Raw genomic sequence first — 144179 nt, forward strand, 5'->3', positions numbered from 1 at the left:
AATGATTTCCCCTGTCTTAGCTCTCTTTTCCTGCACATACACAGACAAACAATTATTCTTACCTCTCCCCACTACCACAATGTGCTGTGTCCTCTCCTAAATAGCCGGCGTAGGAGGCCGGGTGGAGCATGGTAGTGATGTCATGTGCCGCCCACAATGGGCATGTTACCATCAACTGCCATGTCTGATTTGCCAGCGGCATGTACAGCGATTGTGGTGCAGGGAGGCGGTGGCTATCTGCACCGCTATACATTTCAGCTGAATGTGTGTGCGAAGATACTCATTCATCTGAAAGCTGTGCCGGAGTCGGAGGGCCCCATGAATCCGCAGGCCAAGTCGCAGACTTTGCAACCATGATCGATACATCCCCGCTTGGAAGACATTTGCTATCATGATTGTTCGCTTGTTGCCTAATACAGTATATCCCACTCCTTGATAGGTACCATTGTCACAAGATAATCAATGTTATTCACTTCACCTTTCATTGGTTTAATATTATGGCTTACCAGTGTATATATAGTATGTTAATTGTAAAGCATATGATTAGGTATGCTTTATGAGCTTTAGCTTTTTCGCCTATCTATGCTGTTGTATTTAATAAGTGTTTTATGCATTTTCTAGCGTCAGCACATAGAAGTCAGTTTTACCATTAATATTTTACTTCATATCAGCCATCAATGGCCTATAACTGTAATTATGTTCATATTTCAGTGTAAGCATCTGTTAGCTTCACATTGGAACCCAGGCAGAAAAATAACCTGCTTTCATGCATCTAGTACATTTCTTTAGGGTATAAAATCCATGCAATTTATCCAGTGATGTCCACTACATGCTGTGAACTGGGAAACTCCTCTATGAATGGCGCAGTTCACATAAACTGTAGAGAACTACAAAGTCAGGCACCCTGCTCTCTGCCCAGAAACACTTCGCTGACGGCTTTTTGATAACTGTATCTCTGTGGGTTTCCATGACCTTTATTTCTTACATACTGTAAGAAACGGCAGTAGTTGCCATAATGTCTTTCTTAATTAACTTTGCCCATGAGAAAGACTTGATTAAATGATCAAACACAAACTAGACACTAAAACCAGCAGTATAAGACTGGAGTTACTGCTCATCTTATTTAAATGCTCAGTAAAAAAATCTGTTATATATAATGGTATATTTGGGGTATGAGACAAAATTGTATTAGAGACATGGAAAGATAAATTAGATTTTATGCATTGGCACAACTATACCGAAGACGCTGGTCTGTCTGCATAACTATAGGTATTTGAACAGAATACATGCTATATCTAAATGGTAACTAATATAACTCAAAAAGGTCAAAATCATCACTCCCAAATAAATTGTATCAGAAAACAAAACTCAGGCTGCATAGGCCCAGTTCAATGGAAGATTAAATAGACTCATATAAAATCAATTCAGTTTATTTCAATAGTTTAAAATATTTTCTCAAAAATAAAAAACAAAAAAACAGGTGCCTTCAAATGATACGACAACCAAACCTCCATCATGGCTATATTGGTACATGGGAGTTGGCCCATATACGGCAAATATGAAATCATAAACTTTGTATTGCACTAACCCTACTGTAAAGTGCTATAACCAGTTAATAAGTAAATAAATAAATAAACACAAAAAAAACTAAAAATAAGTAAAGTGCAAGTGCATAAAGTTTTTTTTTAAGTTGGAATATATAGAGAAGTAGCATAAAAAAAAGCATAAAAAAATATGCATATATAAATTCTTATAAGAATAAAAGTGCAAGTGTTGAGGCATATGGCCTCTACATATTACAAGTATGCCAGTTAGTAAGTAGGGGACGTGAAAGTACCAAAACTAATGCATATTGATATCCTAAATAATGAGACTGTGCATGTAGAATAGCTGCATTAGAGTGTGCTGTAAACGAGCATGGATGCCAAAGGGGGTACTCACATGTGATAATCCAAAGAACAGTAAGCTAGCCAGAGGAGGGATGGTGAAGTCAACCCCGACGACGCCGTTTCGCCTTGAGCTTCTTCAATGGGGGCGCTAATGTGTATACACAGGGTACCATTTTTATATTCATTCTAACCAGCTTTTATACCATGAAAAGAGAACATCTGTTGCACAGATATATCACTATTGTATCCAATACTGTATGTTCTGATGAAGGTCTGAAAAAGACCAAAACGTTATACTGTATGGATTGCCAATAAATCTATATCACTTATATTCAAATTTGAGTGCCAAGTTATTTTGCTACTATTGACTTATCGGTTGGAACCCTAGTTGGGCACCTTACACTATCATCAGGAGTGCTGTATAGTTCCTCTTTAATATTTCTGGAGGTTTAGTCATAGTCCACTAAGCCGTAAATACATATATACTATATGTATATATAAATATATATATATATATATATATGTATGTACAGTGAGGTCCATAAATATTTGGACAGAGGCAACATTTTTCTAATTTTGGTTCTAGACATTACCACAATGAATTTTAAACAAAACCATTCAGATGCAGTTGAAGTTCAGACTTTCAGCTTTCATTTGAGGGTATCTACATTAAAATTGGATGAAGGGTTTAGGAGTTTCAGCTCCTTAACATGTGCCACCCTGTTTTTAAAGGGACCAAAAGTAATTGGACAGATTAAATAATTGTAAATAAAATGTTCATTTCTAGTACTTGGTTGAAAACCCTTTGTTGGCAATGACTGCCTGAAGTCTTGAACTCATGGACATCACCAGACGCTGTGTTTCCTCCTTTTTGATGCTCTGCCAAGCCTTCACTGCGGTGGTTTTCTGATGCTGTTTGTTTGTGGGCCTTTCTGTCTGAAGTTTAGTCTTTAACAAGTGAAATGCATGCTCAATTGGGTTGAGATCAGGTGACTGACTTGGCCATTCAAGAATATTCCACTTCTTTGCTTTAAATAAACTCCTGGGTTGCTTTGGCTTTATGTTTTGGGTCATTGTCCATCTGTAGTATGAAACGACGACCAATCAGTTTGGCAGCATTTGGCTGGATCTGAGCACACAGTATGGCTCTGAAGACATCAGAATTCATTTGGCTGCTTCTGTCCTGTGTCACATCATCAATAAATACTAGTGACCCAGTGCCACTGGCAGCCATGCATGCCCAAGCCATCTCACTGCCTCCGCCGTGTTTTACAGATGATGTGGTATGCTTTGGATCATGAGCTGTACTACGCCTTCGCCATACTTTTCTCTTTCCATCATTCTGGTAGAGGTTGATCTTGGTTTCATCTGTCCAAAGAATGTTCTTCCAGAACTGTGCTGGCTTTTTAAGATGTTTTATAGCAAAGTCCAGTCTAGCCTTTTTATTCTTGATGCTTATGAGTGGCTAGCACCGTGCAGTGAACCCTCTGTATTTACTTTCATGCAGTCTTCTCTTTATGGTAGATTTGGATATTGATACGCCTACCTCCTGGAGAGTGTTGTTCACTTGGTTGGCTGTTGTGAAGCGGTTTCTCTTCACCATGGAGATTATTCTGCGATCATAGAATCATAGAATGGTAGAGTTGGAAGGGGCCTCCTGGGTCATCTGATCCAACCCCCTGCTCAAAGCAGGATTCACTAAATCATCGCAGACAGATGTCTGTCCAGCCTCTGTTTGAAGAATTCCATTGAAGGGGAACTCACCACCTCTCGTGGCAGCCTGTTCCACTCATTGATCACCCTGTCAAAAAGTTTTTTCTAATATCTAATCTGTGTCTCCTCCCATTTAGTTTCATCTCATTGCTTCTAGTCTTTCCTTGTGCATATGAAAATAAAGATGATCCTTCTACAATGTGACAGCCCTTGAGATATTTGTAGACAGCTATTAAGTCTCCTCTCAGTCTTCTTTTTTGCAAGCTAAACATTCCCAAATACTTTAACCGTTCCTCATAGGACATGGTTTGCAGACCGGTCACCATTCTGGTCGCTCTTCTCTGAACTTGCTCTAGTTTGTCGATGTCTTTTTTAAAATGTGGTGCCCAAAACTGGACGCAGTATTCCAGATGATGTCTGACCAAAGAGGAGTAAAGTCTGATAATGACTTCACGTGATCTAGACTGTATGCTTCTGTTAATACATCCCAGAATTGTATTTGCCTTTTTTGCTGCTGCATCACACTGTTGACTCATGTTCAGTCTATGATCTATTAATATACCTAAGTCATTTTCACATGTACTGTTGCTTAGCTGTATTCCTCCCATTTTGTATATGCTTTTTTCATTTTTATTGCCCAGATGTAGTAATCTGCATTTTTCCCTGTTAAAAACCATTCTGTTAGTTACTGCCCACTGCTCCAGTTTATTTAGGTCTTTTTGAATCCTCTCTCTCTCTTCTCTAGTATTAGCTATCCCTCCTAGCTTTGTGTCATCAGCAAATTTAATAAGTTTACCCTCAATTCCTTCATCTAAATCATTGATAAAGATGTTGAACAATACAGGTCCCAGGACAGAGCCCTGTGGTACCTCACTTGAGACATTCATCCAACTGGATGTGAAGCCATTTATGACCACTCTTTGAGTCCGATCACTAAGACAGTTATGAATCCACCTAACAGTTGACTTGTCCATTCCATACTTGGTAATTTTTTCAATAAGGATGGTGTGAGATACTTTGTCAAATGCTTTGCTGAAGTCAAGATATACTATATCTACAGCATTTCCCTGATCCACCCAGTCAGTGATTCTGTCATAGAAGGAAATTAAGTTAGTCTGACATGACTTGTTAGTTACAAACCCATGCTGACTCTGGTTAATCACTTCAATCTTATCCAGGTACTTACATACATGTTGTTTAATAATTTGTTCAAAGATCTTTCCTGTTATTGAAGTCAGACTCACCGGCCTATAGTTCCCTGGGTCCACCTTCTTCCCCTTTTTGAAGATAGGAACAACATTTGCTCTTCTCCAGTAGAGATGAGCGGTGTTCGACTAGAACTGTTCGCCAATCTCAAATTCGAGCTGTTTTGGGCGGTGTTCGAGTTGTTCGACGAACCCGAACGATTTGCAAAAAATTCGGCTGTTCGAGGTTATGTTCGATAACTGTTCGTGCACCAAAAGCGTGTCCTGCATGTCTGGCGCTATTTAGAGCACCAATCATGCAGGGATTGTCTGCCACTCACTGTAATGCCACAGCCATGGTGGTTGTGGCATTACAGTGATTGCCCAAATCGATGGGAACAGTGCCAACAGTGAAACATGAAAAGCCGGCAATTCAGCAGCGGCATACACCGGTACCCGACAATTTAGAACCGAAAGAATATAGCTTCACACATAGATTAGATAGATATAAACATGTCAGCCACATATATACGAAGTACAGTGAAAGTGCTGCTTACTGTACTTGTCATTTAGTGTAAAGGATTTATCAAAAAAAATAATAGTGTTTTCATGCACCGTCTCTTTAAAAAAGCCGGCCGGCAATTCAGCAGCGGTACCCGACAATTTATAACAGACAGAATAGAGCTTCACACATAGATTAGATAGATAGAAACATGTCAGCCACATATCTATGAAGTACAGTGACAGTGTTGCTTACTGTACTTGTCATTTAGCGTAAAGGATTTATCAAAAAAAATAATAGTGTTTTCATGCACCGTCTCTTTAAAAAAGCCGGCCGGCAATTCAGCAGCGGTACCCGACAATTTATAACAGACAGAATAGAGCTTCACACATAGATTAGATAGATAGAAACATGTCAGCCACATATATACGAAGTACAGTGACAGTGTTGCTTACTGTACTTGTCATTTAGCGTAAAGGATTTATCAAAAAAAATAATAGTGTTTTCATGCACCGTCTCTTTAAAAAAGCCGGCCGGCAATTCAGCAGCGGTACTCGACAATTTATAACAGACAGAATAGAGCTTCACACATAGATTAGATAGATAGAAACATGTCAGTCACATATATATGAAGTACAGTGATAGTGTTGGTTACTGTACTTGTCATTTAGTATTAAAATAAAGGATTTATTATTAAAAAAATTGGCGTGGGGTTCCCCTTAATTTTAGGCTCTAGCGGAGGTTAAGCAGACGGCTGGGGCAGATGTTTGAAGCCTGGGAAGGGGGTAATACCCACGGAGCTTCCCAGGCTACTAATATCAGCCCCCAGCTGAATACATAGCCTTTACTAGCTATTAAAATGGGGGACCCCCCCAAAAAAATGACATGGGGTCCCCCCTAATTTAATAGCTAGCAAAGGCTAGGCAGACAGCTGGGGGCTGATATTAATAGCCCAGGAAGGGAGCCATGAATATTGGCCCCCTCCCAGGCTAGAAACACCAGCCGTCAGCCGCCCCAGAAATGGCGCATTCATAGGATGCGCCAATTCTGGCACTTAGCCTCGCTCTTCCACGCTGCCCTGGTGCGGTGGCAGGGGGTAATAGGGTTGGGGTTGATGTCAGCTTATAATGCCAGCTGACATCAAGCCCAGGTTAGTAATGGAGAGGCGTCTATAAGACACCCCCATTACTAACCCCATAGTCAAAGTTAAAAAAAACACAAACACCCAGAATAAAGTCCTTTAATTGAAATAAAGACACAATCCTTTATTGTTCTAAATTAAACCATACTTACCGTCACGCCCATTCCAGCTGAAGCCAACGATCTCCTGCAATAAAAGAAAAATAATAAAGCAACCTCATCCTTACCTTTCCATGGTTCCCACGACAGCTTCAGCTCTGCTACATCGAGATGACAGGCTGGACCGCAGCAGAACGCTGCCATCCAGCCTCTCATCCCGCAGACACTGAGAAGCGCAGGCTTGCTTGCGCTGCTCAGCGTCTCTCTGTGACGACATCCAGATGAGCCGAGTTCATGTCCAATGAACTCGGCTCACCTCATGCACGTCACTGACAGCGTGGGAAAATTCTCACGCTGAAGCGGTGAGTGCAGGAGAATTCTCCCACGCTGTCAGTGACGTGCATAAGGTGAGCTCATGTCCAATGAACTCAGCTCACCTCCTGCACGTCACTGACAGCGTGGGAGAATTCTCCTGCACTCAGCGCTTCAGCGTGAGAATTCTCCCACGCTGAAGCGCTGAGTGCAGGAGAATTTTCCCACGCTGTCAGTGACGTGCATAAGGTGAGCTCATGTCCAATGAACTCAGCTCACCTCCTGCACGTCACTGAGAGAGTGGGAGAATTCTCCTGCACTCAGCGCTTCAGTGTGAGAATTCTCCCACGCTGAAGCGCTGAGTGCAGGAGAATTTTCCCACGCTGTCAGTGACGTGCATGAGGTGAGCCGAGTTCATTGGACACTAACTCGGCTCATCTGGATGCCCTCACAGAGAGACACTGTGGAGCGCAAGCAAGCCTGCGCTTCTCAGTGTCTGCGGGATGACAGGCTGGATGGCAGCGTTCTGCTGCGGTCCAGCCTGTCATCTCGATGTAGCAGAGCTGAAGCTGTCATGGGAACCATGGAAAGGTAAGGATGATGTTGCTTTATTATTTTTCTTTTATTTCAGGAGATCGTTGGCTTCAGCTGGAATGGGCGTGATGGTAAGTATGGTTTAATTTAGAACAATAAAGAATTGTGTGTTTATTTCAATTAAAGGACTTTTTTCTGGGTGTTGTGTTTTTTTTAAATACTTTAATAGAAATTCATGGTGGTCATGTCTAATATTGGCGTGACCCCATGAATTTCGGGCTTAGGGCCAGCTGATAATGCCAAGCTGGCCCTAACCCCTTTATTACCCAGTGAGCCACCGCATCAGGGCCCTGGATGAGTTGGGTACAGCGCCAGAAGATGGCGCTTCTATGAACGCGCCATTTTCCTGGGTGGCTGCGGACTGCAATTTGCAGCGGGGGTGGCCCAGAAAGCTTGGGCCTCCCTGCGCTGCGGATTCCAGCCCCCAGCTGCCTAGTTGTACCTGGCTGGACACAAAAACAGGGCGAAGCCCCACGTCAATTTTCTTTAAATTATTTCATGAAATAATTAAGAAAAAAAGGGCTTCCCTATATTGTTGTGTCCGGCCAGGTACAAATAGGCAGCTGGTGGTTGGGGGCAGCCCGTTCCTGCCTGCTGTACCTGGCTGGACACAAATATAGTGCGAAGCCCCACGTCAATTTTTTTTTAATTATTTCATGAATTTCCTGAAATAATTTAAAAAAATTGAAGTGGGGCTTCGCACTATATTTGTGTCCAGCCAGGTACAGCAGGCAGGAACGGGCTGCCCCATCCACCAGCTGCCTATTTGTACCTGGCCGGACACAACAATATAGGGAAGCCCTTTTTTTCTTAATTATTTCATGAATTTCATGAAATAATTAAAAAAAATTGAAGTGGGGCTTCGCACTATATTTGTGTCCAGCCAGGTACAGCAGGCAGGAACGGGCTGCCCCCAACCACCAGCTGCCTATTTGTACCTGGCCGGACACAACAATATAGGGAAGCCCTTTTTTTCTTAATTATTTCATGAATTTCATGAAATAATTAAAAAAAAAGTACGTGGGGCTTCGCCCTATTTTTGTGTCCAGCCAGGTACAACTAGGCAGCTGGGGGCTGGAATCTGCAGCGCAGGGAGGCCCAAGCTTTCTGGGCCCCCCCCCGCTACAAATTGCAGTCCGCAGCCACCCCGGAAAATGGCGCGTTCATAGAAGCGCCATCTTCTGGCGCTGTACCCAACTCATCCAGGGCCCTGGTGCGGTGGCTCACTGGGTAATAAAGGGGTTAGGGCCAGCTTGGTATTATCAGCTGGCCCCAAGCCCAAAATTCATGGGGTCACGCCAGTATTAGACATGACCGCCATGAATTTCTAGTAAAGTATTTAAAAAAAACACAACACCCAGAATAAAGTCCTTTAATTGAAATAAAGACAAATTCTTTATTGTTCTAAATTAAACCATACTTACCATCACACCCATTCCAGCTGAAGCCAACGATCTCCTGCAATAAAAGAAAAATAATAAACCAACCTCATCCTTACCTTTCCATGGTTCCCACGACAGCTTCAGCTCTGCTACATCGAGATGACTGGCTGGACCGCAGCAGAACGCTGCCATCCAGTCTGTCATCCCGCAGACACTGAGAAGCGCAGGCATGCTTGCGCTCCTCACTGTCTCGCTGTGACGGCATCCAGATGAGCCGAGGTCATGTCCAATGAACTCGGCTCACCTCATGCACGTCACTGACAGCGTGGGAAAATTCTCACGCTGAAGTGCTGAGTGCAGGAGAATTCTCCCACGCTGTCAGTGATGTGCATGAGGTGAGCTCATGTCCAATGAACTCAGCTCACCTCCTGCACGTCACTGACAGCGTGGGAAAATTCTCCTGCAATCAGCGCTTCAGCGTGAGAATTTTCCCACGCTGTCAGTGACGTGCATGAGGTGAGCCGAGTTCATCGGACATGAACTCGGCTCATCTGGATGTCGTCACAGAGAGACGCTGAGCAGCGCAAGCAAGCCTGCGCTTCTCAGTGTCTGCGGGATGACAGGCTGGATGGCAGCGTTCTGCTGCGGTCCAGCCTGTCATCTCGATGTAGCAGAGCTGAAGCTGTCGTGGGAACCATGGAAAGGTAAGGATGAGGTTGCTTTATTATTTTTCTTTTATTGCAGGAGATCGTTGGCTTCAGCTGGAATGGGCGTGATGGTAAGTATGGTTTAATTTAGAACAATAAAGGATTGTGTCTTTATTTCAATTAAAGGACTTTATTCTGGGTGTTTGTGTTTTTTTTAACTTTGACTATGGGGTTAGTAATGGGGGTGTCTTATAGACGCCTCTCCATTACTAACCTGGGCTTGATGTCAGCTGGCATTATAAGCTGACATCAACCCCAACCCTATTACCCCCTGCCACCGCACCAGGGCAGCGTGGAAGAGCGAGGCTAAGTGCCAGAATTGGCGCATCCTATGAATGCGCCATTTCTGGGGCGGCTGACGGCTGGTGTTTCTAGCCTGGGAGGGGGCCAATATTCATGGCTCCCTTCCTGGGCTATTAATATCAGCCCCCAGCTGTCTGCCTAGCCTTTGCTAGCTATTAAATTAGGGGGGACCCCACGTCATTTTTTTTGGGGGGTCCCCCATTTTAATAGCTAGTAAAGGCTATGTATTCAGCTGGGGGCTGATATTAGTAGCCTGGGAAGCTCCGTGGGTATTACCCCCTTCCCAGGCTTCAAACATCTGCCCCAGCCGTCTGCTTAACCTCCGCTAGAGCCTAAAATTAAGGGGAACCCTACGCCAATTTTTTTAATAATAAATCCTTTATTTTAATACTAAATGACAAGTACAGTAACCAACACTATCACTGTACTTCATATATATGTGACTGACATGTTTCTATCTATCTAATCTATGTGTGATGCTCTATCTTTCTGTTCTAAATTGTCGGGTACCGCTGCTGAATTGCCGGCCGGCTTTTTTAAAGAGACAGTGCATGAAAACACTAATATTTTTTTTAATAAATCCTTTACACTAAATGACAAGTGCAGTAACCAACACTGTCACTGTGCTTCTTATATGTGTGACTGACATGTTTCTATCTATCTAATCTATGTGTGATGCTCTATTCCTTCTTGTCTAAATTGTCGGGTACCGGTGTATGCCGCTGCTGAATTTGCCGGCCGGCTTTTTTAAAGAGAGTGTCTTCTGAGCAGTTTGTCAGCTTTTGGACACCTTTGCAGGTGTTTTCTATGTGTTTCTATGTGTCTTTGTTTGCCTGCCATTGGTTTTAACGGTGTTCGACGGTGTTCTAAGGTGTTCGACGAACAGTTCGACGAACAGTTCCTCGAACATCCCGGTGTTCGACGAACCGAACCGAACCCGAACACTACGGGGGTGGCTCAACACTATTCTCCAGTCTTCTGGGACTTCTCCTTTTCTCCAAGAATTTTCAAAGATTATGGAGAGTGGTTCTAAAATTTCTTCTATGATCTCCTTCAGTACTCTGGGGTGTAATTCATCTGGACCTGGAGACTTGAACTCATTTACGTTAGCTAAATATTCCCTCACAATCTCTCTGTTTACAGATAACTTGGATTCTTCTATTCCTTTAATAGGACAGTGAAGATCAGTTGATGTTACATTTTCTTTCTGAGAGAAAACTGATGCAAAATAGGAATTAAAAAGTTCGCCCTTCTCAACATCCTTTCTTACCATTTCACCATTTTCATCCTGTAAAAATCCTATAGCATCTTTGACTTTTCTTTTACTTTTGACATACCCCCAAAATCCTTTTTTATTGCTTTTGACATCTCTTTCAAGCCTTAATTCATTGTCAGCTTTAGCTAACCTGATACGTGCCCTGCAGGATCGGCAGACTGCATTATAATCTTCTTTAGATATGCCTCCCTCTTTCCATTTGATAAACATTTCTTTCTTTTTTTTTAGCATGTGTTTAAGTTCTGTGTTCATCCATCCTGGTTTCCTTAAATGCTTCCCGTTCTTCCTACTTTTCGGGATTGTTAACGATTGTGCTTTGAGAATCTCATTTTTAAAAATTTCCCATCCTTCCTGGACATTTTTGTCATTAAGGACATCCAGCCATTGGATCCCTCCTATTCTCTTTGAGTCGCTTAAAATTTGCCTTTCTGAAATCTAACCTTGAAGTTTGAGTCTTCACATGTCTTCCTCCTCTAGTTATCCAAAATTCTATAATAGCATGATCGCTGTCTCCTAGGGTTCCAGCCACTTTTACCTCCTCAACCATTTTCTCCCTGTTTATCAGGATTAGATCCAAAAGTAGCAGATCCCCTTGTTTTCTCCCCTACCTTTTGGAAGATAAAGTTGTCAGCAAGAGAGGATAAGAATTTGCTTGACCTGTTAGCTTTACTTGAGAGAGATTCCCAACAAATGTCTGGATAGTTGAAATCTCCCATGACCACTGCGTCATATTTTTTGGAGAACTTGGTCATTTGATACAAAAAGAGTTCATCCATATCTTCAGCTTGCCCAGGTGGCCTGTAGTAAATGCCTACAATGGTGTCCTTTCCATTGTTCTCTCCTTGTATTCTTACCCAAACAGTTTCCACAGGACTCCCAGTCTCTGAAGCTTCAATCTCTGTGCAGACACCTCCTCGTTTATCAAGTCTGTTTCTTGCAAATAAGTTGTATCCTTTTAGCCTTGTAGTCCAATCATGTGTATCGTCCCACCAAGTTTCAGTGATTCCGATGACATCATATTCCTTTTCCTGCGTTAGTAGTTCCAATTCTCCTTGTTTGTTGCCCATGCTTTGTGCATTTGTATAAAAACATTTTAGTTTGTGATTGGTTTCTCTTCCTCCCATATTTTTATTACTTAATTTTTTTTGTCTTGTCTTTCCACTTCCAGTAGCAGAGATCTCAATAGTATTTGTCATCCACCACTGTTGTCTTCCGTGGGCGCCCAGGTCTTTTTGCATTGATGAGTTCACCAGTGCTTTCTTTCTTTCTCAGGATGTACCAAACTGTAGATTTTGCCACTCCTAATATTGCAGCAATTTCTCGGATGGGTTTTTTCTGTTTTTGCAGCTTAAGGATGGCTTGTTTCACCAGCATGGAGAGCTCCTTTGACCGCATGTTTACCTCACAGCAAAACCTTCCAAATGCAAGCACCACACCTCAAATCAACTCCAGGCCTTTTATCTGCTTAATTGAGAATGACATAACGAAGAAATTGCCCACACCTGTCCATGAAATAGCCTTGGAGTTAATTGTCCAATTACTTTTGGTCCCTTTAAAAACAGGGTGGCACATGTTAAGGAGCTTAAACTCCTAAACACTTCATCCAGTTTTAATGTGGATACCCTCAAATGAAAGCTGAAAGTCTGAACTTCAACTGCACCTGAATTGTTTTGTTTAAAATTCATTGTGGTAATGTCTAGAACCAAAATTAGAAAAATAGAAAAATGTTGTCTCTGTCCAAATATATATGGACCTAACTGTATGTATATATATATATATATATATACATATATATATATATATATATATATACACATACATATATACATATATATATATATATATATATATATATATATATATATATATATATATATATATATACACACACACACACATATACAGTACAGACCAAAAGTTTGGATACACCTTCTCATTTAAAGATTTTTATGTATTTTCATTACTATGAAAATTGTACATTCACATTGAAGGCATTAAAACTATGAGTTAACACAAGTGGAATTATATACTTAACAAAAAAGTGTGAAACAACTGAAAATATGTCTTATATTCTAGGTTCTTCAAAGTAGCCACCTTTTGCTTTGATGACTGCTTTGCACACTCTTTGCATTCTCTTGATGAGCTTCAAGAGGTAGTCACCGGAAAGGGTTTTCACTTCACAGGTGTGGGATTTCTTGCCTTATAAATGGGGTTGGGACCATCAGTTGTGTGGTTCAGAAGTCTGGTTGATACACAGCAGATAGTCCTACTAAATAGACTGTTAGAATTTGTATTATGGCAAGAAAAAAGCAGCTAAGTAAAGAAAAATGAGTGGCCATCATTACTTTAAGAAATGAAGGTCAGTCAGAGCGAAAAATTGGGAAAACTTTGAAAGTGTCCCTAAATGCTGTTGCAAAAACCATCAAGCGCTACAAAGAAACTGGCTCACATGAGGACCGCCCCAGGAAAGGAAGACCAAGAGTCACCTCTGCTTCTAAGGATACGTTTATCCAGTCACAAGCCTCAGAAATCGCAGGTTAACAGCAGCTCTGATTAGAGACCAGGTCAATGCCACACAGAGTTCTAGCAGCAGACACATCTCTACAACAACTGTTAAGAGGAGACTTTGTGCAGCAGGCCTTCATGGTAAAATAGCTGCTAGGAAACCACTGCTAAGGACAGGCAACAAGCAGAAGAGACTTGTTTGGGCTAAAGAACACAAGGAATGGACATTAGACCAATGGAAATCTGTGCTTTGGTCTGATGAGTCCAAATTTGAGATCTTTGGTTCCAACCACCGTGTCTTTGTGCGACGCAGAAAAGGTGAACGGATGGACTCTACATGCCTGGTTCCCACCGTGAAACATGGAAGAGGAGGTGTGATGGTGTGGGGGTGCTTTGCTGGTGACACTGTTGGGGATTTATTCAAAATTGAAGGCATTCTGAACCAGCATGGCTACCACAGCATCTTGCAGCGGCATGCTATTCCATCTGGTTTGCATTTAGTTGGACCATCATTTATTTTTCAACAGGACAATGACCCCAAGCACACATCTAGGCTGTGTAAGGGCTATTTGACCAAGAAGAGTGGTGGGGTGCTACGCCAGATGACCTGGCCTCCACAGTCACCAGACCCGAACCCAATCGACATGGTTTGGGGTGAGCTGGACCGCTGACTGAAGGCAAAGGGCCAACAAGTGCTAAGTATCTCTGGGAACTCCTTCAAGATTGTTGGAAGACCATTTCCGGTGACTACCTCTTAAAGCTCATCAAGAGAATGCCAAGAGTGTGCAAAGCAGTCATCAAAGCAAAAAGTGGCTACTTTGAAGAACTTAGAATATAAGACATATTATCAGTTGTTTCACACTTTTTTGTTAAGTATATAATTCCCCATGTGTTAATTCATAGTTTTGATACCTTCAGTGTGAATGTACAATTTTCATAGTCATGAAAATACAGAAAAATCTTTAAATGAGAAGGTGTGTCCAAACTTTTGGTCTGTACTGTATATACATATATACACTACCGTTCAAAAGTTTGGGATCACCCAGACAATTTTGTGTTTTCAATGAAAACTCATACTTTTATCTATCAAATGAGTTGCAAAATGAATAGAAATATAGTCCAGACATTGACAAGGTTAGAAATAATGATTTTTATTTGAAAGAATAATTTTCTCCTTCAAACTTTGCTTTCGTCAAAGAATGCTCCCTTTGCAGGAATTACAGCATTGCAGACCTTTGGCATTCTAGCTGTTAATTTGCTGAGGTAATCTTGAGAAATTTCACCCCATGCTTCATGAAGACCCTCCTGCAAGTTGGATTGGCTTGATGGGCACTTTTCACATACCATACGGTCAAGCTGCTCCCACAACAGCGCAATGGGGTTGAGATCTGGTGACTGCGCTGGCCACTCCATTACAGATAGAATATCAGCTGCCTGCTTCTTCCCTAAATAGTTCATGCATAATTTGGAGGTGTGCTTTGGGTCATTGTCCTGTTGTAGGATTAAACTGGCTCCAATTAAGCGCTGTCCACAGAGTTATGACATGGAGTTGCAAAGTGCAGTGATATCTTTCCTTATTCAAAATCCCATTTACCTTGTACAAATCTCCAATTTTACCAGCACCAAAGCAACCCCAGACCATCACGTTACTTCCACCATGCTTGACAGATGGCGTCAGGCACTCTTCCAGCATCTTTTCAGTTGTTCTGTGTCTCACAAATGTTCTTCTGTGTGATCCAAACACCTCAAACTTTGATTAATCTGTCCATAAAACTTTTTTCCAATCTTCCTCTGTCCATTGTCTGTGTTCTTTTGCCCATATTAATCTTTTCCTTTTATTAGCCAGTGTCAGATATGGCTTTTCCTTTGCCACTTTGCCCTGAAGGCCAGCATCCCGGAGTTGCCTCTTTACTGTAGACGTTGACACTGGCGTTTTGCGTGTACTATTTAATAAAGCTGCCAGTTGGGGAGCTGTGAGGCGTCGATTTCTCAAACTAAAGACTCTAATGTACTTGTCTTGTTGCTCAGTTGTGCAGCGGGGCCTCACACTTCTCTTTCTACTCTGGTTAGTGCATGTTTGTGCTCTCCTCTGAAGGGAGTAGAAAACACCGTTGTAGGAAATCATCAGTTTCTTGGCAATTTCTCGAATAGAATAGCCTTAATTTCTAAGAACAAGAATAGACTGTCAAGTTTCACATGAAAGTTCTTTTTTTCTGGCCATTTTGAGAGTTTCATAGAACAAACAAATATAATACTCCAGATTCTCAACTAGCTCAAAGGAAGGTCAATTTTATAGCTTCTCAAATCAGCCAAACCGTTTTCAGGTGGGCTAACATACTTGTGCAAGGGTTTTCTAGGGTTTTCTAAACATCCATTAGCCTTCTTACACAGTTAGCAAACACAATGTACCATTAAAACACTGGAGTGGTGGTTGTTGGAAATGGGCCTTTATACATGTATGTAGTTATTGCAATAAAAACAAGAGATTTGCAGATAGAATAGTCATTTACCACATTAACAATGTATAGAGTGTATTTCTGATTCATTTAATGTTAGCTTCATTGAAAAAAAAGTGCTTTTTTTTAAAAAATAATGAAATTTCTAAATGACCCCAAACTTTTGAACGGTAGTATACATATATATTTATATATATATATATATATAATATATACATATATATATATACATATATATATATATATATATATATATATATATATATATATATATATATACATACATACACAGTACAGACCAAAAGTTTGGACACACCTTCTCATTTAAAGATTTTTCTGTATTGTACATTCACACTGAAGGCATCAAAACTATGAATTAACACATGTGGAATTATATACTTAACAAAAAAGTGTGAAACAACTGAAAATATGTCTTATATTCTAGGTTCTTCAAAGTAGCCACCTTTTGCTTTGATGACTGCTTTGCACACTCTTGGCATTCTCTTGATGAGCTTCAAGAAGTAGTCACCAGAAATGGTCTTCCAACAATCTTGAAGGAGATCCCAGAGATGCTTAGCACTTGTTGGCCCTTTTGTCTTCACTCTGCGGTCCAGCTCACCCCAAACCATCTCGATTGGGTTCAGGTCTTGTGACTGTGGAGGCCAGGTCATCAGACGTAGCACCCCATCACTCTCCCTCTTGGTCAAATAGCCCTTACACAGCCTGGAGGTGTGTTTGGCATCATTGTTCTGTTGAAAAATAAATGATGGTCTAACTAAACGCAAACCGGATGGGATAGCGTGCCGCTGCAAGATGCTGTGGTAGCCATGCTGGTTCAGTATGCCTTCAATTTTGAATAAATCCCCAACAGTGTCACCAGAAAAGCACCCCCACACCATCACACCTCCTCCTCCATGCTTCACGGTGGGAGCCAGGCATGTAGAGTCCATCCGTTCACCTTTTCTGTGTCGCACAAAGACACGGTGGTTGGAACCAAAGATCTCAAATTTCGACTCATCAGACCAAAGCACAGATTTCCACTGGTCTAATGTCCATTCCTTGTGTTCTTTAGCCCAAACAAGTCTCTCCTGCTTGTTGCCTGTCCTTAGCAGTGGTTTCCTAGCAGCTGTTTTTACCATGAAGGCCTGCTGCACAAAGTCTCCTCTTAACAGTTGTTGTAGAGATGTGTCTGCTGCTAGAACTCTGTGTGGCATTGACCTGGTCTCTAATCTGAGCGGCTGTTAACCTGCGATTTCTGAGGCTGGTGACTCGGATAAACTTATCCTCAGAAGCAGAGGTGACTCTTGGTCTTCCTTTCCTGGGGCGGTCCTCATGTGAGCCTGTTTCTTTGTAGCGCTTGATGGTTTTTGCAACTGCACTTGGGGACACTTTCAAAGTTTGCCCAATTTTTCGGACTGATTGACCTTAATTTCTTAAAGTAATGATGGCCACTCATTTTTCTTTACTTAGCTGCTTTTTTCTTGCCATAATACAAATTCTAAAGTCTATTCAGTAGGACTATCAGCTGTGTATCCACCTTTCTTCTGCACAACACAACTGATGGTCCCAACCCCATTTATAAGGCAAGAAATCCCACTTATTAAACCTGACTGGGCACACCTGTGAAGTGAAAACCATTTCCGGTGACTATCTCTTGAAGCTCATCAAGAGAATGCCAAGAGTGTGCAAAGCAGTCATCAATGCAAAAGGTGGCTACATTGAAGAATCTAGACTATAAGACATATTTTCAGTTGTTTCACACTTTTTTGTTAAGTATATGATTCCACATGTGTTAATTCATAGTTTTGATGCCTTCAGTGTGAGTGTACAATTTTCATAGTGATGAAAATACAGAAAAATCTTTAAATGAGAAGGTGAGTCCAAACTTTTGGTCTGCACTGTATATATATATATATATATATATATATATATATATATATATATACATATACATATACACACACACATTATATATATATATATATATATATATATGCAAATAAAGGCAGGCAGCACTCCTAAAAAGCTTTAGTGAGAAAAATGTGGACTTTATTCGCCCATATGGTGTGGCAACATTTCGGTTGTGACCAACCTTTGTCAAGCAATGCATAGGTACAAGTATGTGATATATACAGTATAGGTGAATTACATAATTAAAGATTAAATTCTCATTAGTGCCTTTTTGAACCAGTATATTTAATTTATAATAGGTGGTATAATTGGGGCATTTTTAACATATTTGGATATGTACCCTTATATTCTATGAGGATTTTAATTTATTTATTTATTTTTTTATTATTATTTAAAGTATATTTTATTATTTTACATTTTTCTTTAAGACTGCGTGCCCACTATGCATTTTTCAAGCGTTTTTGTTGCGGAATTTCCGCAGCGAAAACGCTTAAAAAACGCTTGGTAATATGTGCCCCATGGTTCACAATGATAATCCGTATGTGCTGTGTACATGCTGCGAAAATTTCCGCTGCGGATCATCATTGCGGAAAAATCCGCAGCATGTCCATTATTTTTGCGGACATGCGGTGTAATTGCCGACATTGACTTGCATTGAATCGCTTAATATCTGCATGACTACATGTGCACATGCGGATATTAAGCGATTTAATGTGCGGATGGTACCCGGGTCTGGAGAAGAGGAGACTCTCCTCCAGACCCGGGTACCATGGTACCTGTTAAAAAAAAAGAATTTAAAATAAAAAATATACATTATACTTACCTTCTGATGGGCCCCGGTCTCCTGTACGGTGCATCCTGGCTCCCCGATGGCTCGCGATGGTGTAAAAGGACCTTCCATGATGGTGACGTCGGCGGCCGTGTGACCCGTCACATGACTAAATGTCATCATGGAAGGTCCTTTTACACCACCGCGAGCCGTACAAGAGACTGGACGCACCGGAGAGAAGACCGCGGGCCATGAGAAGGTGAGTATAATGTTTTTTTTGTTTTTTTTTTACCATTTTTATTCTTTTTTTAACTATTAACTTGGTCATACTATATAAATCCATACTGATTGCATGGATTTATATAGTGTGACCAACTTGTTAAGCCCTTTTCCAAGTGATGCTAAAATCGCTTGGAAAAATGCTTGATATCCCGCATGCAGAAATGCATGCAAAAATGCTTGACAAATGCCTCTACCTGGCGGGAAAAGCGCATGTAAAATCCGCATGCGTTTTTCCTGCCAGGGAGATGCAGAAAAAATCAGCAGCATTTCTGCATCGTGCGCACTTATCCTAAATTCAAATATATTAAAATCCAACATGGTTGCAAGTCTTTGAGCCCCAATTGTGTGCTTTTTATAAAGATCCCAACAGAATAGGCAGCAGTCCAAAAATCATAATGAAGAATTTGAAGGAGTCTTTATGTACCCATATAAAATTAGCAGCATTTCGGAGTACTATTGACCCATTTCACATGAGCAACTTTTCGGCTCCAATAAAAGACTGTGAGAAAGTCTTAATACTAAAATCAAAACGTTGCTAATATGTTTTGGGTGAATAAAGACACCTTAAAAGTTATCATCATTTTGGAGAGCTGCCGCTTCAATTAGAATAGTCAAATATATTAGTTATATATAAAAAGTCCATTAGCATATTTAGCAGAAATTCTGGATTCATATTCTTTGCCAACCTGTTTGGAAATAATTCCTGGGCAGCCTGTCTGATGTCAAATCTTATCTCCGGTGCCAGATTTATACACTGTTCTGTAATTAATAAAGCTTTGATACCTGATGGATCTTAATAGGTTTGCTGGATAGCTGTTCAGCTAGATCTCACTTTGAAGTACAATAACTGAATCATATGGGACCTATGAAACACAACAAATAGATCTCCGGTTTATAACAATCTCTCAAGTACGTGAATCTATTACAGGGTTTCTCTTCTTTTACTGATTAAAGATGAATGCTAAGCTGTCAATGTACCAGAGAAATCTCTGAAATTCTCTGAACGCCACCAGTCTTGCAATCCTACTTTGTTGCTTACACTATTGTGCTGTATGGCAATAAACCATTAGGTCTAGTATTAGTAAATCAGTTACTTTTATTGGAGCACCTTAATTGGTGGTAGCATTTAATGGTCACTAAAACAGCAGGTACTATTTTATGGGCTCAAGATCAGCAACATTATAAGGGTAAGACAGTAACCTCTCATAATGAACATATGTATTGGCAATACTTGCTGATAGGGTACTACCCATTACCCGCTTGTGTCGGTGTGGCGCCAGACAGTGACGTCATCATTCTGCATCTTAATCACTGCACTGATTAATATGATACCTGAGGTGAAGAAATCAGTCTTGTGGTTCTTGAGCAATCAGTCTTTGCAGTTTTGAGTTAATGATATACCCATGCTCTGGGGTGGGCCTGTAGGCAGAAACTTTCCTTGGTGCTCTAGGCCAGATCAGCAGAAAAAGACCTGCCCAATGTCCCATCCCAAAGCACAAGTATGCTCCTCATTATAGAGACAGCCAGACAGAGAGACAGATAGGGGCGGGCCTGTTTGCAGGTTTTATCTTGCTGATCTGGCCTAGAGCACTAAGGAAAGACCCTGCCTACAGTCCCGCCCCGGAGCACGAGCATCTCATTAAAAACTGCAAAGAAAGACTACACAAGAACCACAGATTTCTTCACCTCAGGTATCATTTTAATCAGAGTAACGGCACCAACATTACAATGCCTGTAGTTTACTTAGCAAACTCCTGCTGACAGGTTTGCTTTAATTGTTCTATCTAATAGGATGGCAGTGCCTCATTTTCTCATTTTTTGATATCATCTTTTAAAAATTGTCTGTTTGTGCAATCTTTGTTAACGTAGAGATCTGAACACATATTAGGTTACTTTATGTAATAACTAAATGTTTCAGATTTTGAGCACAATTGTACACATTTGAACAAGTTAGCATGAGCTTAAAGAGGTTCCTTATAGTGATGGGTGAACTCTTAACAGTAAAGTTTGGGGTAAGTACTGAACACCTAGTGTCTGTGCTCCAACCCCGAACACAGTCTTCTCCAGGAAGGCCATGTTAATGTTCGGGTTCGGCCTCCCGAACATCGGGTGTTTCCTACGCTGTTATAAATGATCTCCAAATCATTTGGATCATTGTGGGACATGGTCATTAATGGATTATCATCGGACTGGTGAGGAATATGGTGTTTTATTATTTTTTGGCTTTTACAGTGGGACATGGGCATCATTGGATTATTGGTGGAAAGGTGAGTATATCTTTGCTTTTTTATTTTTGTGACTAAATGGGTAAAAGAGGATGGGGAGTTTTTATTTCAAATAAAGGACTTTACTTATAGATGCCTCTCCATTAGTTACCTATGGGCTTGGTGTCAGCTGACATTACAAAGCTGACATCAACCCCACAACTATTACCCCACTTGCCACAACACCAGGACAAGTGGGAAGAGCCAGGCAATGCTCCAGAATTGGCCATCTAATAGATGCGCCTTTTCTTGAGCGGCTGCAGACTGCTATTTTTAGGCTGGGGAGGTCCAATATCCATGGCCCCTTTCCAGTCTGAGAATACTAGCCCCCAACTGTCTGCTTGGCTGGTTGTCAAAAATGAGGGGGACCCCATGCCATTTTTTAAAATTAATTATTTAAATTATTAAAAAATACAGCATGGGGACCCCTCTATTTTTGATAACCAGCCAATATAAAGCTGACAGCTGGGGGCTGCAATAGTGTAACGAATGTGATCACAGAGGGTTTTAGTGCAACCGGGACCATGAGGGAAGGCGCCTGACTACCCCAGTGATTTCTACCCCAGTGATTTTCTCTGCTTGACGTACGGGCATCGGCGAGCCCCCTTCCTCCATGGGTCACACTAAGGCGACGAGAACCATTCTTTCCCCGCATCTGGCTATATCAGAGATCGTAAGCTGATGTTGGCATGCCCGTCGCAGTAGACACATGACTTCACTTCTATGTGCAACCCCACAGCCCTGTTACAGCCACCGCTCTGTATTCTCATAGTGCTGATGGAACCAGCGCCAGGGTCGCCCCCGTGACTGAAACCAAATGCTACTGAGAGAATAAAGTTAATTTGCTCCCTGTGGGGGTAGAGCTACGTGCAGACGCCAGGCAGGTTTGTAACGCTATTAACCTGTAGATTAACCCCACATATGCAGGTTAATAGTGTTTTTTTTCTGGTGACTTTAAATAAAGGGGTCTGGACTGGGGAGATTATTACAGAATGGGGACTAGAACTGAGGACATTTTTGCAGAATGGGGTGACATCATACAAGGTACATTATAACAGGATGTGGGACGGAACAGAGGATAATTACTGAATGGGGGTCAAGATGTGGACAATATTACAGAATAGGGGTCATGATGGGGGAAGTTTTTACAGGATAGGGTACATGATGAAGGACATTATTAAAGGATGGGGGACATTACTACAGGATGGGGATAATGACAGAGGACATTATTACAAGATGAGGGCCAAGATGGGAGACTTTATTACAGGATGGTTGACATTATTACAGGATGGGGGGTATTATTGCACTTTATTCTTCATCTGGCGCAGTGTAGAAATGGGAGAAAAATGTGTGGGGTGCTGTAGAAGTGATTAGTCATAGATGTATAGATGTATGTGTGTTACTTTCTATACAGACACTACCTTGCTAGAAAAAAATCATAGCTATCTGTGCAAGAGGAAGAAGAAAAATGAAATTGAATGACTTCAATTTGAGTCGTCACTGGTAAGTAGAGATGAGCGTTGTTCTACTCGAACTGTTCGCCAATCTCAAATTCGAGCTGTTTTGGGCGGTGTTCGAGCCGGTCGGCGAACACGAACAATTTGAGAAAAATTCGGCTGTTCGAGGTTATGTTCGATAACTGTTCGTGCACCAAAATCATAACTGGATTTTTTCTCAGTAATGATGAAAATTAATGTTAATACGCAGTTTGAGTGTACAGCGGGGCGGGGGGAGGGGCAGGGGATGGATCTCTGCAGGAACAATGAAGATCTCCATTTTTTTTTCTCTTTCCCGCATTTGCAGTGGGGAGGTGCAATCTGTCAGCCTATCAGCAGCGCACACACGGAGCGAAGTGCTTTTTTTCACACAAGCAAGGGCATGTGTGATTGGCAGTGTATGTCACATGTCCTTGCCCTATAAGACCAAGCCATTTTCCCCGTCGCCACCATTTTCTCACTGCTGCAGCTGCGTGTTAGACGGCACCGCTGTTGCTGTGTGCGCTATACCTTGTTAATTTCAAGCCAATTTTCGCACAAATATACAGATAGCTTGGGAGTAGGGAATAGTTGTGATTGCAGTCCTTTTAAGGACTAGGTTACAGCATTTCCTACGACTTTTATCAGGCAGGTCTGTGCTCTTAAATAGATAGATTGTGGGAGTAAAGACTAATTGTAATTGGAGTCCTTTTCAGGACTAGGTTACATCAGTTCCTATCAGTTTTTGCCAGGCAGCTCTGTGCCAGTGCTGTGCAAGTTTTTTTCACAGCATTTGGCTGAATCTAGCAAAGCTAATCCTTTTTGGCCTATTGCAGAGTGTGTTAGTCAGTGGAGTAGCCTATCTGTGTTGCAAGATATACCACCTGTGTATAGAATACCAATTTTTTTACTGCACCTAGTGAAGTAAAATCTTTTGGGCATAGCATCATTCTATTAGTCCATCTATACTGACCTCCATCAGGTTGCAAACTGAATATAATTTTTTTCTGCATCTAGCTCTGAAAAAATATTTGGGCTTCTAGCAGTGTGTGGGACTTGGTCTATTAGTCCATCTATACTGACCTCCATCAGGTTGCAAATTAAAAATAATTTTTTTCTTCATTTAGCTCTGAAAAAATATTTGGGCTTCTAGCAGTGTGTGGGACTTGTTCTATTAGTCCTTCTATACTGACCTCCAGCAGGTTGCAAATTGAATATAATTTTTTTCTGCATCTAGCTCTGAAAAAATATTTGGGCTTCTAGCGGTGTGTGGGACTTGGTCTATTAGTCCATCTATACTGACCTCCATCAGGTTGCAAATTAAAAATAATTTTTTTCTGCATCTAGCTCTGAAAAAATATTTGGGCTTCTAGCAGTGTGTGGGACTTGGTCTATTAGTCCATCTATACTGACCTCCATCAGGTTGCAAATTAAAAATAATTTTTTTCTTCATTTATCTCTGAAAAAATATTTGGGCTTCTAGCAGCGTGTGGGACTTGTTCTATTAGTCCATCTATACTGACCTCCATCAGGTTGCAAATTAAAAATAATTTTTTTCTGCATCTAGCTCTGAAAAAATATTTGGGCTTCTAGCAGTGTGTGGGACTTGGTCTATTAGTCCATCTATACTGACCTCCATCAGGTTGCAAATTAAAAATAATTTTTTTCTGCATCTAGCTCTGAAAAAATATTTGGGCTTCTAGCAGTGTGTGGGACTTGGTCTATTAGTCCATCTATACTGACCTCCATCAGGTTGCAAATTGAATAAAAAAATTTTCTGCATCTAGCTCTGAAAAAATATTTGGGCTTCTAGCGGTGTGTGGGACTTGGTCTATTAGTCCATCTATACTGACCTCCATCAGGTTGCAAATTAAAAATAATTTTTTTCTTCATTTAGCTCTGAAAAAATATTTGGGCTTCTAGCAGTGTGTGGGACTTGTTCTATTAGTCCTTCTATACTGACCTCCAGCAGGTTGCAAATTGAATATAATTTTTTTCTGCATCTAGCTCTGAAAAAATATTTGGGCTTCTAGCGGTGTGTGGGACTTGGTCTATTAGTCCATCTATACTGACCTCCATCAGGTTGCAAATTAAAAATATTTTTTTTCTGCATCTAGCTCTGAAAAAATATTTGGGCTTCTAGCAGTGTGTGGGACTTGGTCTATTAGTCCATCTATACTGACCTCCATCAGGTTGCAAATTAAAAATAATTTTTTTCTTCATTTATCTCTGAAAAAATATTTGGGCTTCTAGCAGCGTGTGGGACTTGTTCTATTAGTCCATCTATACTGACCTCCATCAGGTTGCAAATTAAAAATAATTTTTTTCTGCATCTAGCTCTGAAAAAATATTTGGGCTTCTAGCAGTGTGTGGGACTTGGTCTATTAGTCCATCTATACTGACCTCCATCAGGTTGCAAATTAAAAATAATTTTTTTCTGCATCTAGCTCTGAAAAAATATTTGGGCTTCTAGCAGTGTGTGGGACTTGGTCTATTAGTCCATCTATACTGACCTCCATCAGGTTGCAAATTGAATAAAAAAAATTTCTGCATCTAGCTCTGAAAAAATATTTGGGCTTCTAGCGGTGTGTGGGACTTGGTCTATTAGTCCATCTATACTGACCTCCATCAGGTTGCAAATTAAAAATAATTTTTTTCTGCATCTAGCTCTGAAAAAATATTTGGGCTTCTAGCGGTGTGTGGGACTTGGTCTATTAGTCCATCTATACTGACCTCCATCAGGTTGCAAATTAAAAATAATTTTTTTCTGCATCTAACCCAGCCAATAGTTTTGGCCTAATACCACACTTTGGCCACTCAGCTCTGCTCGGTTACCATCCATTGTTTTTTTGTGCAAACAACTCCAGAGTTGTGAATTAGTTAACCACCAAAATGAGTGGAAAAAGGCCTGCTGCTGGTGGAAAGGGGAATAGGCGTGTTGGGAAGGGGAAAAAAGGTTGTGTCCGTGGGGTAGGTGCAGAAGAAAGACCATCTTCCAGCCAAACTAAAATGTCTACTTCTTTTAGCGGACAATGTGATAAGATCCCTTTCTTACGGCCACGCCAATCGCTACAAATTCCAGATGAGGCACAAAAACAGCAGGTGCTTCAACGGATATCAAGTGCTCCTTTAAGTGGGCTCTCCTCCACATCAACTTCAACATCACAAATACTCCAGTCCTCAAAGGTGTCACCCAAATCGCACTTGCTTCCTCACAGCTCCCAAATCTCCAGCTGCCCGTCTGAGTATGAGGTAGAACAGATGGTTGAGTCTGCAGAGCTGTTTACTCATACTATAGCCTGGGAATCAGAGGTCGACTCCAGCGCTTCTGTGAATCCAGACGAGGAAATGATCTGCACTGATGCCCAGAATCTTTATGAGTCGGATCCAGGACCAGACGCAGAAGGTTCTGACCATAATGTAGACCCTCATTCCCAAACTGTAACTCCTGTTGGTGGAGACAATGAGGAAGACGATGATAAGACTCAAATACCTGATTGGAGCGACAACTTTAGTTTTTTGTCAGGGCAGGAACAGGTTGGCTCTGAGGACGACGGGTGTGATAACGCACAGGGTGATGATGATGAGGTCGGAGATCCCACTTACTGTCAACCCACAGTCAGCCAAGAGATGAGGTCAGCAGAGGAGGTGGAGGAAGATGCTAGTGACGACGAGGTCAGGTTGCGCCTTCCTGGACAGAGACGTAGTACTGGAAGCACGTCAACAACTGCATCCTCAAACACAACTCTGCCTCTCACCACAAGTCGTGGTGGCTCTTCAGGTCGCATGGGTGCTAAGCCTTGCATAGCCTGGGCATTTTTTCAGATCGATAAAGATGACCCAACTCGTGTTATCTGTAACATTTGTCAGCAAAAGTTAAGTAGAGGCCAAAAAATACATAGTTTGAGTACTTCATGCATGAACCGGCACATGGACATGAAGCATAAGTTGCAGTGGGAAGCTCAGTGTGCTACAATGCGGTCTAGCCGGCCGGGCCAACCACCGTCTGCCATATCTTGTGCATCCGCGGCCTCTTCATCCTCTGTGACTGGGGGGACAGCAGTCACACCTGTTTTGGGGCGCAGACCTGCCACCTCTTTACCCGCAACAGCCAGCGTGATTGGCAGGTCATCATTTTCTTTGGAGGTGGTAACACCAGCTGGTCTTGAGCGCTGTCCGACATCGATAGCACCACCTTTGGATCAAGGCAACCTAACATGTCCGCCTGCATCTTCCTCACAGACCGGCAGTTTGCCGGGGACACCCTTATCAACCCCGTCTAAGCACAATAGCCAGCCCTCGGTCCCTCAGATGTGGACAAGTAAAAGACCATTTCCTCCTAGCCATGAGAAAGCTAAGAGGTTGAATTTCACCATCTGCAAGCTCTTGGCTACAGAAATGCTGCCTTTCCGCCTGGTGGACACAGAGGATTTTCGAGACCTTATGTCCGTCGCAGTGCCCCAGTACCAGATGCCCAGTCGGCACTACTTCTCAAAGAAAGGTGTGCCTGCGCTCCACCAGCATGTCGCACACAACATCACCGCTTCTTTGAGAAACTCTGTGTGTGACAGGGTGCATTTCACCACAGACACTTGGACGAGTAGGCATGGACAGGGGCGTTACATGTCGCTGACTGGGCACTGGGTAACTATGGTGACAGCAGGACAAGGGGCTGCTGTCCAAGTCTTGCCGTCCCCACGAGTTGTGCGTCAATCCTCTTTATGTCATTTTTCCTCCACTGCTTCTGCCTCCTCAACCTCCTCTCGGTCTTCCACCTGCACCCAAAGCCTGTCTGGTCATGCCACAAGCTTTCTAACTGCGCAGAAGGGATCCTGCACACCTCCTTACTATGCTGGCAGTAGGGCTCAACGTCATCAGGCGGTTTTTACTTTGAAATGTCTGGGAAATGTGAGTCACACAGCTGAGGAGTTGTGGTCAGCTCTGGAGAACCAATTTCATGAATGGTTGTCTACACTGGACCTGAAACCAGGGAAGGCCGTGTGCGACAATGCTGCAAACCTGGGTGCGGCCCTTCGCCGGGGCAATGTCACACACGTGCCTTGTATGGCTCACGTGTTGAACCTGGTTGTCCAGCAATTTTTAGCCCACTATCCCAGACTAGATAGCCTTCTGCAGAGGGCACGGTCGCTGTGTGCTCACTTCCGCCGTTCGCATCCCGCAGCTCAGCGACTTACATCTCTACAGAAGTCGTTGGGCCTGCCACTTCACCGGCTAAAATGCGATGTGCCTACCCGGTGGAATTCAACTCTGCACATGTTGCAGCGACTGTGGCAGCACCGACAAGCCCTGGTGCAATACGTTCTGACGTATAGCCTGGGCCAACGAGATTCAGAGGTGGGGCAAATCACGCTGGAGGAGTGGTCTCAGATCAGGGACCTATGCACCCTTCTGCACAGTTTTGAAATGGCGACGAAGATGTTTAGTGCTGACGATGCCATTATCAGCATGACTATTCCGGTGATTTACATGCTGGAGCACATGTTAAACAGAATTCGGAGTCAGGTGGTGGCACAAGAGGAGGTGGAGGAAGTAGAGGAGGAGGAGTTGTATGCGGAAGGGCTAACATCTGCAAGGTCCAGACGGTCGGCAGCACCAAGGCGGCAGGCATGTGAGGGTGGGGGAGATGGTTTTACCAGGGCGCATGGTAGCAGCCAAACTAGTGAGGAAGGTGCAGGAGCCCAGGAAGAAGTGGAGGACGAACTGATGGAAGACTCATCAGATGAGGGAGACCTTGATCACATTTCTGTTGTGCGAGGTTGGGGGGAGAGGACAGAGGAAGGAAGCATGATTGCTACCTCGCCACCAACACAACAGGGACTTGGTGCTCCTGGATGCGCAACACACATGAGTGCCTTCTTGCTGCACTACCTGCAACATGACCCTCGAATTGTGAGAATTAGAAATAATCCTGACTACTGGGTTGCCACACTGTTAGATCCCCGGTACAAAAGTAAATTTGCAGAAATTATTCCTGCCATAGAAAGGGATGCACGCATGCAGGAGTATCAGCAGAGACTGTTGCAGAATCTTACATGTGCTTTTCCACAAAATACCAGTGGTGCACGTAGTGAATCTCACAGTTCCAACTTGCCAAACGTGGGACCGTCAAGTGTTCAGCACTCAAACCGTAACAGAACCACAGTATCTGCTGGTAACATCAATTTTGCGGAATCATTTCACCACTTTTTTAGCCCATCCTTTGCAAGGCCACAGGAGACAAGAAGTCTGACACATAGTCAACGCCTAGAGACGATGGTACAGGAGTATCTCCAAGTAAACACTGAAGCCACGACTGTGTCACTGGACCCTTGCTCTTTTTGGGCTTCCAATCTGGATAAATGGCCGGAGCTAGCCACTTACGCCTTGGAGATCTTGTCATGCCCCGCAGCCAGCGTTCTGTCTGAACGTGTGTTCAGCGCTGCTGTTGGTGTGCTGACAGATAAGCGCACGCGGCTCTCCACTGATAATGTAGACAGACTCACGTTCATAAAGATGAACAAATCATGGATCCGAAACGACTTTTCTACCCCTGTGTCATCCTGGGGAGAGTAAAAGCTTGATGATTGGTTAAAATCACCCTACCAACCGTTTTAAGCTTTCAAATTACTAATCATGTTTATCTGTATCTTGACTGGAAAATAATTTGGGCTTTGTAGCAGTGTGCAGCACTGATCCTATTAGGCCATCTATAATAAGCTTCACCAGATTTAAAATTAAAAATAATTTTTAGCTGCATCTAGCCCGGAAAATAATTTTGGGGCTCCGAGATGCGCAAGACACATAAGTGCCTTCTTGCTGCACTACCTGCAGCATGACCCTCATATTGTCAGAATTCGAAGTAATCATGACTACTGGGTTGCCACACTCTTAGATCCCCCAAACTTTTCGATCAACCTTTTCATTTTAATAAAGACCAAAAAAATGGTCATTTTTGAAATTATAAGCATTAGCAGGTTGTTAGAAACTGAAATCAAACAGTTTTCAACTCAAAACTTTATTCTAGGTGATGTTACATTTTCACATAGGACCCCTTGTTCGAAAGGAGCTTCTGAACTCTCTCGTCCATTGAATTTGTCAGGTTTTGGATGGTTTCTGCTTCAATTGTTTTGCATGAGGACAGAATACCCTCCCAGAGCTGTTGCTTAGATGTGAACTGCCTCCCGCCATCATAGACACTCCTTTTAATGATGCTCCAAAGGTTCTGAATGGGGTAGAGGTCAGGGGAGCATGGGGGTCACACCATAAGTTTGTCCCCTTTTATGCCCATATCAACCAGAGATGCAGATGTTTTATGTGCAGCATGAGATGGTGCATTATCATGCAGAAAAATGATCTTGCTGTGAAATACACGGTTCTTCTTCTTGAACCATGGCAGGAAGTGCTGTTTGAGAAAATCCACATACATTATGGAGTTCATCTTTAGCGCCTTCAGGGATCCTAAAGGGGCCGACAATCTCTCTCCCCATGATTCCAGCCCAAAACATTACTCCACCTCCTCCTTGTTGGCGCTGTAGCCGTGTTTGCGTGGGGTGTCCATCAACCAGCCATCCTCCACTCCATTCATCTGGACCATCGAGCGCTGCACGGCACTCATCCGTGAACAAAACAGTTTTGAAATCAGTCTTCATGTAATGTTTGGCCCACTGGAGCCGTTTCTGCTTGTGTGAAGTGGATAGAGGAGGTCGACAGGATGGCATATGCACAGCTGCAAACCTCTGAAGGACCCTGCATCTTGTTGTTCGGGGGACGTTGGAGGCACAAGCAGCTTCAAAAACTTGTCTGCTGCTATGACAAGGCTTTTTTGCCGCTGCTGTTTCAACCTGACGTAATTGCCTGTAGGAAAGAGTCCTCAATTTGCCCTTATCAGCACGCACACGTGTGTACTGTGAATCAGCTACATACTTCTTGATTGCCAAGATACTTCATCCTGATCATCGCACAATGTTGATTGTAGTCATGCCTTGACCTAAACACTCCACAATTTGTTGCTTCTCAGCAGCCGACACATCCTTTTTCTTTCCCATTTTGGCAGAAAATGTAGGCTGCTTAATATTGTGAGAGAGCCTTCTTAAGTAGTCTTGCCTTTCATTGGACACACCTGCCAAACTAATTAGCACAGGTGTCTGCAATTGCTTACAGTGATATAAAGAGCCCTGACACACATCACCATCAATGAGTTTAACTGACAAACAAACAAATTCTTCCCTTATCACTCCTAAACACTTTTTGCATAATAATTTGGAACGCGGTGTACATGTGCTTTTCCACAAAACACCAGTGGTTCACGTAGTGAATCTTACAGTTCTAACTTGCCAACCGTGGTCTGTATGGAATTGTTCAATAAAGGGCCCAAAATTAAGATAACATAGATGGGAGAGGTCTCTATGAATAGGAATTCCTAAGTATTTGATACCCTGTGAGGGCCAGGCAAAGGGAAAGTTGGACTGGATGGAATCCTATATGGATTTAGGGAGGGAGACATCGAGGGCCTCAGACTTCGCTGCATTGATTTTAAAATTTTACCATGTAACAAAGTGATCTATTTCAGCCATAACAGCAGGGATGGATATATGTGATTGAGTGATATATACTAGGACATCATCAGCAAATAGAGAGCACTTGTACTCGGTGCCTCCCACCTCAATCCACCTAATATTGGGGTTATGGCGAATTGATGAGAGCAGGTGCTCCGTCACTAGGATGTATAAGAGAGGGGACAGAGGACATCCCTGCCTTGTCCCATTGGTGATTGTGAAAGGTGATGAAAATGTTCTGACGCACCCCCTGGGCCTTGGGACACCCGGAGCCGGACCCTTTTTGGTGGATGCTGGTGGTTGTAGTCTTCGTGGCGGCGATCCGGTTCCGTGGCTCAGGGCGGTCAAACCAGTGGCGGAACTATTTATGTGGTTTTGATGTTTAAATGTCCGACTACGCCACCCGTGGATTGTGGTCAGAGTGAACCGCCGCTACAGGGCAGACCGCTAAGGCTGGTGTTGTGGGTGCAGCAGAGCGTAGCATAACTCCCCACGGGAGGAGTATAGCCTCAGGGCAGTGTATGCGGAGGATGGGGGTGATGGTGCAGGGCAGCAGCAGTAACGACACGGAGTCAGTGATGCAGTTCAGGGCCTTTACTCACAGTTCTTATTATCCAGACCACGTCTGCAGGTAACGGCTGCCCACGTCGTACTGTGCTCACCAGGTGAGGGGCTCAGACAACTCCCAGATAACTTTGGAGCGCTTCACAGGACCCCCTTTGTGTGTCCTTTGTCTGGCCTTTCTTACCAACACTTCTGTCCGGCTGCCTCGGGCCTCCTCTTGGTAAACTTGGCGCCAGTTTCCCTGACCCTATGTGGTGCCTTCCTAGCGGGTGGAGCAAGGGGCTGCGCCACATAAAATGTCAGAGCCTCCGGTTTCTAGCTGAGGGTCGTTTCCTGCCTCCACTAGTTCGGGGACCGGTCTCCCCCTTTGGCCTGACCCCTCCACGCAGGTGGATTCGGGCGTGCGGTGGCGACTCGCCCGTCCGCACCCCTGGGATCCCTTCATTCCTCGTTCCTGGAGCCTTCTCCGCTCCTCTTCCTTCCTTCTCCCTCTTGCAGGCCTGGGCCTCTGTTACTAGGCCCGCCTCCGGAGCAGAGCTCATGCAGAGCCCCTGCTCCCTGCCACTTCTGCTCAGACTTCTCTGCACTGAACTAAGATGGTGCCCACCTTTTATACTCCCTTCTCAATGCACCCAGGAACTGCTTCCTCCCTGCTCCTGCACTGCAGGGTTCCCCTTCCTCAGTGTTCCCTCCCCCCACTCCAGCCAGGGACAGGGACTGTCGTGCCCATCTCAGGGGCATATTGGTCGCCCTGCCCCACGGCAATGTGGTGTAATGCATGCAGGTGTCGGGTCCTGATCCACACTCCATCCTTATCTGAGAGTGAGATATCACACCTCTGGGTGAGGTGCAATACGTCTGTAGCAACCGAGCCCTCGGTGCTACAGTTCCATTTATCTTCAGCCTAGGTGACGTATTGTGATACAGGGCCGTGATTTTGGCTATAAAAGGGTCCCCTAGACCCCCACCCCAAGCTTTTTAAGAGAATCATATATGGCGTGCCAGGAGACTCTATGGAATGCTTTCTCAGCATCCAACGAGAGTATCTACTTACAAATTTTTAACTGCATCTAGCCCAGGAAATACTTTGTGCCTAGTAGCAGTGTCTGCTAGTCAGCGGATTATCCCGGCTGTTAAGCAAGCTACACCACCTGTAGTTTGGACACTTAATTTTTTCAAAGGAAATGCTTCGGGACCACGGGATACTTAGTGAAGAGCATCAGGAGGCACCCCAAGGCATAGGGGCTGGGACTGGCACTAGGATGCCTTGCGGTGGACAGCCGAGCTCGATCCTTATAAAAGCTTTTTAACTGCAGCAGCTTTAGTGGACGCTACTGGAGCTGGAATTACGCGGCTGCTGGCATGAAACTTGCCCTCCAATAGATCCTTGTAAATGGATTTAAAGTGTATTCATTCAAATTAGAGGGACAATTTAAATTAAAAAGCTTAGAGCTGCCTCCACCACAGGGGGGCTCTCTCGACCCACCAGCGGACAGGCACCAGTATTGGGAGAGGGGGGCTGGCCGTCAGGGTTCACCGCGGCTCTGGCACAAACCCGGCGACACGGAGGTGGCACGGGCAGGAGCGGACTGGCCGTCTCGGCTTCTCACTTTTTGGATTTTAGAAGGGCATGACATGGCTATATCTGTGTCTCCCCCTCCTTTTACTCCTCCACCTCTTTTCTTTTCGCATGACTATATGTACTTGTCACTTTTCCATGTGTTAGTTGTGTCTTCTGAGCAGTTTGTCAGCTTTTGGACACCTTTGAAGGTGTTTTCTATGTGTTTCTATGTGTTTTTGTTTGCCTGCCATTGGTTTTAACGGTGTTCGAAGGTGTTCGACGAACAGTTCGACGAACAGTTCGGCGAACACACGGGTGTTCGACGAACCGAACCGAACTCGAACACTACGGGGGTGGCTCAACACTACTGGTAAGACATGGAATTTACACTATATACTGTATACAGAGCTCCTGTTACCAGTGATCACTGTATTATCTGTACAATTACACTATACATTATTTACAGAGCTCATGTGTATAGTGTCACTGGAGATCACTGTATTATCTGTATACTTTCACAGTATACAGAGCTCATGTTTATAATGTCACTGGTGGTAATGTTATAAATGTCATATAAATATCAATATGATATCAAATATCATATTTGTAGTACGTGCCCTCTGACTGAGCACTTCTTCCATCAGCCTAAGACATTTTTAAATTAATGCAGTTCCAATTTCATATACAGTATTCAATGTTTACATAGTGTAGCGTTTCAGAGTGCTGCTCTAATTTGTTAGCTAGATAGAGTGGCTCTCTAAGCTAGCACCTGTTCACGCTTTTCTATTTTTCTGACAATCAGTTTTGTTATATTTGTAGTACACGACCTCTGACTGAGCGCTCCATGAGCTTAAGTGTTTCAGAGTGCAGCTTTAATGTGTTGGGGGTAATATTAGTGTTAGTATTGTGGTTTTTGATAATGATCAGTAGGCAGTGGCGTACCGATAATAGTCGCAGACCACAGGGCAGCTAACTGGTCTAAGAGTCTAGGCCGGCATTAGCCCCCCTGCTAGCATTACACTTTCAACTGTATCTGCATACTGGATGCAGACACAGTTCAAAGCAAAGATGAAGCAGGGAGCTGTCAGCTCCCTCGTCCATCAGTCTTCCCATGTGTCTGATGTCTCATTGCAACAAGCACAATGACGTCATTACATCAGACCACACTCACTCTGAAAAGACCAGAGCAGTGAGGGAACGGGGAGGGGTGAGTATATATAGAATTTTTTTTTACTATAAATCAATGAGAACATTGTGGGTGCCATTATAAATTTTGGATGGCTATGTCAGGGACCATTTTACTGTTTGAATGGCTATGTAGGGGCCATTAACTGTTTGAAGGGCTATGTGGGGGAAATTATACTGTTAGGATGGCTGTTCAGGGCTATTCTACACTGTGGAAGGATGTGTGGGGTCCATCATACTGTGTGGAGGGATGTGGGGCTATTATAGGGTATGTAGAGCCATCATACTGTATGGAACTTTGAGTGGAGCCATCCTATTGTTTTAAGTGCTGTGGAGGGCCTCATATTGTGTGTGGGGAACTGTGGGGGCCATCGTACTGTCTTGGGATGACTGTGGGGGAATCATACTTTGCAAGGGTGGGAAGGTACTGTAGGGTCATCATGCTGTGCGTGTGGAGGGTACTATGGAGAAATTCACTCTGGGGGTATCATACTGTGCTTGGGGGGCAATTTTGCTAGCATCATACTTTATGGGGACATAAAATGGGTATCTATGTACATGAGAGCACTAAGTAGCTTTGATAGGCGCAAAATTACTTTGTAAAGGCTGCAAAAGTTGTGAGATATGATCTGTGATTACACAGAATATTAACTTTATTTTTATTTGTTTCTTTTTGGTGTGTGTGGGGGGTCATTTAGGACATTTGCTATGAGGCCACATGATTTCTATGTATGCACTTGTCAGTATGGTAGTATTAATTGGTCAGCATGTGGTGGTAATATGTCATCTGGTGTGGCAGTATTTGTTCCTTGTATTTGATATTATTCAGTCACTAAGGGGTGGTAATATGCAGTTTGGATACATAAGTGTGGTATTTATCTCTTGTATATGATATTATTGGAATATTGGTCTTGGAATAATGGATTTTGTTCAAAAACAGGATGGTGGTGGTTATACTCAGACACTATGTGGTGATATATGGTCATTGTGTGGCAGTACTTTTTAGTGGTTTAATATTGGTATATTACTTTAGGTCTAGCGTACTTTTTCAGTAATAATAAAGTGATATTTGTTATTTGGTAACTTCTATTTATTGCTATTATATGAGATTTACCTATTTTATTAGTAGTCTTTTTTTTTTAATTGGGTGAAGAGCGAACAGATGTCTTTATAGGATCTAGAAAACATCAGGGCCCCATACACCTGACCAAGAGGCTGGAGTAGGTCCAGCTGCAGAGTTTGCACCAGGGCCCATAGGACTCTATTTACGCCACTGGACAGACACACTGATGTGTAGTAAATACAAGATGAGAACTCGGCTTTGAAACAAAGATCAAAAGCAAATCGCTGAAAGTAGGATCATAATAATAACATATTAATAAAAAAGGCAATATATACAATTATGTAAGAATGGCTAAAACAAACAAAAAACAGTTTTCAGAAGGATTTCACTTGCAGATTTTGGTGAAATTTACTATTAGCTCATGTATGGGATTTTCATTCTTTAAGCAAATAGAGTATCAGTACTTGATGGTGGAGAGCAGCCTGATCTAATACTATGTGTGTTACAAGTACCTGTGTTACATACCTTTGTGACTGGCACCTTATAGAGGTTTTATTTGTTTTATAATACTAAGAAGCAACTCACTCCTCAGTAATTTGCAACAAAGTGATCTCCTTACATGCCAATGTGCCTGGTATCCTAATGGATGCATTTTAACCTAGCCTTCTTTATATCAGTAAGCATGACCATGTTCACTGATCTGTTAGACTTACAATTAGAAAAGCTTAAAGAGCTTTATTTTATTGTATTTGGTTCTAGTTATAGTTGGGAGAATTTATTTTAGTGGAACTGAATTTTACAAAATTCCATATTCTCCAGAATGCAAATTTTTTGCAAACTATTCTGCACAAATTCTGCAAGCTTCTGACCTCCTGGCTGCCATTTTTCTTTTTGTTAAAAAACAACTGTAAAACTAATACTCCCCTCACCACTCACCTCTTGGCTTCTTTCCCTGCATTCTCTCTTGCCCCATACTGTCCTCGCTGACTATCCTTACCGCCACTGAAACCCAGCGACTCCTTAAGCTAGACTGAAACCTCCGGGCATCGTAAAGTGTGGCACAACCTTAGGACGGACACTCTAGCCTGGGACTTCTGCTGCGACTAGTCGGACATCCCCGTGCATGCGCAGAAACATCCTGATACTAGTCCAAGGCTAGTGTAAAGATGCTAAATGTTTCAGCGCACAGTGGCTGTAAGAAGAGGCACTGAGGACCATATGGGAGACAGTGAGCAGCGTAGGTGAGCCGTGACGTGAGTATTGTTTTTTTTTTCTAAATCTTGCGTTTGTTAAGCTCTGGGGTCTCTCCAGACCCCAGAGAATAATGTGGGCCATTCAATTTGCTGAGAATAAATTCACTATGAATAGAATTTCCCGGTAAAATTCAGTGAATTTGGTGAATTCGAATCTCGTCAGAGCCTCTCACCTCTAGTTCTGGAACATAATACGCCACTTTCTTTTCATAATCCTAAAACAGTCTAATGTTATATCTTTATTCATTCATTCACCTCATAATGCAGACCAAAGTCAGATCTCACTGGAGAAACATTGTATAAATATTTAATACGACTCTATTCCTTGGATATAATAATATCATTGCATGGTTATTAAATATATTAGCACACAGCACTCAAAGTTATAGGCCATAAATACAGTAGAGAAAAAGAATTAAGAAACCTTGTACAGAGAATAAAGTGCGAGTAGGTTAACATGAATAAGAAAGTACAAAATGAGAAATAGAATAAAAGCTGCAAAGGTCAGCCAAAATGAATGTTAATTAATAACATTTCACTTAACAGAGGCTCAATATGTGAACGACAAATATGAAAGGAAATGATAGGTCTGTTAATTGTTAGATTGCGGCGGGTATATGTAGGGCGAGGGAAAGGTGATCATACACATCAAAGCAGCCTTGGATTTTTGTTTTGGAAGGCAGGCATTTGGTAATGACAGCAGGGATTGGATATGAGCTGCCGGTATTGTTTTTATATCACACAGAAGGAAAAGTTCACTCTTTCATATATTATACAGTTACATGCTTATTAAGCAGATATCTTGTGAGCCATAGCAATTGATTGATTGGTCTAGAAAAGAACTGTAATTAGCTAGTGAGATATTGCCTGTGGTTTTGATAGGAAAAGAAGGGAAATGGGTAATTTCCACACTGCAGAAAAATGTGTTCACGTCTGATTCATGGCTAAGCCCAGGATTTCGATAATGTTATTCACATATTAATTCAATATTTTAATTTACTTCCAGCACTTTAGCTGAAGTCTGCACATTGGAAAACATAAAAAAAATAATCATAGTTTTACTATCTGTGTCGCATTTGAAGCTCCCATGGGAACAAGCCGAAATGTGTGTATTACACATAACAGCATATTCTCAGTCTAAAGACAGAAGAAGGGTGAAAGATTAGAAAGGTCAGACTTTCCTTACATATACTGTTTGTCATGGCGGTCTAAGAAAGGTCTCAAACATTCGTAAGTCTTTCTGATGTAGCTAAATACCTGTCAGAAAATAACAGGGTTATTTATGAAAATCAGTGTTTTTTTAAGTAGATTAATTAAAATGATGGCAATTAGAAGATGCCTATGATTTACATGATGTTTCTGTCCATCTCCAGAGCTTTGCTTGGTCACTTTAGATTTGCATTTTCTGCCGGTTTCAGTTATGACTGTAAGGCCACGGCCCCACTATCAGTATTTGGTCAGTAATTTGTCAGTATTTTTTCTCCAGAGTGGGAGCCAAAACCAGTTGTAGGTGATAAATACAGAATTGGTGACTTATTTTTATTATACCTTTTCTCTGATTGTTCCTCATCTGCTTTTGGCTCCCACTGCAGAGAAAAAAATACTGACCAAATACTGATAGTGAGGCCATGGCCTAAATTGTGAAGACTGGACTGAAAATATATTTCTTCATAAAATGGATTTCTACAATTAACATGTCTGTTGACTTAAAAGAAACAGTGTCACATCTCACCATGTCTTGTAAGACGTTGACTGAACTATAATATCACACACAACCTGTGCACAGGTGCTGTGAGGTTTTAGGAAGACAGTAGCCGTGTGTTCTTATAATAGACCACTTTTATTAAATGTCCTGTTACTTAAAATAACACAAAAATGCACAGGAATATAATTGGACGAATTATCAGATATGATTGATGACATTTTGTTAGGATAAATTAATTCAGCTTAAAAAAAATCAGATTATTAATGATGGTTGAGATACATTTTCCCATTTTTGCTATTGCGATTTTGCATATAGCAATAACTCCATAGATACAAAAAGAACAAGTAATATGATACTCTATAGTAAAGATAAGCTCAGTAAAAAATTTACATCAGACATGTGCCTGCATTGGATAACTGAACCTTTCAGAATTCTGATCAGAGCGTACTGCTTCTGATTTCAGCCCTTGCTACATTCAGGGTTGCAAACTGACCAGAAATTCCAGGACACTCCATAAAAATGTACTTTTTTGCTCTGTCTGTAAAAAAAACTTAAGGCGTCTATTATTTTTGGAAGCTGAAGAAACTTATAAAAATAATTTTGACTGTATGTACCATCATTTTACAGTTTACAGTAAACTTTGTCACACAAAGCCATCCACAACCTGTCTCCTCCATACATCTGTGACCTAGTCTCCCGGTACTTACCTACACGCAACCTCCGATCCTCACAAGATCTCCTGCTCTACTCCCCTTATATCTCCTCTTCCCATAATCGCATACAAGATTTCTCCCGTGCATCCCCCCTACTCTGGAACTCTCTACCCCAACATATCATACTCTCTCCTACCGTGGAAACCTTCAAAAGGAACCTGAAGACCCACCTCTTCGACAAGCCTACAACCTGCAGTAACCACCGCTCCACCATACCGCTGCATGACCAGCTCTACCCTCACCTACTGTATCCTCACCCATCCCTTGTAGACTGTGAGCCCTCGCGGGCAGGGTCCTCGCTCCTCCTGTACCAGTCACTGATTCGTTTTGTTCAAGATTATTGTAAGTGTTTTTGCTATGTATACCCCTTTTTCACATGTAAAGCACAATGTAATAAATGGCGCTACAATATTGAATAATAATAAATACAGATAATCTTCATATTATATTAAACTTATGGGCTGTATACATGGATCATTCATAATGATTAATTATGGTTTTCCAATGTGTCCGTTAAAAAAAATTGTTTGTCTGTAATTTTTTCATAAGATGACTAGTAAAGAAAGTCAAGTTGGCAACCCTGGCTACTTTCCCAAGATGAGGATTTGGTGAGTTTTTGATGTTGCCGATTTTCTGCAGCATGCCTACACCTGTTAGGTAAATGAGGTTACTCGTGCTTTTAAATATAATGTTTTAATTGTTTTTATTGCGTTTTTGATGCTGTGTTTTGGTCTCTTTTTGGTTTGTCATGTTTGAAATAAAACTGCTATGTTTTTGATACTGGATTATATGTGATTTTAGTGTGTTTCCGCAGCAGAACTGCACTAAAAACGAATGTGTTTTTTTTACTTGGGGATAGTGATGGGCGAACCCGTGACTGTTTGGGTTCAGCTAATTGAGCTGAACACCGAACAGTTTTTTAAAAGTTTGGGTTCGGGTACCAGAACAGTACCCGAACCCTGAACCCAAACCCCATTCATGTGAATGGGGGACTCAAATTTACCTGGTTTCCCACATTGTCATTTGCGTGACAGCGCAGGAAACACAGGCTCTGATCGGCGGTAATAGTGCTGTGGCATCATGCTGACAGGGTGTCAGCATGATCCCACAACAGTGACAGTGATCCGCAATAAAAAGCTTACTGCGGGTCATAGGCGCCGGCTGATGGTACTACTACCACCATCAGCCGGCGCCTCCTGCCATAGGAAACAGCGAGCGCAGGCACTGCTGGATGGGAGCAGTAGTCTCCCATCCGTCGGCGCCTGTGCTCTGCTGAAAGTTAAAAAAAATGTTAAAATTAATAAAAAAAAATCTTAAAATAAAAATAAAACACATTATACTCACCTTCAACTTGTCCCCGATGTTTGCCGAACCTGCAAAAAATTAAAAAACACCATATAGTCACCTTACAGCTAATCCCGAAGCCCATGATCACCTATAATGAAAGTAAAATAAAATGTGACCGCTCTGTTCAGCAGCCACGATACACTGACGCTCAGTGTTTTGCCAGTAAATTAGGTCAAGAATATTATAATGACACTGTAATTTTTAAGGGCAACGTGTTGTGATGTGCTGTAGAAGACTGGAGAAGATAGAAGTCTGCAGAATTGATTTATGAATGTAAAAAGTCATCATGGCATCTGAAAAAGACAGAGAAGAGGAAAAAAACACCAATCAAGGAAGATATCACCTATAAGGTATCTGGATGTAAATGTTTATTTGTGATACTGACTGTGTCTTATTAGTACTGTAATTCCTGTATGTTCCACAGTCTGATGATGACTGGTAACAATAACTACCAGTATCTCCTTACCATAGTTAAGGACATACTGGGAGTTGTAGGATCAGGGAATACAATTGTATATATGGCTGACTTATTATTATAATTGATCGCTGTACTGAGCTTGGTGCAGCATTCGTGACACCGATGGTGGTTCTGGTGATGTACTCATGTACTGATGGTGCTTTTTAAATAAGAGCACCAAGATCTGATCTGATTTTTAGCCTAACAGCGGTCTCATACATGCTATTCACTAAATACAGGAAAAACTGCATTTTTATGGTGACAAATAGGATTCCTTGACTTTGGAGAACCTTTGAAGATCCATGCCATTTCTTGATACGGTAGATAGTTCTTAGCTCGGTGGTACTGGGTAGAAATAATTTCTTTTAATTCTGCAAGAACAATGGCCTGCTACATCCATCTGATAAAAAAGGTCCGATTATGTTAATCAGACTCTGATCAGAGTCTGTCCGTGAAAAAATTGGACTGCACTCGGACATAACCCATAGACACGAATGGGCGAGTGCCATACAATTATCAGAGGCAAATCATACATGCTGTGATTTTTTTTTTTCCTCGGACATGTGCACTGTCTCATTGAATAACATTGATCCGAGTGCGACCCGTTGTTTTGATGGATCGCACTCAGACAGAAACTACGGTCATCTATACGAACCCTCAGGTGTCCATACAACATCGTAATGCTATCAATCTGCAGATGAATCTTATATCTGCAAGTTGATAGTGTTTGGGGACATGACAGGTTCTTTTTAATATAATCCTTGTTAGAAGTCTTTGGAATAAGACTTTTGGCAGCAGACATGAGTAATGATTTATTCTCCCTCTTCACTGCAATCAATACCCAAAATATAAATATGCAATTGTGAGTAGTAGTATCACTGGATATTTTCAGCTTCTTCTGACTTTATATTCAGTTACCATACATAAACTATACTAATATATATATATATATATATATATATATATATATATATATATATATACATATAAACTTATGCTGCCCTTCCAGCAGTTTTTTACATACTGTATATTGTAGGCTTTGACATGAGCAAGAGACTTGTTGAGGCACATTATTTTCATTAAAAAAGTGAAATCACTGGTAATCTAACAGAAAAGAGTCTTAAGTGTTTTAATTCTCTGATAAGAGGTCTTTCTCAGGCTTAGCAACTCTCTTTAATGCATATTTTGCAGGGAAATCTGCTGAGGTTTTGAAGGGGCGAGGGATTTTGCTATTTAATAACAAGAATGATCTGGTGCAGATTTCATGTTCTTGTGTGATGCTCTGATAAATCTCAATAGAAAATCACATAAGTTCCTTACTATGTGAAAGCCCAGTCAGCTGTCAGGGGTAAAAGCCGTATGATCATTTTACGGGCGATAAAAAAAATGTGATGGTTCCTTGCTGACCTGTGCATGATTTTACATCAGCTGTAACAAAACATCCTTAATACAATAAACCTGCAAAACACCAATAAAATAACACTGCAACCTCCCATGGCCCATAAAGCCTGTCCTGCCCGTAATGAAACACTGATGGACTAGCAGATCTTACCATTAGCCCTTTAAATATATGATTAATTCGGGTGGGACACTCACAGTCTTTCTTGCTTTCTTCCATAAATATTGAAAACACACAAAAGCAGAACTTATTCACATGTAGCCACAGGAAGCATTTTTGTTGCGTTTGATATGTGCATTCTTTGTCTGAGGAAAAAAATGGATGGTTTTAGGGCTTGTTCACATGTAGAAATTTTGTTGTGCTTCTTTTTTTGTGCCAAAAAAACCAAAGTGTTTCACAGAAGCATCACAATAAATGAGCTTTCTAAAATATTATTCACAAAATGAGTTTTTTTAAATCTACGGTGCATTTTTCTTTCAGTGTTTTTGCTGCATTGTTCTCCATTCAATTAAATGTTCACATATAGTGTTTTTGCTGCGCTTTTTGCATTGCTTTCAATGGTATGTGTGCCTGCCTTTCATAACTGTATTTATCTGTCCCCCGGTACTTTTCCTGTTTCCGTTATCTGCTGTGTATTCACTGATCCCTGCTAATTTCATTCTATCTGTCCTTGGTCTGTTTGTCCCAATCTGCATGATCATCACCTCAAACCTTTGATCCCAATACACACTGGTCCCTAGCTGTCTGTTTCCTGCCTTCATTTAGCCTATGTGTCCTAATTAGTCCCCACCCACCCATGCTTCTGTGAGCAGTGTCCGTGCGGCTCCTCCCCTCCTGCACACACCTTACCCTCCTAATGTGCTGGTCAGAGCTCCATAAATCAAGGGAGCCACGTCTGGCATAGACAGATGGGTCTGGCTTTCAAGGGTCGCTTTTTAAGGGGCTAGGAAAGAAATATGCCAGAAAAGGGCCAGAAGTGACCAGAAGGTACAAAGAACTATTTACTACTTGTACTTAGATTCTCTTTCTCATTCTCCCTTACACTTTCAACATGCTTACATATGCTTTTCCAGTTTTGGCCCCTCTAATCCTCACTCTCTTTCGCTATCCCCACACCCCAGCACCCTCTAACCAAATCATCATCTCTCCTTCCCTCCTTCCTCCCCACCTATCCTCATCCACAGACCTGCGCCTCAACCTCAGATTAATCCTCCCAAAACATAAAACAAGCCGGACACTCTCTTTCTCCCACCTGCTGTCCCTCTCTCTGCTTCTCCTTACTGCTGGCGACATATCCCCCAATCCTGGACCCCCACAGCTTGCACCTTCCACCAAATCTCCCACCTGTCGCATCCAACCAACTGCAAACTACCACAACCCCTCTTACGCAAAACCTGTCCCCCTGACGCCCACCCCACTGCTCCCTCTCTCTGGAGCACTGTGGAATGCATGCTCTGTCTGCAACAAGCTCCACTTTGTCCACGACCTCTTTACCTCTCGCCATCTCTCCTTCCTGGGCATCACAGAGACATGGCTGACACCCTCTGACACTGCCTCCCCTGCTGCGCTGTGTTATGGCGGCCTCCACTTCACCCACACTCCTCGCCCTGGAAACAGACATGGTGGAGGAGTGGGTCTTCTCCTCTCTAACAATTGCACCTTTAGCCCTACTCCTCCTCTTCCCTCCCTTATTCTCCCTTCTTTTGAAGTCCACTCTGTCCGCATTTACTCTCCCTCCAACCTCCAATTGGCTGTCATATACCAACCCCCGGGCCCGATCACTGCCTTTATCAACCAATTCTCCACCTGGCTTCTTCACTTTCTCTCGGCTGACATTCCCACAATCATCATTGGTGATTTCAACATCCCCACTGACATTCGCCAGTCAACAGCATCCAAACTCCTATCGCTTACTTCATCCTTTGGACTTACTCAGTGGTCCTCCTCAGCCACCCACACAGACGGACACACACTAGACCTCATCTTCACCCGACTCTGCTCCCTATCTAACCTCACAACCTCCCCCCTACCCCTATCTGACGACCACCTACTCACATTCTCATCCCTGTCCTCCTCACCTGTCACCCATGTCCAGCAACTAGCACACCCCCGCAGAAACCTTGCCCATCTAGACACTGACACACTCTCTGACTCTGTTCTACCACTGACATCCATATCCTCACTCCATGACACAGACAGCGCCACTGCTTTCTACAATGCCACTCTCGCATCAGCTATTGACTTGGTCGCCCCTCTTATGCATGGCAGAGCGCGACGAGTCAACAGGCAACCCTGGCACAACAACCTCACTAAACAGCTTCGACAAGCGTCCAGGGTTGCGGAGCGGTGTTGGTTGAAAACACATACTCAAGATGACTTCACTGCATTCAAACAAGCAACGCTCGCATTAAAATCAGCACTCACCTCTGCTAAACTGGCCTACTTCACAACCCTCATATCTTCCCTATACTACAACCCCAAACAACTATTCAACACTTTCAACTCTCTCCTCCGCCCTCCACTGCCCCCTCCGACCTCCATCATCTCTGCTGAGGAGTTTGCCACACACTTCAAAAACAAGATTGACCAAACACGGCAAGTCTTTACTGTCCGACCACTACAACCCCTCTGTCTTCCACACCACTTCCCTACCCCTATAACCTCCCTTCCCAACATCACGGAAAGAGACCTTACTCATCTCCTCTCCAAATCGCACCTCACCACATGTGAACTCAACCCCATCCCATCCCACCTCCTCCCCAACCTCACCCCCACACTCGTTCCATCCCTAATCCACCTCTTCAACCTATCACTATCCTCTGGTACTTTCCCTGCTGCCTTCAAACATGCCACAATCACGCCCATCCTCAAAAAGCCATCCTTCGACCCATCCGCCCTGTCCAGCTATCACCCCATATCGCTGCTCCCATTTGTCTCCAAACTCCTTGAGCAACACGTTCACGCTGAATTTTCCTCCCACTTTTCATCTAACTCTCTCTTCGACAACCGACAATCCGGCTTCCGCCCCCACCATTCCACCGAAACTGCCCTTACCAAAATCACCAATGACCTACTTACAGCCAAAGCTAGCAGACAATTCTCTGTACTCCTTCTACTTGACCTGTCTTCTGCTTTCGATACAGTTGACCACTGCCTCCTACTGCAGATCCTCTCTTCCTTTGCGTCAAAGACCTTGCCCTATCCTGGATCTCCTCATACCTTTCTAACCGCACATTTAGCGTCTCCCACTCCCACGCTTCCTCCTCACCCTGCCCCCTCTCTGTTGGAGTCCCTCAAGGCTCTGTCCTAGGACCCCTACTCTTCTCAATCTATACCCTTGGCCTGGGACAGCTCATAAAATCATATGGCTTCCAGTACCATCTGTACGCTGATGACACCCAGATCTACCTCTCTGGCCCAGACGTCACCTCTCTGCTGTCCAGAACCCCAGCATGTCTAGCAGCCATATCCTCCTTCTTCTCCTCCCGCTACCTCAAGCTCAATGTGGACAAAACTGAACTCATTATCTTTCCCCCATCTCGCATATCTTCCCCACCTGATCTATCTATCACAATAAACGACATCACTATTTCCGCTGTACCGACAATCCGCTGCCTCGGAGTGACCCTTGACTCTGTCCTGTCCTTCAAACCCCACATCCAAGCTCTCGCCACCTCCTGTCGCCTCCAGCTCAAAAATATTTCCAGAATCCGTCCTTTCCTCAACCCTAACTCTACTAAACTGCTTGTGCATGCCCTCATCATCTCTCGCCTCGACTATTGCAACATCCTCCTCTGTGGCCTCCCTGCTAACACTCGCACCCCTTCAGTCCATCCTCAACTCTGTGGTACGACTCATTCACCTCTCGCCTCGCTACTCCTCTGCTAAGGCCCTTTGCAAATCGCTTCACTGGCTCCCAATTGCCCAGAGCATCCAGTTCAAACTACTAACACTGACCTACAAAGCCATCCATAACCTCTCTCCTCTGTACATCTCTGAACTAATCTCCCGATATATTCCCTCACGTAACCTCCGGTCCTCCCACGACCTCCTTCTCTCCTCCACACTTATCCGTTCCTCACGCAATCGCCTCCAAGATTTCTCCCGAATATCCCCCATCTTCTGGAATTCTGTGCCTCAACACGTCCGATTATCCACCACATCCGGATCCTTCAGACGGAACCTGAAAACCCATCTCTTCAAACAAGCTTACAGCCTGCCATGACCCCGCTGCCTCCTCAACAACGCCGAAGCTACTACTACTGCAACCCCCCCAACCTACAGTCTCCTCCCCATTCCCGTAGAATGTAAGCCCCCAAGGGCAGGGTCCTCTTCCCTCCGTACCAGTCTATCTTTGTTAGTCTGTTTACTGTAGTGATATTCTTATTTTGTATGTAACCCCTTATGTACAGCGCCATGGAATCACTGACACTTTATAAATTAATACTAATACGAATAATAATAATAATAATAATAATAATAAAATGGTGAAAAACATTCACCAGTAAATGGAATTTTAATGACCGGAGCAGTTTCCGTTTTTTTGCGTTTTCATTTTTTGCTCCTCTTCTTTCCAGAGGCAGAACTTTTTTATTTTTTGTTCAATATGGCCATGTGAGGGCTTATTTTTTGTGGGATGAGTTGTATTTTTAAATGCCATCACTGGTTTTACCATATTGTGCTCTGGAAAACGGGAAAAAAATTCCAAGTGTGGTGAAATTGCAAAAAAAATGCAATTCCAGAGTTGTTTTATTTATTTTTTTTTATTTATTTTTTTTTACTACGTTCACTGAATGCTGCAACTGACCTTCCATTATTATTCTCCAGGTCATTACGAGTTTGTAGAAACCAAAGATGTATAGGTTCTTTTTTATTTAAGTGGTGAAAAAAAATTCCAAAGTTTGCTTAAAAAAAAAAAAATGGGGCCATTTTCCGAGACCCGTAGCGTCTCCATTTTTGGGGATCTGGGGCCGGATGAGGGCTTATTTTTTGCGCGCTGGGCTGATGTTTTTATTGATACCATTTTGGGGTAGATCCAATGTTTTAATCGCCCGTTATTGCATTTTATTGCAATGTTGCGGCGACCAAAAAAATGTAATTCTGGCATTTCAAATTTTTTTTTTCGTTACGGCTTTTACTGATTGGATTAATTATTTTTTTATATTGATAGATCAGGCGATTCTGAACACGGTGATACCAAATATGTGTATGTGGGGTTAATTTTTTATTATTTCCTCTTGAATGGGGCAAAAGGGGTGTGATTTCAACTTTAACATTTTTTTAAATATTTTTAAAAACATTTTTTTTACACTTTTTGATTGCTTCAATCGTCTCCATAGGAGTCTAGAAGCAGCAATTACCTGATCGCCTCTGCTACATAGAGGCGATGAGCAGATCGCCTCTATGTAGTAGAAATGCTCATGTGCTATGAGCGCCGACCACTGGGTGGCGCTCATAGAAATATTTACATGACAACCACAGGGGTCTCCTACAGATCACTGGTTGTCATGCCCATTCATCGGTGACCTGCGATCAGAAGACGGGGTCACCGATGGGCGGGGTAAGTGACGCGCTTCCGGTGCGGCGCTGTTAAATACCTCTGTCAGAGATTGACAGCAGCATTTAACTGGTTAACAACCGCGGGTGGATCGCGATTCCACCCGCAGCTGTTGCAGGCAGATGTCAGCTGTATAAATTAGCTGACGTGTGCCTGGTTCAGTGTGGGCTCAGCGCTGGAGCCCACGCTGAACAGGGGGTGCCAACGTGGTGCATACTATTACATACCATGTCGGAAAGGGGTTAACAGTTTACTACCTTATCTGGCCATGTGGTGTGTTAGACATGATCAGACACATCCTGTTTAATTTATGAAGGAGGGACTCTAAAAGTCACATTTTTTTCATGGCCATTAGGCGGCCCTCACTATTTGTAGAGGGCCATCGGGTGGCCCTTACTACTGTTAGAGGGCCAGCAGGCGGCCCTCACTCTAATATTAGAGGGCCAGCAGTCGGCTATTCTTTATATAGCCAAATACTGCTACTGCAATATAATGCATCCATCTGAGGTGGGAAATTTTTCTTTTTCATATTAATAGTATTAATACTGTAAAGTTTGACACTTGGAACTTGGAGGGCCAACAAGTGGCCCTCACAATTTATAGCGTACCAGCAGGCGGCCCTCACAATTTATGGTGTGTTAACTAGCGGCCCCAACTAGTTTTAAAGGGCCAGCAGGCATCTTGTGGACAGATGAGACCAAGATAGCGCTTTTTGTTAAAGCACATCATTAAACTGTTTACTGTAAATGGAATGAAGCCCACAAATAAAAGAACACAGTACTTACAGTTAAATATGGTGGAGGTTCAAAGATATTTAGGGGTTGTTTTGCTGTCTCTGGCACTGGGTGCCTTGACTGTGTCCAAGGCATCATGAAATGTTAAGATTCCTAAAGGATTTTAGGTCGCAATGTAGTGGCCAGTGTCAGAAAGCTGGGTTTGCATCCTAAGTCATGGGTCTTCCAGCAGGACAATGACCCCAAAGTAACATTCAAGAAGCACCCAGAAATGGATGGAAGCAAAGCACTGGAGAGTTCTGAAGTGGTATTACCAGCTCCAGTAGCGTAAAGTCTCCCACCACTACCTCTTAGATATAGATGCTACAGGGAAACTGCAAATGGACACATTAAATCAGTTAATTTTGCCTGCTTTGATAAATTTCTGAGTACATTTCACCGTAAAAAGACAAATCTGTCAATGAGTGTATGGAAAAAAGCAACCAAGTTATGGACAGTGGAAGAGATGTATGTGACCAGAATGAACACTCATTTCCAGCAGATGATACCTAGAAACTCTCTCCATACTAAATGCAGCTAACAGCAGTATTAATAGGGAAAATAATAGCGTTTTTTTCTTTTTTTGGTTGCAGCATCAAGGACTGTAAGGCAATAATCCCTGAATAGATGCCTGTAATACACTATCCCCAGTGCAACTGCTCACCATACATGAATTGCAGATAAGAGCGGTAATATTGTAGAATATAGAATGGATTTGAATCGGCCCTGAAAAGAGGGTTTTTTTTGTACGTGGCAGCACCAAACTGTGGAGGAGAGCAAGCAATCCTGACTGCTTTGATGAATTTCTAAGTACAGATCAAGTAAAAGACATGAATCTGTCAATGAGTGTATGGAAAAAAGCAATAAAGTTATAGACAGTGTTAGAGATGTATGTGACCAGAATGAGCACTCATTCACTCACTCAGCAGATGATAGCTAGAACCCATCCCTATATTAAATGCACCTAACAGCGGTATTAATACAGTCCTGCACATTATTATTGGCACCCATGAATTTTAAATACATAATGTGGAATATCTGCTGAAAAAAATGAATCAAGTGAAACTGTTTTTTTGTATAGAGCACTAGTGTAAAATACAAAAGAGCAAATGATAAACAATAATTTAAAACATGGGAGGGAAAAATAGAAAAACGTAAAGCTTGCGGTATCACTGGTATTAGCACCTTTTACAATAATTTAGTATGGAAACACATTTTGACTCACCTATGGTTAATCACAAAAGAGATTCACCTGTGATTGTCGATGCCCATGTGACATGAATTAGCCAATGAATGATGACTTCAGTGTTTTAAAAAGCCACATGGTAGGCCCTGTTTCTTTGTCACAATGGTGAAGACAAAGGAGCTGTCTGAGGACATCAGAACTGTTATTATTAGCAAACACAAGACTTTCAAAGGGTATAAGGCCATCTCTGACTTTGGTATCCAGTTTCAACAGTATGTAGTGTTATTAAGATGTTTGCCAATCATGGAACCATAAAGAATGTCCCTGGACGTGGGGAAAAGAGGAAAATTGACAAGAGATGTCTTTAAAGGTTAGTGCAAATGGTGGAAAAACACCATGTCAAACATTCAAAGACCTGCCTACCTGGAACAATCTGGGGTCATGGTTTCAACAAGTACCATACGCTGCACACTAAACCAAGCAGAGCTTTATGGGTGAAGGCTAAGAAAGAAACCATTGCTGAAGAAAAAACATAAAAAGGAACGACTGATCTTTTCCAAAGAGTACCTTGACAAACCACAATCCTTCTGGTAAAATGTTTTGTGGACAAATGAAACAAAAATAGAGCTTTTTGGCAATGCAAAGCAACAGTTTGTTTACAGACGACGTAATGAAGCTTATAAGGTAAAGAACACCTTACCAACGGATAACCATGACAGAGGATCCATAATGCTGTGGGCTTGCTTTGCTGTATCTGGTACTGGAAGCCTTGATCATATCACAAGAATCATGAAATCAGAGAATTATCAAGTAATTTTAGAGCGAAATGTTCTACCCAGTGTAAGAAACTTTGGTTTGAGTCGAAGATCATGAGTCCTCCAGCAAGATAATGACCCAAAGCACACATCCAAAAGTACACAGGAATGGTTGAAAAAGAAAAAATGGACTATTTTAAAATGGCCAGCAATGAGTCCTGACTAGAGATGAGCGTTGTTCTACTCGAACTGTTCGCCAATCTCAAATTCGAGCTGTTTTGGGCGGTGTTCGAGCCGGTCGGCGAACACGAACAATTTGAGAAAAATTCGGCTGTTCGAGGTAATGTTCGATAACTGTTCGTGCACCAAAATCATAACTGGATTTTTTCTCAGTAATGATGAAAATTAATGTTAATACGCAGTTTGAGTGTACAGCGGGGCGGGGGGAGGGGCAGGGGATGGATCTCTGCAGGAACAATGAAGATCTCCATTTTTTTTTCTCTTTCCCGCATTTGCAGTGGGGAGGTGCAATCTGTCAGCCTATCAGCAGCGCACACACGGAGCGAAGTGCTTTTTTTCACACAAGCAAGGGCATGTGTGATTGGCAGTGTATGTCACATGTCCTTGCCCTATAAGACCAAGCCATTTTCCCCGTCGCCACCATTTTCTCACTGCTGCAGCTGCGTGTTAGACGGCACCGCTGTTGCTGTGTGCGCTATACCTTGTTAATTTCAAGCCAATTTTCGCACAAATATACAGATAGCTTGGGAGTAGGGAATAGTTGTGATTGCAGTCCTTTTAAGGACTAGGTTACAGCATTTCCTACGACTTTTATCAGGCAGGTCTGTGCTCTTAAATAGATAGATTGTGGGAGTAAAGACTAATTGTAATTGGAGTCCTTTTCAGGACTAGGTTACATCAGTTCCTATCAGTTTTTGCCAGGCAGGTCTGTGCCAGTGCTGTGCAAGTTTTTTTCACAGCATTTGGCTGAATCTAGCAAAGCTAATCCTTTTTGGCCTATTGCAGAGTGTGTTAGTCAGTGGAGTAGCCTATCTGTGTTGCAAGATATACCACCTGTGTATAGAATACCAATTTTTTTACTGCACCTAGTGAAGTAAAATCTTTTGGGCATAGCATCATTCTATTAGTCCATCTATACTGACCTCCATCAGGTTGCAAACTGAATATAATTTTTTTCTGCATCTAGCTCTGAAAAAATATTTGGGCTTCTAGCAGTGTGTGGGACTTGGTCTATTAGTCCATCTATACTGACCTCCATCAGGTTGCAAATTAAAAATATTTTTTTTCTTCATTTAGCTCTGAAAAAATATTTGGGCTTCTAGCAGTGTGTGGGACTTGTTCTATTAGTCCTTCTATACTGACCTCCAGCAGGTTGCAAATTGAATATAATTTTTTTCTGCATCTAGCTCTGAAAAAATATTTGGGCTTCTAGCGATGTGTGGGACTTGGTCTATTAGTCCATCTATACTGACCTCCATCAGGTTGCAAATTAAAAATAATTTTTTTCTGCATCTAGCTCTGAAAAAATATTTGGGCTTCTAGCAGTGTGTGGGACTTGGTCTATTAGTCCATCTATACTGACCTCCATCAGGTTGCAAATTAAAAATAATTTTTTTCTGCATCTAACCCAGCCAATATTTTTGGCCTAATACCACAGTTTGGCCACTCAGCTCTGCTTGGTTACCATCCATTGTTTTTTTGTGCAAACAACTCCAGAGTTGTGAATTAGTTAACCACCAAAATGAGTGGAAAAAGGCCTGCTGCTGGTGGAAAGGGGAATAGGCGTGTTGGGAAGGGGAAAAAAGGTTGTGTCCGTGGGGTAGGTGCAGAAGAAAGACCATCTTCCAGCCAAACTAAAATGTCTACTTCTTTTAGCGGACAATGTGATAAGATCCCTTTCTTACGGCCACGCCAATCGCTACAAATTCCAGATGAGGCACAAAAACAGCAGGTGCTTCAACGGATATCAAGTGCTCCTTTAAGTGGGCTCTCCTCCACATCAACTTCAACATCACAAATACTCCAGTCCTCAAAGGTGTCACCCAAATCGCACTTGCTTCCTCACAGCTCCCAAATCTCCAGCTGCCCGTCTGAGTATGAGGTAGAACAGATGGTTGAGTCTGCAGAGCTGTTTACTCATACTATAGCCTGGGAATCAGAGGTCGACTCCAGCGCTTCTGTGAATCCAGACGAGGAAATGATCTGCACTGATGCCCAGAATCTTTATGAGTCGGATCCAGGACCAGACGCAGAAGGTTCTGACCATAATGTAGACCCTCATTCCCAAACTGTAACTCCTGTTGGTGGAGACAATGAGGAAGACGATGATAAGACTCAAATACCTGATTGGAGCGACAACTTTAGTTTTTTGTCAGGGCAGGAACAGGTTGGCTCTGAGGACGACGGGTGTGATAACGCACAGGGTGATGATGATGAGGTCGGAGATCCCACTTACTGTCAACCCACGGTCAGCCAAGAGATGAGGTCAGCAGAGGAGGTGGAGGAAGATGCTAGTGACGACGAGGTCAGGTTGCGCCTTCCTGGACAGAGACGTAGTACTGGAAGCACGTCAACAACTGCATCCTCAAACACAACTCTGCCTCTCACCACAAGTCGTGGTGGCTCTTCAGGTCGCATGGGTGCTAAGCCTTGCATAGCCTGGGCATTTTTTCAGATCGATAAAGATGACCCAACTCGTGTTATCTGTAACATTTGTCAGCAAAAGCTAAGTAGAGGCCAAAAAATACATAGTTTGAGTACTTCATGCATGAACCGGCACATGGACATGAAGCATAAGTTGCAGTGGGAAGCTCAGTGTGCTACAATGCGGTCTAGCCGGCCGGGCCAACCACCGTCTGCCATATCTTGTGCATCCGCGGCCTCTTCATCCTCTGTGACTGGGCGGACAGCAGTCACACCTGTTTTGGGGCGCAGACCTGCCACCTCTTTACCCGCAACAGCCAGCGTGATTGGCAGGTCATCATTTTCTTTGGAGGTGGTAACACCAGCTGGTCTTGAGCGCTGTCCGACATCGATAGCACCACCTTTGGATCAAGGCAACCTAACATGTCCGCCTGCATCTTCCTCACAGACCGGCAGTTTGCCGGGGACACCCTTATCAACCCCGTCTAAGCACAATAGCCAGCCCTCGGTCCCTCAGATGTGGACAAGTAAAAGACCATTTCCTCCTAGCCATGAGAAAGCTAAGAGGTTGAATTTCACCATCTGCAAGCTCTTGGCTACAGAAATGCTGCCTTTCCGCCTGGTGGACACAGAGGATTTTCGAGACCTTATGTCCGTCGCAGTGCCCCAGTACCAGATGCCCAGTCGGCACTACTTCTCAAAGAAAGGTGTGCCTGCGCTCCACCAGCATGTCGCACACAACATCACCGCTTCTTTGAGAAACTCTGTGTGTGACAGGGTGCATTTCACCACAGACACTTGGACGAGTAGGCATGGACAGGGGCGTTACATGTCGCTGACTGGGCACTGGGTAACTATGGTGACAGCAGGACAAGGGGCTGCTGTCCAAGTCTTGCCGTCCCCACGAGTTGTGCGTCAATCCTCTTTATGTCATTTTTCCTCCACTGCTTCTGCCTCCTCAACCTCCTCTCGGTCTTCCACCTGCACCCAAAGCCTGTCTGGTCATGCCACAAGCTTTCTAACTGCGCAGAAGGGATCCTGCACACCTCCTTACTATGCTGGCAGTAGGGCTCAACGTCATCAGGCGGTTTTTACATTGAAATGTCTGGGAAATGTGAGTCACACAGCTGAGGAGTTGTGGTCAGCTCTGGAGAACCAATTTCATGAATGGTTGTCTCCACTGGACCTGAAACCAGGGAAGGCCGTGTGCGACAATGCTGCAAACCTGGGTGCGGCCCTTCGCCGGGGCAATGTCACACACGTGCCTTGTATGGCTCACGTGTTGAACCTGGTTGTCCAGCAATTTTTAGCCCACTATCCCAGACTAGATGGCCTTCTGCAGAGGGCACGGTCGCTGTGTGCTCACTTCCGCCGTTCGCATCCCGCAGCTCAGCGACTTACATCTCTACAGAAGTCGTTGGGCCTGCCACTTCACCGGCTAAAATGCGATGTGCCTACCCGGTGGAATTCAACTCTGCACATGTTGCAGCGACTGTGGCAGCACCGACAAGCCCTGGTGCAATACGTTCTGACGTATAGCCTGGGCCAACGAGATTCAGAGGTGGGGCAAATCACGCTGGAGGAGTGGTCTCAGATCAGGGACCTATGCACCCTTCTGCACAGTTTTGAAATGGCGACGAAGATGTTTAGTGCTGACGATGCCATTATCAGCATGACTATTCCGGTGATTTACATGCTGGAGCACATGTTAAACAGAATTCGGAGTCAGGTGGTGGCACAAGAGGAGGTGGAGGAAGTAGAGGAGGAGGAGTTGTATGCGGAAGGGCTAACATCTGCAAGGTCCAGACGGTCGGCAGCACCAGGGCGGCAGGCATGTGAGGGTGGGGGAGATGATTTTACCAGGGCGCATGGTAGCAGCCAAACTAGTGAGGAAGGTGCAGGAGCCCAGGAAGAAGTGGAGGACGAACTGATGGAAGACTCATCAGATGAGGGAGACCTTGATCACATTTCTGTTGTGCGAGGTTGGGGGGAGAGGACAGAGGAAGGAAGCATGATTGTTACCTCGCCACCAACACAACAGGGACTTGGTGCTCCTGGATGCGCAACACACATGAGTGCCTTCTTGCTGTACTACCTGCAACATGACCCTCGAATTGTGAGAATTAGAAATAATCCTGACTACTGGGTTGCCACACTGTTAGATCCCCGGTACAAAAGTAAATTTGCAGAAATTATTCCTGCCATAGAAAGGGATGCACGCATGCAGGAGTATCAGCAGAGTCTGTTGCAGAATCTTACATGTGCTTTTCCACAAAATACCAGTGGTGCACATAGTGAATCTCACAGTTCCAACTTGCCAACCGTGGTCTGTATGGAATTGTTCAATAAAGGGCCCAAAATTAAGATAACATAGATGGGAGAGGTCTCTATGAATAGGAATTCCTAAGTATTTGATACCCTGTGAGGGCCAGGCAAAGGGAAAGTTGGACTGGATGGAATCCTATATGGATTTAGGGAGGGAGACATCGAGGGCCTCAGACTTCGCTGCATTGATTTTAAAATTTTACCATGTAACAAAGTGATCTATTTCAGCCATAACAGCAGGGATGGATATATGTGATTGAGTGATATATACTAGGACATCAGCAAATAGAGAGCACTTGTACTCGGTGCCTCCCACCTCAATCCACCTAATATTGGGGTTATGGCGAATTGATGAGAGCAGGTGCTCCGTCACTAGGATGTATAAGAGAGGGGACAGAGGACATCCCTGCCTTGTCCCATTGGTGATTGTGAAAGGTGATGAAAATGTTCTGACGCACCCCCTGGGCCTTGGGACACCCGGAGCCGGACCCTTTTTGGTGGATGCTGGTGGTTGTAGTCTTCGTGGCGGCGATCCGGTTCCGTGGCTCAGGGCGGTCAAACCAGTGGCGGAACTATTTATGTGGTTTTGATGTTTAAATGTCCGACTACGCCACCCGTGGATTGCGGTCAGAGTGAACCGCCGCTACAGGGCAGACCGCTAAGGCTGGTGTTGTGGGTGCAGCAGAGCGTAGCATAACTCCCCACGGGAGGAGTATAGCCTCAGGGCAGTGTATGCGGAGGATGGGGGTGATGGTGCAGGGCAGCAGCAGTAACGACACTGAGTCAGTGATGCAGTTCAGGGCCTTTACTCACAGTTCTTATTATCCAGACCACGTCTGCAGGTAACGGCTGCCCACGTCGTACTGTGCTCACCAGGTGAGGGGCTCAGACAACTCCCAGATAACTTTGGAGCGCTTCACAGGACCCCCTTTGTGTGTCCTTTGTCTGGCCTTTCTTACCAGCACTTCTGTCCGGCTGCCTCGGGCCTCCTCTTGGTAAACTTGGCGCCAGTTTCCCTGACCCTATGTGGTGCCTTCCTAGCGGGTGGAGCAAGGGGCTGCGCCACATAAAATGTCAGAGCCTCCGGTTTCTAGCTGAGGGTCGTTTCCTGCCTCCACTAGTTCGGGGACCGGTCTCCCCCTTTGGCCTGACCCCTCCACGCAGGTGGATTCGGGCGTGCGGTGGCGACTCGCCCGTCCGCACCCCTGGGATCCCTTCATTCCTCGTTCCTGGAGCCTTCTCCGCTCCTCTTCCTTCCTTCTCCCTCTTGCAGGCCTGGGCCTCTGTTACTAGGCCCGCCTCCGGAGCAGAGCTCATGCAGAGCCCCTGCTCCCTGCCACTTCTGCTCAGACTTCTCTGCACTGAACTAAGATGGTGCCCACCTTTTATACTCCCTTCTCAATGCACCCAGGAACTGCTTCCTCCCTGCTCCTGCACTGCAGGGTTCCCCTTCCTCAGTGTTCCCTCCCCCCACTCCAGACAGGGACTGTCGTGCCCATCTCAGGGGCATATTGGTCGCCCTGCCCCACGGCAATGTGGTGTAATGCATGCAGGTGTCGGGTCCTGATCCACACTCCATCCTTATCTGAGAGTGAGATATCACACCTCTGGGTGAGGTGCAATACGTCTGTAGCAACCGAGCCCTCGGTGCTACAGTTCCATTTATCTTCAGCCTAGGTGACGTATTGTGATACAGGGCCGTGATTTTGGCTATAAAAGGGTCTCCTAGACCCCTACCCCAAGCTTTTTAAGAGAATCATATATGGCGTGCCAGGAGACTCTATGGAATGCTTTCTCAGCATCCAACGAGAGTATCTACTTACAAATTTTTAACTGCATCTAGCCCAGGAAATACTTTGTGCCTAGTAGCAGTGTCTGCTAGTCAGCGGATTATCCCGGCTGTTAAGCAAGCTACACCACCTGTAGTTTGGACACTTAATTTTTTCAAAGGAAATGCTTCGGGACCACGGGATACTTAGTGAAGAGCATCAGGAGGCACCCCAAGGCATAGGGGCTGGGACTGGCACTAGGATGCCTTGCGGTGGACAGCCGAGCTCGATCCTTATAAAAGCTTTTTAACTGCAGCAGCTTTAGTGGACGCTACTGGAGCTGGAATTACGTGGCTGCTGGCATGAGACTTGCCCTCCAATAGATCCTTGTAAATGGATTTAAAGTGTATTCATTCAAATTAGAGGGACAATTTAAATTAAAAAGCTTAGAGCTGCCTCCACCACAGGGGGGCTCTCTCGACCCACCAGCGGACAGGCACCAGTATTGGGAGAGGGGGGCTGGCCGTCAGGGTTCACCGCGGCTCTGGCACAAACCCGGCGACACGGAGGTGGCACGGGCAGGAGCGAACTGGCCGTCTCGGCTTCTCACTTTTTGGATTTTAGAAGGGCATGACATGCTTATATCTGTGTCTCCCCCTCCTTTTACTCCTCCACCTCTTTTCTTTTCGCATGACTATATGTACTTGTCACTTTTCCATGTGTTAGTTGTGTCTTCTGAGCAGTTTGTCAGCTTTTGGACACCTTTGAAGGTGTTTTCTATGTGTTTCTATGTGTTTTTGTTTGCCTGCCATTGGTTTTAACGGTGTTCGAAGGTGTTCGACGAACAGTTCGACGAACAGTTCGGCGAACACACGGGTGTTCGACGAACCGAACCGAACTCGAACACTACGGGGGTGGCTCAACACTAGTCCTGACCTCAATCCCATTGAATATCTTTGGGGTGATCTGAAATCTGCCATTGGGAAAAAGAACCATGCAAACATTCAAGACCTTGAACAAACTGCAAAGGAAAAGTGGGAGAAAATTCCCTGCAAGAAGCTTAAAGCTGGCTACAAGAAATGTTTGGAAGCAATGCCAACGGTTGTGCAGCCAAGTATTTTTTAGGGGTGCCTTTATTGCTGCACATGCTTTTTATTCAGTTTTTTCTTTGAAATTGGAACATGTAAGTTAAAAAACAATGTTTTATTGTTGTACTACTTTGTACCACTAATTAAAAAATCCTGAGGACATAACTTTGGTACATTTCCATTTATTTCTGAAGATATTGTACAGTCTATGAAAAAATTAAGGGTTACCAATAATGGTAAGCAGCACTGTAGGGAATAGATTAGATATTACCTTGATATATTTTTTAGGTTGCAGCAGCAAGGATTATAATTTATAAGGCAGTAATATCTGACTAGATGCCTAGAATATGCTATCCCTACTGCGACAGCTCACCCTACACGAATTGCAGATTAGAGCGGTATTGTTAAAGAATAGAGTCTATTTGAATTAGCAATGAAAAAGCTATTAGTTTAACGTAGCAGCATCAAGGACTGTTATTTCATCAACCCTGCTGGGGAATATAGTGGAGTGTTTCACATCTACTCAGCCTGATATAGAAGCCAGGATTTTCTCTACTTACTGTACAAAGTCTCCTGTCATGGCTGTGAAATCCTGTCTGCAGTGTGAGAATTCATTATGTGATGACCACCTGACAGCCCACAACAAGGCACTGGATCATATACTAATAGAAACCACTGGCTCTTTTTATTTACAAAAATGTCCCCTCAACTAGAAGGTGGAGCCTAGGAAAAGCATTTTTTCCCATTGCTAAAGAGTGGTCTCCTAGACTGGTAAAGCGTATGCACTAAGTGCAAGGGATGACAAAAATTAGAAGGAGGCACTCTATTATTCCTTTGAAGAGACGTAGTGGAGGGCCTCAGAAAATTTTTTTTGCCAATATTATGGAGTGGGTATCCTAGACTGGTAATGTGCATTCACTATGTGCATGGGCTGAAAAACATTTACCCTTGGGGGGTATACATATATATTAAATAATGTTAGAGGTAGGCCTCTAAAAATTAATAATGCAGGCGTCATAAATACCCTTAAAAAATGAATGGGAGGTTGCATGATGATCACCCTGCTGATTTGGTGCTGGAGGAGGAGGAGAAGGCGGAGCATGACATAAAAAAGATGAAATCCTGAAGCGTAAACCCATGTTTGGGTGAGAATGGGTGCATGGGTTTAGACCAGGAAAAAAAAATGGATTTGAGTTTATGTTCCACAGCTGTCATCCTTTGGTACTGAGAAGTCAGGGCCAATCCAGACCTTGTTAATTTTGATAATAGTCAGCCTGTCAGGCGCATTCCGCCTATCAATTGAAAATGCTATTAGTTATAATACCCAGCACTAAAAACCTGCTCTGACAAAACGCTAATGGCAGGGCAGGTCAAGACCTCCAAGGCACAGAGAGACAGTTTATGCCACGTGTCCAGCTTGGATACCCAATAGTTGTAAGGCACAGAGGAATCATGGAGCATGCTGTTACAGGTAGCAAGATACTAATTCAGCATCTTCCAAAACATTTCCCTCTTGTCAGAGTACCCCACACATCAGTGCCTGGGCACTGGGAGGGTCTGAGAAAACTGTCACAGACCATTGAAAGTGTTCGCCTGCCTCTGCTGCATCTGGTGTGTGTCTCCCTTGTCTCTACTCCTTGATTGTCCAAGGAACTGTGACCTCTGCCGCCAGCTTTGTCAGATGAGAATTGTTTTAATAAATCTTCAACAAGGGCCTTCTAGTACTGAAACATGTTAGTAGACCTATCTACCACAGGAAGAAGAGATGGAAAGTTCTCCTTGTATCATGGGTCTAAAAGGGTGACTGATCAGTAATTAGTGTTGGCCAAAATGTGTAGAACGCAAGGGTCACGGGAAAGGCAGCAAAATATAAACACAGCCATGTGTATCAGACTGCCAACAGCCAAGACTTCCCCACCAAGTGAACAACTTCTCATCCTCGTTCTCCTCCTCATCCTCCTCCTCTTTGTCCTTCTCCTTGTCCTCCCTCTCGTCCTTGTCTTCCGGCGAATGACGCTGAACAGACGGGATGAAGGTGGTGTGGGTAGTGCCGTCTGTAGCACAGGCAACCAGTTCCTGTTCCTCCTCCTCCTCATTAAGGAGCATTTCAAATTGAGAAGATGAGATGATGGTGGGCTGTGTAGCATCACCCTGTATAGGTTCTTGCTCCTTCTTAACTTGCTCCACCAGCAAAGCCTCCTCTTTAATTGTGAGCAGTGAGCATTTCAGTAGACAGAGAAGCAGGATGGTGATGCTGATTATGGTGTCATCGCCGCTCACCATCTTGGTCGAGTCCTCAAAGTTTTGGAGAACTGCACAGATGTTAGACCTCCATACCCCCTCATCAGCTCTTATGTGCGGAGGCTGTTGGGATACCGATGGGCATGTTGTAGCTGGTATTCAGCTACGGCCCTCTGCTGCTCACAAAGCCTTGCCAACATATGTAACATTAAGTTCCAATGCGTGGTGACGTCGCACACCAGTCGGTGAGCTGGAAGTTGCAAACAGTGCTGCAGCACTGCCAGGGCGGCGGAAGCTGTAGCTGACTTGTGGAAATGGGCACACACACAGCGTACCTTCACAAGTAGCTCATGCAGAACAGGGTAGGTTTTGAGAAACCGCTGAACCACTAAGTTGAGCACTTGGGCCAGGCATGGTACGTGTGCAATGTTGCCAAGCTTAAGAGCCGCCACCAGGTTATGGCCATTGTCACAAACAATCAAGCCTGGCTGTAGGTTCAGGGGCGAGAGCCACAGATCAGTCTGGTTTGTTAGACCTTTCAACAACTCTGCGGCGTTGTGTGGTTTGTTACCTAAGCAGATTAGATTCAGCAGAGCCTGTTGACACTTGGCCAAGGCAGTGCTGCAGTGCTTCCAGCTTGTGAGTGATGTTGACATTTTGGAGATGGAGGGTGAGGAGGAGGAGGAGCTGCAGGAACTAGTGTAGAAGGTGGGAGAAACCCTGATTGAACCAGGGCCTGCAATCCTCAGCGTCAGTAGCACATGTTCTGTCCCAGGGTCTGACTGGGTCCCGGCTTCCACAATGTTCACCCAATTTGCCATCATGGAAATGTAGTGTCCCTACCACAAGCTTGTGTCCACGTGTCCGTGGTTAAGTGAACCTTCCCAGTAACAGTGTTGGTCAGGGCACGGCTGATGTTAGGTGACAAGTGCTTGTGTGAGGTGCAGATGGCACACCAGGAGAAATAGAGGTAGCTGGGGACCAAGTACCAAGGGATGGCCACAGTCATGAGATTGCAGAAATCTTCTGTCTTTACAATCCTATAAGGCAACATTACCAGTGCAAGCAGTCTGTTTAGTATTGTGGCTTGTGGGTAGGTGGCTGCGTATCTATGCTTGCGTTCCAAGAACTGGGGTAGAGACAATTAAATGCTGTGCTGGGACAAGGACATGGTTGCTGATAGTGGTTGCAAATGTGCAATGACAGGTGCAGGGTGAGAGGCATCTTCACCTGCATCATGGAAAGGGGATTGGCATGCACGTAGAACAGGGGAAGAGACAGTTGTGTAACCTAAAGACACTGTTTCTGGACCCTGGTGCTACTAGTCGGGTGCTTTGCGGTCTTGTGCTTACACATGCTGGTGGTGGTCAGGCTCGTAGTTGTGCTGACCCTGCTGATCCTGGCATGGTAGATGGCCTTTTTTGAGTTAACTGGACAGTCTTTAGAAAAGCGCCAGAGTCGGGAACACCTAACCCTTGGCCTGGCAACTTACACCGTCTTGAAACAGGCAGTACGAGAGGCCAGAATCTATAAATTAAATTGTGAAAAGCTCTTTGGAGTGTTCAATTATGCAAAAACTTGTCTCTGGGCACTTGGCATGGTCAGAGGAAGAACCTGAAGGTGTGAACTGGAACATAAATTGATGTGCATGCAAAATGTAAATGCATGTTCACACAAGGCCATTAAACAGAGAGAAACCAAAGACAAGAAAAATACCCAAATAATTAAAAGTAAATATATAAATCGCACAGTGCAAAAATAATAATAAATAATAAAGGGTATTTAGTTAACATAATTTTGATCAAAATAATGTAAAAGCTGTCCCGCCACTTCACGGCATCCCTTGTGGGACAGTCCTAACTCTAATATTGAAAACCTTACCATTTGTCAAGTGACATACATATGGACAAGGGCAGAGAGACTGGATCCCTGGTGCAAGCATAAAACCGAGGCAGGATCAGCGTCCCAGCCCAGACAAAGGACGGCCACACCCTTTTATATGCACTAAAGCATACTAACTGCAAAGAAAAAACCTGAAGGTGTGAACTGGAACATAAATTGATGTGCATGCAAAATGTAAATGCATGTTCACACAAGGCCATTAAACAGAGAGAAACCAAAGACAAGAAAAATACCCAAATAATTAAAAGTAAATATATAAATCGCACAGTGCAAAAATAATAATAAATAATAAAGGGTATTTAGTTAACATAATTTTGATCAAAATAATGTAAAAGCTGTCCCGCCACTTCACGGCATCCCTTGTGGGACAGTCCTAACTCTAATATTAAAAACCTTACCATTTGTCAAGTGACATACATATGGACAAGGGCAGAGAGACTGGATCCCTGGTGCAAGCATAAAACCGAGGCAGGATCAGCGTCCCAGCCCAGACAAAGGGCAGCCACACCCTTTTATATGCACTAAAGCATACTAACTGCAAAGAAAAAACCTGAAGGTGTGAACTGGAACATAAATTGATGTGCATGCAAAATGTAAATGCATGTTCACACAAGGCCATTAAACAGAGAGAAACCAAAGACAAGAAAAATACCCAAATAATTAAAAGTAAATATATAAATCGCACAGTGCAAAAATAATAATAAATAGTAAAGGGTATTTAGTTAACATAATTTTGATCAAAATAATGTCAGAGGAAGGAGGATCAGAGTGAGGATTATGTTGTCCAGAATCACAGCTACTGAGACTGGACTGTGTGGAAGACAGAGTGGTGCTGGCAAATTGACTGGAAGCATTATTTGCTATCCAACCAACAACCTTTTCACACTGGTCTAGCTTCAAGAATGGTGTTCCGTGCTCCCCTAAAAAGTTGGACAAGAAGCTAGATCTACATGATGTGTGTGTTTGTTGTGCTCCCGCAGCAGGCACAGTTTCACCTTGCTAAAAAAGAAAGCATGGCCCGCACCTCCAAAAAATCATACAATGATCTAATGCCTATCGGCAAAAATATATATAACTGAACATGAGGTTCTTTGTTTAACATTCTGATCAGACTGTGTGAAGCCCACTGCCACGTCATGGCAAACCTCTTAGTGTATCCCTAACTTTTACTGCCTTAAAGGAGCGGAGTCGTGCGCTAACCACCGCAGCAGCACCAATGCACTATCAGGGCTGGCGGCCTGGTGCCTCACAGCACCCATGCTGCAAGACTGAATCCCAGTGACTCCAGACCGCACTGCCCCACCAGCACAAAGTCACAGCAACAATGGCCGCCACACAGCAGCAACACCAAATGGAAGGAGCAAAAAAACATACCTTCCTCAGGTGAATTTAATTAGCAGGAGACTGCAAAGAGGGTCCAGTCTATTTTTGCTCTCACTTGAGAGCTTGAGGAAGGTGAGCTTCAATGCTCCTTTCATGTGATATTGGTGCAATGTGTAGGCCATTATTGCTGTGGTTTTGTGCTTGTGGGGCTTCGCGGTCTGGAGTCATGGGGACTCAGCCTTGCAGCATGGGTGCAGTGAGGCACCAGGCCTCCCGCCCTGCTGGTGCATTGTCACCGTAACGGTGGTTGGCAGACGGTGCCGTTCCTTTAAGGCAGGAAACATTAGGACCCACTAAGAGGTTTGCCGTGATGTGGCAGTGGGCTTCATACAGTCTGATCAGAATGTTAAACTAAAAACTTCATGTTCAGTTTTATATATTTTTGCCGAGAGGCATTAGATCAATGTATGTTTTTGGATGTGCGGTCCATTCTCTTTTTTCACAGTTTCACCTTGCCCACGGCCTCGGCCTCTGCGCTCACCATCAGCATCAGTCACTTACCACGCACCTTGCCCATTTTAAATTATGTATGATTACCCTGCTGAAAAAACTTGGCAGGATTGGTATCGCTGGAAAATTTACCCACCTCAGAAGGACTTGTTACACTGCAGTAGCAATATAGCGATGCTATTGCTAACCAGCCTGGTGTGACTGTATGTTTTTAATGCAATACTGGTGCAGTTTAAATAGTGTATAATATTTCAATGCTGAGAAAAATTTGCAGGATTAGTATCATAGGAAAATTTGCCCACCTCAGATGGACTTGTTACACTGCAGTAGCAATATAGCAATGTTATTGCTAACCAACCAAGTTTGGTTGTATGTTTTTAGCGCAATCCTGGCACAGTTTAAATGGCATATAATATTTCAATGCTGGGAAAAATTTGCAGGATTAGTAACACAGGAAAATTTGCCCACCTCAGATGGACTTGTTACACTGCAGTAGCAATATAGCAATGCTATTGTAACCAATCAAGTCTGGCTGTATGCTTTTAGCGCACAACTGGCGCAGTTTAATTGGCATATAATATTGTAATGCTGAGAAAACTTTACAGGATTTGCATCACAGGAAATTTAGCACTCCTCAGCTGGACGTTTTTCACTGATTGCACTATATAGCGATGCTACTGCAACCAAGTCTGCCTGTATTCTTTAACGCACAAATGGACCAGTATACATGACATATTATATTTCTTTTCACTACAATTTGCAGGATTAAGAGCAAAAAGAATATTAGTAGCCCTGAAAAGGGCTACTGATATGAGTTGCAATAGAAATGATGTGCAATGAACCCTATCCTGTCCTACACTATCCCTCCAGCACAATCTCTACATAAGTACTGCTAACAGCAGTGTTAGTATTGATTATAATGAGCCCTAATGAGGGCAGTTGTTGCAGTTGAAAGAAAGTGGTGTTGAATTGCTGCCAATACACAAATAAAAGTCTGTCCCTTGTTCAGCAGCACCTCTCACTGATCTGCCTTTTTCCCTTGGTAGACTGTGATGTTACAATTAATCTTTGCAGTAGAGCAAGGAGACTCTCTCCATTCTGTAAGCTGCAAGTCACTTTAGACCTCCAGAATGGCAGATCCCAGGTGGAATGCCATGGTGACATCATTGTGCTGGGAGTCTGATGACCTGTGCGTGCCCCAGAGTGATTACCAAGTCACACCATTGTCTGCAAGTGAACTTACCAGGAGTTAGGTGAGTATATGATGTTTATTTTTTATTTTAACATTGCGTGAGGACCTTGATACAGCATTGAGGCTACTAAGATAGCTATTATACAGAGCTGAGGCTACTAAGGGGGCCATGATACAGTGCAGTCCTGCTAATGGGGCCACCATATAGAATGGGGCCTAATAAGGGCCATCATACAGAACCGGTGCTACTAAGCAGACTGGCCATCTTACAATACGGGGGCTACTAAAGGGGTATCATACACAGTGGGGGCTTCTAAAGGGACCATCATACAGCTACTACTAAAGAGCCATCATTCAATGTGGGGGCTACTAACAAGGCCATCATATACTGTAGAGTGGGGGCTACTTACGTGATCATCATAGAGAGTAAGGGCTACTAAGTGGGCCTGGATAGAGTGCAGGGGCTACTAAGGGGCCATGATACCATGTGGGTGATAATAAGAGGCCGCTGTACAGTGTAGGGGCTACTAATGGGAGCATCATACAGTGTGGGGGCTACCAAGAACTACTAAGTGGGCCATAATACATTGTGGGGACTACTGTGAAGGTCAAAATACAGTGTGGGGGCTACTGTGTGAGTCATCTTACAGTGTGGGGGCTACAGTGGGGGCTAATATAAAGTTTGTGGGCCATTATACAGAGTGGGCAGCACTGCAAAGGTCATAATACTGATTGGGGGCTATTTGGAGGCCATCATATAGTGTAAGGGCTATTGAAGGTCCATTATATACTGTTGGAGCTTCATACATTTTGGGAGACATTATACAATATATAGGAGAGCTGAGGACCCATAATACTGTGTATAGGGGAGCTGTACATGGGGGGGGACTAAGGGGACATTATTAAATGTTAAGTGGGCACTTATTGTTATAGGGGCACTGTCAATTGTTATTGTTATAGGGACACGGTATTGTGACTGTTAAAGGAACACACGGGACATTATTACTTTCTAGGAGCAAAATATGGGCATGGGCATCTACAGTGCACAAACGAGAGATTTTATTTTGTAAGGGGCACAGTGGTGGACATTATAATGTGGGCCACTAAGAGGAGCACTGTTTCTGTGCCACACAGCAGATGCAATAATAGGGGCACATGCAGCACCAGTGCCTAAGCATTGGGGTGACAGTAGGATGATGAGTTTGTGCAGGTTGGAGATAGATGGGGACAGTGCTGAAAATGTAAGGCATCAAATCAGGAGCGCACATTGACAGCTTGGGGCCCCTGTGTAAGAAATGTGTCTGGACCCACCTCCCTGCCCGGCATGCCGCTTATGATGAGGGCAATCTGGCCATGAGACCCCCGGAGCCTCGGGCTCCCGGCAACAAGCCAGGTTACCCTCATTATTACCACTCTGCAAGCAGGGGTGTGCATAGAAATCACAGGGCCCCATAGCAAATGTTCTATTTGGGCCTCCCAACACCTCTAAAAAATTTTTTTTTTCACTGAGATGGATAGATTATATATATATATTATATATATATATAAATATATATATATATATATATATATGTATATATGTATATATATATGTATATATATATAAAATCTCTGTAAAGATTCGGTTCTGCTGGTTCCAGCGCAGGCATACTTGCAGTCAAGTGACAGCTAGCGTCAGCTATGTCAGTGAACAGAAGACTGCAGACATGGCTGACACTCTAGTTGACACATGACAGCAAGTGTGCAAAGCGCATCCTCGTGGTTACGCGAGAACTGCTGGAGCCGGTGACGAGCCCCCAGGGCCGTGGGGTACTCGGCAGCCGGGCCTCTGGTTGCCGGGGGATATCCGGGGGCTGGCCCGGTCTGTGACCCAGGGCGGTCAGTAAAAAGGGGAACTTCTATTATATGGGGATTTTGGGATTATTCGTGACGCCACCTGTGGTGTCTGGTGAGGATCACCAGCACTGCAACAGTCCTCTGAGGCAGATGATAGGGCAGCTTGAGATGGAACGGCTCCCCACAGGTGGAGCAGGTCTCAGGGCAGTGTAGATAAATGGAGGTGCGCTGGGTCTTGTAGTGCAGGGAGGGAAAATGGCACCGGCGAAAGAAAGGGACGGAGGCAGTACCGTGCAGTCATCCAAGATTTGCTCACAGTTCTTAGACAATCCACAGGTGCACTGTACTGGTGCAAGCCTCCCGCGTCGCGCCGCGTTCACCGGGCAGGGGTTCCATCCTTCCTCAGGCAGCTCGGGTGTACCTGGCAGAACCCCACATTCTAATGTAACTCTCTAGACCGACTTCACGCTGGGTCTTACTCCCTCCTGCCCTGCGCTTCCCACTGTGAATCCTGTTCGGATGCTGCGAGGTCCCCCCTGTCCGTCGGAGTTGCACAGACCTGCTTGACCTTACTTGGATTGAAGTGAGGGTTTGGCTTCTGGCTATAGAAGTCAGAAGCCTCCGGTTTTTCCAGCCGAGGCTTGAAGCTGCACGACTGGGCCAGGGGCCGGTCCCCTTCTTGCGGCCTAGATCCTCCTGACACCTGGCAGGTTTGGGGTGTACGGGTGCCGCCTGCACTCGCTGTACCCCCTAGGATCCCCTCTTCAGAACGGAGCTTCCTCCCTGCTCCACTCCTGGGCCTCTTAGGCTAGGCCCTGCTTGGGGAGCAGAGCTCTGACAGAGACTCTGCTCCCTGACTGTCTTCACTCTCTCCTCTCATTGACTGGACTGCACTATTCTAAGATGGCTTCTTTTTAGATCTTTACTGTATTAGTGCTCCCCTAAACTACTTCCTCCCCCCACTCCCACTACTGGTTCCCCCTACCTTTGGGTCCCCCCCACTCCAGCCAGGGACAGGGCTCAGCAGCTGCGCTCTGCATGTCGGCCCTCCAGCCGGCCTGGAGCAGTGTAGTGTTGGATGCAGGTGTTTGGGGTTCCGTGCAGCACTCCCTCCTTACCTGAGTGAAGGGAGGCACCACACCTCTGAGTGAGGTGCAGTACCTCTGTAGCGACTGAACCCTCAGGGGCACCACACCGGCAGAACCCAACCATGTATATATTATATTACATTATATGTCTGGTATCTGTATCATCTGGTATCTACTTTATTCTTTGTCTATGGAGCTAATGGAAATAGCCGAACGCAGCGCTCAGCAGCTCTATAGATAATGAATAGAGAAGAAGCCAAGTAGGCACAATTCTGCTCCATTCAGGACTGGACTGTTCTCAGAATTTCTAGGGGTCCCAGGGGGTCGAATCTCCAGTGAGCAAGTTATCCCCGATCTGATGGATAGGGGATAACTTGATTATTTGGTGAATAACCCTTTAAAGAACCAGATTTATTCTTAATTCTTTACAATTACAGTATCATACATGAACCGAAAACAAATATGTTCACACACAAATATATATATATATATATATATATATATAAACACACATATATACACACAAATATACCATACATACACACACACATATACTGTACATACATAAACATATACCATACATCCATACAAACACACATATACCGTACAGACATACACATATACTGTGCATACACACGACTCGACCCCTGGGCCATGGGGCACCCGGAACCGGGCTTCGGTGCAATGTTGGGGGTAGTAGTGGCAACCCGATCCCGTGGCTCAGGGTGGTCAGACCAAATGCTGTGGCAGTCTATTTGTAGGGTTTTGAATGTCCGACTACGCCACCCGTGGATTGCGGTCAGGGATGACCGCCGCTGCAAGGAAGACCGCTGAGGCTGATGTTGGTATGCAGCACAGGGATAGGATAACTCCCCACGGGAAGAGTGTAGCCTCAGGGCAGTGTAATAGGATGCTGGGGGTGATGGTGCAAGCCGCAATAATAAGGGTTCAGAGCCTGCTTCAAACAGTCCAGGGTCTTTATTGTAGTTAGTACTAATGACCCAACAGGAGTACAGGGTAGGAATGGGCCTGGGTGTCTGAGAGCATTCGGGCGAGCCCAACTGGTCAGGGTGAGTGTGAAGGCCTACCGTTCTCTCTCCGCCCTTGCTGACTATCCCCCTTTTCGTGGTGTGATAGCCCACGTCCCTGAGCTGGCCGTGTACTACGCCTGTATGGCTTGCGACTCGGGCCTTAGGTACCTGTTGCTTCTCCGTGCTGTACCGGTCCCTCTGTGTGGCGGAGCCTCCAGGCTTCTCAGGCCAAGGGACCTGAAATCCCTCGCGGGTTGGTTATCTGCTGCCGGGCTTGCAACCCTGACAGCCTCGGACCTCAGTGTCCGGTTGTGTAGTTCTCTCTCAGCCAGGACCGGCTCTCGTCGCCTCTGTCCCTGGCTTGCTGTTCCTCCTCTGCCTCCCGGACTCCTCAGCTGCTGCTGACCTGTCCCTTTCCTCTGGGAACCCTTCTGGATGCTTCAGAAGTGGGTCCTGGTCTCCCTAACCCTGCCCTCAGTTCCAGCTTTTATAGGGGCAGCCTGCTCCCCCTACTGGCCTGGGACAGGAGGTGCTGCATGCTAATGGTCCCTGACCAGGGAACCTCCCTCCTGCTCTCAGACACAGCCTTTAATATTTGTGGCATCCAGGCCTGGGGTGACACATTCCCCCCTAGTAAATTTTAGTACTCTGGGACTAAACAAGAAACACAAATACAGGGTATAAATACATGACCATAAACACAACAGGGAAATAAATAACAAACAACACCACATATTGAGTTCTTTAGGTCACAGTGTGGTCTGTGACCGGGTGTCCATTTCACCAACAAAAGAAGAGGGTCACAGTATGATCCGTGACCGGGTGTCCATTCCACCCAATAAGGCGAAGTTTTTGAGCGATGTAGGGACCTGTCCCTATAAACCCCAAGTTCCTGGCCTTGGGCGTGGCGACAAGGCTGAGCTAACTACTTTGGACCACAAGGAGGCCACGCCGGACAGGTTTTTCTTCTGTGGCCAACTTCGAAAGAGGGCACCAAGTGCAACTATCTACATGGTAGTTCCGGTTATTCACTGTCCATAACCTGTCAGTCCATTGCATCTAGGAAAACTAGAGAAACATTATTAGTAACCAGGATACAAACATAACACATTAAATATATACATTATACATTTAGATCTTCCAGCAAGCTGGTATTTAACCCTTAGTGTTCCGGGTTGACCTCTGTAACCCACTGTCTGGTGGTGGTCTAACCTGGGTTTCCTCACTAGTATTAAGGGTACAACTACTAGCTGGGTTTACAGGCAGGGCAGGCAGCTGTCTGCGGGTTCTTTGGCTTACCGCAGGCATGGCAGGCTCACTGTCAGCAGAGGGTTGACTCTCCTGGGCTGCTGGCATGGGTTTTTCTGCCTCCGAGTCTGCTTGTTCCTCTTGTTCTTCTGTAGGCTCCTGCTGGGTAGGCTGAAGGAAGTGTAGGATGGGTACCACTATGGCATCGTTTATTCGAGTCCAGGTGCGGGGGAACTCTCCGAGAACTGTGCTGATCATTTCTTCCTTGTCCTCTGCGGGTTCAAGGTCATCTTGATCTTCACTTGGACTCTGTAGCTGCTCGGGGCACCATTTTAGGTGGTCTCTGGAGATGGTGCTAGTGGTTTCTCCTCCATCCTTGGTAATCACACATACCTTCGGGTTGTCGTAGTCGGACTGCAGTACTGTGTACAGGTCTCTCTCCCACTGGTCGTCCAGCTTGTGAAGCCTTCTCTTCCGCTTCAGGACCTGCTCACCAGGTTCCAGGGGACCAGCAGGGGCGTGTTGGTTGAAGAGCCTCTCCTGCTTTTCTCTCGCTTGAGCCAGACTCCTCTCCACACTCTCCTGTACCTTCTTGTACTGTAGCCGCCGTTCCGTATCCCAGTCCGCGTCTGGGGAGGTGTCCTTGGGTGTCAGGACTCCCATCTCCAGGTCTATCGGCAGCTTACCTGGTCTTGCGCGCATCAGGTAACCCGGGGTGCAATTTGCAGCATTCACCGGGATATTGTTGTACAAGTCGATCAGGTCTGGCAGCTTCTCCGGCCACAGGCTGCGTTCTTCCAGGGGCAACGTCTTGAGGAGATCAATGACGATATTGTTAATTTTCTCACACAGCCCGTTGGTTTGTGGGTGGTACGGCGTTGTCCGAATCTTCCTACAGCTGTAGAGGTTGCAGAACTCCTGGAAGACTTCCGCCTCAAACGCTGGACCTTGATTTGTCAAGACCTGTTCCGGATACCCGTGTGGACGGCAGAAGTGTTGCTGGAAGGCTCTGGCCGCTGATTGGGCTGTCAGGTCTTTAACAGGAACCACCACCAGGAACCGGGAGTAATGGTCCACAATCGTAAGGGCATAGACGTAGCCGGACCGGCTTGGAGCCAACTTCACATGGTCCAGAGCTACTAGCTCAAGAGGCTGCCTGGTGACGATGGGCCTCAAGAGTGTCTTCTGGCTGGTACGGTCCTTCCTTCTGAGGTGGCATGGGCCGCAGTCCCTGCTCCACTTCTCTATGGCCCCTCTCATACCGACCCAGTAGAACCACTCTCTCAGTAGGAACTCCAGGTTCTTCCACCTGAAGTGTCCCGCTCTGTCATGGTAGGCCTCCAGGACCTTCGCTGCATCTCGCCTTGGGACCACTATCTGCCAGGTCAGCTCGTGCATCCGGTAGTTGGCAAGCCTTCTGCACAGCTTTCCCTCGTAGAGGAATAGCCTGCTTTTCTCCTTCCATATCTGCTTCGCTTCCTCTGGAGCGTCCGGGCCAGGGCTAGCGTCTGCCTGAGTTAACAGGTCTTTCACCAGGCGAACTGCAGGGTCACTATCTTGCCTTTCAGCCCAGCCATGGTGAGGTAAGGGGTTGAACATGATGGTGGTTAGGTCTTTGTCTCTTACCCGGTGAGAATACTGAGGGGCCCCATACCGGTGGAACACAGGGAGTTCTACTTCCTCCAGCTCTTCCGAGTCTTCTTCTCCTTCAGGTAGGTGGGGCATTCTTGATAGGGCGTCTGCGTTGCCGTTGGTCCTGCCTGCCCGGCACTTGATTGTGAAGTCATAATTGGAAAGCCGGGCCATCCACCGCTGTTCTAGGGCACCTAGTCTTGCATTGTCCAGGTGTGTCAGCGGGTTGTTGTCCGTGTACACAGTGAACTTTGCAGAGGCCAGGTAATGCTTAAACCGTTCTGTGACGGCCCACACCACTGCCAAGAATTCTAGCTTGAAGGAGCTGTAATTCTCCGGGTTTCTCTCAGTGGGCCTCAGCTTCCGGCTGGCGTACGCGATCACCCTTTCTCTGCCCTGTTGGCTTTGTGACTGTACGGCTCCCAGCCCCACATTACTGGCGTCGGTGTGGAGGATAAAAGGCTGGCCATAATCGGGGTAGGCCAGGATTTCATCCCCCGTGAGGGCCATCTTCAACTGGCGGAAGTACTCCTCTTCCGACTTGTCCCTCTTGAAAGGTGGCTTGTGATTTCTGGATTTAGACTGGCCTATCAGGAGGTCCTGCATTGGAGCTGCCATCTTTGTAAACCCGGGGATGAACCTTCGGTAGCAGCCTACCAACCAGAGGAACTGCCTCACTTCTTTGATGTTAGAGGGGCTTGGCCAGCTCTTGATGGCTGTAACCTTGTCGGGGTCGGGGGCCACTCTCTCTGCACTCACCACGTGTCCTAGGTACTGGACCTTCGGTTTCAACAGGTGACACTTTGAGGGTTTCACCTTCAGGCCATAGCCTGCCAGGGCTTCGAACACCTCTGCCAGATGTTTTAGATGGTCCTCGTAGGTCTTCGAATAGACGATCACGTCGTCAAGGTAAAGTAGGACCGTCTCGAAGTTTCGGTGCCCTAGACAGCATTCCATCAGCCTCTGGAAGGTCCCTGGTGCGTTGCAGAACCCGAAGGGCATACAGTTGAATTCGCTCAATCCCATCGGGGTGGTGAAGTTGGTCTTCTCCTTGTCAGCCTCTGCCACAGGAACCTGCCAGTACCCGCTAGTAAGGTCCAAAGTAGAGAAGAAATTAGCTGATTTTAGAGCTGCTAAAGACTCCTCTATCCTAGGTAACGGGTACGCGTCTTTATGGGTGATACGATTGATTTGTCTATAGTCCACGCACATTCTCATGGTACCGTCTTTCTTATTTACCAGACCCAAGGGGGCTTCCCAGTGGCTACAGCTATCTCTAATGACCCCAGCTTCTTTCATTTCTCTCAGCATGCCCTTTGCGTTCTGATAATGTGCAGGGGGTACAGGTCTGTGTCTCTCTTTTATTGGTGGGTGGCTCCCCATGGGGATGTGGTGTTCTACTCCCTTTACTCGGCCGAAGTCTAGCGGGTACTTACTAAAAATTCTCTCGTACTCCTGGACCACCCGGTAGACTCCTTGTTTTTGGTGCAGGGGAGTGGAGTGAGCACCCACATGGAGTTTCTGGTACCTGTCCTCCTTGTGTCTCTGGGAGCCATTACCCTCCACCGGGGAAGATGGAGGCAAGGGTTCCACGACCCTGATAGCATTGTGTTCGACGGCAAACAATTTGGCTAGTGTAGCATACCGGGGCAAGTGTACTTCCCTTTCCCCGATGTTTAAGATCCGGACGGGCACCCTTCCATGGCGGACATCAACCACCCCCCGGGCTGTCAAAATGGTGGGCCTGCTGTCTCAGTACACGGGTTCTACCATGGCTTGGTAGTCTTTCCCTCTTAACCCGATTGCAGTCCGACACCAGATCATCATTTCACTTTTGGGAGGCATGGCAATGCGGAACGGGTCGCTCATCCTCACGCTACCGATCTCACCACCAGACAGTTCTACCTGTTGCCGTCTCATCAGGGCTCTTATCTCTTTCTGGAGGACCCTCTGTTGGCTGGAGCTCGCATTCATCGCCACCTGTTGCAAAATCACAATTACTTCTGAAAGACAGTTTTCAATCACATTAGTACCCAAGGTTATTTTAGGGTGACTTTCACGACGGTCAATGTCCACAATGATCACTCCCTGTGCCGGCAGTTCCACCTTACCAATCTTGATGGTCATCTCTCTGAACCCCACCTGCGGCACGGGTTGGCCATTGCTGGCGATGATGCTTAAGTCATCGTCTGGATAATGGGTTATATCCGCGTCACTCCAGTACCGCTTGAAAAGTACGTAGGGGATGGTAGTCACTTGGGACCCGGTGTCCAGCAGTGTACTCATGGGGATACCGTCCAGCACTACGGGTAAGACCGGGCGTCCCCCCACGTGCTTATCACGCCAATTAGACGGGCCTGATGACCGTATGCCTGGGGGTTGGCCCTCTGCCCCAGGTCGGACCCATTTAAAGTACAGCACTTTGCTATGTGTCTTGGTTGACTGCAACAGCGGCAAATCGGCTGTCCATCCTCAGGGTAACGGTCGGCGGGCCTCCCTCTGAACGACGGGATCCTCTTTTGTCGACACCACGGGACATCCTCCGGACTGGAAGCCAGCTTGATTGGTCTTGACGGTTCCACCTGCAACGACTGTACGGTCCTGGTCAGTGCAGCCACACTCTTTGTTAGCTCTTGGACCTGATGGTGCAGGTTTGCAGGCTGGGATGGATTTAGGGCCTGTGCATCAGCCCCCACAAGATCTGCGGGGTAGGGCGCCGCCCACTGGTGGTAAGTGATGGCAGGGCGCCGGGAAGCTACAGCGCCACTTGGTGCGGGTTCTCGGAGCACCCGGATGGACCTATCCTTGAACTGCGCAAAAGTCAGATCGGGGTTCTATAGGGCCATGAGTAGAGATGAGCGGTGTTCGACTGGAACTGTTCGCCAATCTCAAATTCGAGCTGTTTTGGGCGGTGTTCGAGATGTTCGGCAAACACGAACGATTTGAAAAAAATTCGGCTGTTCGAGGTTATGTTCGATAACTGTTCGTGCATCGAAATCATAACTGGATTTTTTCTCAGTAATGCTGAAAATTAATGTTAATACGCAGTTTGAGTGTACAGCGGGGCGGGGGGAGAGGCAGGGGATGGATCTCTGCAGGAATAATGAAGATCTCCATTTTTTTTTCTCTTTCCCGCATTTACAGTGGGGAGGTGCAATCTTTCAGCCTATCAGCAGCGCACACACGGAGCCAAGTGCTTTTTTTCACACAAGCAAGGGCATGTGTCATTGGCAGTGTATGTCACATGTCCTTGACCTATAAGACCCAGCCATTTTCCCCGTCGACACCATTTTCTCACTGCTGCAGCTGCGTGTTAGATGGCTGTTGCTTTGTGCGCTATACTTTCAGTGTTAATTTCAAGCCAATTTTCGCACAAATCTACAGATAGCTTGGGTGTAGGGAATAGTTGTGATTGCAGTCCTTTTAAGGACTAGGTAACATCATTTCATACGATTTTTATCAGGCAGGTCTGTGCTCTTAAATAGATAGGTTGGGAGTAAAGACTAATTGTAATTGCAGTCCTTTTCAGGACTAAGTTACATCAGTTCCTATCAATTTTATCAGGCAGGTCTGTGCTCTTAAATAGATAGGTTTGGAGTAAAGACTAATTGTAATTGCAGTCCTTTTCAGGACTAAGTTACATCAATTCCTATCACTTTTTGCCAGGCAGGTCTGTGCCAGTGCTGTGCAAGTTTTTTTCACAGCTTTTGGCTAAATCTAGCAAAGCAAATCCTTTTTGGCCTATTGCAGAGTGTGTTAGTCAGTGGAGTAGCCTATCTGTGTTGCAAGCTACACCACCTGTGTATAGAATACAATTTTTTTTTACTGCACCTAGTGAAGTAAAACCTTTTGGGCATAGCATCATTCTATTAGTCCATCTATACTAACCTCCACAAGGTTGCAAATTCAATATAATATTTTTCTGCATCGAGCTCTGAAAAAATATTTAGGCTTCTAGCAGTGTGTGGGACTTGTTCTATTAGTCCATCTATACTAACCTCCATCAGGTTGCAAATTCAATATAATTTTTTTCTGCATCTAGCTCTGAAAAAATATTTAGGCTTCTAGCAGTGTGTGGGACTTGTTCTATTAGTCCATCTATACTGACCTCCATCAGGTTGCAAATTCAATATAATATTTTTCTCCATCTAGCTCTGAAAAAATATTTCGGCTTCTAGCAGTGTGTGGGACTTGTTCTATTAGTCCATCTATACTAACCTCCATCATGTTGCAAATTCAATCTAATTTTTTTCTGCATCTTGCTCTGAAAAAATATTTCAGCTTGTAGCAGTGTGTGGGACTTGTTCTATTAGTCCATCTATACTGACCTCCATCAGGTTGCAAATTCAATCTAATTTTTTTCTGCATCTAGCTCTGAAAAAATATTTCAGCTTGTAGCATTGTGTGGGACTTGTTCTATTAGTCCATCTATACTGACCTCCATCAGGTTGAAAATTCAATATAATATTTTTCTGCATCTAGCTCTGAAAAAATATTTCAGCTTGTAGCAATGTGTGGGACTTGTTCTATTAGTCCATCTATACTGACCTCTATCAGGTTGCAAATTCAATATAATATTTTTCTGCATCGAGCTCTGAAAAAATATTTCGGCTTCTAGCAGTGTGTGGGACTTATTCTATTAGTCCATCTATACTAACCTCCATCAGGTTGCAAATTCAATCTGATTTTTTTCTGCATCTAGCTCTGAAAAAATATTTCAGCTTGTAGCAGTGTGTGGGACTTGTTCTATTAGTCCATCTATACTGACCTCCATCAGGTTGCAAATTCAATACAATATTTTTCTGCATCTAGCTCTGAAAAAATATTTCAGCTTGTAGCAGTGTGTGGGACTTGTTCTATTAGTCCATCTATACTGACCTCCATCAGGTTGCAAATTCAATATAATTTTTTTCTGCATCTAGCTCTGAAAAAATATTTTGGCTTCTAGCAGTGTGTGGGACTTGTTCTATTAGTCCATCTATACTAACCTCCATCATGTTGCAAATTCTATCTAAATTTTTTCTGGATCTAGCTCTGAAAAAATATTTCAGCTTGTAGCAGTGTGTGGGACTTGTTCTATTAGTCCATCTATACTAACCTCCATCAGGATGCAAATTCAATATAATTTTTTTATGCATCTAGCTCTGAAAAAATATTTTAGCTTGTAGCAATGTGTGGGACATGTTCTATTAGTCCATCTATACTGACCTCCATCAGGTTGCAAATTCAATATAATATTTTTCTGCATCGAGCTCTGAAAAAATATTTAGGCTTCTAGCAGTGTGTGGGACTTGTTCTATTAGTCCATCTATACTGACCTCCATCAGGTTGTAAATTCAATACAATATTTTTCTGCATCTAGCGCTGAAAAAATATTTCAGCTTGTAGCAGTGTGTGGGACTAGTTCTATTAGTCCATCTATACTGACCTCCATCAGGTTGCAAATTCAATATAATTTTTTTCTGCATCTAGCTCTGAAAAAATATTTCGGCTTCTAGCAGTGTGTGGGACTTGTTCTATTAGTCCATCTATACTAACCTCCATCATGTTGCAAATTCAATCTAAATTTTTTCTGGATCTAGCTCTGAAAAAATATTTCAGCTTGTAGCAGTGTGTTGGACTTGTTCTATTAGTCCATCTATACTGACCTCCATCAGGTTGCAAATTCAATATAATTTTTTATGCATCTAGCTCTGAAAAAATATTTCATCTTGTAGCAGTGTGTGGGACTTTTTCTATTAGTCCATCTATACTAACCTCCATCAGGATGCAAATTCAATATAATTTTTTTATGCATCTAGCTCTGAAAAAATATTTCAGCTTGTAGCAATGTGTGGGACATGTTCTATTAGTCCATCTATACTAACCTCCATCAGGTTGCAATTTCAATATAATATTTTTCTGCATCGAGCTCTGAAAAAATATTTAGGCTTCTAGCAGTGTGTGGGACTTGTTCTATTAGTCCATCTATACTAACCTCCATCAGGTTGCAAATTCAATATAATTTTTTTCTGCATCTAGCTCTGAAAAAATATTTCAGCTTGTAGGAGTGTGTGGGACTTGTTCTATTAGTCCATCTATACTAACCTCCATCAGGTTGCAAATTCAATATAATTTTTATCTGCATCTAACCCAGCCAATACTTTTGGCCTAATACCACAGTTTTGCCACTCAGCTCTGCTCGGTTCCCATCCATTGTTTTTTTGTGCAAACAACTCCAGAGTTGTGAATTAGTTAACCACCAAAATGAGTGGAAAAAGGCCTGCTGCTGGTGGAAAGGGGAATAGACGTGTTGGGAAGGGGAAAAAAGGTTGTGTCCGTGGGGTAGGTGTTAAAGCAACAGTAACATCTGCAGAAGAAAGACCATCTTCCAGCCAAACTAAAATGTCTACTTCTTTTAGCGTACAATGTAATAAGATCCCTTTCTTACGGCCACGCCAATCGCTACAAATTCCAGATGAGGCTCAAAAACAGCAGGTGCTTCAACGGATATCAAGTGCTCCTTTAAGTGGGCTCTCCTCCACCTCAACTTCAACATCACAAATATTCCAGTCCTCAGAGGTGTCACCCCAATCGCACTTGCTTCCTCACAGCTCCCAAGTCTCCAGCTGCCCGTCTGAGTATGGGGTAGAACAGATGGTTGAGTCTGCAGAGCTGTTTACTCATACTATAGCCTGGGAATCAGAGGTCGGCTCCAGAGCTTCTGTGAATCCAGACGAGGAAATGATCTGCACTGATGCCCAGAATCTTTATGAGTCGGATCCAGGACCAGACGCAGAAGGTTCTGACCATAATGTAGACCCTCATTCCCAAACTTTAACTCCTGTTGGTGGAGACAATGAGGAAGACGATGATGAGACTCATATACCTGATTTGAGCGACAACTTTAGTTTTTTGTCAGGGCAGGAACAGGTTGGCTCTGAGGAAGACGGATGTGATAACACACAGGGTGATGATGATGAGGTTGGAGATCCCACTTATTGTCAACCCACAGTCAGCCAAGAGATGAGGTCAGCAGAGGAGGTGGAGGAGGATGCTAGTGACGACGAGGTCAGGTTGCACCTTCCTGGACAGAGACGTAGTACTGGAAGCACGTCAACAACTGCATCCTCAAACACAACTCTGCCTCTGACCACAAGTCGTGTTGGCTCTTCAGGTCGCATGGGTGCTAAGCCTTGCATAGCCTGGGCATTTTTTCAGATCGATAAAGATGACCCCACTCATGTTATCTGTAACATTTGTCAGCAAAAGCTAAGTAGAGACCAAAAAATACATAGTTTGAGTACTTCATACATGAACCAGCACAAGGATATGAAGCATAAGTTGCAGTGGGAAGCTCACTGTGCTACAAGACGGCCTAGCCGGCCGTCTGCCACATCTTGTGCATCCGCGGCCTCTTCATCCTCTGTGACTGGGGGGACAGCAGTCACATCTGTTTTGGGACGCAGACCTGCCACCTCTTTACCCGCAACAGCCAGCGTGATTGGCAGGTCATCATTTTCTTTGGAGGTGGTAACACCAGCTGGTGTTGAGCGCTGTCCGACATCGATAGTACCACCTTTGGATCAAGGCAACCTAACATGTCCGCCTGCATCTTCCTCACAGACCGGCAGTTTGCCGGGGACACCCTTCTCAACCCCGTCTAAGCACAACAGCCAGCCCTCGGTCCCTCAGATGTGGAAAAGTAAAAGACCATTTCCTCCTAGTCATGAGAAAGCTAAGAGGTTGAATTTCACCATCTGCAAGCTCTTGGCTACAGAAATGCTTCCTTTCCACCTGGTGGACACAGAGGATTTTCGAGACCTTATGTCCGTCGCAGTGCCCCAGTACCAGATGCCCAGTCGGCACTACTTCTCAAAGAAAGGTGTGCCTGCGCTCCACCAGCATGTCGCACACAACATCACCGCTTCTTTGAGAAACTCTGTGTGTGACAGGGTGCATTTCACCACAGACACTTGGACGAATAGGCATGGACAGGGGCGTTACAAGTCGCTGACTGGGCACTGGGTAACTATGGCGACAGCAGGAAAAGGGGTTGCTGTCCAAGTCTTGCCGTCCCCACGAGTTGTGCGTGAATCCTCTTTATCTCAAAGTTCCTCCACTGCTTCGGCCTCCTCAACCTCCTCTCGGTCCTCCACCTGCACCCAAAGCCTGTCTGGTCATGCCACAAGCTTTCTAACTGCGCAGAAGGGATCCTGCACACCTCCTTACTATGCTAGCAGCAGGGCTCAACGTCATCTGGCAGTTTTTACTTTGAAATGTCTTGGAAATGTGAGTCACACAGCTGAGGAGTTGTGGTCAGCTCTGGAGAACCAGTTTCAGGAATGGTTGTCTCCACTGGACCTGAAACCAGGGAAGGCCGTGTGCGACAATGCTGCAAACCTGGGTGCGGCCCTTCGCCGGGGCAATGTCACACACGTGCCTTGTATGGCTCACGTGTTGAACCTGGTTGTCCAGCAATTTTTAGCCCACTATCCCGGACTAGATGGCCTTCTGCAGAGGCCACGGTCGCTGTGTTCTCACTTCCGCCGTTCGCATCCCGCAGCTCAGCGACTTACATCTCTACAGAAGTCGTTGGGCCTGCCACTTCACCGGCTAAAATGCGATGTGCCTACCCGGTGGAATTCAACTCTGCACATGTTGCAGCGACTGTGGCAGCACCGACAAGCCCTGGTGCAATACATTCTGACGTATAGCCTGGGCCAACGAGATCCAGAGGTGGGGCAAATCACGCTGGAGGAGTGGTCTTAGATCAGGGACCTATGCACCCTTCTGCACAGTTTTGAAATGGCGACGAAGATGTTTAGTGCTGATGATGCCATTATCAGCATGACTATTCCGGTGATTTACATGCTGGAGCACATGTTAAACAGAATTCGGAGTCAGGTGGTGGCACAAGAGGAGGTGGAGGAAGTAGAGGAGGAGGAGTTGTATGCGTAAGGGCTAACATCTGCAAGGTCCAGATGGTCGGCAGCACCAAGGCGGCAGGCATGTGAGGGTGGGGGAGATGGTTTTACCAGGGCTCATGGTAGCAGCCAAACTAGTGAGGAAAGTGCAGGAGCCCAGGAAGAAGTGGAGGACGAACTGATGGAAGACTCATCAGATGAGGGAGACCTTGATCACATTTCTGTTGTGCGAGGTTCGGGGGGAGAGGACAGAGGAAGGAAGCATGATTGTTACCTTTCCACCAACACAACAGGGACTTGGTGCTCCTGGATGCGCAAGACACATGAGTGCCTTCTTGCTGCACTACCTGCAACATGACCCTCGAATTGTGAGAATTAGAAATAATCCTGACTACTGGGTTGCCACACTGTTAGATCCCCGGTACAAAAGTAAATTTGCAGAAATTATTCCTGCCATAGAAAGGGATGCACGCATGCAGGAGTATCAGCAGAGACTGTTGCAGAATCTTACATGTGCTTTTCCACAAAACACCAGTGGTGCACGTAGTGAATCTCACAGTTCCAACTTGCCAACCGTGGGACCGTCGAGTGTTCATCACTCAAACTGTAACAGAAACACAGTATCTGCTGGTAACATCAATTTTGCGGAATCATTTCACCACTTTTTTAGCCCATCCTTTGCAAGGCCACAGGAGACAAGAAGTCTGACACATTGTCAACGCCTAGAGACGATGGTACAGGAGTATCTCCAAGTAAACATTGAAGCCATGACTGTGTCACTAGACCCTTGCTCTTTTTGGGCTTCCAATCAGGATAAATGGCCGGAGCTCGCCACTTACGCCTTGGAGATCTTGTCATGCCCTGCAGCCAGCGTTCTGTCTGAACGTGTGTTCAGCGCTGCTGGTGGTGTGCTGACAGATAAGCGCACGTGGCTCTCCACTGATAATGTAGACAGACTCACGTTCATAAAGATGAACAAATCATGGATCCGAAATGACTTTTCCACCCCTGTGTCACCCTGGGTAGAGTAAAAGCTTGATGATTTGTTAAAATCACCTCACCAACCATTTTAAGCTTTAAAATTAATAATCATGTTTATCTGTATCTTGGCTGGAAAATAATTTTGGCTTTGTAGCAGTGTGCAGTACTGATTCTATTAGGCCATATATACTAAGCTCCACCAGATTTAAAATTACTAATCATGTTTATCTGTATCTTGGCTGGAAAATAATTTGGGCTTTGTAGCAGTGTGCAGTACTGATTCTATTAGGCCATCTATACTAAGCTCCACCAGATTTAAAATGACTAATCATGTTTATCTGTATCTTGGCTGGAAAATAATTTGGGATTTGTAGCAGTGTGCAGTACTGATTCTATTAGGCCATCTATACTAAGCTCCACCAGCTTTCAAATTGACAATTTTTAGCTGCATCTAGCCTGGAAAATAATTTTGGGTCTCCTAGATGCGCAAGACACATGACTGCCTTCTTGCTGCACTACCTGCAACATGACCCTCAGATTGTCAGAATTCGAAGTAATCCTGACTACTGGGTTGCCACACTCTTAGATCCCCCACATTTTTCGATCAACCTTTTCATTTTAATAAAGAACAAAAAAATGGTCATTTTTGAAATTGTAAGCAACAGCAGGTTATTAGAAACTGAAATCAAACAATTTTCAACTCAAAACTTTATTCTAGGTGATGTTACATTTGCACATAGGACCCCTTTGTTCGAAAGGAGCTTCTGAACTGTCTCGTCCATTGAATTTGTCAGGTTTTGGATGGTTTCTGCTTCAATTGTTTTTCATGAGGACAGAATACCCTCCCAGGGCTGTTGCTTAGATGTGAACTGCCTCCCGCCATCATAGACACTCCTTTTGATGATGCTCCAGAGGTTCTGAATGGGGTTGAGGTTAGGGGAGCATGGGGGTCACACCATAAGTTTGTCCCCTTTTATTCCCATATCAGCCAGAGATGCAGATGTGTTATGTGCAGCATGAGACGGTGCATTTTCATGCATGAAAATGATCTTGCTGTGGAATACACGGTTCTTCTTCTTGAACCATGGCAGGAAGTGCTGTTTGAGAAACTCCACATACATTATGGAGTTCATCTTTACCCCTTCAGGGATCCTAAAGGGGCCGACAATCTCTCTTCCCATGATTCCAGCACAAAACATTACTCCACCTCCTCCTTGTTGGCGCTGTAACCGTGTTTGCGTGGGGTGTCCATCAACCAGCTATCCTCCATTCCATCCATCTGGACCATCGAGCGTTGCACGGCACTCATCGGTGAACAAAACAGTTTTGAAGTCAGTCTTCATGTATTGTTTGGCCCACTGGAGCCGTTTCTGCTTGTGTGCAGTGGATAGAGGAGGTCGACAGGATGGCTTACGCACAGCTGCAAACCTCTGGAGGTCTCTGCATCTTGTTGTTCGGGGGACTTTGGAGGCACCAGCAGCTTCAAAAACTTGTCTGCTGCTATGACAAGGCTTTTTTGCCGCTGCTCTTTTAACCTGACTTAATTGCCTGTAGGAAAGAGTCCTCAATTTTCCCTTATCAGCACGCACACGTGTGTACTGTGAATCAGCTACATACTTCTTGATTGTGCGATGATCAGGATGAAGTGTCTTGGCAATGTTGATTGTAGTCATGCCTTGACCTAAACACTCCACAATTTGTTGCTTCTCAGCAGCCGACACATCCTTTTTCTTTCCCATTTTGGCAGAAAATGTAGGCTGCTTAATAATGTGGGACAGCCATCTTAAGTAGTCTTGCCTTTCATTGGACACACCTGCCAATCTAATTAGCACAGGTGTCTGCAATTGCTTACAGTGATATAAAGAGCCCTGACACACATCACCATCAATGAGTTTTACTGACAAACAAACAAATTCTTCCCTTATCACTCCTAAACTCTTTTTGCATAATAATTTGGAACACAGTGTACATGTGCTTTTCCACAAAACACCAGTGGTTCACGTAGTGAATCTTACAGTTCTAACTTGCCAACCGTGGTCTGTATGGAGTTGTTCAATAAAGGGCCCAAAATTAAGATAACATAGACGGGAGAGGTCTCTATGAATAGGAATTCCTAAGTATTTGATACCCTGTGAGGGCCAGGCAAAGGGAAAGTTGGACTGGATGGAATCCTGTATGGATTTGGGGAGGGAGACATCGAGGGCCTCAGACTTCGCTGCATTGGTGGCTCAGGGCGGTCAAACCAGTGGCGGAACTATTTATGTGGTTTTGATGTTTAAATGTCCGACTACACCACCCGTGGATTGCGCTCAGAGTGAACCGCCGCTGCAGGGCAGACCGCTGAGGCTGGTGTTGTGGATGCAGCAGAGCATAGTATAACTCCCCACGGGAGGAGTATAGCCTCAGGGCAGTGTATGCGGAGGATGGGGGTGATGGTGCAGGGCAGCAGCAGTAACGACACGGAGTCAGTGATGCAGTTCAGGGCCTTTACTCCCAATTCTTATTATCCAGACCACTTCTGCAGGTAACGGCTGCTCACGTCATACTGTGCTCACCAGGTGAGGGGCCCAGACAACTCCCAGATAACTTTGGAGCGCTTCACAGGACCCCCTTTGTGTGTCCTTTGTCTGGCCTTTCTTACCAATGCTTCTGTCCGGCTGCTCGGGCCTCCTCTTGGTAAACTTGGCGCCAGTTTCCCTGACTCTATGTGGTGCCTTCCTAGCGGGTGTAGAGAGGGGCTGCGCCACATAAAATGTCACAGCCCCCGGTTTCTAGCTGATGGTCGTTTCCCGCCTCCACTAGTTTCGGGGACCGGTCTCCCCCTTTGGCTTGACCCCTCCACGCAGGTGGATTCGGGCGTGCGGTGGCGACTCGCCCGTCCGCACCCCTGGGATCCCTTCGTTCCTCGTTCCTGGAGCCTTCTCCGCTCCTCTTCCTTCCTTCTCCCTCTTCCAGGCCGGGGCCTCTGTTACTAGGCCCGTCTCCGGAGCAGAGCTCATGCAGAGCCCCTGCTCCCTGTCACTTCTGCTCTGACTTCTCTTCACTGAACTAAGATGGTGCCCACCTTTTAAACTCCCTTCTCAATGCAGCCAGGAGCTTCTTCCTCCCTGCTTCTGCACTACAGGGTTCCCCTTCCCTGTCCCTCCCCCCACTCCAGCCAGGGACAGGGACTGTCGTGCCCATCTCAGGGGCATATTGGTCGCCCTGCCCCACGGCAATGTGGTGTAATGCATGCAGGTGTCGGGGTCCTGATCCACACTCCATGCTTACCTGAGAGTGAGATATCACACCTGTGGGTGAGGTGCAATACCTCTGTAGCAACCGAGCCCTCGGGGTGCTACAGTTCCATTTATCTTCAGCCTAGGTGACGTATTGCGATACAGGGCCGTGATTTTGGCTATAAAAGGGTCCCCAAGACCCCTACCCCAAGCTTTTTAAAAGAATAATATATGGCGTGCCTGGAGACTCTATGGAATGCTTTCTCAGCATCCAACGAGAGTATCTAATTACAAATTTTTAACTGCATCTAGCCAAGGAAATACTTTGTGCCTAGTAGCAGTGTCTGCTAGTCAGCGGATTATCCCAGCTGTTAAGCAAGCTACACCACCTGTAGTTTGGACACTTAATTTTTTCAAAGGAAATGCTTGGGGACCCTGGGATACTCAGTGAAGAGCATCAGGAGGCACCCCAAGGCATAGGGGCTGGGACAGGCGGTAGGACGCCTTGCGGTGGACCGCCGAGCTCGATCCTTATAAAAGCTTTTTAACTGCAGCAGCTTTAGTGGACGCTACTGGAGCTGAAATTAAGCGGCTGCTGGCATGAGACTTGCCCTCCAATAGATCCTTGTAAAAGGATTTAAAGTGTATTCATTCAAATTAGAGAGACAATTTAAATTAAAAAGCTTAGACCTGCCTCCACCACAGGGGGGCTTGCTCGACCCACCAGCGGACAGGCACCAGTATTGGGAGAGGGAGGCTGGCCGTCAGGGTCCACCGCAGCTCTGGCACAAACCCGGCGACACGGAGGTCGCACGGGCAGGAACGGACTGGCCGTGTCGGCTTCGCACTTTTTCTGTTTTAGAAGGGCATGACATGCCTATATCTGTGTCTCCCCCTCCTTTTACTCCTCCACCTCTTTTCTTTTCGCATGACTATATGTACTTGTCACTTTTCCATGTGTTAGTTGTGTCTTCTGAGCAGTTTGTCAGCTTTTGGACACCTTTGAAGGTGTTTTCTATGTGTTTCTATGTGTTTTTGTTTGCCTGCCATTGGTTTTAACGGTGTTCGAAGGTGTTCGACGAACAGTCCAACGAACAGTTCGGCGAACATACGGGTGTTCGACGAACCGAACCGAACTCGAACACTACGGGGGTGGCTCAACACTAGCCATGAGGCGCAGCTGGGTTCTGTGGGCGGTGGACAGCAGACCTTCTATGAACTGGTCAGTCAACAGTTTATCGGTGTCCTGCATGCGGTTCAAGGCATAGTCTCTGATACTATCTTGGGCTCGCTGCTTACAGCCATAGAACCGCATTTTGATTTCTGCTGAAGTACGGGTATCAAAGGTACTCCGCAGCCGGGTCAGAATGTCCTTTACAGTCCTTTTCTCTTCACCTGACCATGATTTCACTTCCCGCTGGGCTGCACCGGTTATCTGCTCCGTCAGAATTCTCACTTTCTGTTCTTCTGTCAGGGGATAAACTTTAAATAAACTGTGCAGTCTTTCCTTAAAGTCAGTTAAGGTATGGGATTCCCCTGAGTATTGGGGCAACCAGGCTGCTCCGGGGATGTAGGGCATGGAGAACGGCATCACCGCTGCTGCAGCCACGCTGGTGGTAGAAGGTCCCTCCGCGTCCGTCATCTTCTTCCCCCCTAGTTAAGTGTGGCCTACCTTCCATTGATCCTCCTCCGTAGGCCGCGGCTCCCCTGGTGCTGCTCCGGGCGAGGACCTTGCGTCGCGTCCTCTTGCTCCTTCCAGGACCTTGTGCAGCATCGGTGCGTAGGGCGGGGCTTCAGGTCTCGCGCGGTTTGGACGTCCACGCCCCTCTTCTTCCCGCGTGGCATCCCGAAGATGGCGCCCGATGGTGGGAACACGGCTGAGGATGGCGGGAAACGGCTGAAGATGGCGGGAAACGGCTCCGGATGGCGGGAAACCTCTTTTTCAGGTAAGTATGAAGTCTTTTTCAGGCACGCAATACCCGTTTGTGGCGGGTTGGTCACAATCCTGCCGACTACGCCAAAGCTGACTCGACCCCTGGGCCGTGGGGCACCCGGAAGCGGGCTTCGGTGCAATGTTGGGGGTAGTAGTGGCAACCCGATCCCGTGGCTCAGGGTGGTCAGACCAAATGCTGTGGCAGTCTATTTGTAGGGTTTTGAATGTCCGACTACGCCACCCGTGGATTGCGGTCAGGGATGACCGCCGCTGCAAGGAAGACCGCTGAGGCTGATGTTGGTATGCAGTACAGGGATAGGATAACTCCCCACGGGAAGAGTGTAGCCTCAGGGCAGTGTAATAGGATGCTGGGGATGATGGTGCAAGCCGCAATAATAAGGGTTCAGAGTCTGCTTCAAACAGTCCAGGGTCTTTATTGTAGTTAGTACTAATGACCCAACAGGAGTACAGGGTAGGAATGGGCCTGGGTGTCTGAGAGCATTCGGGCGAGCCCAACTGGTCAGGGTGAGTGTGAAGGCCTACCGTTCTCTCTCCGCCCTTGCTGACTATCCCCCTTTTCGTGGTGTGATAGCCCACGTCCCTGAGCTGGCCGTGTACTACGCCTGTATGGCTTGCGACTCGGGCCTTAGGTACCTGTTGCTTCTCCGTGCTGTACCGGTCCCTCTGTGTGGCGGAGCCTCCAGGCTTCTCAGGCCAAGGGACCTGAAATCCCTCGCGGGTTGGTTATCTGCTGCCGGGCTTGCAACCCTGACAGCCTCGGACCCCAGTGTCCGGTTGTGTAGTTCTCTCTCAGCCAGGATCGGCTCTCGTCGCCTCTGTCCCTGGCTTGCTGTTCCTCCTCTGCCTCCCGGACTCCTCAGCTGCTGCTGACCTGTCCCTTTCCTCTGGGAACCCTTCTGGGTGCTTCAGAAGTGGGTCCTGGTCTCCCTAACCCTGCCCTCAGTTCCAGCTTTTATAGGGGCAGCCTGCTCCCCCTACTGGCCTGGGACAGGAGGTGCTGCATGCTAATGGTCCCTGACCAGGGAACCTCCCTCCTGCTCTCAGACACAGCCTTTTGTATTTGTGGCATCCAGGCCTGGGGTGACACACACACATATACTGTACATACACTCATATACCGTACATATACATACACATATGCCATACATATACATATACCATACATAAACCATACATACATATACTGTATAGATTAACACACACACACATATATACATATACCGTACACACATATACCGTACATATAAACACACATATACTGTACATACATAAACATATACCATACATCCATACAAACACATATACCGCACAGACATACACATATAATGTACATACATACACCGTACATTTACACATCGTACATATACATTCACATATACCGCACATACATATACTGTATTGATACACACATACACACATACACACACACACACATATATATATATATACATGTATATATATATACACACACATACACTGACATATACAGTACAGACCAAAAGTTTGGACACACCTTCTCATGTAAAGATTTTTCTGTATTTTTATGGCTATGAAAATTGTACATTCACACTGAAGACATCGAAACTATGAATTAACACACGTGGAATTATATACTGAACAAAAAAGTGTGAAACAACTGAAAATATCTATTATATTCTAGGTTCTTCAAAGTAGCCACCTTTTGCTTTGATGACTGCTTTGCACTCTCTTGGCATTCTCTTGATGAGCTTCAAGAGATAGTCACTGGAAATGGCTTTCATTTCACAGATGTGCCCTGTCAGGTTTAATAAGTGGGATTTCTTGCCTTATAAATGGGGTTGGGACTAGAGATGAGCGTTGTTCTACTCGAACTGTTCGCCAATCTCAAATTCGAGCTGTTTTGGGCGGTGTTCGAGCCGTTCGGCGAACACGAACAATTTGAGAAAAATTCGGCTGTTCGAGGTTATGTTCGATAACTGTTCGTGCACCAAAATCATAACTGGATTTTTTCTCAGTAATGATGAAAATCAATGTTAATACGCAGTTTGAGTGTACAGCGGGGTGGGGGGAGGGGCAGGGGATGGATCTCTGCAGGAACAATGAAGATCTCCATTTTTTTTTCTCTTTCCCGCATTTACAGTGGGGAGGTGCAATCTGTCAGCCTATCAGCAGCGCACACACGGAGCGAAGTGCTTTTTTTCACACAAGCAAGGGCATGTGTCATTGGCAGTGTATGTCACATGTCCTTGCCCTATAAGACCAAGCCATTTTTCCCGTCGCCACCATTTTCTCACTGCTGCAGCTGCGTGTTAGACGGCACCGCTGTTGCTGTGTGCGCTATACCTTGTTAAATTCAAGCCAATTTTCGCACAAATCTACAGATAGCTTGGGAGTAGGGAATAGTTGTGATTGCAGTCCTTTTAAGGACTAGATTACAGCATTTCCTATGACTTTTATCAGGCAGGTCTGTGCTCTTAAATAGATAGGTTGTGGGAGTAAAGACTAATTGTAATTGGAGTCCTTTTCAGGACTAGGTTACATCAGTTCCTATCAGTTTTTGCCAGGCAGGTCTGTGCCAGTGCTGTGCAAGTTTTTTTCACAGCATTTGGCTGAATCTAGCAAAGCTAATCCTTTTTGGCCTATTGCAGAGTGTGTTAGTCAGTGGAGTTGCCTATCTGTGTTGCAAGATGTACCACCTGTGTATAGAATACCAATTTTTTTACTGCACCTAGTGAAGTAAAATCTTTTGGGCATAGCATCATTCTATTAGTCCATCTATACTGACCTCCATCAGGTTGCAAATTGAACATAATTTTTTTCTGCATCTAGCTCTGAAAAAATATTGGGCTTCTAGCTGTGTGTGGGACTTGTTGCATTAGTCCATCTATACTGACCTCCATCAGGTTGCAAACTGAATATATTTTTTTCTGCATCTACCTCTGAAAAAATATTGGGCTTCTAGCTGTGTGTGAGACTTGTTCTATTAATCCATCTATACAGACCTCCATCAGGTTGCAAATTAAAAATAATTTTTATCTGCATCTACAGTACCTCAGAAAAAATATTTGTGCTTCTAGCTGTGTGTGGGACTTGTTCTATTAATCCATCTATACAGACCTCCATCAGGTTGCAAACTGAATATATTTTTTTCTGCATCTACCTCTGAAAAAATATTGGGCTTCTAGCTGTGTGTGGGACTTGTTCTATTAATCCATCTATACAGACCTCCATCAGGTTGCAAACTGAATATATTTTTTTCTGCATCTACCTCTGAAAAAATATTGGGCTTCTAGCTGTGTGTGGGACTTGTTGTATTAGTCCATCTATACTGACCTCCATCAGGTTGCAAATTAAAAATAATTTTTATCTGCATCTACAGTACCTCTGAAAAAATATTTGGGCTTCTTGCTGTGTGTGGGACTTGTTCTATTAGTCCATCTATACTGACCTCCATCAGGTTGCAAATTGAATATAATTTTTATCTGCATCTAGCTCTGAAAAAATATTTGGCCTTCTAGCAGTGTGTGGGACTTTCTCTATTAGTCCATCTATACTGACCTCCATCAGGTTGCAAATTAAAAATAATTTTTATCTGCATCTACCTCTGAAAAAATATTTGGGCTTCTAGCTGTGTGTGGGACTTGTTCTATTAGTCCATCTATACTGACCTCCATCAGGTTGCAAATTGAATATAATTTTTATCTGCATCTAGCTCTGAAAAAATATTTGGCCTTCTAGCAGTGTGTGGGAATTTCTCTATTAGTCCATCTATACTGACCTCCATCAGCTTGCAAATTAAAAATAATTTTTATCTGCATCTACCTCTGAAAAAATATTTGGGCTTCTAGCTGTGTGTGGGACTTGTTCTATTAGTCCATCTATACTGACCTCCATCAGGTTGCAAATTGAATATAATTTTTATCTGCATCTAGCTCTGAAAAAATATTTGGCCTTCTAGCAGTGTGTGGGACTTTCTCTATTAGTCCATCTATACTGACCTCCATCAGCTTGCAAATTAAAAATAATTTTTATCTGCATCTACCTCTGAAAAAATATTTGGGCTTCTAGCTGTGTGTGGGACTTGTTCTATTAGTCCATCTATACTGACCTCCATCAGGCTGCAAATTGAATATAATTTTTATCTGCATCTACCTCTGAAAAAATATTTGGGCTTCTAGCTGTGTGTGGGACTTGTTCTATTAGTCCATCTATACTGACCTCCATCAGGTTGCAAATTGAATATAATTTTTATCTGCATCTAGCTCTGAAAAAATATTTGGCCTTCTAGCAGTGTGTGGGACTTTCTCTATTAGTCCATCTATACTGACCTCCATCAGGTTGCAAATTGAATATAATTTTTATCTGCATCTAGTTCTGAAAAAATATTTGGCCTTCTAGCAGTGTGTGGGACTTTCTCTACTAGTCCATCTATACTGACCTCCATCAGGTTGCAAATTAAAAATAATTTTTATCTGCATCTACCTCTGAAAAAATATTTGGGCTTCTAGCAGTGTGTGGGACTCATTGTATTAGGCCATCTATACCAAGCTCCACCAGCTTTGAAATTAATAATAATTTTTAGCTGCATCTAGCCCTGAAAATAATTTTTCCCAATAGTGGTAGCAATAGAAATATGGGGCGCGCGCCTGGCTAACAAAAATATACGCTTCATAACACAAAACACCAGCCTAGCGCACTGCATTAATAAGATGGCATCATCGTCTCTCCCAGTGCTAGGCCTACTACGCAGGCTAGTATTCCTGTGCCTAAAACACAATGTATGGGTCCGCGCTAGCCACTATGCTGAGGGGTATAAAGCTGCTGCTAACGCTTTATAACAATTCAATTGGCAGATTTTCACAGAGCTCTTCCACAACGCCCACCCATCGGGCAACAGTTTGCCACCCTCCCTATGGGATCTAGTGGCGAATAGTTGATGCCATTAATCAGAGCGTCAGTTGCCCCGTCAACGTGGCAAGCATACGGTAAGCCATGGGAAGAGTGGACACGACTAGTAGCAGGCAGACGGGTTGACCAATGTGAACAAGCCAGATCACAAGTCACCATAGAATTTCTCCACCAGCTAATGATGAGGGGCATATCAGGGGCGTCAGCGCAGCGGTGTCTGACCGGAGTAGCATTTCACTTCCAACTACTGAATTGGGGAGATGTGACAAAGATTCATCATCAGACAATCCATAAAAGGGTGGAAAAGGGGTCAGCCAAGTCAGGAATGTAGACGTCCCGTCCCGTGTCACTAAAACTGATTTCTCACATCTTATCCCTAACACCATTAACATGACACTCACAATTTGAAGCAACACTAATGTCTACTGCATTTGTGATCGCCTTCTTCGGGGCGCTATGTATAAGCGAATTAGTCCCTCAATCCAAAATTACCACCAGTGGACGCTTATTACACCAGGAAGTAGTCATAGCCAATAATGCAATACGTGTACGCATACACCAATCGAAAATGGTTCCAGCGGGCAGGGGTACTTGAGTACTTCTACAACCCACAAACGGTACACTGAGTCCGGTAACAATAGTAAAAACATATCTAACCATCAGATCATAAAGTAATTTCTTCGTATCACACATTGATGGAACGCCATTATCAAGATACCTGTTCCAAGCTATATTTAATAAATGCATAACATCGGCAGGGAACCACCCCAAAGATTACGGGACACACTCATTCCGCATAGGTGCGGCCACGGAAGCAGCAAGAACAGGACTGTCAGAAACGGAAGTTCAGAGGATAGGGAGATGGCGATCCACGTGTTTGGTGAGATACATAAGACCGGACTTGTTATCCTAACGTGGTTTGTTTCTTTTACAGGTGACGCTAAGCCAACAGTGTGAGTGATAGGCCACTCGTATATATATTGGGCACAAAAAAGGGCGAAAGTCCGCCCAGGCGGGAGGAAATTAGAGTTTCATAACACATATTTCAACTGGAGAGGTATTAGAGGCCTGCTATGGCCACAGGTACTAATTGAGGTAATCAAGGTAGGGAGAGAGGCAAGAGGTCGGGTCATCTTAGTTATACAGGCCGGGGGAAACAACCTAGGTCATCACAAGAGCGCATAACTAATGGCAATACTGAAACTAGACACTGAGCGCTTCAGAGAATTTTTCACAAAATTAGCTATAGTATGGTCAGAGATTGTGCCGATAGCGGTATGGCAAGGTGCGCGAGACATCACGGCCATTGAATGGACAAGGCGGGTAATAAATATTCGGATGGCAAAATTTAGAAGAGACAGAGGCGGTGTAGTGATACGACACCGACAACTGGAAGGAGATAAAGCAGGCCTCATACGGCCCGATGGTGTTCACTTAATAGATATTGGACTGGACATATTCCTGTCAGGACTCCAGGACAGAGTGGAACAAGCGTTAAGAGTGATGGGTGGGGGTCAGAGTCCTGCATACGAGTACGCTGGATCCTCCGTGGCCTGGAAATAGAAAGGACATGTTGGAGAGTTACACTTGTTGGCCAACTTGCCGGAGTGGGGACCCAGGGCATGCTGCAACAAGCTGAATTATTTTAGAAATAAAATGCCTTTCTAATGGAATGAGTATAAAGAGTTAATAAAGCTGTGACCGATCCTCACCCATCTAGTTGTAAGAGTTACATTATTGGGTTGTCCATGAAAGGGGGGCGGTAGGGGGGCTGAGCATCTGGGTTTGGTTGGGGGTCCCCACAGTCTGCCTAGGCTAGATTAATTTAAAAATTCTTATTAGATACACAGGCGGTGCAGCTTGCTTCGCAGCTGGGCTACTACGCCCAAAGTATTGCCTTGGCTAGATGCAGTTAAAAATTCTGCGCTGACTAGCAGACACTGAAGATTTGGAGCAGACCTCTGAGTAAACAGCTCTTCAGACTCAACCATCTGTGTTACCCCAAGCCATAGTGTATGTAGTTTCTTACAGTTAAAAGGGGGGGGTGCGACCCAACCCACCTGGAATTGACGATGCCAACGTCACGTAAGACACAGCAAGGGGACTCCCAAAATTGTGGCACAGACACCACTTAACCCTAGAACGCATACCTGTGGCCTTGCAGGCCCGCCCAGTTAATTGTTTTCTATTTTCTGCAAGATTGCTTTAGTTAGAATTTTGAAACTCTAGGTATTCTTCATGTATATAGTTGCTTGTCATTTGAGTTTGAGTTATTCCATGTTATTTGCACACGGGCCTAAAGGGCCCCAGGTATGTGAAAGTGTAGATTTTTATGGTCATGCGTTCTAGGGTTAAGTGGCATCAATTGCCCCACTGTTGCTTAAAACGGTTGGTGAGGTGATTTTACCAAATCCCCAAGCTTTTAGTCTCCCAAGGATGACACAGGGGTAGAAATGTCCTTGCGAATCCATGATTTGATCATCTTTATGAACGTGAGTCTGTCTACATTCTCAGTGGACAGCCGCGTGCGCTTATCTGTCAGCACACCACCAGCAGCGCTGAACACACGTTCAGAGAGAACGCTGGCTGCATGGCATGACAAGATCTCCAAGGCGTGAGTGGCGAGCTCCGGCGATTTTTCAAGATTGGAATACCAAAGTGAGCAAGGGTCCAGTGACACAGTCATGGCTTTGATGTTCACTTGGAGATTCTCCTGTACCATCCTCTCTAGGCATTGACTATGTGTCAGACTTCTTGTCTCCTGTGGCCTTGCAAAGGATGGTCTAAAAAAGTGGTGAAACGATTCCACAAAATTGCTGTTACCAGCAGATACTGTGTTACTGTTACTGTTTGAGTGATGAAGACTCGACAGTCCCACCGTTGGCAAGTTAGAACTGTGAGATTCACTATGTGCACCACTGGTGTTTTGTGGAAAAGCACATGTAAGATTCTGCAACAGATACTCCTGCATTCGTCAATACCTTTTTATGGCAGGAATTATTTCGGCAAATATACTTTTGTACCGGGGATCTAAGAGTGTGGCAACCCAGTAGTCGGGATTACTTCGAATTCTGACAATCCGGGGGTCATGTTGCAGGTAGTGCAGCAAGAAGGCACTCATGTGTCTTGCGCATCCAGAAGGACTAAGTCCTTGTTGTGTTGGTAGCGAGGTAAGAATCATGCTTTCTTCCTCTGCCCTCTCCCTCCAACCTCGCACAACAGAAATGTGATCAAGGTCTCCCTCATCTGATGAGTCTTCCATGCCCATTGCCAGTTCGTCCTCCACTTCTTCCTCGGCTCCTGCACCTTCCTCAACAGTTTGGATGCTACCATGCGCCCTGGTTAATCCCTCTCCCCCACCCTCCCATGCCTGCCGCCTTGGTGCTGCCGACCATCTGGACCTTGCAGATGTTAGCCCTTCCGCATACAACTCCTCTTCTACTTCCTCCACCTCCTCTTGTCCCACCACCTGACTCCGAATTCTGTTTAACATGTGCTCCAGCATGTAAATCACCGTAATAGTCATGCTGATAATGGCATCGTCAGCACTAAACATCTTCGTCGCCATTTCAAGACTGTGCAGAAGGGTGCGTAGGTCCCTGATCTGAGACCACTCCTCCAGCGTGATTTGCCCCACCTCTGGATCTCGTTGGCCCAGGCTATACGTCAGAACGTATTGCACCAGGGCTTGTCGGTGCTGCCACAGTCGCTGCAACATGTGCAGAGTTGAATTCCACCGTGTCGGCACATCGCATTTCAGCCAGTGAACTGGCAGGCCCAACGACTTCTGTAGAGATGTAAGTCGTTGAACTGCGGGATGCGAACGGCGGAAGTGAGCACACAGCGACCGTGCACTCTGCAGAAGGCCATCTAGTCCGGGATAGTGGGCTAAAAATTGCTGGACAACACGTGAGCCATACAAGGCACGTGTGTGACATTGCCCCGGCGAAGTGCCGCACCCAGGTTTGCAGCATTGTCGCACATGGCCTTCCCTGGTTGCAGGTCCAGTGGAGACAACCTTTCATGAAACTGGGTCTCCAGAGCTGACCAAAACTCCTCAGCTGTGTGACTCACATTTCCCAGACATTTAAAAGTAAACACTGATGCGTTGAGCCCTGCTGCCAGCATAGTAGGAGGTGTGCAGGATTCCTTCTGTGCAGTTAGAAAGCAGGTGGCATTACCAGACAGGCTTTGGGTGCAGGTGGAGGACCGAGAGGAGGTTGAGGAGGCAGAAGCAGTGGAGGAAGTTCGAGATAAAGAGGATTAACACACAACTCGTGGGGACGGTAAGACTTGGACAGCAGCCCCTTGTCCTGCTGTCACCATAGTTACCCAGTGCCCAGTCAGCGACATGTAACGCCCCTGTCCATGCCTTCTCGTCCAAGTGTCTGTGGTGAAGTGCACCCTGTCACACACAGAGTTTCTCAAAGAAGCGGTGATGTTGTGTGCGACATGCTAGTGGAGCGCAGGCACACCTTTCTTTGAGAAGTAGTGCCGACTGGGCATCTGGTACTGGGGCACTGTGACGGACATAAGGTCTTGAAAATCCTCTGTGTCCTCCAGGTGGAAAGGCAGCATTTCTGTAGCCAACAGCTTGCAGATGGTGAAATTCAACCTCTTAGCTTTCTCATGGCTAGGAGGAAATGGTCTTTTACTTTTCCACATCTGAGGGACCGAGGGCTGGCTGTTGTGCTTAGACGGTGTTGAGTAGGGTGTCCCCGGCAACTGCCGGTCTGTGAGGAAGATGCAGGCGGACATGTTAGGTTGCCTTGATCCAAAGGTGGTGCTCTCGATGTCGGAGAGCGCTCAACACTAGCAGGTGTTTCCACTTCCCAATGAACTGACGACCTGCCAATCACACTGGCTGTTGCGGGTAAAGAGGTGGCAGGTCTGCATCCAAAAACATGTGTGACTGCTGTCCCCCCAGTCACAGAGGATGAAGAGGCTGCGGATGCACAAGATGGGGCAGACGGTGGTTGGCCCAGCCGGCTAGGCCGCATTGTAGCACAGTGAGCTTCCCACTGCAACTTATGCTTCATATCCATGTGACGGTACATGCATGAAGTACTCAAACTATGTATTTTTTGGCCTCTACTTAGCTTTTGCTGACAAATATTACAGATAACATGAGTTGGGTCATCCTTATCGATCTGAATAAATGCCCAGGCTATGCAAGGCTTAGAGCCCATGTGACCTGAAGAGCCACTACGACTTGTGGTCAGAGGCAGAGTTGTGGTTGAGGATGCAGTTGTTGACGTGCTTCCAGTACTCCGTCTCTGTTCAGGAAGGTGCAACCTAACCTCGTCGTCAATAGCATCTGTGATGCCCCGCTGCGTTTGGTATCACAGATCCTACAAGAGTGCATTGATGGAATCCTCCACAAGAGGCCCCCATAAACATTCACACATCTCCACCTTCCACCTCAGACCAGCAGAGGGAGCCCGTTAGGGATATAAATAGGGAAGGTGGAGCTAGGCAGTTCAGTTCCTCTGAAGAGTTCCTGCAGTAGAGAAGCCTAAGAGAGGTCAGTCTGCAGTGGAGCTCAGTCTAGTCTAGAGAACGCAGTTAATAGTTCAGCAGTGGAGCACGAGGCTCCTGCTTGCTAGATTCAGGGAGCCCAGATAGAGCTTAAGGTGTGCCGGTGCCGTAAGATCAGTGAAGCGCGGCAAGCTGCCGTTAGTGTGTATAGCCTAGTGAGGGCCCGAGTAGGCCGAAGGCGAGTGGCGAGTTAGTACATAAGGGGCAGAGGAGCTTAACCAGCTCACCCCAAAGCATTTACCGGACACAGGATCCGAGCTTACCGGTATCTCTATGACCCAGTAAGGCATAACCGGAATCCCTGGAGAACTACAAGTCCCAGGGTCGCTAAGGTGCTGATATGTAACAGAGCCAGGAGACGCTTAGGCCCCGCATACTGGGAGCGTGAACTCCAAGAGAAGGCCCTACCACAAGGTCAGCCAGCGCAGGACAGAGACAAAGTTAGGCCTAGCTCCAGGCAGGTCAGAAACTTACTACGCATAGGCAAGAAACAGGAGGCCCTACACCCGCTCATTGGGGAGGATCCTGATATGCACCCTTCACCCTACAGTGCTCCGGGATGTGCCTGAATTTCCACCAGTAAAAGGTACTGAAGTGACTACCGTGTCCGTTCCCGTTCTTGCTCTGACCCAGCTGGGTCTCGCCTGTCCTGCATTCCCCCTGCATACGCTGCCCTGAGACCTAGCTCCACCTGTGGGGAGCTATACCATCGAGCTGCCTTATCACCGGCCTCAGTGGACTGCTGCAGCGCTGGTGCTTGTCACCAGATACCACAGGTGGCGTCATGAACTCTTATAAAATTAACAATTATCCACCCTTTTAAAGAGAGACCCCAGGGTACGGGCCAGGGAGCCGACCACCGCGACATCCCCAAGGCCAGGCAAATGCCCGGGTACCGAGTCATCCCCATCCCCAGGGCTAGTCACATCCTCCCCCACCTCCTTTGCTGACCTCATCGACTGTCTGACTGTGGGTTGACAGTAAGTGGGATCTCCAACCTCGTCATCATCACCCTGTGTGTTATCACACCCATCGCCCTCAGAGCCAACCTCTTCCTGCCCTGACCGAAAAGTCAAGTTGTCGCTCCAATCAGGTATTTGAGTCTCATCATCGTCTTCATCATTGTCTCCACCAACAGGAGTTACAGTTTGGGAACAAGGGTCTACATTATGCTCAGAACCTTCTTCATCTGGTCCTGGATCCAACTTATAAAGATTCTGGGCATCGGATCAGATCATTTCCTCATCTGGATTAACAGAAGCTCTGGAGCAGACCTCCGTTTCCCAGGCTATAGTATGAGTAAACAGCTGGGCAGACTCAGCCATCTGTGTTACCCCATACTCAGACGGGCAGCTGGAGACTTGGGAGCTGTGAGGAAGCAAGTGCGATTGGGGTGACACCTCTAAGGACTGGAGTATTTGTGATGTTGAAATTGAGGTGATGGAGAGCCCACTTGAAGGAGCACTTGATATCCGTTGAAGCACCTGCTGTTTTTGTGCCTCATCTAGAATTTGTAGCGATGGGCGTGTCCGTAAGAATGGGATCGTATCACATTGTCCACGAAAAGAAGTCGACATCTTAGTTTGGCTGGAAGATGGTCTTTCTTCTGCAGATGTTACTCCCCCCCCCCACCGTGGGGGGCCTCGACCCACCGGCGGACAGGCACCAGTATTGGGATAGGGGGGCTGGCCGTCAGGGTCCACCGCGGCTCTGGCACAAACCCGGCGACACAGAGGTGGCACAGGCAGGAACGGACTGGCCGTGTCGGCTTCTCACTTTTTGGATTTTAGAAGGGCATGACATGCCTACATCTGTGTCTCCCCCTCCTTTTACTCCTCCACCTCTTTTCTTTTTGCATGACTATATGTACTTGTCACTTTTCCATGTGTTAGTTGTGTCTTCTGAGCAGTTTGTCAGCTTTTGGACACCTTTGAAGGTGTTTTCTATGTGTTTCTATGTGTTTTTGTTTGCCTGCCATTGGTTTTAACGGTGTTCGAAGGTGTTCGACGAACACACGGGTGTTCGACGAACCGAACCGAACTCGAACACTACGGGGGTGGCTCAACACTAGTTGGGATCATCAGTTGTGTTGTGTAGAAGTCTGGTGGATACATAGCTGAGAGTCCTACTGAATAGACAGATAGAATTTGTATTATGGCAAGAAAAAAACAGCTAAGTAAAGAAAAATGAGTGGCCATCATTACTTTAAGAAATGAAGGTCAGTCAGTGCGAAAAATTGGGAAAACTTTGAAAGTGTCCGCAAGTGCAGTGCAAAAACCATCAAGCGTAAAAAAGAAACTGGCTCACATGAGGACCGCCCCAGAAAAGGAAGACCAAGAGTCACCTCTGCTTCTGAGGATAAGTTTATCCGAGTCACCAGCCTCAGAAATCGCAGGTTAACAGCAGCTCAGATTAAAGACCAGAGTTCTAGCAGCAGATACATCTCTACAACAACTGTTAAGAGGAGACTTTGTGCAGCAGGCCTTCATGGTAAAATAGCTGCTAGAAAATCACTGCTAAGGACAGGCAACAAGCAGAAGAGACTTGTTTGGGCTGAAGAACACAAGGAATGGACATTAGACCAGTGGAAATTTGTGCTTTGGTCTGATGAGTCCAAATTTGAGATCTTTGGTTCCAAACACAGTGTCTTTGTGCGACACAGAAAAGGTGAACGGATGGACTCTCCATGCCTGGTTCCCACCGTGAAGCATGGAGGAGGAGGTGTGATGGTGTGGGGGTGCTTTGCTGGTGACACTGTTAGGGATTTCTTCAAAATTGAAGGCATACTGAACCAGCATGGCTACAACAGCATCTTGCTGCTGCATGCAATTCCATCCGGTTTGCGTTTAGTTGGATCATCATTTATTTTTCAACAGGACAATGACCCCAAACACACCTCCAGGCTGTGTAAGGGTTATTTGACCAAGAAGAAGAGTGATGGGGTACTACGCCAGATGACTTGGCCTCCACAGTCACCAGACTTGAACCCAATTGAGATGGTTTGGGTTGAGCTGGACCGCAGAGTGAAGGCAAAAGGGCCAACAAGTGCTAAGCATCTCTGGGAACTCCTTCAAGATTGTTGGAAGACCATTTCCGGTGACTACCTCTTGAAGCTCATCAAGAGAATGCCAAGAGTGTGCAAAGCAGTCATCAAAGCAAAAGGTGGCTACTTTGAAGAACCTAGAATATAAGACATATTTTAAGTTGTTTCACACTTTTTTTGTTAAGTATATAATTCAACATGTGTTAATTCATAGTTTTGATGCCTTCAGTGTGAATGTACAATTTTCAAAGTCATGAAAATACAGAAAAATCTTTAAATGACAAGGTGTGTCCAAACTTTTGGTCTGTACTGTACATACATGTACTAATCTATATCAGGTGTTCAGATGAACCATGGAGGAGGTCGGCCACATAGTTCAGAAAGCATGTGGAGAGGGCTGCAGAAACCACTGTGGGGGATGGGACACAGTATACTGGACTTACTGTATATCAGCGCCCTGCTGCCGAGCTGTCCTGTGCAGTGAGCCTCCTCCCCCACCTCTTCTCTGTTAGATGCTACTGGAAGGAACTGAGGGAGCAGAAGATGCACAATCAGTCCTACTCTTCCTCCACTATTGTCCCCAGTGTGCTGTGCAGCCCAGGCCCCTGACTACAGGTGAACACTCACCATTGGGATGCGCCGTGCAGGAGACAGAGGCTGCAGCCAGTGAGCCCTCTTCAGTCTGGTAAGGAAAGCGTTCATTGGCCAGCTCTCTCTCCCTGCATGACACACCCCCTTTTTGAAACCATGTACTATGCGCAACGCTCTCTCCCTGGCTCTGGGTCAGAATGATTATGGGCGGGAATGAGAGGGGCCCCATGCTGCTTGACATCGGGCCCCTCTCCCACCCCTAATCTTGACTGAGTGGCCCCATATGCCCTGCTTGGTCTGCCCATATGGACAGTACAATCCTGCCTGCAAGGGCCCCCCAACACCTCTGAGCCCCAGTGAAGTTGCACCTGCTGCACCGACGGTATGTCCGCCCCTGCATCAAATGTCTCTTTGTTGTAAACTGTGCAGACTAGTCGTGGCTGGAAAAAGTTGTTAATGTATGCTGGTCTGGACCTGGTGGAAAAAATGGGAAAAATAAATAACTTCATAATAAGGAACATCAGCTGTAAGTCACTATCTATATCTGCATTGCAATCTCTTATATGTTCTGCAGGACTGGTATCTTCTACTATATGGTCATCGTATTGCGGTAATATCAATGTTGCTCTTTGTATAGAGATTTATTTTCAGTAACACCATGGTCATCTGCTGTTAGAACCCTCCTGTTAGTTTTTTCTATTTTGCTGGTCACATGACTTTTTGCCTATTTAATCCAGCTCCGCCCTCCTGGCCTTACTGGACTTCAGTGTTACATTTACTCTTAAGCTAGCCAGGTGCCTTGTACCTTACTCTGTAGTTTGCTTGGTCTTTTGACCACTAGTACTTCTGTTTGTTTGTTTGTCTTTGCTCTGCTACAATTTCTGCTAGGAGGTGTCCAACTATATCCCAGTCCTTAGTTCTTGTAGGGACCCCTTCCTTATATCTATAGGTCTGCGTTCAGACTAGCCGAGGACTTAGGCGGGTCTGTTCACAAGGAACAGGTCCTCCGCTGCATTCTAGGGAATCAGTTTAGTCCTATTGTAGGGACAGTTTTCCTATCTTTCCTGTTTGTAGCAGTTCATAACAGTAAGTCCAGCCCAAAAATAAAACACTCTAGGGAAAGAAATCCTGATTTCAGCATGGTGTCGGTTCAGGAGTTGGCTCAACGCCTGCAGGGACAGTCTTTGGAGCTGGCCGAGCTCCAGCAACACGTGAGTAGCTGTCCTGGAGCGCCTTTTGTCGAACCGAAGGTAGGACTGCCAGATTTTTTTTTATGGTAAATGGCAAGATTTTTTTTCTTTTAAAAACGCATGTTTATTATATTTTCGTTTAAGACCCAGATCCTCTTGGAATGAATCACAGCGCATTGGGTTTATAATGTCACTTTTGCGCAAAGAACCACAGGGATGGGCCTTTTCTCTACAACCTAATGATCCATGTTTTTGATCTGTGTAAGATTTTTTTTCTGCTATGGGGTTGTTGTATGATGATCCTGATCGAGTCTCATCTGCTGAAACTGAATTAAGACGTTTGAAGCAGGGATCAGGTGATGTGGAAAATTATTGTACATACTTCAGAAGATAGTCGGCTGAAGTGAAATGGAATGACTCAGAATTAAAATGTTTGTTTCTTGATGGTCTAGGTGAAAGGGTTAAGGATCTGCTGATTGCCTTCCCAAAACCTGGAACCTTGCAGGAGGCAATGCAATTAGCCATATGTGTGGACAGGAGACTGCGTGCTAGGAGTAATGAAGAGAAATCTACTGTTATGGCAGCTCCTAGTTTTCAGAGGGTCTGTTCGGAGGGTGGAGAACTGATGGAGATTGGGGCGATGTCACCCCACTCTCAGTAAAAAGACCGCAGGTTTGCTAAAGGATTGTGTTTTTATTGCGGTAAATCTGACCACTTTATTAACCCCTTAACAACATCTGACGTACTAATACGCGTCTGTGCCCTGGGACTTAAGAGCCAGACCCGTATTAGTACGTCATCGCGATCGCGCGTGTACACAGGCTGTGCGGGCGCGATCGCCGCCGGGTGTCAGCTGATTGTCACAGCTGACACCCGGTACTATGTGCAGGGAGCGGTCCTGCACCGCTCCCAGCACATTAACCCCTGCGATGCTGCGATCGAAGTCGATCGAAGTCGATCGCGGCATTGCGGGGGCAAGGGAAGGTGATTGCCGATACTCACCTCCTCTTCCTGCTTCCAGCGCAGTCTGCAAAGGCTTCCCGGGTGTTGCCATGACGACCCGATGTCGTCATGACAACATCCGGGTCACCAGACAGCAGGAAGATTGTTTGGACATGCGCAGTGCATCTCCAAACAATCTTCACACTGTGCACCGCTGACAGCCTGCATGGCATAGGGATGGTGCTCCATTCCTATCCCATGCAGGCGATCAGAGAAAAAAAAGTGAAAGTCCAAGAGTGGGACAAAGTAATAAAGTGTATAAACTGTCTGAAAGTGGAAAAAATAAAAAATAAAAAATTGCAAAAATATATAAAAAAAAATAAAAATAATAATCCACCAAAAATAAAAATATAATGTACCCATCAATAAATATTATTATAAAAAAACAAAAAAAACCCAAAACAATAAAAGTACACATATTTGGTATCGCCGCGTCCGGAAAAACCTGACCTATAAAACTGTCCCACTAGTTAACCCCTTCAGTGAACACGGTAAAAAAAAAAAAAAAAAAACGAAGCAAAAAACAATGCTTTATCAGCATACTGCCAAACAAAAAGTGGAATAACACGCGATCAAAAAGATGCATATAAATAAAAATGGTACCGCTGAAAACGTCATCTCGTTCCACAAAAAACAAGCCACCATACAGCTCCATCAGCCGAAAAATAAAAAAGTTATAGCTCTCAGAATAAAGCGATGCTAAAAAATATTTTTTTCTATAAAATAGCTTTTATTGTGTATAAGCGCCAAAACATAGAAAAATGATACAAATGTGGTACCGCTGTAAACGTACTGACCCGAAGAATAAAGCTACCTCATCAATTTTACCACACGTGGAACAGAATAAAATAAAAAAAAAAAAACAATTCCTGAATTGTTGGTTTTTGTTTATTCTGCCTCCCAAAAATCGGAATAGAAAGTGATCAAAAAATGTCACGTGCCTGAAAATGGCACCAATAACAACGTCAAGTCATCCCGCAAAAAACGAGCCGTCACATGGCTGTCCCCGCATGGTTTTTTTTGGGTGTCTAATAACCGTGAAACATGCGGAGCAGGGACTCGAGCATGTCACTCGAGCACACGCTGTACATGGTGCATACCTGAGTACCCGATGCAAACTCAAGTAGCGAGCACTTGCGCTCAAGAATAATGACAACTTATTCAATATGATGACCTAATGTAAACAAATTCTGTGCCGTACCTCTGGGTTCAAAATGTTCACTATACACCTTAATAAAATCCTTGGGGGGTCTAGTTTCCAAAATGGGGTCACTTGTAGGGGAGCTCCAAAGTTTGGGCACACAGGGGCTCTCCAAACACAACATGGCGTCCGCTAATTATTCAAGCAAATTTTACAATCAAAAAGTCAAATGGCGCTCCTTCCCTTTCGAGCCCTGCCGTGCACCCAAACAGTGTTTTTTCCCCAAATATTGGGTATCTGTGTGCCCAAGGGAAATTGCACAACAAATTTTGGGGTCCATTTTTTCTTGTTACCCCTGTGAAAATAAAAAAAATTGGGTCTAAAGTAACATTTTTGTGAAAAAAGTTAAATGTTCATTTTTTTCTTCCACATTCAAAAAATTCCTGTGAAGCACCTGAAGGGTTAATAAAGTTCTTGAATGTGGTTTTGAGCACCTTGAGGAGTGCAGTTTTTAGAATGGTGTCACTTTTGGGAATTTTCTGCCATAAAGACCTCTCAAAGTGACTTCAAATGTGATGTGGTCCCTAAAAAAATGGTTTTGTAAATTTTGTTGGAAAAATGAGAAATCGCTGGTCAATTTTAACCCTTGTAGCTCCCTAACAAAGAAAAAATTTTGGTTCCAAAATTGTGCTGATGTAAAGTAGACATGTGGGAAATGTTATTTATTAACTCTTTTGTGAGACATATCTCTCTCATTTAAGGGCATAAAAATTAAAATTTTGAAAATTGCTAAATTTTCGCCAAATTTCCGTTTTTTTCACAAATAAACGCAAGTGATATCGAAGAAATTTTTCCACAATCATGAAGTACAATATGTCACGAAAAAACAATCTCAGAATCAGGGGGATCTGTTGAAGCGTTCCAGAGTAATTACCTCATAAAGTGACAGTGGTGAGAATTGTAAAAATTGGCCTGGTCATTAACGTGCAAACCACCCTCGGGGCTTAAGGGGTTAAGGACTGTGTGCTTCGTTTGAACAAAGAAAAAAAAAAGAGGTCAGTTACGCCCGCATAGCTTGTTTAAACTCAAAAGGAGTATTTCTTTCTGGAAGCACCACATTCCAGGAGTTGATTGAATTTCGGGTATTTGTGGATTGTGGTTCTACACTCAATGTGATTGATGAGGGTTTTTTGGAAAAATTTAAATTAGAATCCAAACTTTTGTCATCTCCTATTTCTGTGGTTGCTGTTGATGGCTCTCTTTTGAAAGGTATTACTCACAAGGTTTTTGAATTTCCCCTCACCATTAATGGTATCCACCAAGAGAATTTGGATTTGGCGGTATTAAATAATTTGCCTGCTCCAGTGGTTTTGGGGTTACCTTGGTTAAAATTGCACAATCCTGTACTGGACTGGTCTACCAATGAAATTAAGTCTTGTAGTCCTAAGTGTTATGATAGATGTTTCAACGGTCGCATTGCTGCTGTGGAAAGAGGGGAATTATCTGTACCTATTCAGGATTGTTGGAAGGTTTTTTCTGAGAAGGAGTCGCAAGTTTTGCCTCCTCATAGGGACTATGATTGTACTATTGAGTTTGTCCCTGGAGCAACTCTTCCCAAGAGTCGCTTATTTAATCTTACTATCCCTGAGAGAAAGGCCTTGGAGGAATACATACAGACAAGCTTGGCCGCCGGTCACATTAGACCTTCTAAGTCACCTGTGGCTGTTGGATTCTTTTTTGTAAAAAAACAGGACGGCGGTTTACGTCCATGTCAGGACTTTCGTGAAATTAATAAAATTACAGTACGCAGTTCCTACCCACTGCCATTAATTCCTGACTTGTTCAACCAGTTAGTGGGGGCCAAGTGGTTCTCTAAGATTGATCTCCGGGGGGCATACAATTTGTTATGTATGAAGGAAGGTGATGAGTGGAAAACTGCTTTTAACACTCCAGTGGGTCATTTTGAGAATCTGGTTATGCCCTTTGGTCTTACCAATGCACCAGCGTTTTTTCAGAACCTTATTAATGACATCCTAAGACCGTTGATCGGTAAGAATGTGGTGGTGTATTTGGATGACATTTTGATTTTTGCGCCGGATCTGGAGTCTCATTGGCAGAGCGTACGTGAGGTATTGCAGTTGTTAAGCGACAATTCACTTTTTGCTAAGCTGGAGAAATGTGAGTTCGCTGTGCAGAGAATTAGTTTTTTGGGCTACATTATCTCCAGCGAGGGCTTTGAGATGGACCCGGTGAAGGTTCAGGCGGTTCAGGAATGGCCTAGGCCTATTGGTTTGAAACCAATACAGAGATTTTTGGGCTTCGCCAATTATTACAGAAAATTCATTACGAATTTTTCTATAATTGTTAAGCCGCTGACCGATCTCACCAGGAAAGGTGCGAATACGGTCCAGTGGACTACTGAGGCCATTGAACCTTTTGTGTATCTCAAGGAGAGGTTCAGTTCTGCCCCCATCCTTATGCAGCCTGATGAGACCAAGCCTTTTTTGGTCGAGGTTGATGCTTCTTCGGTGGGGGTCGGTGCTGTTTTGTCTCAGGAAAACAAGGATGGAGTACATCCCTGTGCTTTTTTTTAAAAAAAAATTTCTGAGACCATACTTAATTACGATGTCTGTAATCGGGAATTGCTGGTGATTAAACTCGCATTTGAACATTGGCGTCATCTCTTGGAAGGTGCTAAATTTCCCATTCAGGTTTTTACTGATCATAAGAATCTGATCTATCTTGATGCTGCCAAGCGCTTGAATGCCCGTCAAGCTAGGTGGGCACTTTTTTTTTCGTGGTTTAATTTTTCTGTTACTTACATTCCGGGTACCAAGAATGAAAAAGCTGATGCTTTATCTCGCAGTTTTTCTCCCATAGTTGGTACCGAGGAGGAGGAGAGCATTTTACAGGAAGGTGTTGTGACAGCAGCATTGGACTCCGTTTTGGAAGATGGGATTCTGAAAGCCCAGGAGGATGCCCCATCTAACACTCCCCATGGGAGGTTGTTTGTGCCTAGGAACTTTAGGAGAGATTTGTTTGTGGAGTGTCATGAGTCTCGGTTGGCAGGTCATCCAGGAATTTCGGAGACTAAGAGACTTGTAGGTCGCAGTTTTTGGTGGCCTGGGTGGCAGAAGGAAGTCATTAAGTGGGTGCGTCAATGTACTGTGTGTGCTAGATCTAAGTCTTCACATGCTCCTGCTGCGGGGTTGCTTTGCCCTCTGGAGGTTCCTAGTGCTCCTTGGACGCATCTTGCTATGGATTTTATTACTGACCTTCCTTCCTCTGAGGGTTTCACTGTTATCTGGGTGGTCGTGGACCGTTTTAGCAAGATGTGTCACTTGGTTCCCTTCATCAAACTGCCCTGCGCCAAGACACTCGCTAAGGCTTTTGTTAAAGAAATTGTCAGGCTCCATGGCGTTCCTACTGACATTGTTTCCGATAGGGGACCTCAGTTCGTGGCTCGTTTTTGGCGTGCCTTTTGTGACAGGTTGGGAGTCCATTTGTCATTTTCATCTGGTTATCATCCTGAGTCTAATGGACAGAGAGAAAGAAAGAACCAGGATGTTGAACAGTTTTTGCGCTGTTTTGTGGCTGACAATCAAGAAGGGTAGTCTGAGTTTCTGCCACTGGCTGAATTTGCTGTTAACAACCATACATCCTCTTCTGCTGGGTGTTCTCCTTTTTTTTGTTGTACTGGGAGACATCGTCGTTTGGGTCATTCTCCAAATTGGTATCGGCTGTGCCGGAGGAGGAGAATTTTTCCGGCGATTTGGAGAGAGTTTGCACTGATGTACGTCATAACCTTCAAGAGGCTAACAAAAAATCCAAGAGGTACTTTGACAGGAAACGTCAAGAGGTTTTGTTTACTGTTGGTGACATGGTTTGGTTGTCCTCTAGGAATCTGCGGTTGAGGATTACTTCTAAGAAATTGGGCCCGAAGTTTGTGAGTCCGTTTAAGATGCTTCAGGTAGTTAACCAATCTGCTGTTAGGTTGGAGGTTCCTACCTCCTGGAAGATTAATCCGGTGTTTCATGTTTCCTTATTGAAAAATGCTGATGTTTCTGATAGGGACGCCAGTGTCTCTGTTCCTCCGGTGGAGGAAGACGGTGAATATGAAATTTCTCGCATTCTTAATTCTAGATGGCATAGAGGGAGATTGCAGTATCTCGTCGCTTGGAAAGGTTTCGGTCCCGAGGATAACTCCTGGGTAAGGGCGGATGATGTCTCTGCTCCTAGACTTGTCGGAGCGTTTCACAGGACGTTTCCTGATAGACCTGTGCCTGGAGGATCCGGAGGATCCTCATAGAAAAGGGGGTACTGTTAGAACCCTCCTGTTAGTTTTTTCTATTTTGCTGGTCACATGACTTTTTGCCTATTTAATCCAGCTCCGCCCTCCTGGCCTTGCTGGACTTCAGTGTTACATTTACTCTTAAGCTAGCCAGGTGCCTTGTACCTTACTCTGTAGTTTGCTTGGTCTTTTGACCACTAGTACTTCTGTTTGTTTGTTTGTCTTTGCTCTGCTGCAATTTCTGCTAGGAGGTGTTCAACTATATCCCAGTCCTTAGTTCTTGTAGGGACCCCTTCCTTATATCTATAGGTATGCGTTCAGACTAGCCGAGGTCTTAGGCGGGTCTGTTCACAAGGAACAGGTTCCTCGCTGCATCGTAGAGAATCAGCTTAGTCCTATTGTAGGGACAGTTTTCCTATCTTTCCTTAGTGTTTGTAGCAGTTCATAACATCTGCAGTGGTTCCACTGCACACACTATTAGGGTGCACCACCATAATTGCTCCCTCCATCCCGAACATATAGCACTGCCTCTGCTGGGGAGAAGCATCCTACTAGAGATAAGATGGATTGCAGTTCCTCTATTGTCATCTATATGATACAATGCCCATGTGGCCAGGCCAGCAATACACAGGACGTACGGGGCAAACTTTTCATATGCAATTGACCAGTCATTGTAGCAAAAATAATAATCATTTTATGTTACACATTGTATTGTCATTTTTTACATTTTCAAAATGGAAATGTTTTCTAGCTTACTGATTACCCCAAATGAAATAGTAAATGGCTCATGTAAATCCCTTAGTAGAGAAATGTATAGGATTTTTTGATTCAGTATCCTCCATCCATTTTTTCTTAATGAAGCTCTTCAATACAACAAATATTATTAACCAATGGAGGCCTGGATTTGCAGTCACCCCCCCAAATTAAAGTGGAAAAACATACTACAGGCTGATTCAACTTTGATGTAATGTCCTTAAAACAAGTCAAAATGAGTCTCAGTATTGTGTGTGGCCTCCACGTGCCTGTATGACCTCCTTACAATGCCTGGGTATGCTCCTGATGAGGTTGCGGATGGTCTCCTGTGGGATCTCCTCCCAGACCTGGACTAAAGCATCCGCCAACTCCTGGACAGTCTGTGGTGCAACGTGACATTGGTGGATGGAGCGAGACATGATGTCCCAGATGTGCTCAATCGGATTCAGGTCTGGGGAACGGGAGGGCCAGTCAATAGCTTCAATGCCTCCATCTTGCAGGATCTGCTGACACACTCCAGCCACATGAGGTCTGGCATTGTCCTGCATTAGGAGGAACCCAGGGCCAACCGCACCAGCATATGATCTCAAAAGGGGTCTGAGGATCTCATCTCGGTACCTAATAGTCAGGCTACCTCTGGCGAGCACATGGAGGGCTGTGCGGCCCTCCAAAGAAATGCCACCCTACACCATTACTGACCTACTGCCAAACCGATCATGCTGAAGGATGTTGCAGGCAGCAGATCGCCCTCCACGGCATCTCCAGACTCTGTCACATCTGTCACATGTGCTCAGTGTGAACCTGCTTTTATCTGTGAAGAGCACAGGGCGCCAGTGGCGACTTTGCCAATCCTGGTGTTCTGTGGCAAATGCCAATCGTCCTGCGCGGTGTTGGCTGTGAGCACAACCCCCATCTGTGAACGTCGGGCCCTCATACCACCCTCATAGAGTCGGTTTCTAACAGTTTGTGCAGACACATGCACATTTGTGGCCTGCTGAAGGTCATTTTGCAGGGCTCTGGCAGTGCTCCTCCTGTTCCTTCTTGCACAAGGGCAGAGGTAGCGGTCCTGCTGCTGGGATGTTGCCCTCCTATGGCCCCCTCTACGTCTCCTGGTGTACTGGTCTGTCTCCTGGTAGCGCCTCCGGCCTCTGGACTCTACGCTGACAGACACACCAAACCTTCTTGCCACAGCTCACATTGATGTACCATCCTGGATGAGCTGCACTACCTGAGCAACGTCTGTGGGTTGTAGAGTCCGTCTCATGCTACCACGAGTGTGAAAGCACAACCAACGTTCAAAAGTGACCAAAACATCAGCCAGAAAGCATTGGTAATGAGATGTGGTCTGTGGTCCCCACCTGCAGAACCACTCCTTTATTGAGGGTGTCTTGATAATTGCCAATAATTTCCATCTATTGTCTATTCCATTTGCACAACCCCATGTGAAATTGATTGTCAATCAATGTTGCTTCCTAAGTGAACAGTTTGATTTCACAGAAGTTTGATAAACTTGGAGTTATATTCTGTTTAAGTGTTCCCTTTATTTTTTTGAGCAGTGTATTATATAGTTCTGTATTTAATTAAGTGTTTCTGTAATTGTACACCACCCCTGTAATCCTTCAGGCCCCCATCAAACGTCCTTTTTTTTTGGTACATATGCGGTTGTTTTTTTAAGGACTGCAAATATGAACACACACACACATCCACTGTATTTAATGGTGGTTTGCACATGTCAGGTTTTTCACATGGACCGTGTGACATCTATGTGACCACATACCCGAGTGAAAAGCTCCGGTGGTTGGGAAAAGCAGTACAGTTAGCCCTTTTCCCAGGCGCCGGGTGCTGACCACAACTCTCATCATCCTCGCCTAGTCTACCTGCAATCAGGGAGACCAGACGACACTGATAGTTGAACTCAGCGTATTAAATAAATTTAAAAAAAATGGCATAGGGTCCCCTCTATATTTTAAAACCAGCGCAGATAAAGCAGCCAGCAGCAGGCTTCTATTATCAGGCTGGGACTGTCCATGGTTAATGGCCCATCCCCAGCCAAAAAATAGAAATTTGTAGCCACTTTAGATGCACCAATTCTGGTGCTTTACCTAGTTCATCCCGATTTACCTGGTGGGTGGCAATTGGGTTAACCCCTTCACCTCCAGGCCATTTTCCATTTTTCCGCTTTCGTTTTTTGCTCCCCTTCTTCTCAAAGCCATAGCTTTTTAATTTTTCTAACAATATGGCCATGTGGGGGGTTATTTTTTTGCGGGACAAATTGCACTTTAGAATGACACCATTTATTTTACCATACAATGTACTGGAAAATGGGAAAAAAATTCAAGTGCGGTGAAATTGAAAAAAAAGTGCAATTCCATTGTTTTTTGTTTTGTTTCTTTACCATGTTCAATAAATTCTAAAACTGACCTGCCATAATGATTCTCCAGGTCATTAGGAGTTTGTAGATACCAAAGATGTATAGGTTCTTTTTCATTTAATTGGTGAAAAAACAATCCAAAGTTTGTTTAACCCCTTAAGGACCCTGGGATTTTCCGCTTTTTACATTTTCGTTTTTTGCTCCCCTTGTTCCCAGAGACATAGCGTTTTTATTTTTTGGTCAATATGGCCGTGTGAGGGCTTATTTTTTGCGGGATGAGTTGTACTTTGAACGACATTACTGGTTTTACCATATCGTGTATGGGAAAATGGGAAAAAAAATTCCAAGTGCTGTGAAATTGCAAAAAAAGTGCAATACCACAGATGTTTTTTTTTATTTTTTTGCCACGTTCACTGTATGCTAAAACTGACCTGCCATTATTATTCTCCAGGTCATTATGAGTTCGTAGACACCAACATGTATAGGTTCTTTTTTATTTAAGTGGTGAAAAAAAATTCCAAAGTTTGCTAAAAAAAAAAAAATGGCGGCATTTTCCAAGACCCGTAGCGTCTCCATTTTTCGTGATCTTGTGCTGGGTGAGAGCTTATTTTTTTCGCGCTGAGCTGAAGTTTTTATTGATATCATTTTTGGGTAGATCCGATGTTTTGATCGCCCGTTATTGCATTTTATTGCAATGTTGCGGCGACCAGAAAACGTAATTCTGACGTTTAGAATTTTTACGCCGTTTACCGATCAAATTACTTATTTTTTTATATTGATAAATAGGGAGATTCTGAACGCGGCGATACCAAATATGTGTATGTTGGTTCTTTTTTTTATTATTTTATTTTGAATGGGGCGCAAGGGGTGAATTTTTTAAATATTTTTTTTTACTTTTTGCATGCTTCTATAGTCTCCATAGGAGACTAGAAGCAGCACTTGTCTGATTGGCTCTGCTACATAGAGGTGATGAGCAGATCACCTCTATGTAGCATAAATAGTCCTGGGCTATAAGCGCCGACCACTAGGTGGCGCTCATAGCGTCAGCACATGACAACCACTGGGGACTTCTGCAGACCCAGGGTTGTCATGCCCATGCATCGGTGATCCACGATCACGTGACGGGGTCACCAATGGGCGGGGTGAGTGACACGCTTCGGGCGCGGCGATGTGAAATGGCGCTGTGAAAGATTGACAGCGGCATTTAACATGTTAACAGCCGCGGGTGGAACGCGATTCCACCCGCGGCTGTTGCGGGTACATGTCAGCTGTAATAATCAGCTGACATATGCCCGGTTCAGTGTGGGCTCACCGTCAGAGCCCGCACTGAACAGGGGGTGACAGCCTGGTGCGTACTATTACGCCCAAGGCTGTAAAGGGGTTTAAAAAAAAAAAAAAAAAGTTGCTATGTTCCGAGACCCATAGTGTTTCCATTTTTCAGGATCTGGGGCTGGGTGAGAGGTTATTTTTTGAGCGCCGAGCTGAAATTTTTATTGATACCATTTTGGGTTAGATCTAATGTTTTGAACGTCCGTTATTGGATTTTATTATAATGTTGCGGCGACCAAAAAAACGGAATTCTGGAGTTTTGATTTCTTTTCTTGTTACATCATTTATTGATCGGATTAATTCTTTTTAAATATTGATAGATCGGGCGATTCTGAACGCCGCCATACCAACTATGTGTATATTTGATTTTTTTTTATTGTTGTATTTTGAATGGGGCAAAAGGGGGGTGATTTGAACTCATTTTTTTTATTTTTTTTAGATTTTTAAAAACATATTTTTTTCTACTTTTAACATGCTTCAATAGTCTCTATGGGAGACTAGAAGCTGCGATGTGATCGCCACTGCTACACACAGATGTTGCTGCTGCAACGTAAAACCAAAAATACTTTTTAGGGCTACATCTATTCTATTCTAGTCCCAATTAATACTGCTCTTAGCTGCATGCCTAATTTAAAATGTGCAAGGCGGGCAGTAAGGAATGTTCAAGTGGATCTCCCGCTGATAATGGTGCACGCAGAGGCCGTGGACAGGGCAAACTGTGCCTGCTGCGGGAGCACAACTAACAAACTTTTCATCTAGACCTACCTTCCTGTACCACTTTGCAGGGGGGGTGCGTGGGACACCACTGTGGAAGTTAGAACAGTGCGAACAGGTGATGGGTTGTATGTCAGATAATGCTTCCAATCTGTTTCCCAGCTCCACCCTGTCAGTCCAGTCTCACTAGCCAAGAGTCTGGATCACATAATCCTCACCCTGAACCTCATTCCTCCCACCATGGTTCCAGGAGACAAGTGATTGCACACTTGGACACTTTGAGGAGCTGTTTACCTTTCCATTCATTGATTCTTATAGCCTCTTGACGTGCACATTTCAAGAGGGACGTGAGGAGATTGTGTATGGTGATGCCCAAATATTTGAGCAGCCATGGTCAGAAGAAGACGACGATGGGGAATGGCAATTGCAGTCTCAAGAGGTGGATGATGAGGAGACACAGTTGCCAACAAGTCATGTTGTTAAGTCAACAAGTCGGCAGGAGGACCAGAGTGCAGAAGTGGAAGACGAGGTGGTGGACGATGAAATCACTGACCCAACTTGGCAAGGTGGCATGCCGAACGAGCACCGTAGCATAGAGGGGGAGGGATCTGCAGCACTGCAAAGGGCAGGAAGAGGCAGTGAGGTGACCAGAGGGAGAACACAGGCAACTGTTCCCCAGAACACCCACATGCGACAAGATCCCAGGCCAAGGGTTAGGTGTTCCCCAGTCTCGTCCTTTTTTACAGAAAGTGCGGATGACAATAAAACGGTCATTTGCAACCTGTTCTGTACCAAGATCAGCAGGGGCTTGACTACTACCAACCTGACCACTACCAGCATGCTCAGGCACAAGTTATTCAAGCACCCGACCAGGTGTGCCCAACGCCTGGGTCCACAATCAGTGTCTGTGGGTGACACCATTGCCTCTTCACCTGTGCTATGTGCTTGCCAATCACTTGTCTAGTACGAAGGCACGGATGCCTCCCGCCGTGCAACTGTCATTGCACATTCCCAACCACCATCAGCAACCACGTCTACTTCCTTATCCCAGTGCAGCATTCAGGTGTCCCTACCCCAAGCTTTGGAACGCAAACGGAAAAACAGAGCCACCCACCCACAGGCCCAAACACTAAACGGCCACATTTACAGACTGCGGATGCTAGATGAAAAAAAAAAACATTTGACACTCAGCAAGGTTATATACGAAGATGTGAGTGAACCCTAAGGCTGGAGTCACACGAGCGTATGAATTGGAAGAGTGCAATCCAATAAAATATCTAATTGCACTCAGACCAATGTTCTTTAATGATGTAGATCAGATCTGTGTATTTTTCCTCAGCTCTAATTGGATTGAGGAAAAAATTGCAGCATGCTACAATTAACTGCCAATCCAAGGCCATAGGTGCAAATATAAAAAACAGAAGGCACATGGACCACGTGTGTACTGTCCGATTTTTATGCACACATCTCAAAGGAACCACAAAATTTCATCAGCCAAGTATAGTATACTCAGTCAGAACCCTCAGAATATCTAGATGATAAATAGATACTGTAGATAGAAGATAGATAGATAGATAGATAGATAGATATCCTGTAGATAGACTTCACAAACCCCCTACATATCATATACTTGAACTGACTAACACTGGCTCAGCATTGAGGTAGACTGTCAGTAATGGCCAGGGACGTGGATACGTCTGCCGCCCTGTATACTCAGAGCGGTGAGTGAACCCACGCTGGCACAGTCTGCGTAACTGAAATCCAAAAGCTGCAGCGGACAATAGAGTTAATATTCTCCCCACAGCGCTCGGCTAAGTGCTGTAACCGGGCAGGTTAATAACGCCATTAGCCTGCAGATTAACCCTATATATACAGGTTAATAGCTTTTTTTGTGGTGACTGGTTCCCTTTAAGGTTCCTGTACTAAGTATAGCAGCATTTCTGTACCGATCTTTTACAGCCATTCTGAGTTATTGCTATTTTGACAACATCGCCTATATCACCTTAAAGTGTTGAGAAACAGTCAGCTTCTGGATTGCTAAGTGATTGGACCACAAAAATGTAAGCACATATCTGCCCAATTAAATGTGATATTTAAGAACACAAAATGCATCAAATAACTTGACAGCCTCAACACTGCACTGAATGATGGTTTGCGTAGGCTGTTAATAACTTACTGTATATATATGAGCTGAGAGCGGTCATGCACAGGCATATTTTTTGAACAGATGTCAAAGTACAAAAATAGAAAAAGAAGTCAGAGTTGAAGCCTCTCCTAAGAAAAGATTTATGGGGAACCAAGGATTCAAAAGCAGCATAAGATTCAACAGGTAACTATAATGTTTAAAGCAGGGGTGGGGAATCTCAGGCCCACGATTACTTTTTCTCCAACCGGCTGGCAGATTCCCGGGAGCTACAGTGCTCCCTTTAATTTATTCTTGCTCTGTGAGCACATGCATTTACTACTGAACGCTGCGGCTTGTCCATTGAAAGATTATGCCCTCACGCTGGCCAGTGCCAGGACATACCTCGTGGGCATAGTTAGTGGGTGTTGCACTCCCCTCCCACAGAAGAAGACAGCAGCGGCAGCCCCAGCATCTCCTGTGATGTCTATACGGCTGCCTTAGTGTCTCCTGTGATTATTATACCGCAGCCCCAGCTTCTCCTGTGATTATACTGCAGCCCCAGCATCTTCTGTGATGCGTATATCAAAGCCCCATGTCTCCTGTGATATCTATAATGCAGCCTAATGTCTCTCTAGTGTTGTATAATCCGCAGCTCCATGTCTCCTGTTATGTATATGCTGCAGCCCCATGTCCCTGTGATTTATATATAGCAGCCCCAAGTCTCCAGTGATATATATACTCCAGCCCCAGTGTCTCCTATGTGATGTATATATAACAGTCTTTGTGTTTCCTATGTGATGTATATACATCAGTCTTAGTATACCCTATGTCATGTGTATACTCCAGCCCCGGTGTCTCCTATGAGATTTACATACTGCAGTCTCAGTGTACCCTATGTGATGTATATACTGCAGATCTCTCACTGCTTGACTTCTATAAATATAACGTGATCAGTGATGGATTTGCCACTGTGTGGAGACCTGCAGTAAAATATAAATCTGTGTTTGATATGACTTATTGCTGCAGGTTCTTTACAAAACTTATTTCAAGGAGTCGTCTGCACTCCAGACCGATGCAAATCTGGAAAGGCAGTTTCAAGCAGCAACATTATCAATACCACCTAACATCACAACTGCACCAAAGAGAAGAAGTTCCAGCCATCACTTTAGGGGTTAGTTAATTAAATGTTTGACCAAATATAACAGGGTAAGTTTCAAGTTGATCATTTTGTACGGCCCCCGAGTGATGGTATAAATATCCAAATGACCCTTGGCAGAAAAAAATGTTCCCCACCCCTGGTTTAAAGAGAATCTGTTAGTTGGTAAAATGCCTCCAAAACCACATATATGGTCATGTAGGTCTGTGAAATCAAAATCGACACCTTTATATAATTTATCTGTTGCTCCATTCCCATGAAATCAGCATTTTAATTTATATGCAAATTAAGCATTAAAATGTGTATGTCAGTACAAAATGAATGTTTAAAGGAACTACAGGCACTCAGTGCATCATGGTGTGCCCAATCATTTAATTACAACTTCCTACCTACTTTGTTTTCCCTTTATTTTCACCCTTCTCTAGCTCTATGAAGCCAGAGCTGTCAATCAAAGAAGATGACAGGGGTGAAGATAGAAGAAAAACAAGCAGGTGGGAAAGTGTATTTAAATGATTCCCTGCTGACAGACTCCATTTAAGTGCTCTGGATGTAATAAAGCACTTCCCCAGCATTTGACTCCCAAGATTGTTTTCCAAACCAGCAACAGCTGCCAATCTCTTTAGCTTGATTGTATTTCACTCTCTGATTTCCTTGCCTGTTGCCTGATGTCACAAAGACCGTGAGCTAGCAATGAAGCTAAGGAAGCTGGTCTTGGGTGAGAAAACAAGCTTGGGAAGCAAAAGCTTGAAAATTGCTTTTAAAAAAAAACAAACAATAAAATTAACCAGCTGACTGGGTATGGAAAGGTTTTATCCTGGGTGTGCACCATGCTGTTGTGTAGCATTCCCCGAAAGTTAAAAAATACATATTTAATCCAACCACAGGAATAAAACATAAAATCTTATTTACTGAATAGTGACTAAAAACATGTGAGAGTAACATCACAAAAATGATGTGCTGAGCCTATGCATTTCAACTGGCTTACACGTTCTTAATCATGACATACAATGTTCACCTCAAAAGCAAGCTTAAACATTCACACATATACATTTAAAATAAGCCGATTGAGGAAGAGATACTGAAAATTAAGATTCCAAACACCTGAATGCTCAGTGCTATATTACAGCTAAAACACTGCGGCATCAGCTCCAACCAGTTTTGGACCGTTCAGGGCCTACTATCCTCTTAAATGCAGCTGTCAAAAGCAACAGTGGCATCTAAGTGGTTTAAAAGGGATGTAAACATCCTCTTTAACACCATTGGCCCCCTTGATTATAACTACTGGAGCCAGTAGTTGTCATCGTACCCTGAGGCAAGCTGATGATCCTAGGGTATGGTGGCCTGTTAGATCGAGCATTAAGCAGGGTCTAACAGGCTGAGTCAGTGAAAAACTGACAGGTGCCATGCATTGCTGTACACAAGTACTGCAGGGTATGAGGCCAACGATCAACCCAAAAAATGTTCATGTCCCACAGTGTGACTAAGTGAAAAAGTAAAAAATAAATAAATAAAATACGTAAAACAATAAAAAAAAACACATGCACACAAATCATGAAAACCCATTTTGTCTCTAAAAAATGAAATGCATCCTTAATGTTAAATCGTAATTATGCTTGCGCTCTGCAGTGTCTCTGAAGGATGACAAGCTGGATGGCAGCGTTCTGCTTCCATCCAGCCTGCCATCTTAATGCCATCCCAGCGTGGGAGAATTCTCCTGCTCAAGCGGTGACGTCATTTGCCGGCACCGCATGCGCAGGAGAATTCTCCAACGCTGTTAGTGACGTGCATGAGGTGAGCTGAGTTCATTGGACATGAACTCGGCTCATCTGGATGCAGTCACAGCCAGACACTGAGGAGCTTCACTGAGGAGCTTCTCAGTGTCTACGGCATGGCAAGCTGGATGGCAGCGTTCTGCTGCGATCCAGCCTGTCATGTCAATGTAGCAGAGCTGAAGCCGTCCTGGGAACCATGGAAAGGTAAGGATGAGGTTGGTTTATTATTTTACTTTTATTGCAGGAGATCACTGGCTTCAGCTGGAATGGGCGATACGGTAAGTAGAGTTTAATTTAGAACATTAAAGAATTGTGTCTTTATTTCAATTAAAGGACTTTATTCTGGGTGTTTGTGTTTTTTTTTAACTTTCATTATGGGGTTAGTAATGGGGTGTCTTATAGACGCCTCTCCATTACTAACCTGGGCTTGATGTCAGCTTATAATGCCAGCTGACATCAACCCCAGCCCTATTACCCCACTGCCACCGCTTCAGGGCAGTGGGAAGAGCGAGGCTAAGTGCCAGAATTGGCACATCCTATGGATGCGCCATTTCTGGAGCAGCTGAAGGCTGGTGTTTCTAGCCTGGAAGGGGGCAAATATTCATGGCACTCTTTCTGGGCTATTAATATCAGCCCCCAGCTGTCTGCCTAGCCTTTGCTAGCAATTTTTTTTTGGGGTCCCCCATTTTAATAGCTAGTAAAGGCTAGGTATTCAGCTGGGGGCTGATATTAGTAGCCTGTGAAGCTCCGTGGGCATTACCCCCTTCCCAGGCTTCAAACATCTGCCCCAGCCATCTGCTTAACCTCTGCTAGAGACTAAAATTACGGGGAACCCTACGCCAAATTTTTTTTAATAAGTCCTTTATTTTAACACTAAATGACAAGTACAGTAACCAACTCTGTCACTGTACTTATTATATATGTGGCTGACATGTTTCTATCTAATCTATGTGTGATGCTCTATTCTTTCTGCTCTAAATTGTCGGGTACCGGTATATGCCGCTGAGGAATTGCCGTCCGGCTTTTTTAAAGAGACGGGTGCATGAAAGCAGTATTTTTTTTTTTTAATAAATCATTTATTTTAACACTAAATACCAAGTACAGTAACCAACACTGTCACTGTACTTATTATATATGTGACTGACATTTTTCTATCTATGTAATCTGTGTGTGATGCTCTATTCTTTCTGTTCTAAATTGTCGGGTACCGGTGTATGCCGCTGCTGAATTGCCGGCTTTTCATGTTACAATGTGAGCACTGTTCCCATCGATTTGGGCAATCACTGTAATGCCACAACCACCATGGCTGTGACATTATGGTGAGTGGCAGACAATCCCTGCATGATTGGTGATCTAAATAGCGCCAAACATGCAGGACGGGGACCCGAGCTCCCGCCCGAGCATCTTGAAAGTACTCGGCGAACTCCGAGCATCTCGAGTACTGAGATGCTTGGGCGAGTACCGAGCAGTGGCGAGCATGCTCGCTCATCACTACTAATAATTAAAAGCTTAAAGTGTTGGTAACTTATAGCAACCAGTTCTCTCAAATGAAACAATGTTTTGCACATTTGTGCCAGTTTCATTTGAGGACCAAATACTTTGATCAATTACTTTTCAATTTATCTCCCCCTCAGTGGACTTATTTTAAACGTATATTTGTGAATATTTAAATGAGCTTTTGAGGGGAACATTGCATGCCATGATTAAGAATGGGTAAGCATAGGCTTTGCACCTAATTTTTATGATGTTACTTTGTCAAGGAGTATTTTTATTCATTATTAGTGTTGAGCGAGCATGCTCGACACTACTCAGTACTCGCCCGAGCATCTCATTACTCGGGATGTTCAGCGAGCACCGAGCATTTCCGGGTTACTCGGGCGGGAGCTCGGGTCTTCGCCCTGCACGTTTGGCGCTCTTTACAGAGCCAATGAACATGCAGGGATTGCCAGCCAGTCACTGTAATGCCGCAGCCATGTTGTTTGTGGGCATTACAGTGATTGGCTGGCCGCACTGTGTCACCTCGAGTATTTAAAACCGGGCGCCGCCATCTTGGACACAGTTGCCCGGGATCAGACAGTGTAGGGTCAGTGCTGCTGGGTTAGGGAGAGATATATAGTGCAAAATAGGTATTGTAGGGTCTCCAAAGCCTGCCAAATCAAACAAACAGTCCTTCTCAGGACTAATATCCATCCCAGATATCAGGCAGGCAGGCAGGCTGTATAGGAGACACAGCGGTTATACCAACAAACGCTGCATTACAGTCCTGTGTGCTCCTGCTGGTCAAATTGCTAAACTTATCCCCCGGTCTCAGGGGCCAGAAAAAATCCTTTTTTTTTTCATCTAAATCCTGTATTTTTTTTCCTCAGTCAGACTGTACAAATACGCGTCTTATTAACCTTTTGGTATCCCCCCCCCCCCCAAAAAAAAAAAAATTGAGTATGTCTGTGACTGTTCAGACACCAATATATCTGTTTAAAAGATTCTGGTGTAGGCCAGAGAAATAGAACTGTGGTTTTGCAGTTCCACGGTTCAGATCTCTGTATTATCCTGCTTTTGGCATTGTTTCCGTAAAAAAAAAAACAGGAATAGTGTCTCCCTGACTGTTCAGACACAAATATTTCTGTTTAAAAGATTCTGGTGTAGGCCAGAGAAATAGAACTGTGGTTTTCCTCATCCACGGTTCAAATCTCCTTTTCATTACCCTTTTTCCATTGATAGTGCGAGTGTAAGCTATTTCACTTCATTTACAATGTGCCGCAACCAACAGCGACATCTTCTCGATCCCACTTCTTGACCGAATTACTAGGGAAGCACACTACAACACCAGTATTGCGAACTGATCAGTGTGAACAGGTTATTAATTGGATAGCAGATAATGCTTCCAGTTACCTGGGCACCACCACCTCCGGTCTGTCTTCCACACGGTCAAGTTTTAGTAGCGATGAGTCTCGACCACATACTCCTCCTCACCCTGATGCTCCTTCCTCCCACCATGCCGAGTGTCGTCAGACAGCAACTGATCCCACACTTGGACACTCTGAAGAGCTGTTCACTTGTCCATTTCAATATTTGTGCCCCTCGCCTGCTCCACTTGAAGTGGTGGAAGAGGAGATCCCATGTAGCGATGCCCAAATATTTGAACAGCCACAGGAAGTCGACGCTGGCAATTTGTCACAAGATGTGGATGATGACGAGACACAATTGCCACAAAGTGAGGAGGAGGATCGTGGTGCGCAAGTGGAAGAGGAGGAGGTGGTGGATGATCTAGTAACTGACCCAACGTGGCAGAAGGACACGCAGAGCGAGGCCAGCAGCACACAGGGGGAGGGAGGCAGAGTACCCCAACAGGCAGGGAGAAGCAGTGTGATGGCTGCACACAGAAGGCGGGCAACAGTTCCCCGTAATACCAACACGAGGGACGTTGCCAGTACAACCGGTAGGTCTTCCAGAGTCTGGAATTTTATTACAGACTCTGCTGATAACCCCAAAAAGGCCATTTGTACCACTTGCCATGCCAGCATCAGCAGGGGTGACAAAACTACCAGCATGATTAGGCACATGTCAGCAAAGCACCCGACTTTGTGGGGCGAACTCCAGGGTCCACGACCAGTGTCAGCGGGTGTCACCACTGCTTCTTCCGCTGTTGTGCGTGTAAGAGAACCCCCTGTTGTGCATGCAAGACAATCCCCTGTCCATACTGCATGCAAAGATGCCCCCTCCTCTCAGTCTTCACTTGTTATGGCAGTTTCTCAAGAAACAGCATCAACATCCACGTCCCACCACAGCGTTCAATTGTCCATATCCCAGACCTTTGAACGAAAGCGCAAATTCGCAGCCAACGCTCCACAGGCCACAGTCCTAAATTCGCACATTTCACGACTGCTTGCGTTGGAAATGCTGCCTTTTAGGCTGGTGGAGACGGAATCCTTCCGCAACCTTATGGCGTTGGCCGTCCCTTGGTACTCAGTCCCCAGCCAACACTATTTTGCCCGGTGTGCCATCCCCGCACTACACAAGCACGTGTACCAAAACATCTGCTGTGCCCTCAGCAACACAGTTACTGGGAGAGTCCACCTGACAACGGACACGTGGACAAGTGCTTGTGGCCAGGGACGGTAGATCTCCCTGTCAGCACACTGGGTAAACATAGTGGAAGCCGGGACCCAGTCGGACCTTGGGACAGAACACATCCTCCCCATACCGAGGATTGCGGGCCCTATGTCAGAGTTGCCCCCACAGTGTACAGCTCCTGCGCATCATCCTCCTCATGTTCAGCCTCCATCTCAGATATCACCACATCAGTTACAAGCTGGAAGCACTGCAGTACTGCCTCAGCCAAGCGGCAACAGGCTGTGCTGAAACTCATAAGCTTAGGTGATAATCCTCACACTGCTTGTGAGTTGTGGACAGCTGTGAAAGAGCAGGCAGATCTGTGGCTGAGACCGCTGAACCTACATCCAGGCATGGTCATGTGTGACAATGGCCGTAACCTGGTGGCGGCTCTGAGGCGAGGCAAGATCACACACGTACCATGCCTGGCTCATGTGCTTAACCTCGTGGTTCAGCGGTTTCTTAAATCGTACCCCGAGTTGCCAGATCTGCCCGTCTAAGTACGCCGCCTGTCAGCTCATTTTCGGAAGTCGGCTACAGCTTCCGCCGCCCTTGCTATGTTGCAGCAGTGTTTGCAGCTTCTGGCACACCGACTAGTGTGTGATGTCCCTACACGTTGGAACTCTACCCTCCACATGTTGCAAAGGATTTGTGAGCAGAAGAGAGCAGTTGTGGAGTACCAGCTGCAACAAGGCCGTCGATATTCAGGTCAGACTCCACACATAAGACCTCAGGAGTGGACCTGGATGTCTGACATATGTACCATCTTGACAAACTTTGAGGAGTCCACCAAGATGGTGAGTGGTGATGACACCATCATTAGCATCAGCATCCCACTTGTCTGTCTTTTGCAACGCTCTCTGTAGAGAATTAAAGAGGAGGCATTGCAGCCAGAGTATGAGGAGAAGGATCAAGAAGCCGTAATGGGCGATTACACACAGCCCAGCCTCATCTCATCCCAACGTGCATTGAGGGATAATGAGGGAGAGGAGGAGGAGGAGGAAGAACAGGAGCTGGTATTACCTGTACAACTGTCATATCGTCGGTTCAGCGTGGGTGGCCTGAGGACAGGGGCAAGGAGGAGGAGGAGGAGAGCATGGTCAGTCGTCATTTGGTGAGGACACAGAAGTCTTGCCCGTTACCAGTCTGGCACGCATGGCTGACTTTATGTTACACTGCCTTAACCGTGACCCTCGCGTTGTCAAAATGTTGGGTGACAGTCATTACTGGTTGGTGACACTTTTAGACCCCCGCTACAAGGAGAACTTTCACTCTCTTATTCCTGTGGTGGAGAGGTCTACAAAAATGTGGCAGTACCAGAAGGCCCTTGCTGCAGAGCTGTTAAAAAAAATTCCCATCTGAACACGCTAGCGGCAGAGGTCACAGTTTGTTGACCAACCAAGGTGTACAGGTGAGAGAGACCCAACTCCAATCCAGCAGAGGCAGGGGAACATTGTCAACATTCTGGGACAGTTTTCTGAGACCCGCCCAGCTTACAGGCCATGAGGGACGGGGTACTCTCACAAGGAGTGGAATGTTTCAAAAGATGGTGAGAGAGTACCTTGCAGACTGTACCAGCATCCTCTGTGATTCCTCTGTGCCTTTTAATTATTGGGTATCCAAGCTGGACACTTGGAATGAACTCGCTCTGTACGCCTTGGAGGTCCTGGCCTGCCCTGCCGCTAGCGTGTTATCGGAGCGTGTTTTTAGTGCCGCTGGGGGAATTATAACTGATAAGCGCACTCGTCTATCAACTGACAATGCTGGCAAGCTGACCCTTATCAAAATAACCAAGAGCTGGATTGGGCCAGACTTCTCATCACCACCAAATGACAGCAGAGTAACATAAAGTCAAATCCACTGTGTTATTTCTGGAGGTGTATTCCCATGCACTGCTTCACACCAACACATGGGTATATGCTTCCTTATTTCGGCTGTATTTTGCTCTGCTCCTTATCCTCAGCCTCCACCACCAGAGTGATCGTGGTCCGTGTTGCCAGCATTGCAAGTTCCTCCGTCCTAATTTTTGGCAGCTTTTGCTTGGAAGGCATAGGCAAAGACTATGGGAGACCCACTCCCCAATAATGGGAATAATATTTTTAATATGCTGTATTGCATGGCTCTTGTTTTCCAGCATTGCAAGTTACTCCGTCCTAATTTTTGGCAATTTTTGCTTGGAAGGCATAGGCAAAGACTATGGTAGACCCACTCCCAATTAATGGGAATAATGTTTTTAATATGCTGCACTGCATGGCTCTTGTAAGGGGCATGAAAACCGTCTTGTTAAACCACTCTGAATTCCACAGCTCTCCCAAAGGGCATTAAAACCATCTTGTTAAGCTACTGTGACCTCCACGTCTCTTCCAAGGGGCATTAAAACCATCTTGTTAAGCTACTGTGACCTCCACCACTCTTCCAAGGGGCATGAAAACTGTCTTGTTAAACCACTCTGAACTCCACAGCTCTTCCAAGGGGCATTAAAACTGTCTTATTAAGCTACTTTGACCTCCACGTCTCTTCCAAGGGGCATTAAAACTATCTTGTTAAGCTACTGTGACCTCCACCACTCTTCCAAGGGGCATGGATATTGTCTTTTTATTCCACTGTGACCTCCACCACTCTTCCAAGGGGCATTAAAACCGTCTTGTTAAGCTTCTGTGACCTGTACCACTCTTCCAAGGGGCATTGATATTGTCTTTTTATTCCACTGCGACCTCCACCACTCTTCCAAGGGGCATTAAAACCGTCTTGTTAAGCTACTGTGACCTCTACCACTCTTCCAAGGGGCATTAATATTGTCTTTTTATTCCACTGAGATCTCCACCACTCTTCCAAGGGGCATTAAAACCATCTTGTTAAGCTACTGTGACCTCCACCACTCTTCCAAGGGGCATTAAAACCGTCTTGTTAAACCACTCTGAACTCCACAGCTCTTCCAAGAGGCATTGAAATGTTTTTTTTAATTACCTCTAACCTCCACGACTCTTCCAACGGGCATTTCATTTCCTCCTAATTTTAGTCAGCTTTTGCTTTTCAATGCATAGGCGAACACTAAGGGAGACCCACTCCCCAATAATGGGTAGAAGATTTTTAGTACGCTGTAATCCAAGTCTGTTTCAAGGGGCATTGCAGTTCCTCATAATTTTTGGAAAGCCTTCCATTCACTGCTTAGGCTAACAGTGTACAGGAGACCCAGTTGCTATAAATGAAAAAAATGGTTTAGTTAAGGCCCTCTGACCTCCATGTCACTTCCAAGGGGCATTGGAGTGCCTCGAAATTTTTGGTATGCATTGCACTCACTGTATGCCCTATAATTGTGTAGCCGAACCGCTCCTTTTGGTACAGAAACATATCCTACAAGACATGTGTGGTTGACTGGCCTGATATTGATGTGAATGGTCCCTGTTCATCCTGCTCTTTCTCCTTTGCCATCACCTCATCCATCATTCATCACCTGAAGCTTTGTTTTAACGGGAGTCATAGAACTGGGATAGTAGCAGGAAAACATCCAGCAATCCTCGGAGGAGGTAGGATATGCGCCAAAACGCTGACCACCTCAGGCCTAGCCGCTACTACATACATGCGCTTGCATTCCAAGGAGCAGAAAGCTAAGGAGATAGATGGCCTCATGATCATGAATAATTTACTCGTTGTGTAGGAGGCCGACCACTGCTGCTGTCTACCTTCTGAACTTTGTGATGAAGACTGATTGACCCAGGACCCGCAATTCTATGTCTGGAGGACGTGTTGCATCCCAGTGTCCAACTGTGTCCTGGCTTCCACAATATTAACCCTGTGTGACGGCGTCAGTCAGCTGGACCATCCCTGGCCACATTCACTTGTCCACGTGTTTGTGGTTAGGCTGTCCTTCAAATAGGGGCGGCTGGGGACCGTATGTGGGCACCCGGCCGCGGGGCGGCTGGGGACCGAGTATGGACACCCGGCCGCCCCCTGGCGGCTGGGGACCAAGCGTGGACACCCGGCCGCCGGGCGGCTGGGGACTGAGTATGGATACCAGGCCGCCGACGCAGCCATGACGTGGTGGCCAGATTCCGCCTCCACATGCCTAAAAGGCCCAATTTCAAGTGCAAGCAAGCAAGCAGTATAGTATTGCAGCCTGGGGTTGGGTGGGTGGCAGGCTGTATACTTGCGCTTGCATTGCAAGGAATGGGGGAGGTACAATTGAACACTGCCCTGGGACAAGGACTTGCACGGGGATAGTTGCAAGTCTGCATCTTCTGATGCGGAAAGGATCACTTCTGATGGGCACACTTTTAGGCAGTGAACTGGGTGTCAGATGCTTCCAGGGGTCTTCCCCATGCTGTTCCCATGTCTTTTCACCACTGTATGCATGTGTCACACAGCACATGGCCAGATAAGGTTGTAAAATGTTAAAATGACATTTCCCGGTGAATGCATTTGTCACGGTTGAAAGCAATATAAAAGTGCAAAAACGCATAAAAATGCTACTTGTGAACATAGCCCAAGGTGTGGAGGAGTATTTTTGTTTCATGTTATTTATTTTACCTTATACAGAAGTCTTTACCATGGAAAGGAAGTTCCTTAACATATTTCACAGGAAAGCACTTTCAGTTTCGTTTTTGAACGTTTTATTGTGAGCCCTTAAAAGTGGTTTAATACCTCTGACCACGTTGTTGACAGCAGTGACCTGGGGGTCAGAAATGCTTCCTGGGGCGATCCCCATGCTGTTCCCATGTCATTTAAGCAATGTCACTATCGTTTTGGGCACTTTTTAGGCTTTCTACAGACTGCCGGGGGTGCTGCCGCAAAAATGCTTGGGTCTCCCATAGACTAACATTGGGCTCGTTGCTCGGGTCGAGCACCCGAGTATCACGGTGAGCTCGGCCCGAGCTTCGAGCACCCGAGCATTTTAGTGCTCGCTCAACACTATTCATTATTCAATAAAAAAAGATTTCATGCTCTCTTCTTGTGGCTGAACTAAATGCGTATTTTGGGGCTTTGAAAATTGCTTTGTCATGCAAGAGCACTTAACACTAGAGATAATAATAATTTTTATTTATATAGCGCCAACATATTCCGCAGCACTTTACAATTAAGCGGGGACATGTACAGACAATACATTCAATACATGGTAAGACAGTTTAAATAGTTACATTAGGAATGAGGTCCCTGCTCGCAAGCTTACAATCTACAAGGAAATGGGGGGACACAATAGGTGAAAAGTGCTTGTTATTTCAGGTCTGGCAATTATAATAAATAGGGATTTTGATATAAGGCTGCATGATCTGGTCATCAGCCAGTATGTTTAAGTGCAATAATCAAGTATCGAGTGCATGGAGGGGGTGGAGACAGATGAATCGCAGGGAGCAGATTCTGAATAATATTTAGAAGGAAGGAACAGGGGAAAATTAGTTTACTGAGTAGTTGAGGTGATAGAATCGTTTAAAGAGATGGGTTTTTAAAGTGCGCTAGAAGACGTGGGGTCTAGGCATCAGTCGGATCGTCTGGGGTAGTGTATTCCAGAAAACTGGCACAGCACGAGAGAAATCTTGGAGACGGAGGTGCGAGGTTCAGATTGTGGGGGATGTTAGCCTTAGGTCATTTGTAAAACGGAGGGCACGTGTAGGGCGATAGACAGAGATGAGAGAGGAGATATAAGGCAGTGCAGAACTGTTGAAAGCTTTGTGGGTGAGAGTGATGAGTTTATATTGGACCCTGTAGCGAATGGGTAACCAGTGTAATGACTGGCACAAGATGGAGGCATTGGTGAAACGGTTGGACAGAAATATGACCCTGGCTGCCACATTCAGGACGGATTGGAGAGGAGAAAGTTTTGTAAGAGGGAGACCGATCAGAAAAGAGTTGCAGTAGTTCAGACGAGAGTGAATAAGAGCAACAGTAAGAGTTTTAGCAGTTTCAAAGGTGAGAAAAGGTCAGATTCTGGAGATGTTTTTAAGATGCAGGTGACAAGAGCAAGTGAGTGATTGGATATAGGGAATAAAGGAAAGTTTAGTGTCGAATATGACCCCAAGGCAGTGAGTATGCTGCTTGGGAGTTATGGTTGAACCCTCCAAGGTCGTTTTGATGTTAGGTAGAATTAGGTTAGTAGAGGGGAGAAACACAAGAAGTTCAGTTTTGGAGAGATTCAGTTTAAGATAGAGGGAGGGCATGATGTTAGAGACAGCAGACAAACAATCCTTGGTATTTTGTATTAGGGTAGGGGTGATGTCAGGGGAAGAAGTGTATAATTGGGTGTCGTCAGCATAGAGATGGTACTGGAATCCAAATCTGCTGATTGTTTGTCCAATTGGGGCAGTGTATAGAGAGAAAAGGAAGGGGCCTAGGACTGAACCCTGCAGAACCCCGATAGTAAGGGGACGATGAGAGAAAGAAAAAGCCGGCAAAAGATACAGTGAAGGAGCGGTCAGAGAGGTAGAAGGAGAACCAGGAGAGAACGGTTTCATTGAGGCCTATAGAGCGGAACATAGTGAGGAGGAGCTGGTGATCCACAGTGTCAAATGCGGCAGAGAAATCCAGGAGAATCAGAAGGGAGCAGTGACCTTTAGCTGTTAGTAGATCATTAGAGACTTTAGTAAGGGCAGTTTTAGTGGAGTGTAAAGAGCGGAAACCAGATTGTAGAGGGTTAAGAAGAGAGTTATCTGAGAGATAGAGGATCAGATGGGAGTGGAGATGATAGGAGTTTAGAGATGAAAGGAAGGTTAGACAGGTCTGTAGTTAGCAGTGCAGTTCTGGTTCAGGGATAGCTTTTTAAGTAAAGGGGTTATGATAGCATGTTTAAATGTGGAGGGAAAGATACCTGAAGAAAGAGAGAGGTTAAATATTTGAGTCAGGTGAGTGGTGACCACTGGTGAGAGAGACTGCAGGAGATGTGAAGGAATGAGGTCACTGTTGCAGGTTGTAGGCCGAGAAGAAGCGAGGAGCTGGGTAACTTCTCCTTCTGTAACAGGCTCAAAGATATCTAGTGAGATTGAAGTGTAGCAGGGAAGGGGATCCAGGCACTGGGGAGATTGGGCTGAGATATCCTGATGGATGTGGTTGATTTTTTCTAGGAAATAAGTGGCCAGATCCTCACCGCTGAGGTTGGTGATGGGGGCCTGTGCTTTAGGGCTTAGGAGGGAGTTTAAAGTTTCAAAAAGTCGTTTTGGATTGTTGGATAGTGAAGTGATGAGGGTGGTGAAGTAAGATTGTTTGGCCAGATGAAGGGCAGAGTTATTGTTTTTGAGCATAAACTCATAGTGGATTAAATCCTCTGCTAAAAGAGATTTTCTTCACTGACGCTCAGCACACGTTGAGCAACGCTGAAGAAAATGTGTTTGCATTGTGTGCCAGGGCTGCCATTGTCTGTCTAGGGTCTTTCTGCATGTAGAAGGTGTTGCTTCATCTAGGGCACTCTTCAGTGTATTATTGTAACGTGACAATGCTAAGTCTGAACGGGAGAGGGAGGAGATGGGGGCTAAAGATGTGTGGTAAGTGGGGGTGTCCCGGGTGAGGAGACAATTCTTGACAGAGAAGGAAAGAAGGTGTGGTCCGAGAGCGGGAGAGGGGAGTTAGTAAAGTCATGTAGTGAGCAGAGACGGGAGAAAACCAGGTCCAGAGTATTCTCGTCTTCATGCGTAGGAGAATTAGTAAACTGTGAGAGGCCGAATGAGGAGGTTAAAGAAAGTAGATGAGAGGCAGATTGGGAGAGGGGATCATTGATGGGGATGTTAAAGTCTCCCATGATGAGGGTGGGGATGTCACAGGATAGAAAGTGAGAAAGCCAGGTGGCAAAGTGATCCAGGAACTGGCGGGAGGAGCCTCTAGAGCGATACATAACCACCACTTGCAGGGAGAAGTGTTTAACCCCTTTACAGACTGGGACATATTAGTACGCACCAAGCTGTCACCCCCTGTTCAGCACGGCCTCCGGCGGTGAGCCCACACTGAACCGGGGACATGTCAGCTGTAATAATCAGCTGACATGTGCCCACAACAGCCGCGGGTGGAATCGCAATCCACCCGCGGCTGTTAACATGTTAAATGTCGCTGTCAATCTCTGACAGCGGCATTTAACATCGCCGCGCTGGAAGCTCGTCACTTACCCCGCCCATTGGTGACCCCGTCACGTGATCGCGGGTCACCAATGTGTGGGCATGACAACCCTGGGTCTGCAGCAGACCCCAGTGGTTGTCATGTGCTGATTACTATGAGTGCCACCTAGTGGTCGGCTCTCATAGCACAGGACCATTTCTGCTACATAGAGGTGATCTGCTCATCACCTCTATGAAGCAGAGGCGATCAGGTAATTGCTGCTTCTAGTCTCCTATGGAGACTATAGAAGCAAGCAAAAAGTGAAAATTAATGTTTTTAAAAATATAAAAAATATATAAAAGTTTAAATCACCCCCCTTTCGCCCCATTCAAAATAAAATTATATAAAAAAAAACCACATACACATATTTGGTATCGCCGTGTTCAGAATCGCCCGATCTATCAATATAAAGAAAGAATTAATCCGATCGGTAAACGGCGAAACTAGAAAAAAAATTCTAAACGCCAGAATTACGTTTTTTGTTCGCCGCAACATTGCAATAAAATGTAATAACGGGCGATTAAAACATCAGATCTACCCCAAAATGGTATAAATAAAAACTTCAGCTCAGCATTCAAAAAATAAGCCCTCACCCAGCCCCAGAATATGAAAAATGGAGACGCTACGGGTCTTGGAATATGCGCCATTTTTTTTAATTTTCTTTTTTAGAAAACTTTGAAATTTTTTTTCACCACTTAAATAAAAATGAACCTATACATGTTTGGTATCCACTAACTCAAAATGACCTGGAGAATAAGAATGGCAGGTTAGTTTTAGTATTAAGTGGACGTGGTAAAAAAAAAATAAGAAAAAAACATCTGTGGTATTGCACTTCTTTTGCAATTTCACAGCACTTTCAATTTTTTTCCCTTTTTCCCGTACACAATATGGTAAAACCATTAATGTCTTTCAAAAGTACAACTCGTCCCGCAAAAAAATAAGCCCTCACACGGCCATATTGACCAAAAAATAAAAACGCTATGGCTCTGAGAACAAGGGGAGCAAAAAACGAAAATGCAAAAACGGAAAATCCCAGGGTTGCGAAGGGGTTAAAGAGTTTGACGGTGTGGACTTCAAAGGGAGGAAACATAAGTGAGAGAACCGTGGGAATGACCTGGAAACACATTGTGATGAAAGGAGCAAACCAACACCTCCACCTTGTCTGTTCTCAGGTCTGGCGGTATGTGAAAATTTCAGCCCACCAAATGAGAGAGCAGCAGGTTTCTGTAATACCCAGAAGGTTAAGGGAATTAGAGAGTTAAAAATCGTGAATGTAAGTTAGTTTGTTACACACCGACCGTGCGTTCCAGAGAGCACAATGGAAAGCGATAGGAGAGGGCATGCACTGATTGTTAATAAGATTAGCAGGGTTTCTATATGCAGGAGTGGAGAGTAGAGTAATGTATGGTAGTGGAGGGAATCCCAGGGTTGGGGGGAGATAGTTAGTATTCAACCACTCATTGCAGATTTTGCAACTAAATCTGAATTCAAGGCTTACTTCTGTTTGTAAATGAAAGTGTGATCCCTGTGTTTTGAGATCTGACATTTCGTTAAACAGAAATCTCCCAGATAATGAAACATACACCCAAGTGTATAACTATCAAACTGTGTTGTTTAAAATAATTTTTTTCAGCCATCTTCATTGCACCAATAGTCTAATAGTACACATGCCACATGAATAAAGAGACCAGCTGCACATCTTTGCTATTGGGACATGATTCTACCTAGATTTCCTGGTCCCATCATATTTGGTTTTTAGAGAAAAAACTGCTTGATTCTTAAATTCACCTGCAGCTGTATGTGTGTGTGTTTGAAATATTTTGCTGAGCCCTCTTCATTGCTCCAATTAGACTAATATAAGAATTGTACACATTCCACTGAGGACAGTTGCCAGTTGCATGTGCTTGTTTGTGGCAAGTAATTCTGCCTAATGGCCACTGTGACCTGAGGTAGCCTTACTGACGTCACCTCAGTTCACAGTGGCCAGGTCTCGCGGAGTACAGGATAAGACCCGGCAGGGGCTGCTGCTCTAGTTTATGGAGCTTTGTTTTCTGTTCGGAGCTCCACACACTGAATGAAGAAGAAGGGGATCGTCGTGAGACCTCCATTTGGATTATGCCAGACCATGTGGATTATTATTTTTTTTAATAAATGGGTAAAAGAGAAATTGTTGGGGTGTCTTCTTTTCAAATAAAGAATTTTTTTGGTCTGTTTTCTTCTGTTTTTACTTACTGGGTTAGTAATGGGGGTGTCTGATAGACTCCTCTCCATTACTAACCTGTGCGCTTGATGTCAGCGGACTTAACACAGCTGACATCAACACCACAATCCCATTACCCTGATTACCACTGAACCAGTGCAATCGGGAAGAGCTGAGGCTAAGAGCCAGAATTGGCGCATTAAATGGATGCACCATTTCTGGGGCGGCTGAGAGCTGGTCTTATTAGACAAGATAAGAGTGGATATTCATGGCCCTTCCTGACCTATTAATATCAGCCCCCAGCTGTCTGCTTTGCCTTAGCTGGTTATTAAAAATAGGGGAGACCTGATGTCATTTTTTTAGGGTCCCCCCATTTTTAATAAACAGCAATGGCAAAGCAGACAGCTGGGGGCTGATATTAATAGGCTGAGAAGGTCCATGGATATTGGCCCCTTCCCACCATAATAAGACTAGCTCACAGCTGTCTACTTTCCCTTGGCTGGTTATAAAAATAGGGTGACCGCACGTTGTTTTTTCTAATTAATTATTTACTTCTTATTTCACATTGTCAGGCTGGGTCACGTAGTGCACCGGCCAATCACAGTCATGCCAATACTTGACATGGCTGTGAACGGGCCAGAAATGCACTCAAAGCTTTAAAGCTTGTTGATAAGCTGCACTGCAGCCTTTCAACAAGCTTTAGTAGGCTGCCTAACTCAAACAGTAACATGGACGTACACTAAGAATTCTGTGTTTGGTTTTCATACTTTACAGTTTCGGTTTGCTCATCCCTACTCTTTATTTTTGGAATACTTGCTTTAATTGTCTATTCTATTTTCTATCTGCCCCAAAGTCCCCTAACCCACAGCATCCTGGGGGCTAAAGAACATAGTCAAGGAAAGATAGAGTCCAGCTCACCCGCATGCACTATTTGAAGATTCGAAGCAAAGGAAACGTCCATGCCTTGGAAGTGGATGATTGCAAAGAAAGAGGAATCCAGCTCCATGGAAATACAAAACTCTTTACTGGTGTGAATAGAAACACTTCAGTTGGTGAATTTAAAATCTCATGGTAGTAGATAAAAGAATTAGTTTCAAGCACTAAAATCCTTAATCATGCTGTTTTATGTGCCAAAAAAATATGCATTAAATTGTCCAATTACAATGAAATTGTACTCCCATATATCCTAGTTCACTGCCTTTTGTGAAAGAATTGCGTAAACAATAGTGATGAGTGAGCATGTTCGCTACTGCTCGGTGCTCGCCCAAGCATCTCACTGCTCGACATGCTCGGCGCTCGACGAGTATTTCCGGGGTTGCTCGGCGGGAGCCCGGGTCTCCTCCCTGCAAGTTTGCCACTCACTGTAATGCCGTAGCCATGTTGGTTGTGGCATTACAATGATTGGCTGGCCTCACAGGGTCATCAGGTCTATATCAGACCTGGCGCCGTCATGCTCGTCACAGTCACTCCGGAATCAGACAGTGTAGGGAAAGGTGCTGCTGAGCTAGGGAGAGATTTGCTTGTTTCTAGTTAGTGTAGGTGTAATAAACTATATTAGAGACACATACCCATCTCAACAAGCAGTCCTTCTGAGGACTAATCTATCTGCAGAGATATCAGGAAGGCAGTGTATATAGGCAGGCTGGCAGTGTATATAGCAGACTGCAGTGCATATAGCACAAGAGGCTCCATTCCAGTTCTGCCTTCTGCTGCTGTTAGACAAAGGCCCAGATCTCAGGGGCCAGGAATATTTTTTTTGGATCTTAATCCTCATTATTTGCTTAAAAAGCAATCCAGAGAACACAGTTTTTCTGTGCCATTTGCTTGTTGGCACTGCAGAATACAGCCAGGTCCTTTCCATATTACAGTGCTAAAAATCCAGCTATTTAAAACAGTTTTCTCTGGCACACGGATCACATATACATTTTCAGAAAATACTACCATTTCTGGCCTGCATTAAAAATTTGTTTCTGTGTGTCAGTGAAGCAATTGACACCAGATTGCTGTTCAAAATAGTTACCTATAGGCCTGGTATTTAAAACTGTTGTTTGTCCATCACACGGATCACACATAAGTTCACTCCAAATTCAGTCATTTGTTGTGAAGGTGGAAGATATTGTCCTCCATTTAAAATGGTCAAGGTATGTGGCAAGGGACGGGGAACTGGAAATGATGGTGATGAAGGTGCATGCAGAGGCCGAGGTCATGGGCAAGCTGAAATTTTGCCAAAACAAACACCCACATCTTCTCGCTCGACCTTCCTACCCCAATTAATAGGGGACCACAGAACACCACTATTGAACACAGAGCAGTGTCAAAAGGTTTTTGGTTGGATAGCAGATAATGCTACCAGTCACTTAGCCAACACCACCACCACCTTGTCTTCCACACAGTCAAGTCTCAGTAGATGTGAGTCTGGACCGCATATTCCTCACCCTGAACCTCCTTCCTCCTACCATGCCGAGTGCCCAAAGACAACTGATCCCACACTTGGACACTCCAAAGAGCTGTTCACTTTCTCATTTATAGATTCAGGCCTCTCGCCCGGTCCACTTGAAGCGGTGCAAGAGGAGATCGTATGTAGCAATGCCCAAATATTTGAGCATCCATGGTCGCACGAAGGTGACGGTGGGAAAGTGTCCCAAGAGGTGAACGATGATGAGACAATTGCCAGAAAGTCAAGAGGAGGACCAGAGTGTGGAAGTGGAAGACGAGGTGGTGGATGATATAGTAACTGACCCAACCTGGCAGGAGGACATGCAGAGCGAGGACAGCAGCACACAGGGGGAGGAAGGCAGAGCACCCCAACAGGCAGGAAGAAGCAGTGTGGTGGCCGCAGAAAGAAGGCAAGGCAACCCTTCCACATAACACCAACACGAAGGAAGTTGCCAGTACAACTGTTAGGTCTTCCCGAGTCTGGTTGTTTTTCAAAGACTCTGCCGATAACCCCAAAAAGGCCATTTGCACCACCTGCCAGGCCAGCATCAGAAGGGGTGGCAAAACGACCAGCCTGACCACCACCAGACACATGGCAGCAAAGCACCCGACTTTGTGGGCCGAACCCCAGGGTCCAGGAACAGTGTCTGTGAGTGGCACCATTGCTTCTTCCGCTGTTGTGCATGTAAGCCAATTCCCTGTCCATGGTGCATGCGAAGATGCCCCATGCCCTACACCTGTCGTTGCACACTCTCAAGTAGCAGCATCAGGAAGCACGTCCACGTCCTTGTCCCAGTGCAGCATTCAGTTGACCATACTCCAGTCCTTGGAATGCAAGCGCAAATACACAGCCAACGCCCCACAGGCCACAGTACTAAATTCCCACATTTCACGACTGCTTGCGCTCGAAATGTTGCCTTTTAGGCTCGTGGAGACGGAAGCATTCCACAACCTGATGGCGGCGGCTGTTCCTCGGTACTCGGTCCCCAGCCACCACTATTTCTCCTGGGGGGCCGTCCCCACATTACACAAGCACATGTCCCAAAACATTAGCCGTGCCCTCAACAACGCAGTTACTGGTAAAGTCCACCTAACCACGGACACGTGGACAAGTGCTTGTGGGCAGGGACGGCACATCTCGCTGATGGCACACTGGGTTAACATAGTGGAAGCCAGGACCCAGTCAGACCTTGGGACAGAACACGTCCTCCCAACGCCAAGGATTTCTGGCCCTAGGTCAATCAGGGTTGCCCCCACAGTCTACAGCTCGTGCGTCTCATCCTTCTTAGCCTCCTCCTCCTCCTCTTCAGCCTCCATCTCTGAAATGACCACATTAGTCACAAGCTGGAAGCACTGCAGCACTGCCTCGGCCTAGCGGCATCAGGCTGTGCTGAAGCTAATATGCTTAGGTGACAAACCGCACAATGCTGAAGAGTTGTGGACAGTTCTGAAAGAGCAGACAGATTTGTGGCTCACACCGCTGAACCTACAGCCAGGCATGGTCGTGTGTGACAGTGGCCGGAACCTGGTGGCGGCTCTGAGGCAAGGCGAGCTCACATACGTACCATGACTGGCCCATGTGCTTAACCTCGTTGTTCAGCAGTTTCTCAAATTCTACCCGGAGCTGCCGGATCTTCTTGTTAAAGTACGCCGCCTGTGTGCCCATTTTAGAAAGTCACCTACAGCTTCCGCCGCCCTTGCCGTGTTTCAGCAGCGTTTGCAGCTTCCGGCTCACAGACTGCTATGCAGTGTCCCTATGTGTTGGATCTCTACACTGCAGATGTTGGGAAGGATTTGTGAGCAGAAGAGGGCAGTTGTTGAGTACCAGCATCAACAAGGCTGTCAGTATTCAGTTCAGACTCCACACATACGACCTCAGGAGTGGACATGGATGTCAGACATATGTACCATCCTCCAAAACTTTGAGGACTCCACCAAGATGGTGAGCGGTGATGATGCAATAATTAGCGTCACCATCCCGCTTCTCTGTCTTCTGAAATGCTCTCTTCTCACAATCAAAGAGGATGCATTGCAGGCGGAGCACGATGAGATGGAGCAAGGAACCATACAGGACTATTACACGCAGCCCAGCCTCATCTCATCCCAACATGGATTGGGTGACAATGAGAAAGAGGAGGAGGAAGAACAGGAGCTAGTTTCATGTGCTATACACAGTACTACCTGCACAACTGTCATACCGTCTGTTCAGCGTGGATGGCCAGAGGACAGAGAGGAGATAGAGGAGGAGAGCAGGGTCAGTCATCCTCTTGGTGAGGATACGGAAGTCTTGCCTGCTAGCAGTCTGGCACGCATGGCTTAGTTTATGTTACACTGCCTTTCCCATGACCCTCGCGTTCTCAAAATTTTGGGTGACAGTTATTACTGGTTGGTGACACTTCTAGACCCACGCTACAAGGAGGACTTCATATCTCTTATTCCTGAGGCGGACAGGTCTACAAAAATGGGGCAGTACCAGAAGCCCCATGTTGCGGAACTATTAAAATTATTCCCATGTGAAAACGCTGGCTGCAGAGGTCACAGTTCATTGGACAACCAAGGAGTACAGGCGAGAGAGACACAAATGCAATCCAGCAGAGGCAAGGGAACACTGTTAAAGTTCTGGGATAGTTTTCTCAGACCCTCCCATCGCACAGGCCCTGAGGTGCGAGGTACTCTCACTAGGAGTGCAAAGTTTGGGAAGATGATGACAGAGTACCTTACCGACCGTACCAACATCCTCTGTGATTCCTCTGCGCCATTTAATTATTGGATGAATGAATGAACTGGCTCTCTACGCCTTGGAGGTCCTGGCCTGCTTTGCCACTAGTGTTTTATCAGAGCGGGTTTTTTAGTGCCGTTGGCGGAATTATGACAGGCGGATGCGCTTATCAGTTAACTGAAAATGCTGACAGGCTGACTCTTATAAAAATGAACAAGGGTTGAATTGGGCCAGACTTCTCAACACCACCGAATGATAGCAGAGTAACAAACTCAAATACAGTGTCTTTTTTGGGAGGTGTATTCCCATGCACCTCTTCACACCCACGCATGGGTATACGCTTCCTGATTTTGGCTATTTGCTCTTGTCCTCCTCCTTCTCCTCATCCTCATCCTCCACCACCATATCACCAGGGTGACCGTGGTCCGTGATGCAACACCCACATAATTTTTTTAAAGGGTGTTTATGATGCTCGTAAAAAAAAAATAAAATTATACAGTATGTTTATGTATACCCCCCAGGGGTAAATGTTTGTCAGCCCATACACTTAGTGCATGGGCATTCCAAGTATAGGAGACCTGCTCCTTTCTAATGGGAACATTTTTTTATGAGGCCCTCTAAGTCTCTTCCAAGGGGCATTGGAGTGCCTCCCAATTTTTGGCAGCCCTTGCATTCATTGCATAGGCCAACACTATGGGAGACACTCTCCTTTCTAATGAGAATTTGTCGTTACTGTGGCCCTGCTCTATGTGTCTTTAAATTCTTAGTGGGATTTTTCCCAAATTTTGGCAGCCCTTGCAGTCACAGCATGGGCATTACCACTATAGGAGACCCGCTCCTTTATAATGGGAACATTTTGTTTTTTTACTGAGACCCTCCTCTATGTCTCTTCAAAGGGCTATTGGGTGGTGTCAAAATTTTTGGCAGCCCTTTGAGTAACTGCATACGAAATAACAGTATAGGAGACCCACTTGTTAATAATGGGAACAACAAAGCATAGCCGGCTGATGGCTCTCTAACAATAGCGAGGGCCGACTGCTGGTCTTTTAAGAATAGTAAGGGCCGTCTGATGGCCCTATAAAAATAGGCTTTATGACTTTCAGAGCCCCTCCATCATAAATAAAACAGGATGTGTCTGATGATGATGTGCCACACACCACATTGCCAGATAAGGTAGTAAAATGTTAAAATGACATTTCCTGGGGAATGCATTGGTCTTAAAAAATAACGTAAATACCCCCAAAACAATAGGATCTTTCTTTAGTATAAAAAACTGCGTCACCAATTTAACCTCAATGTAATCACATAGTTCAGCTCCTGCACCTCCTCCTCCATCTCCGATATGACCACATCAGTCACAAGCTGACAGCACTGCAGCACTGCCTTGGCCAAGCGGCAACATGCTGTGCTGAAGATAACATGCTTAATGCTTAGGTGACAAACTGCCCACCACTGCAGAGTTGTTGAAAGCTGTAACACAGCAGCCTGATCTGTGGCTCTCACCGCTGAACATACAGCCAGGCATGGTCGTGTGTGACAATGGGTGGAACCTGGTGACGGAGAAATGACAGCCGTGGTAGATACGGTTTCCCTCTATGCCAGTCCTTTCACCGAGCTAAAGAATATGGCTGTGGTGAAATACAACTCCCACTGAGAAGCTGTTTCAGATTGAAAAACATTGTGCCCACCAGAGGATCCATAGCAGCTGCAAAGTTAGCGCTATCATGAACTCTCCTGAGGTAGAAGCCAGGGCACACCAGAGGATTCTCTGGTGGGACCGTCCAACCCTGCCAAGAAGCAGTCCTGGCTAAGAAAAGTGTGGGGGAAGGTTCCCGGACATTCGATGACTGCTTTTTTAATGTGGATCGGACGTGCTTATGCATGTTATTTCTCAAATTGTATTGCAGATCAGGCCATTGCCCAACTCTGTAGTCATGAAATGAAATGCGCAAAGAAAGATGTGTGTGTGTCAAAGCACCACCGACAAGTGCGAGTTGATGTTGGAAGGGCTGCCATTGCTTCTGCAACAAGCTGCATTAGAGGACTTCCTGGGAGAAATGACACCCAGAGTAGATACGGTTTCCCTCCATGCCAGTCCTTTCACCGAGCTAAAGAATATGGCTGTGGTGAAATACAACTCAGCAAAAAAAGCTGTGGACTGGCTCCGTACCGTCCCTAGCTACATTTACCTGTCCACTTGTTTGTGGTTAGGTGGTCCTTCCCAGGAAGTTCACTGAAGAGGGCACGGGTAATGTTGCGAGACCTGTGCTTGTGGAAGGCAGAGACAATACCGGGAAAAATAGTGGCGGCTGAGGACCGAGTATAGATACCCGGTCGCCGCCGCCATAAGATTGTGGACAGCTTCCGCCTCCATGAGCCTAAATGGCCACATTTCAAGTGCAAGCAGCTGCCCGGAAATCTGGCAGTTTAGTATTGCAGCCTGTGGGTGGGCGGGTGCGTGGCTCGCCGCCGACAAGTGCGAGTTGATGTTGGACGGGCTGCCATTGCTTCTGCAACAAGCTGCATTAGAGGACTTCTTGGGAGAAATGACACCCAGAGTAGATACGATTTCCCTCTATGCCAGTCCTTTCACCAAGCTAAATACAACTATCAGCAAAAAAAGCTGTGGACTGGCTCCGTACCGTCCCTGGCCACATTCACCTGTCCACGTGTTTGTGGTTAGGCGGTCCTTTCCAGTAAGTGCACTGAGGAGGGCACGGGTAATGTTGAGGGACCCGTGCTTGTGGAAGGCAGAGACGATACCGGGAGAAATAGTGGCAGCTGAGGACAGAGTATGGACACCGGCCGCCGCTGGCATGAGGTTATGAAAAGCTTCCACCTCCATGAGCCTAAAAGGCCACCTTTCTAGTGAAACAGCTTTAGAGGACTTCCTGGGAGAAATGACAGCTGGGTAGATATGGTTTCCCAAGTCCTTTCACCAAGCTAAAGAATATGGCTGTGGTGAAATACTACTCAGCAAAAAAAGCTGTGCACTGGCTCCGTACTGTCCCTGGCCACATTCACCTGTCCACGTGTTTGTGGTTAGGCTGTCCTTCCCAGTAAGTGCACTGGGGAGTGCACGGGTGATGTTGTGTGACCCGTGCTTGTGAAAGGCGGAGACAATACCGGGAAAAATAGTGGCGGCTGGGGACCAAGTATGGATACCTGATCTCCACCGCCATAAGATTGTGAACAGATTCCATCTCCACACGCCTAAAAAGCCACATTTCAAGTGCAAGCAGCTGTCAAAAATTTGGCAGTATAGTATTGCAGCCTGTGGAAGGGTGGGTCGCTGGCTGCATACTTGCGCTTGCATTCCAATGAATGGGGAAGGGACAAATGAACGCTGCACTGGGACAAGGACGTGGACGGTGATTGTTGCACGTCTGCAATGACAGGTGCATGGCGGGAGGCATCTTCACATGCGCCAAGAATCACTTATAATGGGTACACTTTTAGGCAGTGACATTGGAGTCAGAAATGCTTCCAGAAGTCTTCCAAATGCTGTTCCCATGACTTTTCAGCACTGTATGCATGTGTCTGATGATGTGTCACACACCACATGGCCAGATAAGGTTGTAAAATGTTAAAATGACATTTCCCAGTGAATGCATTTGTCTTGCTTGAAAGCAATGCAAAAGTGCTTAAACGCATCAAAAACGCTACGTGTGAACATAGCCCAAGGTGTGGAGGAGTATTTTTGGTTTTGGTTATTTATTTTGCCTTATATACAAGTCATTACCCTGGAAAGGATGTTCCTTAACATATTTCCCAGGAAAATCCATTTTGGTTTCGTTTCTTTATGTTTTATTGTGAATCCGTAAAAGTGGCATAATACTCTGACAACGTTGTTGACAGCAGTGACCTGGGAGTCAGAGATGCTTCCAGGGGTCTTCCCCATGCTGTTCCCATGTCATTTGAGCACTGTTCCCATCGATTTGGGCAATTTTTAGGCCCTCTACAGACCGCCGGGGGGAGCTGCCTGAAAAATGCTCGAGTTTCCCATAGACTTAAATTGGGCTCGTTGCTCGGGTCGAGCACCCGAGAATTCCTATTTGCTCGACCCAAGCAACGAGTACCCGAGCATTTTAGTGCTCGCTCATCACTAGTAAACAATGGAACATACATTATTGTGTCAAAAACTGTCCTTGCCAGATTTCTGCACAAAATGCAATTTTTTTTAACTAAAATATATAGTATTTTATGCATTAAATTTTCGATATAGCAAATTCTGATCATATGTCTGACCAGAAGAAGTCTTTCTACTCTCTGTAAAGTCAACATTTCCACGTGTTTGTAGCCCCTGTGCAGAGCATATCAGAAAGAGAAAAATTGTCTGAAGAGGCAAATTTGTTGAAAATTATCCAAACAAACTTGTTTAACTTTCTAAGTGATATTATAAAAAAATATATATTAATTTTTTCCAAACAAATTTCTGGGGCAGTGGAACTGGCATACAGTGGTGTGAAAAAGTGTTTGCCCCTTTCCTGATTTCTTATCCTTTTGCATGTTTGTCACACTTTAATGTTTCAGATCACAAAACAAATTTAAATATTAAACAAAGATAACACAAGTAAAAACAAAATGCAGTTTTTAAATGAAGCTCTTTATTTTTAATGGCAAAGAAATACAAACCTACCGAGCCCTGTGTGAAAAAGTGATTCCTCCCCCCTTAAAACATAAAATTAACTGTGGTTTATCACATCTTTTGGAAGTTGAGTTCAATTTCCCTAGCCACACACAGGTCTGATTACTGCCACATCTGTTCTCACTGAAGAGAACATTTAAATAGGACCTGCCTCACAAAGTGAAGTAGACTAAAAGATCCTCAAAAGCTAAAAATCATGTTGCAATCCAAAGAAATTCAGAAACAAATGAGAAACAAAGTAATTGAGATCTATTAGTCTTGGAAAGGTTATAAAGCCATTTCGAAAGCTTTGGTACTCCAGCAAACCACAGTTAGAGCCATTATCCAAAAATGGCGAAAACATGGA

Source organism: Phyllobates terribilis, unplaced genomic scaffold (genome assembly GCF_046119375.1).
Source record: "Phyllobates terribilis strain yellow unplaced genomic scaffold, ASM4611937v1 Scaffold_2__4_contigs__length_985480577, whole genome shotgun sequence".
Lineage (NCBI taxonomy): Eukaryota > Metazoa > Chordata > Amphibia > Anura > Dendrobatidae > Phyllobates > Phyllobates terribilis.